Genomic DNA, 111,394 nt, shown 5'->3' with positions numbered 1-111,394 from the left:
CTGGCCCCAGCCCCTGGCACTCACCTGCACATCTTTATAAACACTAACCAGGTCACCCCTTAGTCTCCTCCTCTGCAAGCTCCCAGCCCCAGCTTCCTCAGGCTCTCCTCAGAAGGAAAATGTGCAACTTCCTTCATCATCTTTGTGGCTCTGTGCTGGACTCTCTCAAGCAGCTCCTGTCCTTCTTGAGCTGGGGGGCCCAGAAATGGACACAGGCCAGGCTGCTTGGGGCTCTGAGCAAGCTGCTCTAGCTGCAAATGCCCCTGCTGGCTGCAGGGGGGTTGGACTAAATGACCTTTAAAGCTCCTTCCCAGCCCAAACCAGTCTGGGATTCCATGATTCTATGGGGAAAAAAAAACCTCTCAGCTTATTCTATTCCTGAATATCAGGAGGAGCCCCAGCAGCCAGGAAGCAGCCCTTGAACACTTAATTAGCTGTGCTAAGCAAATCACAAAGGCTTTGCTGCCCTGCCACACAGCACATCTACTAAGTGTTTACACATCCCTAAAGCTGAATTACCAGAGCAGGGGATAACTGGGGAAAGACAGAGATCATTACAGTCTCCTCCTTTACTCTTCTCTCGCCATGTGGATGCCATGAGGCTGGCCTATGAGAGGGGATGTAAGTGAAATCATTCCCTTGAACATACATTGATTTTTGTCACATGTGTGTGATGTGTGGAATAAACTCTCAGATACAGAGTGAAATTAGAAGGGGGAAAAAAGAGAGAGAGAGGAAAACTATCCCCCAAAAAAAAAAAAAGCTAATGGAGGGAATGAAGAGAGCAGGAAAGTGGATTTACAAGTAGGAAAATGTCAAGAACAGAGATTTGAGAAAAGGGGGGAAAAAAGCCCTGATTAAAGCCTAACCACAAACCAGTTAATAGAAACACAGAGGATGAAGCCAAGGCTTAGCTCGAGGCCTAAGTAGGCACAAGTTCCAAAATGTGACAGATAACAAGAGAAAGGAAAAGGGAGAAAAAGAGAAAACCCAAAGGAAATTGAAAACAGAGATATGGTGAGCAGCTAAATGAAAAGTTTCCATATGTGTGCCTCAGCTAATAGCCAGCATCTGACGTTGGTATCAATGGAAAGGATTAGCAGGAGGAGTTGTAAAGTCTGAGGGAATCTTCTGCCTTGGTTGATGCTCTAATAATGGAGGGCAGATACTTAAGGTGATTATGGCCCTAATTAAATGGGATTATTCCCAAGTCAAACTTCAGTTTCTCTTGGTTGGGCCTGTGATACTCTCTGGGCTTCATTCTGGGTGGAATGGCTCACCCAGCACCAAGCTGTGCTGCCAGCCAGCAGGACCTGCACAGCCTGGAGTGCTAAGCACCTCCTGAGGTTCTGCAAGGGCAGGGGAATGGCTCACCCAGCACCAAGCTGTGCTGCCAGCCAGCAGGACCTGCACAGCCTGGAGTGTTGGACACCTCCTGAGGTTCTCCAAGAGCAAGGGTAGGGTCCTGCAGCTGGGAAGGAGTAGCCCCAGGACTGGCAAGGGGACACTGCAGAAAGGGACCTGGGAGTGCTGGTGGACAAGTTCAGCATGAGCCAGGGGTCAGTGGGATCCTGAGGTGTATTAGAAGCGTGTGGCCAGCAGGTTGCGGGAGGATCTTCTCTCCCTCTACTCTGCCCTGGTGGTACCAGGGTAGTGTGGTACCTGGTGGTACATTTGGTAGTGTGTCCACGTTGAGCTCCCCAGCTCAAGAGAAACAGGAAACTACGGGACAGAGTCCAGCAGAGGCTATGAAGGTATTGAGGGGGTCTGGAGCATCTCTGAGGAGCGAAGGCTGAGAGCCCTGGGGCTGAGAGCCTGCAGAAGAGCAGCCCCAGAGGGGAGCTGAGCAATGCTAAGCACAAGGTAAAGAGTGGGGGGCAAGAAGATGGGGCCAGACTTTTTTCAGTGGTGCCCAGTGACAGGCTAAGGGGCAGTGGGCACAATCTGAAACTCAAGAGGTTCCATCTGAACCAGAGGAGAAACTTGTTTGGTGTGAGGGTGCTGGAGCCCTGGAGCAGGCTGCTTGTCAGAGCCCAGAAGTGAATTCTCTGACCAGAGAGCAGGGCACCCCTCTCCTCCAGACACTCCCCACGGGTGCCCAGCCTGGCTGCCAAGAGCCATCTCACCTGCTCACACCAGCTGATCGCCCCCAATTCCTCCTGCTTTGCCGCCCCCTCCCTCCGACAGCCGCAGCGGCGCTCGCAGCTGGCGAGCATCCCTGCTTGCCCTTCCCCGTGGCCGCCTGGCCACAGCGCAGCAGGCACTGGGAGGCCTTTTTAATCTGCTCCCCATAATTAAATGAGAAGCCAATTTGAAAGGGAGCCGCCGTGAAGCCTCTTCTCCCCAAATTAAATACATACAAAGAGTTGCTTCTGCGAAGCTCTGGCAAGCGGTTAGCAGGAGAGGAGGCTGCTTTCGGCGAGGACTTCAAACCGAAGTGCCCTCATCCAGTGATGCTGATGCTGCTGGGGGGGGGGGGGGGGGGGGGGGGAGGAGGAGGAGGAGGAGATCCCCTTCTGCCTGCTGACGCTGGGCTGTGTCTTTCAGGCCCCGTTTTTCATACCTGCAAACCAGTTTGTGACACTCTTTGAGCAGAGGGGTAGGGGGAGGAGGCTTGTTAGGTCTGCATTAGCTCACTAAAAACTCCCCCCCCCCACCTTCCCCAGCTCTGTTTTACATAATTTAACATGGCAAACTGCTGGGGGGGGGGGGGGGGGGGGGAAACACCAAAGGTGAAAAACGGCAACCCTTGGGCACGCGTTTAAAACAGCCTCATTTAGATGCTAATTTTGATTCCTGATGTATGGCTGCTTAAAAAAAAAATAATCCAAAACACACAAAAAAAAAAAAAAAAAAACAAAAAAGGGGGAAAAAAGGGCAAAAAAAGGCCATTAGCAAAGGGGCAGATTAGTTAAAAGGCATCATTAGGCAAATATCTCTGAGGTTTCTGATACCAAGTGGCCTTTAGGTGACTGAATACAGCTGCTAAGCAGAGTTTGTTTTAAAGGGAGAGAGAAAAAACCTAAACGCAGCAAGGCACTGAACTGGGGGGGGGAAACATCAACAACTCATTACATGGAAACAAACAACGAAAGAAAGCACAACCCAAGTGATTATATGGAGCGTAAATCACACAGGGATTAAATATATATATATATACTTTAAAAGGCAAGTCATGCTTGGAACTCTTTAGAGGGGGCTGTGGCTCTGGGGGTGGTGTGTGAGAGCAGTGGAATGCGAGGAGGTGCCCACCCAGCTTCTGTGGTAGGGAAACGAATGCTCAGATGTTGCTATTTGGCTCGAATCTTAGCTCCTGTTTGGTGTGTTTAGGAAAAGAGCTGTGGCAGGGGAAACAGTAAAATAAAAAGGTTAAATAAAATAAAATAAAGAAAATAAAATAAATAAAATTTAAAAAATACATAAAATTTAAAAAATACATAAAATTTAAAAAATAAATAAAATTTAAAAATAAAATAAATAAAATAAAATAAATAAAATAAAAAATAAAATAAAAAAAATAATAAAAAAAATAAATAAAATAAAATAAAAATAAAAATAAAAATAAAATAAAAATAAAAATAAAATAAAGAAAATAAAAATAAAAATAAAAATAAAATAAAGAAAATAAAAAAAATAAATAAAAATAAACAAAATAAAATAAAAATAAATAAATAAATAAATAAATAAAATAAAATAAATGAAATAAAATAAATAAAATAAAATAAATAAAATAAATAAAATAAATAAATAAAATAAATACAAATTTTAACAGCATAAAATAAAATAAACTAAATAACATTAAAAAATTAAATAAAGAAAATAAAAGCGAAATAATATAAAAGAGCATAAAATAAAAAATAACGTAAAAAATAAAGTAAAAAAGTGAAAATAAAAACCATAAAGTAAAATAAAAATAAAATATTGAAAAATAGCATAACATAAAAATAAAATAACATCAAAATAAAATAAAATGACATTGAAAAAGTAATAAGCGAAATAACGCAAAATTAAATAAAAAATAACGTGAAAATTTAAAATTACATAAAAAAACCCATAAAATTAAATAAAAGTAAAACAAAATGACATAAAATGATATAAAATAAAAAAACAAAGCCCCTTGAAAGTAAAATAAAATTTTAAAAATAAATAAACAATAAAATAAAACTCCATAAAAATATTTTTTAAACAAATAAACTAAATAATAAAATAAAAGAACGTAAAAATAAAATTTAAAAATCAAATTAAATAATAAAATAATTTACAAAAATAAAATAAAATAAATTAAAAGTAAAAGAACATAAAAGTAATTTTTAAAAAAGCAAATTAAAGAATGAAATAATTTAAAGAAATTAAAATAAAATAAATTAAAAATAAAATAAAAGAACATAAAAATAAAATATAAAAAATTAAAAATAACATAAAATTAAATAATAATAAAATAGATTTTAAAAAATAAAATAAAGGAATATAAAAATAAAATAAAATTTTTAAATAAAAAAAACTAAATAAACTTAAAATTTACATCAAATTAAATAATAAATTTTAAAATTGAATTTTTTTCAAAATGAAAGAACGTAATAAAATTTACAAAATAAACATAAAATATAACCAAATTAAATAATAATAAAACACATTTTAAAAAATAAAATAAAGGAATATAAAAATAAAATAAAATTAAGTAAAAAAATAACAAAATAAACTTAACATTTACATCAAATTAAATAATTTCAAATTTGAAATATTTTTTTTCAAAATAAAAGAACATAATAAAATTTACAAAATAAACATAAAAATAACATCAAATGAAATTATAATAAAACACATTTTAAAAAATAAAATAAAGGAATATAAATATGAAATAAAATTGTTAAGTAAAAAAAAATCAAATTTACATCAAATTAAATAATTTTAAAATGGAAATATTTTTTTTTCAAAATAAAAGAACGTAAAAATAAAATAAACATTTAAAAATAAAAATAAAGGTAACATAAATTTTAAAAAAATCAAATAAAGTAATAAAAATTAAAGTAAAATGAATAAAATAAACAAAAATTAAAATCCATAAAAATAAAATCTAAAAAATCCAAATAAAAAATAGCATACAATAAAATAAAATAAAATAAAACAGCAAATTAAATAATGTTTAAAAATAAAATAAATGAAATTTTACGAATAAAAACCATAAAAATAAAATAAACTTTATGAATAAAATAACATAAAAAAAACCCCCAAAACTCCAAGCAGAATAAGGGGAAATAGCAAAGAGCCAGAGAGGCAAAGAGCTTTCTCTGCAGCTGAGCCTCAGCTCATCCCGGGTAGAAGTGAGGTGATAACGATGCTAGAGCGAGAGGTGCGCAGGCAGCGGAGCTGGGAGCTGAGTGTGTTGTGCTGTGCGAGTGCAGTGAGGGGCAGAGGATGGGCAGATGGCTGCTTAACGGCGTCACAGGGCAGGAGCAGACCCATGCAGGTCTTCACCCAGAGCTCTCTCTGAACCTGAACTAAATATTCCTCGACAGGGGGAGGGCTGAGGGAATTTCTCGCCCTGAGAAGAAGGGAATGTGGAAAGTGGAGCTGATTCTGGCAGGGCGTTTGGATGAGGTTTGTGCTCTCTGTGAAGCAGGCAGTGAAGAAGGAGGTGCCTCGCCCAGGAGCAGCTGTGGCTGCATCGTCGCAGCAGCCACAGGAACGACATTTCTGCTCTGCACCCTCCCTGGTCTCCTTCACTTGCTAACCGTGGGGCAGTCTGAGTTGGTTACAGTGGACACGTTTAGGCTACACAATGCAACAGATGTTAGAAACGAGAGCAGCTCTGTCCCTCCCTCTCCCAGATGTTAGCAATGAGAGCAGCTCTGTCCCTCCCTCTCCCAGATGTTAGCAATGAGAGCAGCTCTGTCCCTCCCTCTCCCAGATGTTAGCAATGAGAGCAGCTCTGTCCCTCCCTCTCCCAGATGTTAGAAACGAGAGCAGCTCTGTCCCTCCCTCTCCCAGATGCTAGAAACGAGAGCAGCTCTGTCCCTCCCTCTCCCAGATGTTAGAAACGAGAGCAGCTCTGTCCCTCCCTCTCCCAGATGTTAGAAACGAGAGCAGCTCTGTCCCTCCCTCTCCCAGATGTTAGAAACGAGAGCAGCTCTGTCCCTCCCTCTCCCAGGTGTTAGCAATGAGAGCAGCTCTGTTCCTCCCTCTCCCAGATGTTAGCAATGAGAGCAGCTCTGTCCCTCCCTCTCCCAGATGTTAGAAACGAGAGCAGCTCTGTCCCTCCCTCTCCCAGATGTTAGCAATGAGAGCAGCTCTGTCCCTCCCTCTCCCAGATGTTAGCAATGAGAGCAGCTCTGTCCCTCCCTCTCCCAGATGTTAGAAACGAGAGCAGCTCTGTCCCTCCCTCTCCCAGATGTTAGCAATGAGAGCAGCTCTGTCCCTCCCTCTCCCAGATGTTAGCAATGAGAGCAGCTCTGTCCCTCCCTCTCCCAGATGTTAGCAATGAGAGCAGCTCTGTCCCTCCCTCTCCCAGATGTTAGCAATGAGAGCAGCTCTGTCCCTCTCTCTCCCAGATGTTAGAAACGAGAGCAGCTCTGTCCCTCCCTCTCCCAGATGTTAGCAATGAGAGCAGCTCTGTCCCTCTCTCTCCCAGATGTTAGAAACGAGAGCAGCTCTGTCTCTCCCTCTCCCAGATGTTAGAAACGAGAGCAGCTCTGTCCCTCCCTCTCCCAGGTGTTAGCAATGAGAGCAGCTCTGTCCCTCTCTCTCCCAGATGTTAGCAATGAGAGCAGCTCTGTCCCTCTCTCTCCCAGGTGTTAGCAATGAGAGCAGCTCTGTCCCTCTCTCTCCCAGATGTTAGCAATGAGAGCAGCTCTGTCCCTCTCTCTCCCAGATGTTAGCAATGAGAGCAGCTCTGTCCCTCCCTCTCCCAGATGTTAGCAATGAGAGCAGCTCTGTCCCTCTCTCTCCCAGATGTTAGCAATGAGAGCAGCTCTGTCCCTCCCTCTCCCGGATCCCCAGATCTGACTGTTCAGATCAGCCACGGAAAAGACAGAACCGCAGAGTGAACCGGTGAGGGTGCCACAGCCCTGGAGCAGGCTGCCCAGAGAGGTTGTGCAGTCTCCTCCTCTGGAGACTTTCAAAACCTGCCTGGATGCATTCCTGTACCAACCACCCTCGGGGGTCCTGCCTGGGCAGGGAGGTTGAGATTGATCATCTCTGCAGGTCCCTTCCAACCTCTGAAGTTCTGTGTGACCTCTGGGATCACTGAGCCCAACCTATCAGCTAACCCTTCCAATGCCAATCACTCCTTCTGCCAAGAACTTCTTCCTAACATCCAGCCTGAACCTGCCCTGGCACAGCTTGAGCCATTGGAATGGGCTGCCCGGGGGGGTGCTGGAGTCCCCATCCCTGGAGGTGTTTAAAGGGAGGCTGGGTGAGGCACTTAGTGCCATGGCTTAGTTAATTGGAAGGGTTAGCTGATAGGTTGGACTCAATCATCTCAGAGGTCTTTTCCAACCCGGTGAATTCTGTGGTTCTTGGAGTGGGGGGCCCAAAATTGAGCCCAGGATTTGAGAGGTGGCCTCAGCAGTGCCCCGTGCAGGGGGATAACCTCTGCCCTAGCCCTGCTGCTTGCACCATTGCTGATCCAGGCCAGGATGCTGGTGGCCTTCCTGGCCACCTGAGCACAGTGCTGGCTCCTGTGGAGGCAACTGTCAGCCAGCACCTCCAGGCCTTTGCTGGGCACTTTCCAGCCACTCTGCCTCAAGCCTGGGATGTCCATGGGGGTGCTGTGATCAGAGTGCAGCAGCAGTGAAAGGTTGGCATAATCCCACGATGCTGAATGCTGGCATGAGGTGGGTTGGGGTGCAGGTGGAAGAGCTGAAGCTGCTGCTTTTAGTGGAGGGGGGCAGCAGATTCCTGCTGCGAGTCAGTTAACTGCCAGGTAGCTCGTTGCATGTAAAGGTTATTGTGGCTATATTGTAAGTGACTGTGATTTATTCCTGGAGAAGTTTATAGGAGAAATGTCTATTGTGACTCTCAGGTGTGCTAATTATTTCAAGCTAATCAATTAGAGTGCAGAGGAATCCTTAATGAAACAGGGGATACTCTGCTTCAGGTATTTATTAAACCTGAGAGAGCTATTTGAAGTGCTCTGCTGTGGAAAGACTGTGTTTGGCTGTCAGAGTAGTGGAGGGGTAGTCTGTGTACACCTCTCCTGGACAGATGAGGGTTGGGAGACTGGGAAAGTGAAAGGTGGTAAATGAGAGTAACCTGTGGAACTTAGAATAGCAGAGAAAGACACACTTTAAAGAAGAAGAACCAGTGGAAGGGATCTAGAACACAAGGCTGGTGAGGAGCAGCTGAGGGAACTGGGGTTGTGCAGCCTGGAGAAAAGGAGGCTGAGGGGAGAGACCCCCTGGCTCTCTGCATCTCCCTGAGAGAAGGCTGGAGCCAGTGAGGGTCAGCCTCCTCTGCCATCATTTTGGTTACAATGGCAGTGTCCTCTAGCTTGAGCTGTTTTGGTGTTTCTGTTTTACAGATTCAGGTACTCAGGACAATGCAATAGGTCAGGAATGATCACTGAAACACAGAAAGTCAGGGGCTGGAAGGCACCTCCAAAGCTCAGCCAGTCCAAGCCCCCTGCCAGAGCAGGATCTCCTATGCCAGATCCCACAGGAACACATCTGGGTGGGGTTTGGAATATCTCCAGAGAGGGAGACTCCACAGCCCCCCTGGGCAGCCTGTGCCAGGGCTCTGTCACCCTCACAGGGAAAAAAATTCCTCCTCAAGCTTCCATGCAACTTCCTCTGCCTCAGCTTCCACCATTGCCCCTTATGCTGACACTGGCATCACCCAGCAGAGCCTGGCCCCAGCCTCTGGCACTCACCTGCACACATTGATAACCACTGCTGAGGTCACCTCTCAGCTCCTCCTTTCCCAGCAGCACAGCCCCAGCTCCCTCAGGCTCTCCTCCTAACAGAGCTGTTCCATTCCCTTCAGCATCTTTGTGGCTCTGTGCTGGACTCTCTCCAGAAGTTCTATGTCCCTCTTGGACTGGGGGGCCCAGAACTGGACACAGTACTCCAGATGTGGCCTCACCAGGGCAGAACAGAGGGGCAGGAGAACCTCTCTCAACCTGCTAACCACAGCCCTTCTAACCCACCCCAGAAAGGCATTGCTGGCTCCAAGTGCACATTGCTGCCTCGTGGTCAAAGAACAAGCCAAGAGCCAGGCTGCTTTTTCTGTAGGTCCTTCTCTAGCAAACAGATTTGATGTGGTGGTTGTGATTGTGTTGCCTGTGGCTGAGGAGGTGAAATTGGTGCTTGGTGGGGGTTGTTCTTTTGTCAGGTTTCATTTGCATTGGAGTTTTTTGGTTTAGACTGCTCTTGAGATAGATATTGTTCAGCTAAGGTCTCTTATTTGCTGGTTGATGTGACATTGTCATAAAACAACCCAACCCCCAAACCCAGTCCTCTAGAGCATAGGCAAAAAAAAGTATTTGCTGTGCTTGAGCTGTGAGTGATGAGGGGAAAAGAAGCAACAGCTTGGCTGAGACAGTACCAAAGGAGGAAGGGAAAAGAAGAATTGGAGAAGAGGAGTGAAAAGTGACTTCTATCAGAGCTGCCATTGCTGGCAAGGGTTTACTGCCCCAATTTATGATGAAATATTTAATAATTCTGCCTCCTTTCAGCCTGCAGTTTTTATTTCACCTCTCAAATAAGGGGAAAATCCTGGACAGGAGGTCATTAATTTTCCCCTTCAGTCACCACCTCCTTAGAGCCACTGGAGTTAATAGGGCTGCATATTAACCAGGGCCTTGAGTCCTCTTTGTGAGAGGCAGGCAGGAGAGAGGGGGGGCTGGGGGTGTCTCTGTATTTGTGCCATTAACTTTAGGTGACAAATAAAGGCTGTTCTTCCTGCTGGGCTGTTGCTTAGGAGGCTTGGCTACAGCTGCACAGCTGAGAGGTTGTGTTGTTTCATGTGGTGGTGAAGATGAAGAAAGGTTAAGGCAGGAGGCACTGCACACAGTGCAGGGATGAGCACAAGGAATATGTTCTTCCTCACCTGGAACCAGGCTGAAAAGGTCCTTTGGCCACGTTGTGTCCTCACTCAGGTAGCTCAGAAGCATAACCAGAAGCACCTCTGTGAGTGAAACAAAAGACAGTTCTCAAGTGTGCAACATTTAGGCTTCCAAAGCCCTGTGGTGGCCACAGAGGTTCACTTGCTGGCCTCCCAAGGTCAAAGCACCCTTTAAACCTAAACTGTGCAACAAAGGGTTGGGATGGGACTGAAGCTGTCCTTGGAGAAGTAGCTGAGAGGCTTCTGTCGTTGCTTCCCCTGCCATGATCACACAATCATTGAAAGGTTTGGGTTGGAAGGGACCTTTGAAGGTCCTCAAGTCTGAGCCTCCTGCAGTCAGCAAGGACAGCTGCAACTGGAGCAGGCTGCTCAGAGCCCCTTCATCAGGACACAGAACTGTTAGAGTAAGTCAAGAGGAGGGCCACTCCAAGGTCTCCTCCAAGCCTTCTCTTCTCCAGCCTGCACAGCCCCAACTCTCTCAGCCTGTGCTCAGAGCAGAGCTGCTGCAGCCCTCTCAGCATCTTGGTGGCCTCCTCTGCACTGGCTCCAACACTTCCATGTGCTGCTTGTGCTGGGGGCTGCAGAACTACCCCCAGGAGTGCAGGTGGGGTGTGAGGAGAGCAGAGCCAAGGGGCAGAATCCCCTCCCTTGCCCTGTGCCCACACTGCTCTTGCTGCAGCCCAGCACAGGGTTGCTCTCTAAGGTCCCTTCCAACCCGAGCCATCCTGGGAACTGGGGCTGCTCTTACAGGAGATATGAACCCTTAATTAGAGAGCAAAATTCCCAGTGTCCTCACTTCTGTGCCTGACAAACCCTTTCACACTGCTCATTTGTTTACATGCCATTATTTTCCTCCCCCGTTGCCTGGAGGGGAAGGCAGAGTCCTCTCCCTTGGCAAACGGCAAGCCCCCTTGCTAACACGTTAACAAACTCACCATTAGCATCACTCCTGCTAGCAACAGCAGAGCCAGGAAGGCTCTTTCCCTGATTTCTCTTTTCCACTGCATTCCCAGGAATTTCTGAGGTTCCCATTTTCTGGTGGAGATCCCCATCTTCCAACCAGGGCTTGCTGCAGAGTTAGGTGCCTTAGCTTTGGGGGAGTGGGGGTGTTTCTTAGGCAGAGTTAGATAGCTCTGTTTTCTCTCTGCCCTCCCTGAAGTGGAAGAGAGAGCAACGGCAGCTTTCAGAGCTGGAATGGGATGAAAGGAGCTGATCTTCATCTGCTTTAATAGCTTTTCAGGCCTGGCTGGCATGTTTTGACTGAACTGGAATGTGGCAACTTTTCTTTGTGCTGGGAAATCTCATTCAGAAGGCTTCACTCTGACTGGTAGAGAGCAGAACTCTTTATTGTCCTAATGATTTATTTTCCTGGGATGCATTTCATGTCAGGAAAGGGAGAGAGAAAGAAAGAGAATATTTCATATCAACACAGGTTGTATGGCTGGAAAAATCCTGCATTGTTCCTGCATCCTCCTGAGGGTTCCATTTCCATCCCCAAGCGTTTGCTCTCCTCTGGTGTAAGTAGGTGAGCTCAGAGCTCTGAACCATTGGTGCTTCCTAAATCCAGGCTCCCTCAGGTGGCTTGAAATCCAGTTGACTTCAAGGATGAAGCAGAAGTTATTTATTTAGGTCCAGTGAAAGTGCTTCCATGTGTGTGTTAGTTTGCACTTTGTCCTAGGGGCTGTTTAAAATGCATTTCGTGGGAGAGTTCTCCCAGTGAAGTCCACACTGGAGCTAATGCAGCACTCAACCTTTTATTCCACCAATGAAAGTTGCTTCCCCATTTGTTTTCCTCTGTGCCTTTAATTTCTTCCATGGGAATTTTCAACCAAACCCAAAGTGGAAGTTCCTGCACCTGGGTGGGTGCAATCCCAAGCACAACTCCAGACTGGGTGGGGAATGGCTGAGAGTAGCCCTGAGGAACAGGACCTGGGGGTCCAGGCCCCTCCCCAGCCTTGCTGCCCTGCTCCCAACACCTTCCAGCACCTCAACATCTCTCTGCAGTGGAGGAGCCCAGAACTGGACACAGCACTCCAGGGGTGTCCTGAGCAGTGCTGAGCACAGGGGCAGAAGAACCTCCCTTGTCCTGCTGCCCACACTGCTCCTGAGCCAGCCCAGGATGCCATTGGCTCTGCTGCCCACCTGGGCACTGCTGCCTCATCTTCAGCTCCTCTCTGCCAGCACCCCCAGCTCCCTCTCTGCCTGCCTGCTCTCAGCCACTCTGGCCCCAGCTTTCAGGTTTCTTTTGGTTCTAATTTCCTGTCTCTTTTTTTGGGGGGGGAAGCAGAAAGTCAGTACTTTGAGCTGCTGGAGAGTGCTTAACCAACAGCGTGGTTTGAACTGCTGCAGATGGGTTCAGCAATGATTTCAGAGCTTGAAAGGCTGAATGTCAGCAAAAAATTCTTCTCCAAAAAGGATGCCAAGCCCTGGCCCAGGCTGCCCAAGACAGTGATGGAGTCTTCATCCCTGGAGGGGTTTCAAAGCTGTGGAGATGTGGTGCTGGGGGCCATGGTGCAGTGTTAACCTGGCAGTGCTGGGTGAAGGGTTGGACCTGGTGATCTGAAAGGTCTCTTCCAACCAAAACAATTCTATTAGAGGCAAGATCTGAGGAGCAGCCTTTCAGCTCTGGCTGCATTGGTGTCTGAAAACTCCATTTATTGATCCAGATCCACAGAATCTGTAGATCCTGATCCAACCAAACACTTGCCCATATGTTTAGCACTAATGACAGAAGCATTCCCAGCTGCTGTGACTAATGATAGCCTAAGTGTCTGAATCCCTCCCAAATGTGGAATATGGTTTGGGGGTTGTCAGTAATATTCATGTGGGAAATGTATCAAATCTTTACAATATTCAACTTCTATTTTTGGGGGGTTTGGGGGGGATTTGAAAATATATTTTATAGATTCATAGAATAGTTTAGGTTGGAAGGGACCTTAAAGCTCAGCCAGTTCCAACCCCTTGCCATAGGCAGGGACAGCTCCCACTAGAACAGGACCTGGGGGTCTGGGGTGAGGAAAAGCTCAAGAGGAGCCTGCAGTGTGAGTGCAGCCCAGACACAACCCTGTGCTGGGCTGCAGCAAGAGCAGTGTGGGCACAGGGCAAGGGAGGGGATTCTGCCCCTTGGCTCTGCTCTCCTCACACCCCACCTGCAGTCCTGGGGGCAGCTCTGCAGCCCCCAGCACAAGCAGCACATGGAAGTGTTGGAGCCAGTGCAGAGGAGGCCACCAAGATGCTGAGAGGGCTGCAGCAGCTCTGCTGTGAGCACAGGCTGAGAGAGTTGGAGCTGTGCAGGCTGGAGAAGAGAAGGCTTGGAGTGGCCTTGCAGGACCTGAAGGAGGCTCCAGGGAGGCTGGGGAGGGACTATTGAGAAGGTCTGGGAATGGCAGGAGGAGGAGGAATGGGTCTGAAGTGGCAGAGGGGAGATTGAACGTGGATGTTAGGAAGAAGTTGTTTGCAGTGAGGGTGGTGAGACACTGGCACAGGTTGCCCAGGGAGGGTGTGGAGCACAGAAGGTGATCTTTGATCACATTGGGTGCTTCTGTGCTCCACAACCTCCTTGAAGATGTTCAAGGCCAGGTTGGACGAGGCCTTAAGTGACCTGTTCTAGTGGGAGGTGATCCTTGTGGTCCCTTCCAACCCTGACTGATTCTCTAACACTATGAACAATGTATTCAGCAGTTTTCCTGCTCCTTTCCCCCCCCTCCTCCTGTTTTCTGCTCCTTGCTCAATTCTCTCTCCTCCTTTTCTCACCCAGTTTATCCTCTGGCAGTTTGGGGATGCTGCTGTAGATCCATAAAACTTTCAACTCCAGAATCCTTTCCTGGGAAGATGTTTGAAGAGAAATAGTTTCAAGTTCCTGTGCTAGTGTTGCAAGGACACAACCCTGGGTCAGCCATGGGCTGCAGAGCATTAGCGATTTGGAGTCAGGACAGCTGAGCTGAGTTGAGCTGGCTGCAGGTGAATCCCATCCCATAATCATCACCCTCAGCATAAAGGTGGGAGTCTGGTGAGGGTGTGGTTTCTCCAGCTGGGTTTTCTGCTCTTGCTTGGAGTTTTCTGAGCTTGCTCCTGTAGCTTCTCCTGCTCCTGTGGGCTGCTGTCCTGTTCTGGGTGAGTTCAACTTTATCTGCTTTACACTTGAATTAGTTTGGTTGTTTCATCCAATCCATTTTGTTCCAAGCTGTGCTGGTTTGAGGCTAGCTGGGATATTTGAGTGAGAGGAATGAGATGAGAGGCTGTGAAAAGGAATCAGTGGTGATGTCTGATGCACTCATAGTCTTGCTGAGATGCATAAAAGCATGAGCACAAACACAGACCACACAGTGCAGTGGCTCACTGTTGCAGCTGCTGCCTGCACTTTACTCCCTAACCTGCTGTGTAACTGATCCCTCTGCTTCTAACCCCCCTGGCTGATCCTCTAAACTCACCTTGCACATAAGGCAGACTCTGAGATAAGGTAGAGGGCTGGAAAGAAGGTGGAAGGGTGGTTGGGAGCCCCTGCTGGGGACTCTGGTTTCTGGGAGGGCTGCTGTGTGTCTGTGTTACCTTTACCTTGTTTATTCCTGCCTGTGGCTGTAGCTATTGTGACTCTCTGCCTGTGTGTTGTGCTAAGCTGTGAATATGAAGCTTCATTCCTTAATTTCCAGCTGGCTGAGTCTAGTCTGGGTGATTTCATAGGAGCAGGGGGGCAAGTAATGCCCAAACCATCACACAGCCTGTGGATGTCTCCTTCCCTTGCTCCCTTCCTCTGCTGGGGAGGGGTCATGGGTTCATAGAGCCAGTCAGGGTTGGGAGGCAGCACAGGGGTCATTTAGTTCCAACTCCCCTGCCGTGGTAAGGTTATCCCAGCCTACATTAAACCCTTCATAGACCTGAAGTTGTTTGTGCTGAGCTGTGGGATGGTGCAGCTCCTGGGCTGCCCCTGTTTGAAGGAAGGCTGTCCCATGTTCAACTGTGAGTGTTCAAATCTCCTTACAGGTTTGGCTGGGACTGAGCAGCCCCAGGCAGAGATGGATGAGTGGGCAGAGGGAAGGAGAGGTGTGATTGATGTGGGCACGTTAGCAGGTGTGTGCTAAGCACCATTTATCACATGGCTATCACCAGCACACCCCTGCTGTAGCATTTAACATCACATAACAGCAGCAGGTTTGCTCCCAAATGGTAGGGTGAGGGTGATTGAGGGGTTAGAGTGAGGAGTGATGCATCCATTGATAAGAGTGCAGGGGATTATAATTGTGAAGGGGCTCCTGGCTGGGGCGCAGTAATCAAATATTGCTTCTTGCATTAAGGTGATTTATTGCTCTTTGCTGGAATTAAAGCTGCTCAAAGGCACTTTCTGCTGAGGAACCAATTTTTTGGAAAGGCTTTGATCCAGTTTTAAGGAGGGAAGAACATGCAGGGATGAATAACCCTACTCTGCATAATTGCTCACGCTCCTGTTCCTGCCCCACAGCTCCACGTGGGGAAGGAATGAAGTCACAGCAGAACTTTGTTAGGGTGCCTGAGCCTTTGCTGAAGGAGTCAGACACAGGGACGTGGGTTTGTGGCATGTTAGGGAACACAAGCTGTACCTTTCAAGCATCAACAGGAGTACACTGCAGGGTGGGATGTGTCTTGGAAGTAAAGACCTTTAAGGAGCTACAGATTCTGCAGCTGGGTCGAGGCAATCCCAGGCACCAACCCAGGCTGGGCTTGGAGAGCAGCCCTGAGGAGAGGGACTTGGGGGTGCTGGTGGAGGAGAAGCTCAATCTGAGCTGTCAGTGTGCTCTGGCAGCAGAGAGCAACCAGAGCCTGGGCTGCAGCAGGGTGAGGGAAGTGATCCTGCCCTCTGCTCTGCACTGCTGAGACCCCACCTGGAGTACTGCATCCAGTGCTGGAGCCCCTGGGACAAGAGGGCTGTGGAGGTGCTGGAAGGGGTCCAGAGGAGGGCCACGAGGATGATGAGAGGGCTGGAGCTGCTCTGCTGTGAGAAGAGACAGAGGCAGTTGGGGCTGTGCAGGCTGGAGAGAAGAAGGCTCCCAGGTGACCTTGTTGTGGCCTTTCAGGATCAGAAGGGGACTACAAGAAAGCTGGGGAGGGACTTTTGAGGCTGTCAGGTAGGAATAGGACTGGGAGGGATGGAACAAAGCTGGAAATGGGGAAAGTCAGCCTGGATGTTAGGGAGAAGTTGTTGAGCATGAGGGTGGTGAGAGCCTGGAAGGGGTTGCCCAGGGAGGTAGTAGAAGCCTCATCCCTGGAGGTGTTTGAGGCCAGGCTGGCTGAGGCTGTGGGCAGCCTGCTCTAGTGTGAGGTGTCCCTGCCCGTGGCAGAGGGTTGGACCTGGCTGCTCCTTGTGGTCCCTCCCAACCCTGACTGATTCTATGATTCCACTCTGCAGTTTTTCATAGTGTTCTCCCCTCTGCTTGTTAGTGCTGCTTGGGGTTGTCATGGCCAAAGTCTCAGTTTGTCCTTTTACCCAGCAAGAAATAGACTTAACAAACAAAATATCTGCCTTTATTTGGACCAAACAGGAGACAACAGAATTTGGAAAGCTTGGGAATGAAATTAAAACAAATCATTTAAATAGCTTAATTGCCTGGAAGTGTGAAGAACAGATTGTCAGTGTTTTCCTAGCTTCTGCAGAGGCACCAGAAGAGGGATTTGGTGGTTGGGGGTGGAGGGAGGGCTCCAAAACCTCCCAGAATTTGATATTTTCATTCCTGATCCTTCAAAAATCAAGAAGATGAGTAGAGGGCTGTACAGTTTGTGCTGTGTTCTCGTGTCTTTGGAGGACACAATGTGTGTCTGGTTGTGTTTTCCTGGGATGGAGCCTTGGAAGGTCTGTCTGCTTGCCCAAGTGTGCTGTGCCTGCAGCTGTCACCATCCACACGTCAGACACAGCCAGCACCAAACTCTGCTCCTATGCCTTTGGCCAGAGACTCTCAGGTTTGACTTGTGGATGCCATGAGCGTGGCCAGCAGGTGAAGGAAGGGTTTCCTCCCCATCTGCTCTGCTGCAGAGAGGAATACTGGGGTCCAGTTCTGGGCTCCTCAGTTGTAGACAGACAGGGAAATACTGGAGAGAGTCCAACAGAGGCTGCAGAGATGCTGAGGGGCCTGGAGCAGCTCTGTGAGGAACAAAGATTGAGAGCCCTGGAGAAGAGTAGCCCCAGAGGGGATCTGAGCAATGCTTAGCAATAGCTAAAGGGTAGGGGGCAAGGGGATGGGGCCTGACCCTGCTCAGTGGTGCCCAGAGGCAGGCCAAGGGGCAATGGGCATGAACTGAAGCCCAGGAGGTTCCACCTGAAGAGGAGAAACTTTAGTATGAGGGTGCAGGAGCCCTGGAGAAGGCTTCCCAGAGAGGTTGTGGAGTCTCCTATTCTGCAGAGCTTCCACCCCACCCTGGCCTTGATGCTCCTGGGCAAGCTGCTGTGGGTGCCCTGCTTCAGCAGGGGGTTAGAACTGCATTGTCTCATTGCTGGCTACAGCTACCTGCAGGGAGGCTGTAGCCAGGTGGGGTTGGGCTCTGCTGCCAGGCACCCAGCACCAGAAGAAGGGGACACAGCCTGAAGCTGTGCCAGGGCAGGTCTAGGCTGGATGTTGTTAGGAAGTTGTTGTCAGAGAGAGTGATTGGCATTGGAATGGGCTGCCCAGGGAGGTGGTGGAGTCTTTGTGGCAGGAGGTGTTGAAGCCAAGCCTGGCTGGGGCACTTAGTGCCATGGTCTGGTTGGTTGGGCAGGGCTGGGTGCTAGGCTGGGCTGGGGGAGCTTGGAGCTCTCTTCCAGCCTGGCTGATTCTGTGATTCTATCATCTCCAGAGCTCCCTTCCAAGCTCTAGCAGTCTGTGATTCAGGGGGTGGGATGTGGCCCTGGGTCAGTGCTGGTGTGGCAATAACTCACAGAACTCCTTTTTCCTTCTGTGGGAGGCAGGGCCAAGCACTACACCGTTCACCCCTGGCTGCTGGCTGTGAAGTCATGCATAATGCCACCAGAGACCTCAGCTCAGGCTCAGAGGTTAAATGGGAGGTCTGTCCTTGCTTAAACCACAAGAGAGAGTTGTTGGCCCTTGCTGAGCACTCCAGGAAGAATGTCTTGTCAGAAACACTCAGGTCTCTCTAGCCACAGAATTCCTCAGCCTGCTGTGAAAGTGGTGATGCAAGGATGGAGTGGTGACAAGTGGTCAACAAAGCAACCACTTCTGCAGTGCTTTGTCCTGGTTGCCACCGGCTGCAGGAGTCTGAGTCACTTAAATATCTTCTGAAACTCCTCAAACTCTTTCTTCAAGCTGGAGTTTTCCTGGCAGCTTCCTAACTGCACTGCAGGCTATAAACTGCAACCTGAGCCATTTTGTGGCTCTCTGATATGTAGCTGTGTGGAAGGTCTCTCAGAACCAGGCTTTCAGCAAGTTTGGATTTGGATCACCCCATCAGTTTCTTCCCTGGCCTGAGAGAGGAGGCAGTCTAGGTCAGAAGCCTTTCCCCCTCTGTTTCTGGGTCCTCAGCTCAGGAGGAAGCAGGAGCTCAGGAGTTCACAGGTCACTGAGGTTCGGCTCTTTGTCTTGCTCGGTTCCTACCTCCTGGCTGGGAATTTGATTTAAAAGGCAATCCCCTCAGAACTAAAAGCAATAATAGAATAATAAGTGGCTGCTTGTTTATGGGCAGCCATGCTCAGTGGAATACAGAAGGAGGAGAGGAGCCAGGAGGAAGCCTTCCCATGCTTAAGTGATTCCATATTCCTGATATATTGTGTACGATGCAGGTGGGAGAGGAGGAATGGACCTCCAGGGATTTATTTATCCTGCAGTTCCCTTTAGCATCAGTGGAGCCTGTCGTAGCAGAGGGAAGAGTTGACTTGAGCTGTAATTAAAAGGTCTGGTTTATTGCTGGAATAGAAAGGTGGACTGGAGAACAACAAATGCCACCCAGTTTAAAGAGGGGTAGGTCTGGATGAGTGCTAAGCAGTGTTGGAAGGCTCCTGTGTGTGTGAACAGGGAACAGTCTTCTGAGTAGCAGCTGAGGGAGCTGGGGTGGGGAGGGGTTAGTCTGGAGAAAAGGAGGCTGAGGGCAGATTTTCTCTCTACAGCTCCCTGAAAGGAGGCTGGAGCCAGGTGGAAGTGTATTTTCCCAAGAAGCACGTGCTAGGCTGAGAGCAAACTGCCTCAGATTGTGCCAGGAGAGGTTCAGGTTGGATATTAGGAAAAAATCCTTTATGGGGAAGGTTGTTCAGGTGTTGGAATAGGCTGCCCAGGGAGGTGGTGGAGGCAGCAGCCCTGGAGGTGTTTGGAGAGCTTGCAGACATGGTGCTCTGGACCATGGGTTAATGGCTGTGGTGGTGTTGGGTTGTCAGCTGGACAGGTCTGAGATGATTTTATGGTGATTTTGCAGATCAAAATAAGCCCAAAGCACCCTGCCAGGGCCCTGTTGTACCAGCAGGGGGATGTTTCCATCATATACCCATTCGTTCTCTTCACCCATTCACTTGTTCTACTCAACCTCTCTTTCTGGTGCTTGCTTGGCTGATGTTGGACTTGCAGGCAGGCAGAGCTCTGGGATGATGTTCTCTTAGCCTTTTAGAATCATAGAATCAAGCAGGTTGGAAGAGAGCTCCAAGCTCATCCAGCCCAACCTAGCACCCAGCCCTGCCCAACCAACCAGACCATGGCACTAAGTGCCCCAGCCAGGCTTGGCTTCAACACCTCCTGCCATGGCCACTCCACCACCTCCCTGGGCAGCCCATTCCAGTGCCAATCACTCTCTCTGACAACAACTTCCTACTAACATCCAGCCTAGACCTGCCCTGGCACAGCTTCAGGCTGTGTCCTCTTGTTCTGTTGCTGGCTGCCTGGCAGCAGAGCCCAACCCCACCTGGCTACAGCCTCCCTGCAGGGAGCTGCAGGCAGCAACGAGGTCACCCTGCAGTCACTGAGGTAGACAACTGACAGCACAGAATCACTTCCTAGGAGCTGATTTATTTCCCCCCTCACTCCCCAGCCTTTTTCCTCCTTCCCTGTAGCCAGTGCTGCATGTGTGAGCTGCAGCCCTGCTAGCTGAGGAGCAGCTATTGTGCGAGGGAAGTGTATTTGCAAGTCTGAAGTGGTGCTTGACACCGCCGTAAGAACAGTTTATCTTTGACTTCTGCTACGAGAAATGGTCCTTGTTAGGTGAGTGACTCTGCAAACAGCCGAGCAGGCTTTTGCCAAGGTGTTTTGCTCTGCTCTTCCCCCTCCCCTTTCCTGGACTGCTTTTCCAATGATCCATTTAACTGTGGGCAGCAAACCTTGGCAGAGCCTTTCAGCCTTCGCAGCTGCCTGCAGGCTAAATGAAGTGGCTGTGTCCCTCCCCACAGGGAGCCCAGCCCGACCAAACCGCAGCCCCTGGGCTGTGGGAGAGCAGGGTTTAGGAGCTTTCAGCAGTGAAACGCCTTTGGGCAGCGGGGAAGGGGCTTGAGCAGAGGCAGTGCTTTGAGCTGGTTGCTCTCACTGGTGGATGGTTCCTCTCGAAAAGACAGCGCTGAAGTGGCCAACATTGGAGGCAGGAAAGGGAGGGAAAAAAAGCCAAGAGAAGCAGCCAGACACAACCTTCCCTCCCCTTCTGAAGGATTATCTGCCCAGGTCAAAGCAGAAACAATGCAGGAGTGTGAGGGCTTTGTTATGCAGGAGGCCTCTTGGCCATTGCAGCCCAGTGCCCTGTGCCACCCAGGCCAGCCGATGGCAGATGGTGAGACTGCCCTTGGGAGTTCTTCACCCCAGCGTGACAGGCTCTATGGAAATGTCCCCTGGGGACTCTCCAAATGTCCCTTGGTAATCAGCAGTGAACGGGAATCACTTTTAATTTGGAGCCTGGAGCACTTTTGACCTGATGGAGAAAGTCTTCCACCCATGTGCAGGGCTTCTTTGTGTGTCCTGATGGATGAAGTCTTCCCACTATATTTTTTCCTCCTGATGTATGAAGTTTTCCTACTCATTCGTTTTTGTTCTGATGTGTGAAAGTCTTCCTACTACATTCTGTCCTGATGTCTGAAGTCTCTCTGCTCTTCTGCACCACGTACAAAGAGCAGATGAAGGCAATGGGTTGCACCTCCAATAATTAACTCCTAGTTGTGGAGTGAAGAAAGGCAGTTGATGAGAATTCCATAGTGGAAGTGAAAACTTCAAACCTCAAGGAAAACAGCAATTAATCACCAAAAAAAAACCCCAAAACCAACCTGGTAGGCTTTAATTTCCAGGCAGCCTCTGGGAGCCATCCTGGGCTCCTTTGGCACCTCAGTAAGCTCTGATCAAGCATTTTGTGGTCTGTTAGTTGCATTCAAGAGGAGGAATGCTGTGATTTTTCATGTACTTGTCCTATCTCAGAAAGAAAGCCTCTGTGAATCCAGGCCCAAACCATGTTCTGCTAGAGGTGATCTGCTCTAGGTGATCCTGCTCTGGCAGGGGGCTGGACCAGATGATCTTTCAATGTCCCTTCCAGCCCCTGATCTTCTGTGGTTCTCTGAACAGCTGGAGTGCAATATTTGGTCCTTGCACAGATCTTGCTGCTGCTCAGGGCTGAAGCCACCACAGGTCAGAGAATGAGGCAGCTGAGGCTCTACTGTAGAATAGCATCATAGAATCAAGCAGGCTGGCAGAGAGCTCCAAGCTCAGCCCCAGCCTAGCACCCAGCCCTGCCCAACCAACCAGACTATGGCACTAAGTGCCCCAGTCAGGCTTGGCTGCAACACCTCCTGCCACAGTGACTCCACCACCTCCCTGGGCAGCCCATTCCAGTGCCAATCACTCTCTCTGACAACAACTTCCTAACAACATCCAGCCTAGACCTGCCCTGGCACAGCTTCAGGCTGTGTCCCCTTCTTCTACTGCTGGCTGCCTGGCAGCAGAGCCCAACCCCACCTGGCTACAGCCTCCCTGCAGGCAGCTGCAGGCAGCAATGAGCTCTGCCCTGAGCCTCCTCTGCTGCAGGCTGCACCCCCCCAGCTCCCTCAGCCTCTCCTCACAGGGCTCTGCTCCAGGCCCCTCCCCAGCCTTGCTGCCCTGCTCTCAACACCTTCCAGCACCTCAACATCTCTCTGCAATGGAGGAGCCCAGAACTGGACACAGCACTCCAGAGGTGGCCTGAGCAGTGCTGAGCACAGGGGCAGAAGAACCTCCCTTGCCCTGCTGCCCACACTGCTCCTGAGCCAGCCCAGGATGCCATTGGCTCTGCTGCCCACCTGGCACTCTGCTGCCTCCTCTTCATCTCCTCTCTCCCAGTACCCCCAGGGCCCTCTCTACCTGCTCTGGATGATCCCTAGAAATCCCCTCCAACCTCCACCACTCTGACTCACATCCCTCCTTTCTGTGGCAACTATTCACTTGGTTTTCTGCATCATACACCTCCTGAAAAAGAAGAATCTGGAGGAGGAGGAAGATAATTCAAGGCCAACTCTTGTGCAATGCAAGTTGCAGCAAGTGAATTCAAGGGGGTTCCACTTGCAGCACCATGTGTTGGAACTGGCAGGCCACTGACTGCAGCTGGGTGTTAGTACCTACACTGCTGTGCTGTTGGCACTCCAGAGAGGTGTCACAGAACCCTCTCAGGAGCTAACATCATCATCACAGGGGGAATGAGCAAAGCTGGAGGTGGGGAGAGTCAGATTGGACATGAGGAGGAAGTTGTTGAGCAGGAGAGTGGTGAGAGGCTGGAATGGGTTGCCCAGGGAGGTGCTTGAGGCTCCATGGCTGGAGGTGTTTCAGGCCAGGCTGGATGAGGCTGTGTGCAGCCTGCTCTAGGGTAGGGTGTCCCTGGGCATGGCAGGGGGTTGGAACTGGCTGCTCCTTGTGGTCCCTTCCAACCCTGACTGATTCTATGATCATCATTCATTCAGACAACCAATGCAGGCTTCTGCCCCTGTGCTTTGTACTGGGAAGGAAAACCCCTGCCTGAAAATTCTTTTTCACACAGAGCTCACAACAAAGTGCAACTGAAGCAGCTTAAGTGACACTTTAATTGATTGGTCCAAGTATTGTTTTAATTTGCAAATCATCTCCTAAATGTCAGGCAGCCTCAAAAATCAACCTGCAAAAACTATCCTCAGCCCAAAAATAATGAGCTATTGATTCTGCTGTTATGAAACCACTCTCTAGGTTGGAAAGATACCTTTGGGCCACAATGTATTACATGAGCCAATTACAGTACCTGATGCTGACAATAAAGAAGTGACAGCAAACTTTTCCTCATTAAAATGGAGACTGGGAACAAAAATAATCAAGACTAATTTCCCACATCTCTTCCCCCCCCCCCAGATGACCAGAAACATAGAATTGGAGGTTGGAACTAGAGGAGCTTTAAGGTCCCTTCCAACTCAAAGCATGGAATTGAAGGTTGGAAGTAGAAGCACTTTAAGGTCCTGTGTTGGTTTGAAGCTGGAATGTTTCAGTGAGAGAAATTAGATCACTGCCTGTGAAAAGAAAATCATGGAATCAGTCAGGGTTGGAAGGCTCAGGAGCAGTGTGCCCAGGGGGCGTTAGAAGCTCCCCAGAGGAGACTCCACAACCTCTCTGGACAGCCTGCTCCAGGGCTCCAGCACCCTCACACCTAAGAACTTTCTCCTTCTGCTCAGACAGAACCTCCTGGGTTCCAGATCGTGCTCATTGGCCCTTTGCCTTTTCCTGCTGCTCTTGCTGAGCATCAGTCAGACCCCCTCTGGGGCTGCTCTTCTCCAGGCTCAGCAGCCCCAGAGCTCTCTCTTTCCTCCTTAAAGTGGTGCTCCAGACCCCTCAGCATCTCTGTAACCTCCACCAGACTCTCCAGGAGCCTCTCCTGTCTAACCAGGGTGTCCCCATTGTAAGCAGAGCCCTCCACGCTGCAGCTTGCTCAGGCAGCATTTCCAGCAGCAGGAGTGTTTGCTTTCTGCACTAAGTATTCTCTGCAAGAGAGAAACTTCACTTACTGGCTCTGGGTTTGCTCTCCGTGGAAATTCAGGCCAATGAAGCTCGTGGTGATGGATGTTTAGAACAAGAGGGAAGTCTGAGCTACTGCAGTCCTCCCAGCCCTTGTTCTGTGGTGGATTTCCCCAGCTGTTGCCCGAAGCTGCTGCAATAACAAATATGAGCAAGTGCAGCTGCCTGTGTTCCCTGGTTTGTGTGTCACCACACACATCTGCTGACTGATAAACCAAGTCACCTCATCAGGAGAAAAACAAACCTCCCTGCTGCCTCCTGTGCGAGGGAAGAAGGATGCAGGCAGGAGCTGTGCTGCCAGGAGGGCATGGGAATGTCCCTGGGCATCACACAGGGCAGCTACAGCTACTCTCTGCTGGAGAAAGGACTAAGGATGATGTGAAGGGAAACATCCCCATCAGCAACCTGGAGAGATTCCAAACCAGCCTGGCCACTGTGATCCTGGGCAAGCTGCTGTGAGTGACCCTGCTTAAGCCAGGGGGGGTTGGACTGGATGGTGCCCAGAGGTCCCTTCCAACCCCTCTGTGCTGGCAGCTAAGCAGCATCACCTGACTGGCTACAGAAGGCTTTTAGGCTGTAGAGGATTGATCCATTGAGTGCTAAATAATGGCCTGAGAGTGTCAAAGAGCCATGACAAGGAACAAAGACAGCAGCAAACATCTCAATCACGCAGGGACTCTCGGAACAGAATGAAGCTACCTTTGCTTTGTCTTTGCTAGACTCTCTTGCCTTGGTTTCCTGTGCTTGGCCTTTTATTGTGTCTGAGAATCAGAGACTGTTTTGGGTTGGAAAGGACCTTTTAAAGGTCATAAAGTTCCAATCCCATTGCAGTCAGCAGGTACAGTTGCAGCTTGATCAGTTTTACTAGAAGCTACCGGGGCCAAAATCATGTCCACGTAGATATCCAGGGCAAAACATCAACTTCAGCAGAGTGCCCAGGTGGGCAGCAGAGCCAATGGCATCCTGGGCTGGCTCAGGAGCAGTGTGGGCAGCAGGACAAGGGAGCTGCTTCTGCCCCTGTGCTCAGCACTGCTCAGGACACCCCTGGAGTGCTGTGTCCAGTTCTGGGCTCCTCAATCCAAGAGAGATGTTGAGGTGCTGGAAGGTGTTGAGAGCAGGGCAGCAAGGCTGGGGAGGGGCCTGGAGGAGAGGCTGAGGGAGCTGGGGGGGTGCAGCCTGCAGCAGAGGAGGCTCAGGGCAGAGCTCATTGCTGCCTGCAGCTGCCTGCAGGGAGGCTGTAGCCAGGTGGGGTTGGGCTCTGCTGCCAGGCACCCAGCACCAGAAGAAGGGGACACAGCCTGAAGCTGTGCCAGGGCAGGTCTAGGCTGGATGTTGTTAGGAAGTTGTTGTCAGAGAGAGTGATTGGCATTGGAATGGGCTGCCCAGGGAGGTGGTGGAGTCTCTGTGGCAGGAGGTGTTGAAGCCAAGGCTGGCTGGGGCACTTAGTGCCATGGTCTGGTTGGTTGGGCAGGGCTGGGTGCTAGGTTGGGCTGGCTGAGCTTGGAGCTCTCTTCCAGCCTGCTTGATGCTATGATTCTAAAGATTTCATCTTTCTTGACCAATGTGCTTGGCTCCATCCCTGAGGTTCCCCTGCAGGTCAGCTGTGAACCTGCTTTAGTCTTTTCTCTCGGGATGGTGAAGCTGATTCCCTTCAAGCACTGCAACTGCTCAGGCTGTGCTGCTGTGTCCCAGATAACTTCTGACCACCTGCGTTAGAAATGCAAATCAGCTGCACTTCAGAGGGCTGCTCAGGCCCACCAAGCACTCTGAAGAGAGGCTTCTCCCTCTTGGTACTGCCCTGCCTCAAGTAACCATGACATGCAGTAGCAGAAGGAAGACTTCCAGGACAAAAGCTGACATTTCTGTCCTCCAAAGTCTGAGTGACTTGAAACGATGTCCTTGTGCTGCTCTTTGAGGCAGGGTGCTGGGGTCTGTGTTTATCCCACTGAACTCCCACTATTTAAATCTGTCACATCCTCCTCAGAAGAGGTTTCCTTTGTTTTTTTTTTTCCTATCTGACATAATTTCTAAGGTTTTCAGAGCTGAAAGCCTCTCTAGATGGGGCTGTGGTAAGCCCAGGAGGGAATGCAAGCAGGAGATCTGCTGCTGAGGTAATTTAGCGTCTGTGGTGTGGCAGTGGCAGTGATTGACTCCTGCTGGGAGCTGATATAAACACAGGCATGAAGCATCCCAAAGCACCTCCAGCTCCCTCCTGTTCCTCCCCGAGATGACTTGGTGAGGTGACAGTTAGCAATGAGTAGAATCAATATTCACAATGTTGCTTTTCCTAACCTGCAGCCTCTCTGGAGATAGGAAATAGCTTCAGTTTCTCTCTTTTAGCTATGAATATGCTCATTTTTAAGGGGGAGGCTCTTAAAATTAGATGTTTAAAGCATGAAACTTGACTGCTCAGGCAGGACTAATCCTCTCTGCTCTCCTGTGCTTGTCACCTCCTGAAATCCAACAAAGACAAGTGTGGGGTCCTGCATCTGTGTCCAGTTCTGGGCATCTCACTTCAAGAGAGATGTTGAGGTGCTGGAAGGTGTTGGGAGCAGGGCAGCAAGGCTGGGGAGGGGCCTGGAGCACAGCCCTGTGAGGAGAGGCTGAGGGAGCTGGGGGTGTGCAGCCTGCAGCAGAGGAGGCTCAGGGCAGAGCTCATTGCTGCCTGCAGCTGCCTGCAGGGAGGCTGTAGCCAGGTGGGGTTGGGCTCTGCTGCCAGGTAAGCAGCACCAGAAGAAGGGGACACAACCTGAAGCTGTGCCAGGGCAGGTCTAGGCTGGATGTTAGGAGGAAGTTCCTGGCAGAGAGAGTGATTGGCATTGGAATGGGCTGCTCAGGGAGGTGGTGGAGTCTGTGTGGCAGGAGGTGTTGCAGCCAAGCCTGGCTGGGGCACTTAGTGCCATGGTCTGGTTGGTTGGGCAGGGCTGGGTGCTAGGCTGGGCTGGGGGAGCTTGGAGCTCTCTGCCAGCCTGGTTGACTCTGTTTCCATGTTCTGGGAAAGAACAACTCCACAGACCAGGATAGTTTGGGACTGACCTGTTAGAGAGCAGCTCTGGGGGAAAGGACCTGGGACTGCTGGTGGACAAGAAGATGCTCACAAGCCAGCAATGAGCCCTTGTGGTCAGGAGTAGCTCCAGAGAGGTTGTTCTGCCCCTCTACTCTGCCCTGATGAGGCCACATCTGGAATAGTGTGTCCAGTTCTGCAGCCCTCAGTTGAAGAACCTGAGGGAACTGCTTGAGAGAGCCCAGCCCAGAGGCACAAAGCTGCTGGAGGCAGTGGAGCATCTCTTGTGAGGCCAGGCTGAGGAAGCTGGCAGCAGAGCAGCCTGAGGCTGCCCTCAGTGCTGTGATAGAGATGTGCAGGGCAGTGTCAGGAGGATGCAGCCAGGCTCTGCTCAAGGATATCCCATGACAGGCCAAGGGGCACTGGGGGCAAACTGGAGCAGAGGAGGTGCCACAGGAACCCCAGGGGAAACTTTTTTCCCTGTGAGGGTGGCAGAGCTCTGGAGCAGGCTGCACAGAGAGGTTGTGGAGACTCCTTCTCTGGAGCCATTCCAAACTGTGCTCCTGTGTGACCTGCCCTGGGTCACCCTGCTCTGGTAGGGTCTGGATGATCTTCTGAGGTCCCTTCCAAGCCCTAACATTCTGTGATTGTTGTGCTCTGTTGGATTCTGCTTTTCCAAGCTGGTGGAGAGTGCAGAGTTACTCATCTAGAGCTCCAGGTCCTAAACTGGAGGCAATTTTGCAGACCTCACCATGAGGGCTGAAGGAGTTCACTGAGCCCATTCTGTGGCTCTGTCTGCCCAGGGTAGGGGGGTGACTGCCAGCCCCCAGGGGTGTCCTTTGTGTTGGGCTACCAGCACTTGTTCTTGGCACAACTCAGGCTCATACCAACGAGGGTTTTCTGAGACACAAAACCTTGGCAGGTTTTGGAGAGCAGCACAAGCCAGGGGCTGCTGTCACCAGGCAGGTTGGGTTGGACCACATTGTTCTGGGGAGAAGAGTTCAGCCAGGTGGCCATGAGCCTTTCTTCTGACATCTGCCTTTAGGGTTCCCCAGCCTCTTTACTGCAGCAGGGTAGGCATCACCTGGAACATCTCAGGTGTTGGTAGCAGTGGGGTGCCTGGCAGGAATTGAGACCAAAATATCTTGGTTCCTTTGAAGCTTGGAGATGCATTGACCCAAATCAGGCTTCATTTTGGTAAGGACTTTGTTTTTTAAAGAAGCAAAAAAAACAACCCAAAGCCAACCCTATGAATTAAACCAATTTGCTATCTCATCTCTCAAGTGCTCAGCTCATGGTCTGTCAGCTAATCCTGGTGGCTCTCTTTCCCAGGGCACCTTGGAAACACACAGGAGCTTGCTTCAGGCTAAATTAATTATTCTAGTGACAGTGGCAGCTGCATGATTCCAGCTGCCTTCTCTTCTGGCCACATGATAGCAGCAGGGCTCCAGGCAAATGGGCCACAGGCTCCACGCAGCCATCTCAGAGTGGAGACCCACTCCTGAGTGCACTTGTGCTGAGTCAGCAGCTGAACCTAGCAGAGTGCATGGCAGGTCCATGAATGAGTTCCAGAGAGCACTGAGACTGTTGCATCTGAATTAGGTCTTACCTAGACTGTACAAGAGGAGGCTTAGGGATGTTGTTAGGAAGTTGTTGTCAGAGAGAGTGATTGGCATTGGAATGGGCTGCCCAGGGAGGTGGTGGAGTCTTTGTGGCAGGAGGTGTTGAAGCCAAGCCTGGCTGGGGCACTTAGTGCCATGGTCTGGTTGGTGGGGCAGGGCTGGGTGCTAGGTTGGGCACCACCTCCTCACTGGGCAGCCCATTCCAATGCCAATCACTCTCTCTGACAACAACTTCCTCCTAAAATCCAGCCCAGACCTGCCCTGGCACAGCTTGAGGCTGTGTCCCCTCCTCCTGTTGCTGGCTGCCTGGCAGCAGAGCCCAGCCCCACCTGGCTGCAGCCTCCCTTCAGGTAGTTGTAGACTGCACAGGTCTGTAGAGAGCAGGGAGGGTGCACTCAGAGTAGGGTGAATCAGCTGTTGTTGGTTAGCCAAGACACTATTGCAGCTTCCTTCAGCTCCAGAGGGGTGAATTTGGGCTGGAGAGACCCCTGCCTTTGGGAGGGAATGATGCTTGCAGTGCTGAGGTAGCACAGTGAGGGCATTCTGTAGAGCCTAAGACAGTTCTGTGCCTTGGTGTTGTCATAGCCTCCAGGAAAGGTCTTCAGCCCCAGCTGCAAAGCTGGGCTGACAGTGGTGCTTTTGGATGATTGCTCCTATTCATCAGGCTTCCAGTCCTCAGTGAAATCAGGATGAAGAGGGTTGCATTGTTGGGTTTTTTTTTTAATTCTCTCTAGTGGAGGCTTAGAGGGGAAGAAAAGAAAAGTTGTCCTATTCATTTATTATCAAATCTGCTCTGAAAAGCTAAGAGTTACCCCAGCTGAACTCTCCTTTTTGGGCAGCAGCTCACCATGGGACTCTCAAAATCCATGCAGGGAGTGAGAGACAGGAGGGAAGATGTGCCTGAATCCATGAATTGAGTCTTCATCAAACCATTCTGCTCAGAAAAAAGACTCAGGGTTCTGAGAAATTGGACTTCCCCCACTCCTGTTCTCCCAAGACCCACTTAGAAACCCAGGAGTCAGGAAGTTTTGCCTTGTCAGAAGCTGTAAGTTGTGGTGGCACAGCAATATATTTTTACTGTCCAGATAAAAAAGGAAATTACAGAGTCCATCCTTGCCTGCTGATGCAGTTAGCTGCCTGAGGTCTTGGTGGTTTCACTTCATTTAACATGAGGAAATATAAAGCTGACATCTAAAAATTCCCTCCAGCCATCCTTCATAATTGTAAAAGAGAAAGGAAGGAGAAAAGCCAAACAAAACAAACCCAAACCCAAACCCCAAACAAAAGGATGCCCTCCAAAAAGCCCAAACCAACCAACCAAAACTGAACAGAAACCAACCAAGAATCCTTCCCCCCCTCCCCTGACAAAAAAACCCCAAACCAAAAGCACCAACCAACAAAATCCAAGGGCAAAAGGCAAATGCAAACAAAAATCCACCATAAAAAATCTACCCTCCAAAAAACATTGGGAGCACTGCAAAACAAACACAGGAACAAAAGCTGCCCCAAGCCCCCCCAAAACCCAGTGATCCCCCCAAAAGCAACAGAAAGGACCCCACACAATAACCCCAGGCCAAGGGGGAATGGTTTGAAGCTGAGGCAGAGCAGGCTCAGGCTGGAGCTGAGGAAGAAGTTGTTCAGTAGGAGCATGGCAGGACTCTGGCACAGGCTGCCCAAGGAGGCTGTGGCTGCCTCCTGTCTGGGGGTGGTCAGTGCCAGGCTGGCTGAGACTTTGGGTGGTTGAGTCCAGCTGAGAGGTGTCCCTGCCCATGGTGGGGAGGTTGGAGATGATCTGTGAGGTCCTGTGAGACTTTGGGTGGTTGAGTCCAGCTGAGAGGTGTCCCTGCCCGTGGTGGGGAGGTTGGAGATGATCTGTGAGGTCCTGTGAGACTTTGGGTGGTTGAGTCCAGCTGAGAGGTGTCCCTGCCCGTGGTGGGGAGGTTGGAGGTGATCTGTGAGGTCCTTCTCAACCTGAGCTATTCTGTGATCCACAACCTCCCTTGGCAACCTGCTCCAGTGTCTCACCACCTCACTCTAAGGAATTTCATGGGATCACAGAATTAACCAGGTTGGAAAAGACCTCTGAGATTGAGTCCAACTCAACACTTTCTAATTAACTAACCCATGGCACTAAGTGCCTCATGCAGCCTCCTCTTTATCACCTCCAGGGATGGGGCCTCTCTGGGCAGCCCATTCCAATGCCAATCACTCTCTCTGCCAACAACTTCCTCCTAACATTCAGCCTGAACCTGCCCTGGCACAGCTTGAGGCTGTGTCCTCTTGTTCTGCCCCCAGGTACCAGGCAGGAGAGCCCAACCCCACCTGGCTACAGGCTACAACCTCCCTTCAGGTAGTTGCAGAGAGAAACATCCTAACACCCAGGCTAGACCCTGCCCTCTTCCACCTTAAAGCCATTCCTTGTCCTACCACTGGGTGAGGTTTGGTGTTCAAATGAGGAAGCTGTAAATAAAAGCAACTCCTCACCAGAGCTCCCATGGAAAACCCCCAAGCACCTGGGAATGATGGCTGAGATGTTTGTAATGAGGGATTGAATTAGAGTGACCAATTAATAATGTTCTCAGAGATGCTGTGAGTGCTCTTTTAGTGTGTGCTCATGCAGGGAGGTGAAATCATCACAATCTCAGCTTTTAAGTCTGGGGCAGGGGGAGGTGAAATTAAACTCACTCCCTTCATGGCTCTACAGATAAAGCTGGAAAATGGGATCCCAGAAGGCTTAAGGTAGAAAAGTTGAGTCATGAGACAGAGAAAATAGAAGTTAAAAACACAGTTCTATTGATTTTTCATAGCAACCTCTCAGCTCTTTGATGTCTGCCTGAAGGAAATCTCATGAATGGCTGTGACAGAGAGCCCTTGCTGGTGGCATCCAGTGCCCCTGAGCTCCTGAATCTGGCAGGAGCAGCCTCTGAATTCAGTGGTGTGACAGCAGCTCAGCCCACCCCTTTCTCTGCAGCTCCCATAGAGGAAAGGTTCATCTGTACAGGAGCTCTGTGCTTGTGTCACTGTTACTGTTCAGGATGTGACAGGCTGGAAGGCTTTTGGTCAATTGATGTTGGTGTGAGACAGGAACCTGCCCTATGAGGAGAGGCTGAGGGAGCTGGGGGGGTGCAGCCTGCAGCAGAGGAGGCTCAGGGCAGAGCTCATTGCTGCCTGCAGCTGCCTGCAGGGAGGCTGTAGCCAGGTGGGGTTGGGCTCTGCTGCCAGGCAGCCAGCACCAGAAGAAGGGGACCCAGCCTCAAGCTGTGCCAGGGCAGGTCTAGGCTGGATGTTGTTAGGAAGTTGTTGTCAGAGAGAGTGATTGGCATTGGAATGGGCTGCCCAGGGAGGTGGTGGAGTTGCCGTGGCAGGAGGTGTTGAAGCCAAGCCTGGCTGGGGCACTTAGTGCCATGGTCTGGTTGGTTGGGCAGGGCTGGGTGCTAGGTTGTGCTGGCTGAGCTTGGAGCTCTCTGCCAACCTGCTGGATTCTATGAACACTTGAGACAATGTCCCTCCAAACTTCTTCCATGCACCTCTGCTCTTTCCCCATGGTAAAGTCTAAGATTTAGCTCCTGCTGTGTGGAATGAGAAAGCTTTTATTAAGTAAACATTATCTCTAAAACCGAATTAAAGATAAAATGAGCAGTGGCAGAACATATCTGCCAGGTTCTTCCTGTCAGCTGCAGATTGTGGCATAGCCTGGTGGGCACAGGGCCCCGGGAGCCTGGGTCCTGCCTGGTTCATTAAGCAGTGGGAAGCTATCTCTCAGCTATTAGCATGTGAAATAGAAGCAGCCCCATACCTGTCAAAGAGGAAAGAAAAGACCTTCACACAGCTCCATCTCTGTAATCCAGTCATCAGTTTACTGAGCTGAGGCTTGCTGGGGGGTTCCTCAAACGCCTGTGATGCCTCCTGCTGCTCAGAGCTCTGTGTTTTGATCTCAGATTATGTAGAAAGATTTGTGCCAGCTCCGTTTGGGGTTTGTGTCTGCAGCTGTTCCAAGGCAAAAGTTCCTCCCAGGGCTGAGCATAGTTTGTGCTCCCTGTCTTGCCCCAGAGGCACCTCTGGTGTGGGTCTGGGGTGTTGGAGGTGAGGAGAAATGCATCCCTCTGCTTTGCTGTGCATGCCCCCAGGGGCATCCCCTGCCCTCCTGTGGAGGTGCTGTTGGCTTCCAAACTGAACCTTGGATGCTTTGTGTCTGACCCCAGTGAAACCTGCCCACGGCCAGGTTGGAGAATGAGGGTGAGATGTGATGGTTTGGGTGTTCCCTGCCCCCCCCCACTTTAGAAATCACCCAGGCTAGACTCAGCCAGCTCTGGAACTATGAATGAAGCTTATATTTACAGCTGGCACAATAGACAAGCAGATAGTTACAGTGCATACAGTTATAGACAGAAGTAGACAAGGGAAAAGGGAATACAGAAGCACAACTCCCAGAAACCTGAGTTCCCAGGAGAGGCTCTCAACCACCCCTCACCTTCCCCCTGCCCCTCTCAACCTTACCCCAGTCCCAGGGAAGAATGGAGGTTCAGCCAGGGGGTTAGGAAGCAAAGTGGGTTAAGGCAAATGGAGGGTGAGGTTAGGGAGGTGCAGCCCCAGCAGGAGCGGTGCCGAGTGGGTAGCTCAGGCTGCTCTTCCTTGCTCCTGTGAGCACAGCAGACATCACCTCTGTTTTCCTGGCACAGCCTGTAACCTAGTTCTTCTCACCAAAACACTCTAGCCTGCTTCAAACTAGCACAGATGTGGATTAGGAAGGTTCTACCTGGTGCCAGGCTGCTGTAGGTGCTTTAGGGAGGTGAAATGGGTTTGTGAGAAGGGAAGTTTGCACTCGAGAGGTCACTGAAATGTGCAAGAGCAAAGACACTGAGCTCTAGGTGAGGGGCTGGGGTGGCTGATGTGAGTGCCTACACTTCTGTTCCACAGCACAGAAACAAAGTTCTATCTAAGGAAGAAGGCAGTGGGGTTAAGATAGAGTCTGGAGAGACCAGAGCTGTCCCACGAAACCAGCAAACCCTTGTGTTTAAAAACTGATCCTCTCACCTTTGAAAGCTACATCTCGAGCTGCTTGGAGGAGCAGTTCTTGTCTCACTCGTACTTGGGTGTCCACCTGTGCTGGCTTGAGGCTAATTGGGATATCTTAATGAGAGAAGTTAGACTATTGGCTGTGAAAGGAGAAGAATGGTGGTGTCTGTCACCCACTTGTTCTGCTGGGGCATAGGATAACAGCTTTGCACTCTCTTGTGTGCAGCAGCAGCACAGGTACCTGCAGGTAACTCCCTGTAGCCATCCACTGCCAGTCCCACAGGGCCATACCTTTGTCTTTTGCTGCTGCCACCAGAATCAATACCTGGAGAGAGGAACTTTAAGTAGTCACCAGCTGCCTTGGGTTTACAAGTTCACAGCATCCTAACACTAGGCTGTTTCCAGCATAAACTGGCTTGACAATGCAGCTTCATTCCTCAACTTCCAGCCAGCTTAGCCTGGGTGAATTCCTGACTGGGGTGGTGGGGCACAGGTAACACCCAAACCACTACAGTGACCATGAAGACAAAGCTGGAACTCAGTAAGCTCCAGCTCAGCATGAGGAGAAACGTCCCTGGTGTGAGGGTGCTGGAGCAGGCTGCCCAGAGAGGTTGTGGAGTCTCCTCCTCTGGAGGGTTTCCAAACCACATCAGTCTCCCCTGCTCTGGTTTCAAACCACTGTCTCTCATCTCCAGGCAAGCAGCAACAGAAGGGGACACAGCCTGAAGCTGTGCCAGGGCAGGTCTAGGCTGGATGTTAGGAGGAAGTTCCTGGCAGAGAGAGTGATTGGCATTGGAATGGGCTGCCCAGGGAGGTGGTGGAGTCTGTGTGGCAGGAGGTGTTGCAGCCAAGCCTGGCTGGGGCACTTAGTGCCATGGTCTGGTTGGTTGGGCAGGGCTGGGTGCTAGGTTGGGCTGGCTGAGCTTGGAGGTCTCTTCCAACCTGCTTGCTGCTATGAGTCCATTGTGGTGAGGACCCCAGAGCTGGACACAGCACTCCAGATGCAGTCTCACCAGAGCAGAGTGGCAGAAGCACCTCTCTGGCTCTACTGGGCACCACAGAGGGCATCCTTGTGACTACTGCAGCCAAAGTGCACAGACAAAAAACCTCTCTGGGAAGAGGATCAACCCGAGGGTGAGTTTGTGTGCAGCAGGGTTTTATTTCTGACTCTGGCTGGCCAGGGGCAGGAGCTCACATCATGAACTAATGGCCTGAGAAATGTCATTTAAAAATAAAAGATATGTTGGAGGCAGAGCAGCAACAACCTCTTGGCCTGTCCTGGGGTCTAGCTGTTGCTCCTCCTTTCCCCTTCAGTGTTTTAAAAGTGATTTCTTTTTATTATTATTATTTTTTCTTTAAAAAGCTGTTTGATCTAAAGCAAAAAGAAACCACCCAAAAAAGGACTTAATTACAGAGCAAAGCTTCTTTCTTTTTCTTCCCCCCCCCCTTCTCTTTTTGTCTCAATTTGCACCATTTTGACAACAACCCTTTAAATGCAGGGACCCTGGCACAGCTTAATTGAGATTCTGGTGCTGTGTTTTTGCACTAATTGATACCCGTGTTGGCAGACCGAGCTCAGCGACCCAGCAATGAATGGACAGGAAGAATGAGGCTATCAGCTTAGCCTCGCAGGTGGTCCTTTCCTGATCAAGATTAAAGAACATTGGCAGGGCACTGCAGGAGAGGCAGTGCTGCTGATAGCCTCTGCTGGTCTCATTTCGTGGTTAAGCACAGGATTTCAGTGCTTAGGCTGAGACTTTTTTTTTTCAGTCTGGCTCCATTTGCAGTCTGTAATAATAATAATCATACCTAAAAGGGGCTGAGAAATGACTTGATTACACTGTGGAAAGAGGTGGGCAAGGAGAAAATGCCAGCTACCAAAGAGAGACTTTTAATCTGGCAGGGGGAAAGGGGGAAATAAAAAGGGTAGGTGAGAGCTAAGATTTTTGGCTTGGGTTTGGAATCACAGAATCAGTCAGAGTTGGAAGGGGCCACAAGGAGCAGACAGTTCCAGCCCCCCTGACGTGGGCAGGGACACCCTACTCTAGAGCAGGCTGCACACAGCCTCAGCCAGCCTGGCCTGAAACACTTCCAGGGATGGGATCATTGAAAAAGAACCCCCCCAAACCCAACAACAGTAACCTCAGGCCAAGGGGGAATGGTTTGAAGCTGAGGCAGAGCAGGCTCAGGCTGGAGCTGAGGAAGAAGTTGTTCAGTAGAAGTCTGGCACAGGCTGTCCAGGGAGGCTGTGGCTGCCTCCTGCCTGGGAGTGTTCAGTGCCAGGCTGGATGAGACCTTGAGCAGATGAGTCCAGCTTAGACGTGTCCCTGCCCGTGGTGGGGAGGTTGGAGGTGATGATCTGTGAGGTCCTTTCCAACCTGAGCTATTCTGTAATCCACAACCTTCCTGGGCAACCTGTTCCAGCATCTCACCACCCTCACTCTAAGGCATTTCTTCCTAATACCCAGTCTAAATCTGCTCTCTTCCATCTTAAATCCATCCCTTGCCTCCAGCAGCAGTTTTCTGTGATGGGAAGAGGCTTTGCTGCAACTCTTGGGCTGGAAAAGCTGATGGGACACTTTGGCTTTGTGATCGGTGAAAATGAGGTGGCCTGGGGTGTGCTGGTGGCTTTTATGGAGCTGCACCAAAGCAGATCTTAACGTGGAAGCTGCAAGTGGCTGTTGTGCAGCTGGGACAAGCTACTTTTGGCTGCTTTTCATTCCATAAGGCAGGGCAAGTGTCAGTACAAAACCTGTGAGGAAGCTGGCAAGAGCAGACTCTGTGCCAGAGCAGGCAGGAGGAGCTGGGCGCAAGAAGAGCATGGTGCAGGGAGACCTGGATGCAAGAACTGCACAGAGGCAGTGAAACACTTTAGCCCCTGAAACATTGCACTGTTGTTGTTTATACGAGCTCAATATGCCTCTTGCACAGCTCAGCCAAGGGGCAAGGTTTTGTCACAGCAGGCTGTGCCAAAGTTTGAATCCAAGATCCTGGCAGGAGAAGGAAAGAAGAAGACCTTTGGAATGACTCAGTAGTGCAGCTCGTCCTCCAGGAGGCAGGGAAATGTGCTCTGGCAGCTGAGTGTGGCCAGCTGGCCGTTCTCAGGGCACTGGCACATCCATCACTGATGGTTATTAAGATATTTCCAGGGCAATAAATCCAGGCTGTTGCTCAGATGATGAACTCCACTTCATTGAGCTAGAATTAGGTCGAAGAGGAAGCTCTTTGGCTCAGGCTGGGTTTTGCCTGCGTGCAGGCTGATCTACACTTCCACAGAGGTGTGTTGGTCTAACTTGTGTGTGAATCTCTCTCCTGCTGCACCTACTGGGCTCTTTTAAAGCACCATTAAATTCCATCATTGTCAACTGCCTGTAGCTTGAGATGCTCCCACTAAGGCCCAGGACTTTCAGAGCTGAGCAGGTCCTACTTAAGCTTGGTTTGTTTGTTCTGGTAGGCTGGGAATGGTTGCAGTGCAGGTTAGGTTTGCTCAGGGGCTGCAGGTGTCAGCAGCACAGTGAGTTTGTGGCACCATTAGTGTGTGGATTAAGAAATCATTTCAGTTGGAAAAGACCTTTAAGATGATTGAGTCCAACCAGCAGCCCAACATCTCTGTGCCCACTAAATCATGTCCCAGAGTGCCACATCTACATGATTTTGTGATCAACTTGGAGGAGAGCAGCCTGGTGAGGGATCTCCTCAATGCTCAGCAAGAGCTAAAGGGTGGGGGGCAAGAGGGTGAGGCCAGACTCTTATCACTGTCTTCTGCTTAATCTAGTATGACTACAATGAAGCTACAAATGCTATTACTCAGAGCAGGCTCTTCTCAGTGGAGCCAAGGGGCAGGACAAGGGGTAGATGGCACAATCTGGAACCCAGCAGGTTCCATCTGAGCAGGAGGAGGAACTTGTTTGGTGTGAGGATGCTGGAGGCCTGCAGCAGGCTGCCCAGAGAGGTTGTGGAACCTCCTCCTCTGCAGACCTTCCAATCCCACCTACTGTTAATGCATCATCTTAAATACCAGCACATACTGTGTCTGTCTATGTATAAAAGCACTTTTTGCTAAAGCAGGGACATATTGTTTGCTAACTGAGACTGAGCCCAAAGCAAGGGCAACAAAGCTAGGGAGGGGCCTGGAGCACAGCCCTATGGGGAGAGGCTGAGGGAGCTGGGGGGGTGCAGCCTGCAGCAGAGGAGGCTCAGGGCAGAGCTCATTGCTGTCTGCAGCTGCCTGCAGGGAGGCTGTAGCCAGGTGGGGTTGGGCTCTGCTGCCAGGCAGCCAGCAGCAGAAGAAGGGGACACAGCCTGAAGCTGTGCCAGGGCAGGTCTAGGCTGGATGTTGTTAGGAAGTTGTTGTCAGAGAGAGTGATTGGCATTGGAATGGGCTGCCCAGGGAGGTGGTGGAGTGGCTGTGCCTGGAGGTGTTGAAGCCAAGGCTGGCTGGGGCACTGAGTGCCATGGTCTGGTTGGTTGGGCAGGGCTGGGTGCTAGGTTGTGCTGGCTGAGCTTGGAGCTCTCTTCCAACCTGCTTGGTTCTATGATTGTTATCTTTGGTACATTTTTTCCCCCATTTTGCTGTTCAGCAGCTGACTTTTACATATTTCCAATGGAGCTATTTAGTGTAGCCCATTAGAATTTCCCAACCTCATCACAATCTATTTTTCTAACAGGGTCACCTTTAACACAGGAGGAGATGAATGCATTTTATTAACACCCATTGGTTTCTGAGGGGTGTCTGAAAGCTGACATTTGTTATTTTATTATTATTATTGCTTTTAAAACTGCTATTATTAATCCAGGAGGACTGGGTGGGGGGGGGAAGGAAAGATCTAAAGTGTGGTATACAACTTGGGAAAATTCACATAGCATCATAGAATCAACCAGGTTGGAAGTGACCTCCAAGATGATCCAGTCCCAATTAAAGGGAAGGTCTCTTCCTGCTGGGGAAAGAAAAAGAAAGAAAGAAAAAGCTTTGAAGCTTTTTTTGGGTGTGTTTTGTAGTTAGCTGAATCTGTCACTTCTTTTTGAAGTGAGTTCAGATGATGAAGGCTGTGAGTGGCCACAACGTATCAAGGGCAACAGCTGATTCTGCTGTGCTTTAGAGAAGAGGGTAAATGTCTCTGATTTATCAATATCACAGAAGCCAGCAGGCTGGAAGAGAGCTCCAAGCTCAGCCAGCCCAACCTAGCACCCAGCCCTGCCCAACCAACCAGACCATGGCACTAAGTGCCCCAGCCAGGCTTGGCTTCAACACCTCCTGCCACAAAGACTCCACCACCTCCCTGGGCAGCCCATTCCAATGCCAATCACTCTCTCTGACAACAACTTCCTAACAACAGCCAGCCTAGACCTGCCCTGGCACAGCTTGAGGCTGTGTCCCCTTCTTCTGTTGCTGGCTGCCTGGGAGCAGAGCCCAACCCCAGCTGGCTACAGCCTCCCTGCAGGCAGCTGCAGGCAGCAATGAGCTCTGCCCTGAGCCTCCTCTGCTGCAGGCTGCACCCCCCCAGCTCCCTCAGCCTCTCCTCACAGGGCTGTGTTCAGAGGGGTTCTCCTTGGCTAAAACGTCCTCACTCCTGCCAGTTGTCTTCTGTCGTGAGCAATATTTGCTAATCCTCTGCTGACAAGTGACTCCAGGAGATGTCTAAACTGCCCTGAGCCAGGGCACGTCGCAGCACTCTGCTTTAGTATCTCTCTCTCTGCCTCCAAAGGCGCTGAGCAGCCTTTAGCCATCACTTCGATGCTCTGCATTCTTGCTGCCTTTTAGAGAGTTTAAAAAAAGAAGGCGGTTGGGGAGGGGGAGAAAAAAAGCAAACAAACCCCAGACAATTCCGAGTTCCACTGCTGGGGGCTGCCTGTTAATCTCCTCCCATTGTCCTCTTTCGGTGGCTTTCTGCGGTCCCGCGGCAGTGAGGTCTGTCTGCGGCGCTGCGGCTGTGACCCGAGCAGGCAGCAGCAGAGCGGCGGCAGCGCTGCCCCTCGCACAGGAACCCCGCAAGATGCTGATCCCCTTCGGGGCTCCTTTGGTTCATCTTTTAGGCAGCAACAAAACTGATCAACAGGGCTCTTGTTTGGTCTAAACTGTGGTGGGAAGGGGGAAAAAAGAACCCGAAACCTCGGTTTATTTTCCTTTTTATCTGCAAGTAGGTTTCTTTCTGCTGGGCTCTGACAGAAGGGTGAGAGGTTTCCATCTCTTAGTCTAATTAATACCTTTAATCTTTTTTAATGGTTAAACAGCCTCCCTTTGGTTGCAAGGCAGCGAGGAGATAAAGGCACATAAGGCTGGAGGTTAATCCCTGCATTTTAGCTCTTCATTTCTGCTAGAGGGATTCCCTTTCCCTCGCCTCTGTTTACTTCTAAGCGCTCTTCAGACGCAGGGAACAAGAGACAACAAGCACCAAAAACAAGGAAAAAGAAGGGAAGAAAAGTTTGATCAGGGCTATCAGTCAAGATTAGGCAGCCATTAAACTTTTTGGAGTGTAACAAGCAATAATTGGAGGCTGAACAAATGAGCTAATCCTGTCCTGTGTCTTGATTCTTTTTATTACAATGGCTGAGAAGCAAACAGAAATGAACACTTTTATGTGGAGGGTTTTGCTCTGTAAGGTCCTCTCTGCCTTGTGTTATTCCAGAGCAGATTGTGTGTGAAACTCAGCAACACAAAGAGGAAAGGGGAGGGAAAAAATAGGAGGTGGCTGGATTAGGAAAATGCTGTCTGCAGTTCTGGTGAGCTCTGCCAGCCTTGGGCCACTGCTGCCTGCCTGCAAGCTGATGAAAGCTGGGTCAGCTTGAGTATGGAACTGCAAAGGCTGAGAACACCAATGGCAGTTCTTTTAATGTCTTCTCACCTTAGAGATGAGGCAAGATAGTGAGGTGGGGTAGATCATAGAATCAGTCAGGGTTGGAAGGGACCACAAGGAGCAGCCAGTTCCAACCCCCGTGCCATGCCCAGGGACATCCTACCCTAGAGCAGGCTGCACACAGCCTCAGCCAGCCTGGCCTCAAACACCTCCAGGGATGGGGCCTCATCCTTCCAGGGATGGGGCCTCATCCTTCCAGGGATGGGGCCTCATCCTTCCAGGGATGGGGCCTCATCCTTCCAGGGATGGGGCCTCATCCTTCCAGGGATGGGGCCTCATCCTTCCAGGGATGGGGCCTCATCCTTCCAGGGATGGGGCAACCTATTCCAGGCTCTCACCACTCTCATGCTCAACAGCTTCCTCCTTATGTCCAGGCTGAACCTCCCCACCTCCAGCTTTGCTCCATTCCCCCTGGTCCTGTCACTCCCTGACAGCCTAAAAAGTCCCTCCTCAGCTTTTTTGTAGGTCCCCTGTGGGTGGTGAGGTGGGGTAGGTGGAGAGGTGATTTAAAGGATACTCTGAGGAGAAAAAAGCCTCCCTCCTGTAGGTAGACTCGCAGGAGTATTTAGTGCTGCTTCAGGTGGTGTTGGTCCTTGCCTCTGCTGCCAGCCAAGTTATTTTTTTGCCTGAATAGCCTACAGAAGGATGCTGGAGATGGAGACATTGGCATGTAGAGTTTGTAAGGGAATTCTGTGATAAAAATCACCTTTTGCTTGACTCTTCCATTTGGGATTTTAATGTCTTTAAGTGAAGTGTAGATGTGGGAGCATTCTGCAAATGAGATTAGGAGCTCTGATGTAACCCTCCCAAAGAGATTATGTGCTTTAGGATTTGGGCTCAGACATGGATGTGCCCTCAAAAAAGACTTTAAAAAATAAATGAAATTGGATTGGTTGGGTGGGGTTTATTATTATTATTATTATTATTATTATTATTATTATTATTATTATTATTATTATCAGTTTTCCTTTGTATACCAAGAAATAGTTTTACCTTCGTTGAGTGGTGCTTGCTGCTTGGGTAAATGCTTCTCCTGTTTCCACTGACCTGAGATGTCCTGAATGGGAATCCTTTAAGTAAAAACACCAACCCCAGCTCCACCACCTTTGAGAGGTAAAAGTCAGACAAGAGCAGCTGGTACCTGTGTGAGGCTTCTCTTTGCTTTGGGAAGTCACAGCAGGTTTAGGAGGAGCTGTGCTTCATTTTGTGCAACACTCCTGTTCAGTGGCAGCTTACAAGAGCAGCAGTGAGTGCCAATATTGCCACTCTCACTGCAATATTAGTTCTCTGTACTACAAGGTGCAGCTTAGCTCAGCCACGGGGCCTGTGTGCTCCTCCTGCCCCCAGCAGCCATGCACACAGAGTCCTCTTCTCCTAGGAAAGTTCTTCTAGTGCTGCAATGATTTCTGCTGGTGGTGCTTTAAAAGGCTGTTTCTGCCCAAGGTCAGAGAATTGTAGAATCATTTTGGCTGAAAGAGACCTTTCAGATGAAGTCTGAAGCACTGCCTGAGGCATCACAAAACCATGCCCTTCAATGCCACATCTCCACGGCTTTTAAATACCTCCAGAGATGAGGACTCCACCACTGCCCTGGGAAGCCTGCTCCAGCCTTTGGCAACTCTTTTGAGGAAGAAATTGTTCTTAGTATCCAGCTCAAACCTCCCCTAGTGCGAGTTGACATTTCCTCTTGTCCTATCTCTTGTTCCTTGGAGAAGAGGCTGATGTCTGCCTCCAACCTCTTTGCAGGGAGCTGCAGAGAGCGAGAAGATTTCCCCTAAACCTCCTTTTCTCCAGGCTGCACGACCCCAGTGCCCTCAGCTGTTGTGCTCTAGGTGCCTCACCTCTGGGCAGCATCCCTGCAGAGCAGTTGGCAGACTCCCCTCAGCAGTGCAGCCTCTGGAGCAAAGGCTGCTGGAGCGAGGCACCCACTCCGAGAAACACCTCGTTCTCTGTGGGGGCAGCTAGGAACTCTGCTAATACAAATAATTAGCATTAAGTGGCCTTTAATGAGGGACTGAAGAGAAGAGTGTATTGCCTTTATAGATGAGTTCATTAGACACCAATGTATGTTAAAAAGTCCATTTTAATTTAGTGCTTCATAAGCACGAGTGTCTTGTCAGAGAGGAGAGAGGCAATGAGTCTTCCCTCACTCTGCCTTCACCTCATTATCAAGAAGATATTGGCAAATACAGAGAGCAGAAGAAGAGTCAAATGATGATTTCTAACCCAACCATGTCCTCAAATTGTCTTCCTTCCCATTATTTTGAGACTGGTTTGCTGATATTTCAACGACCTCCCTGGTCCCCAGGCAGAGCCCTGCCTGGGAGCTCTCACTGACTCCTGCAGGCCACCCTTTGAAGGAAGCAGTTCTCATTCTTTACCTCTGCAATCTTAATAGAAAGAAATTAAGATTCTACAAATTTAAGATTCTGTTACAAAGTTAAGATTCTACAACTAAATGAACATTCTATTTCAGGCACCAGCCCTGGAGGTCTTCAAGAAGAGAGTGTATGAGGCACTCAGTGCCATGGTCTAGTTGACTGGATGGAGCAGGGGGATAGGTTGGACTGGATGATCTTGGAGGTCTCTTCCAGCCTGGTTGATTCTGTGATTCAGCTTCAGCTTATTTCATTACACTTATTTTCTCTGTAAATCAGATATATTCTACGTCTTCTAACTCAGGTGAATTTATTAAACCCCTCTGGTTCTGTGCTAGTTTAAGGCTGACTGGAATATTGTAAGAAGAGAAATTAGATCATTGGTTGTAAAAAGAAAATGATGGAGTTTATATCATCCATTGGTTTGCTAAAAGGGATAAAAAGCCAAAGTACAAACAGTTCTTCCCTCTTTGCTTCTGAGTGCTGGATCTCTTCACTTCTCTCTATAGATAGGGCTGGGTGATAGCTTGGACTGGATGATCTTGGAGGTCTCTTCCAACCTGGTTGATTCTATTCTAAGAATTGAAATGGGGACTGGAGGGATGGGCTCACTTATGGTGAGAGGCTGGGAGACCTAAAAACGCATGGTTCAGCTGCCTGGTGATGCTGGTCTGCAAGAGTCAGAGGGTCAGCCCTTCAGAAGAAATGTAGTGCACTGGAATTAGCTGTGGTGGCCTGAAGGAGAGCCTGGAGAGAGGGAAAACCTCCTGGCTGCTGAGTCTATTGGGCTTTGGAATCGTAGAATGGTTTAGGTTGGAAGGGACCTCAAAGCTCAGCCAGTTCCAACCCCCTGACATAGGCAGGGACAGCTCCCACCAGCCCAGGTTGTTCAGGGTCTCATCCAACCTGGCCTTGAACAGCTCCAGGGAGGTTGTGGAGCACAGAATCACCCAATGTGATGATCTGCAGAGCTCCCTTCCAGAATTTAGCAGACTGTAAGTAGTCAGTTGTCCAGAACTCCCTTAGAAATAGGACTCCCTATCACTTTATTGAGGGTTGAGTTCACAGCCACTGCTGATCTGGATTTGTAAGCTGAAAGTCATCCGTGTTCATTAGGTAGGAAAAGAGAAGGAAGGACCACTGCAGAGTTATTGTTTTGGTGGTGTTGGTGGAAGCACAGACAAGGAGCATCTGGCTGGAAGGAAGGCAGAGTGCCATTCCCATTCACTAACAGGCTTCCACTCTTTTGCTATCTTCTTTATCTACAGGGTCTTTTAAAAATGAATTAGACAGCAAAGCAATTAAGCCATAACACAGCCTTTGCTGAGCTACTCATCGACTGATCCCAGCCTTTAAACAGCTAATTGTCAATAATAACACAATCAACATTTACAGCCTGCCTGTGCCCCTTCTCAGAAGTGCTTTCCTGTTGCTGTGGTGGCTTTCTAGGGAAAGGCTGCTTCAGCCCAAATCCTGTTGTCTGGAATTGTCCTTTGCCACAGATGCCTGGTGCATAAAAATGCAGACATGGATTTTCTCCAGAAAGGCTCTTTTGGAGTTCTGGGGAAACATAATCTTTATCTTCTGCTCCTCCAAAGGAATTTCTGTGAGTCCCCTTAGCTGGAAGCAGTGGGAGCCTGCTTCGTTATTCCTTTGGGGGAGGGGATGTTCTGGAACACAACATCCCTGAGTGACATTGGGGTGTGGTACCCTTGGGTCAGATTCTCCCAGATAAATCTGGGTGTCAGGCTTGCTGTGAGGGGAGGCTCAAGTTTTTGACTGCATTTACTTGTTTGTTGCAGGAAGTGAGCGACACTGCACGGGGATGGAGTTGTGTGAAAGGAGGGATTTAAAGCAGAGGTGGCTTGGTAAATGGGGGAAGAGGTAGGTGGTGCTCTAAGCCTCTGACCTCAGGGGGTTTGGGCTGCTCTTTCAGCTGATGGCACCAATAAGGTTTTAGAGAAGAAAGGCTTTTTCTTAGCATCAGTCAGGGTTGGAAGGGACCACAAGGAGCAGCCATTTCCAACCCCTCTGCCATGGGCAGGTGCACCTCACACTAGAGCAGGCTGCCCACAGCCTCATCCAGCCTGCTCATCTTTAAAGACCTCCAGGGATGAGGCTTCCACCACCTCCCTGGGCAACCCCTTCCAGGCTCTCACCACCCTTATGCTGAACAACTTCTGCTTAACATCCAGTCTGAATCTCCCCATTTCCAGCTTTGTTCCATCCCCCCCCCAAGTCCTATCACCACCTGACAGCCTCAAAAGTCCCTCCCCAGCTTTCTTGTAGCCCCCTTCAGATACTGCAAGGCCACAGTAAGGTCCCCTGGGAGCTTTCTCCTCTCCAGACCGCACAGCCCCAACTGCCTCAGTCTCTGCCCATGTGTGAGGAGTTAAAACACAGCCATGTGGAGTAATGTCCACATTGAAAGGAAAGAAAATAAAAACCCACAAAAAAAGAGACCATTTTAATTGTCTGGTTCCAAGAGAGAGGCTTAGCAGAAGGCATTTGTGTGCCAGTGATGAGATTCCCTTTGCACAACGTAGATATTTGCTCTGTAAATTAACCAGAGGATGTGTAATTTGTTTCCTTTTTGCTACTTCTTCATTAAGCCCTGGTGCTGAGCTGAATTATATTTGCCATAAAGCTCGTTCAGTAATTCATTTCCAAATGCAAGGAATGCAGCTCTGTTTCATACTTTAAGTGGATTAGGGCTGTTACTACAACTCCAGTTGATTAGGGATGCTGTTGGGAAGTCCTAATTTAAAAAGTCCTAAATTAAAACGGAACTAAATGTGCTGTAACTTTAGAAGATTTGCTGCCATTAAGAAGAAGAAAAAAGGCACAAAATCAAACATTTCTCAGCCTTGAAAAGCTGCTTTAGCCAGAGCTTTTGTCAGCAGCCCAAAGTGCAGGGAGATGAAGGATGTGGCTTTATTTGGGGTGGCAGCAGAGCAGAAAGGCAAAGTCCAGCCGCAAAGGGCTCTCGTTAGGGTTAGCAGGGAGCCAGACCTCTTCTCGTGGTGGAGAGAAACCACATCAGAAGGGACCAGTGTCCCCCCTCCCTGTGCTGAAGAGGATGAGAGGAGCAGGTTTTGCAGACAGCTGACAGCTCTGCAGCTGTGACTCTACCTGTCACACACCTGTCTGGGACAGCCTCTCATGGCTGGGTGAACGTGTCACTTGGTAAGGTGATGGACCTCCCCAGGCACCCCGGAACAACAGGAGGCACTGCTGTGTTCTCTGCATGAGCACATGTGCTGTCCCTGGAGGGACACAGCAGCTGCTCTGCAGAAGCTCATCCTTGTGCAAACAGGCATGGCTTGGGCTGGAAGGGACCGAGCGGGCTGCAGCACCAGTGCCTTGCGCTGGAACCAGCCACGGGAGCTGGTGGCAGCTCATATGCACATCAAGCAGCAAGTGCTAAGTGGGACAGGCCCACAGTGAGCACCAGTGGCTCACAAGGAGGGCTGGGGAGGCTGAGAGGAAGAGCTCAGGGGTGATTTCTGACAGGAGAGAAGGTGCAGCCCGAGCTCATCCTTTATTGCAGAACTCCAATTTGCCATGAAGGCTCAGCAGCATCTGCTGCTCTGCCTCCTCCTCCGTGCTGAGCTGCCTTTGATGAGAGCAGCAGCCTCTCTTTGTCGAGACCAGGAACAAAAACACACCCCACCTGATGACTTGTTTCAGACAGGACTGCTCCCCTGATTGTGAATTAATTAGAGAAGTTGTTTGTGTTCTGCTGCACCCTGGGAAAACGAATCCTGTTCGTGGCCCCAGAATAGCTTCTCTGGTTGGAATAAATTAGGTTTGTGTTTGTAGTGCAGCTTTAAAGTCTTGGGTTGCATTTAAAGGAGCACAGCACTCTGAGGCTGAAAAGAAAGAGGACAAGAAAGGGTGGGGAGAGGCTGAAGGAGGTTGTTCAGGGAGGATGCTGAAGCAGGTTGTTCAGGGAGGATGCTGAAGCAGGTTGTTCAGGGAGGATGCTGAAGCAGGTTGTTCAGGGAGGATGCTGAAGCAGGTTGTTCAGGGAGGATGCTGAAGCAGGTTGTTCAGGGAGGAAGCTGAAGGAGGTTGTTCAGGGAGGAAGCTGAAGGAGGTTGTTCAGGGAGGAAGCTGAAGCAGGTTGTTCAGGGAGGATGCTGAAGCAGGTTGTTCAGGGAGGATGCTGAAGCAGGTTGTTCAGGGAGGATGCTGAAGCAGGTTGTTCAGGGAGGATGCTGAGCAGGTTGTTTCAGGGAGGATGCTGAGCAGGTTGTTCAGGGAGGATGCTGAAGCAGGTTGTTCAGGGAGGATGCTGAAGCAGGTTGTTCAGGGAGGATGCTGAAGCAGGTTGTTCAGGGAGGATGCTGAAGCAGGTTGTTCAGGGAGGATGCTGAAGCAGGTTGTTCAGGGAGGATGCTGAAGCAGGTTGTTCAGGGAGGATGCTGAAGCAGGTTGTTCAGGGAGGATGCTGAAGCAGGTTGTTCAGGGAGGATGCTGAAGCAGGTTGTTCAGGGAGGATGCTGAAGCAGGTTGCTCACAGGAGGCACTGAAGCAGGTTGTCCACAGAGGATGAGGATGCTCTCTCCATGAAGGTATCAAGGCCAGGCTAGTTGAGGGCTTGAGCAATATTGGCTAGTGGGAGGTGTCCCTGCAGGGGATTGGAACTGGATGATCTTCAAGGTCACTTCCAACTCAAACCATTCTATCAGTCTAGAAAAATGCTTCCTTCAATTTCTTATCATCTGGGGGGACTGAATGTTTGAAACCTCCAGTCCACTCTGAGGTAAGGATGCAGGTGTGCATGAGGCCTCTGGAGAGTTGTCATGGACTTCTACCTCCTCCTCCTCAGCAGCCTGAGGACTCTCTGCTTCTGCAGCTCCCTGAGAGAAGGGTAGAGTGAGGTGGAGCTGGCCTCTTCTCACTAGTTTCAGGTGATAGAAGGAGTATAAATGGCCTGAAATCGTGCCAGGGAAGGTTTAGGTTGGAGATGAGGAACAATTTCTTTGCTGCAAAAATGCCCAGGACCTGGAGCAGGCTGCTGAGGGAGGTGGTGGAGTGTATAAGAAATGGTGGTGGAGGTGTATAAGAAATGTGTGGACATGGCACTTCAGAGCATGGTTGGATGGGCCTGGTGGTGTTGGGTTGATGGTTGGATCTGATGAGCTTGGAGGGCTTTTTCCAGCCAAGCTGCCAGCTCAGTGCTTTTCAACCCAAGGGAGAAAATGCCTTTTGCACTACTTCTTCCACCCAGACTCCCATCCTAACATGAGTGATGTAGCCATGCTCGTGTTTGATGCACAGCTCACCACCTGAGTGCTTCCTCTGACCCAGCGATGTGCTGAAAGGTCCAGCTCCAGCAGCTCCCTTTAGCAGCTCTGTTAACAGAGTTAAAACATCAGGAATAAAAATAGAAACCCATTCTTGTTTTTTTTAATGAGAGGGAAGGTGGCAAAGGTGAGTGTCACACAGCATGGCTGCAAGACTGGGCTCAGGGTTGGGTTATTTTGTTCATTTCCCATTCATCTCATGCAGAAGGTGCTTAAATAGGACACAGCACAGGGTAAGGCATGGGTTGGGTTTTTTTCTCCCTCCCTGAAGTCAAAGACAAAAACAGAGCAAAAGAAACCCAGATTCTTCTTTCTGAGCTTAGCACAAGGGATTTAGTCCTCCTCTCCAAAAGGGCATTTGGTCAGGTGCCCCAGCCCCTCATTTAGTGCACATCCTCAGAACTGTAGCTCAGAATCCACTTTTCTGCCAATGACCTGTGCCAAGCAGCCTCCACCTTGCCATAGGATGAAGGCTGAGAGGGGATTTGATAGATGTTTCTGTTTGAGAGCTGGGGGTCAGGAAGGAGGGGACAGGGACAGGCTCTGCTCACTGCTCCCTGACATAGGACAAGGGACAAGCAGCAATGGATGGAAGCTGCAGCACAGGAGGTTCCAGCTCAACACAAGGAGCAACTTCTTGCCTGTCAGGGTCACAGAGTACTGGCACAGGCTGCCCAGAGAGGCTGTGGGGTCTTCTTCTCTGGAGCCTTTCAAGGCCTGTCTGGATGTGCTCCTGTGTGCCCTGAGCTAGACTGTGTGGTCCTGCTCTGGCAGGGGGGTTGATCTTGAGGATCTCTTTGGGTCCCTTCCAACCCCTGACATCCTCGGATCCTGTGATGCTCAGGAGTTTTTGGCTCTAAGGTCTGAGTCAGAGTTCTTCTCACTGCACTGGAGTGGTTGAGATGTGTGAAGGTCAAACAGGGTCTGTGTCAAAGCTGCAGAAAGCTGTGTTCACATTCCTCACCCCACAAGATCATCACTGGGGAAGAAGCTCTTCACCCTGAGGGTGGTGAGAGCCTGGGAGGGGTTGCCCAGGGAGGTGGTGGAAGCCTCATCCCTGGAGGTGTTTAAGGCCAGGCTGGATGAGGCTGTGTGCAGCCTGCTCTAGTGTAAGGGCATGGCAGGGGGTTGGAAGTGGCTGCTCCTTGTGGTCCCTTCCAGCCCTGACTGATTCTGTGATTCTTTGATTCTATGATTCTAAGTTCTTGGGTACCAGAGCCATGTTCAAACCTTACTGCTAAAGAACTAGAAGAGGGATCCCAAGCCCACATTTCCTTCTGTTGAGATTTGCTCTAACCTATTTGGCCTTGAGATTTCACTCTGAGCCTTTTTCCCTTTAGGTTTTTGGCAGTGGGAAAACTGGAATGAAATACCTACCTCCAGAAGAGCAAGCAGAGCTACAGGCAGTCTGCAGAGGAGTCACCCCTCTGAGCAGAGGTAGGTGCCCAATATTTCCTCTCTAGGATGTCTCCTGGTTCAAGTGAGTTCTCACTCTGCCCATGTGTTCAACCTTCCCTCTGCTTTAAACAGGAGTAGAAACTCCTCCTTTGGGGCTGGAGGCTTCAGAGGATCACTGAATGCTTTGAGAACCTGAGGGGCTTTTTGGTTGCTGAGGATTTTGATGTCTCAGGGCTGTGAGGCTCTAAATCACCCAGGCAGTTTGAAGGATGCCACCTGAAACAGCTTCAGTTGGCAAACACGTGGGAGGTAAGGGTCTGGCCCCGCTGGAATAGTCCTACTCTGTCCAATTCTGGGCTCCTCCATTGCAGAGAGATGCTGAGGTGCTGGAAGGTGTTGGGAGCAGGGCAGCAAGGCTGGGGAGGGGCCTGGAGCAGAGCCCTGTGAGGAGAGGCTGAGGGAGCTGGGGGGGTGCAGCCTGCAGCAGAGGAGGCTCAGGGCAGAGCTCATTGCTGCCTGCAGCTGCCTGCAGGGAGGCTGTAGCCAGGTGGGGTTGGGCTCTGCTGCCAGACAGCCAGCAGCAGAAGAAGGGGACACAGCCTGAAGCTGTGCCAGGGCAGGTCTAGGCTGGATGTTGTTAGGAAGTTGTTGTCAGAGAGAGTGATTGGCATTGGAATGGGCTGCCCAGGGAGGTGCTGGAGTCTGTGTGGCAGGAGGTGTTGAAGCCAAGCCTGGCTGGGGCACTTAGTGCCATGGTGTGGTTGGTTGGGCAGGGCTGGGTGCTAGGCTGGGGATGAGCTTGGAGCTCTCTGCCAACCTGCTTGACTCTATGTTTCTGTGAAGAGGACTCTTCACAGGAGAGTTGGAGAGGTTTGGTGGAATTGATTTCTCAGCCTGTCTGTGCAATCTCAGGATGTTTGGTTCTGTTGCAAATCAGGTTTGGTTTAATTTAATGATCTTCACATTCTGCACCTTCTGCTGCCTCCCTCAGCTGTGCAGTGTTCATTAAAAAGAAGAGATACAAATGCTAGCAACAGAAACAGAATTTGAAGCAAGGCTAACATAGCAAGCACTCAAGAACTCTTCCTGGGCTTCCTTTAGGGTGAATTGTCTGTTTGCTGCACAGAACCACAGAGAGCTTTAAGTTGCAAGGGACCTTTGAAGGTCATCTAGTCCTGCAGTCAACAGGGACATCTTCAACTAGAGCAGGTTGCTCAGAGCTCCAAACAAGCTGACCTGGAATGGTTCCAGGGATGGAGAACCTCCTACATCTCTGGCTCAGGTTTCCCAGAGTCTCACCACCCCCAGTGTAAAAAATGTCTTCTTTCTCCACTCCAAATCTCCCTCTTTTAGCTTCAAACCATCACCTCTTGTCCTGTCACAACAGGTCCTGCTATAATACCTGTCCTCATCTTCTTACAGGCCTGCTTTAAGTACTGACAGGCCACCAGTAGGTCTCCCTGGAGCCTTACCTTCTTCAGCCTGAACCATCCCAAATCTCAGCAAAGGTGATCCTTTTCTCTAGCTTGCCCTTCAAACTGCTGCCACTGCAGCCACCAACCAGGACACAGCTTCCCCACTCCTCAAAGGGCACAGGAAGGCATTTCCCAGTGATATCCCATAAGCCAGACCTGGGCTGGTGGATCAAATCCCACCTCCCCTGGGGTCAGGAGCAGTTTTGCCTGCAGAGTGAGGCTGCTCTGTCTGGCCAAAGCCAAATCTCTGCTCTCCCACGAGGAGGAATCGTGGTGCAATAGGAGAGCAGATGCCATCCCCTCTCTCTGCTCCTCCAAGCAGGCTGCAAACCTCACTACACTCAGTAGTAAATTCCTTTAAACATCTCCATGAGCTGAAATTGCTTCATCCATTGCCCTCTGCTCAAAGTGCAGCACTTCACCCACCCCCAGCTGCCCACACCTGATGGGCAGGGCAGGTTTAGTGCCTCTGGTGATGCTCTTCTTCCTCTTGCTTCCCTTGTCCCCTGCTCAGCTGAGTCATCCCTTGTCTCTTCCGTGGCCTCCAAGAGCTGCTGTGGTGATGGATGCCCTTTCTGGTGAGGGAATGGTATCTCCAGTGCATTTCCCCTCTTTTTGGATGAGTTTATGATTTAAGGCTTTAAGTACCAGTGCCCACAGCAGGTAGTTATCCACCCTAGTCACAGGCTCGCTGCCTTTGAGTAGTGCTAACAGCAGCTCTGGGACAAACACCTTTTGCATTCCAAGTCATACAGAAACAAGATTTGTGGGGGGATTTAGCAGCAAAAGAGTAAGTGCTTAGGGAAGATGCAGAAGGTCCTCTGATGAGATGGCAGGAAACCAGGGCAGACAACCTCAGAGCACAATTGCTCTCTTGGAGAGCTGCCATGAGCGAACTTGCAGATATGACCTTGAAGACTAAAGGGTCTGCAGTCCCCTGTGGTTTAGGCCCTAGTCCAAATGAGCTCTGACCTCTTATTTGAGGCACCAGTATTTTACTGAGACCAAAACCAGACGTTTTGAAGAGCAAAATGAGATTTAACTTACTCATTGGAGGCAGGAGAGGCTGGGGATGGGAGAAAGAGCTTACACAACCCAGGTGATGCACTGGCCTTGATTTCTCTCAATTAGAAGTATTGGCTGCCTTAAAGCTTTTAATCTGTGGTTTGTTCAGGGGGGGAAAACAACAAAATCAAACAATCCCTGTGAGGAGAGGCTGAGGGAGCTGGGGGTGTGCAGCCTGCAGCAGAGGAGGCTCAGGGCAGAGCTCATTGCTGCTGAGCTTGGAGCTCTCTTCCAACCTGCTTGATTCTATGAATCCAACACTACATTGCCAATTGCATCTCATTAAGTGGTAGACTGTACAGTGTTTAGCTTTCCCAAATGAGAATTGGAGCCAAGCAGTCATTTCAGCTCAAAGCCCACTCCTGTTGTTTAGGTGTATTAATTCTTTCTCCTGCTCTGCCTGCCTGGAACTGATGTGGCATTAAGTATGTTCTAATTTGAAAGAATTGAATACATGCATAATCTGCTTTGCAAGCAGAGATTAGATTTCCCCCCTTTTTTTTCATATTAAAACAAATTGGGACAAGAGAGGAGCAGAACTTAGGGCAAATTCATTTGAACACAGTGGGCAAAACCTTTCCTTTGGTTTGGTTTTTGGTTGGGTTTGTTTTTTATTTAAGATGCTTTTGAAAGCATTCCTGTTCCATGCCCTGGGCAGGGACACCTCCTGCTAGCTCAGGTTTCTCAAGACCTGACCCAACCTGGCCTTGAACATCTCCAGGGTGAGGACATTCACAGTCTTCCTCTCTAGTGGTGGGAAATGGCTCTGGTAAAGAGTTTTCTGGGTAAACCAGGTGAGAAAGGCAGGAGAATCACAGAATTAACCAGCTTGGAAGAGACCTCTAGGATCATCCAGCCCAACCCTTCTAATTCACTAACCCATGGCACTAAGTGCCTCATGCAGCCTCCTCTTAAACATCTCTAGAGATGGGGACTCCACCACCTCCCTGGGCAGCCCATTCCAGTGCAAATCACTCTCTCTGCCAACAATTTCCTCCTCACATCCAACCTGGACCTGCCCTGGCACACCTTGAGGCTGTGTCCCCTTCTTCTGATGCTGGCTGCCTGGCAGCAGAGCCCAACCCCACCTGGCTACAGCCTCCCTGCAGGCAGCTGCAGACAGCAATGAGCTCTGCCCTGAGCCTCCTCTGCTGCAGGCTGCACCCCCCCAGCTCCCTCAGCCTCTCCTCACAGGGCTGTGCTCCAGGCCTCTCACCAGCTTTGTCACCCTAATAACTTGAGAAAGGGACATTTCATCATTAAAGGGTGTGTGTAGGGGATAAAATTCCTGGAGTTTGGATCTGTAGAGTGACTTTTGAAGGCAGCTTTCAGTCACTGCAGCTCTCCAGAAGCTCTCACGCAGATGATTTTGCAGTGATAATTTCCCCTTTAAATATTGAAGTTATTATCCCATACATAAAATTACTTCAAACTTCACTTTTAAATTAAAGGAAGGAAAAAAAACCCAAACCACTCCTAGGAGCAAACCTCCTGTCTGCACTTGGCAAAGATAAGTTGCTTTCCAGAACGAGCCCCTTAAACAATCTATTTCAGTGCTGTGGATACAGCAGCAAGCTGTGCAAATACCTGTGTAATAAAAACCAGGCACCTAACGAATGCTGCCTGCAAAGTATGGGTTTGATATGCTTTGGGCATAGGAGGGGATTGAATATAGGACATCACAAGGGCTGAGAAGTGTAGGAGTAGTGATTGGCATTGGAATGGGCTGCCCAGGGAGGTGGTGGAGTCACTGTGGCTGGAGGTGTTGAAGCCAAGGCTGGCTGGGGCACTTAGTGCCATGGTCTGGTTGGTTGGGCAGGGCTGGGTGCTAGGTTGGGCTGGCTGAGCTTGGAGCTCTCTTCCAACCTGCTTGATTCTATGGCCTGGTTGATTGGACAGGGCTGGGTGCTAGGTTGGGCTGGCTGAGCTTGGAGCTCTCTTCCAAGCTGCTTGATTCTATGACTCCAAGGAGTAGGTTGGGTTTGGGTTGGGTGTTCTGTGTGTGTGTAGCTCCCCATGGTTTGATATTTAAATCTGAGATTCTTTAACCTCTGCAGCGAATTGTGCTGAAAATAAACCCACACAAAAGCTGTTATCAACAAAAGTGCTTTCACTGGAAAAAAACCCCTAAAGAAACCCAAACAAACCACCCAAAATCCCCCAAATCTTTTCATTCTCTAATCATTGTTTTACATCCCTCTTAGTGAGAGATTTCACTACAACAACAACAACCACAAAATTACTCTTTGGGACCGAGAGAAACCTCATTCTGTAATTAAAGGGGGGTGGGGTGGGTGATTTCCTGCCTGCTATTTTAGCTCCTCACTGAAAGGGGGGAGGGAAAGAAGATATTTATGAATCATCACTGGGGATAAAATGTTTCATTTGGTATATACCATGACCTGCTTGGAATCCCTGAGACCTGTTTAGTTCCAAACTCGCCACACAATGGCTGCTTCATGGTCACATCCTGGTCACTGCTAAGCTAAGGGTTTGCTGCAGGCTTGCTTTATGGTGTAGAATCATAGAATCAGTCAGGGTTGGAAGGCATCACAAGGATCATCTAGTTCCAACCCCCCCTACCCTGGGCAGGGACACCCTACCCTAGATCAAGCTGGCCAGAGCCTCATCCAGCCTTCTGCTGGTGCCTGTGGAAGGTTTCTGCCTGCTGCTGTGGATGCATCTTGATAGCAAAGGGTCAGAGCTGGTGGGTGAGAGCCAAGAGACATTCATCTAATGGCACCAGTGCAAAGGCCCCTGGAGAGGTGCTGGTGGAGAAGCAGCATTCCCTCGGGATGTCTCTGTGGTTTTGCCTTTCCCAGGATGGGGAGCTCCAGGCAGGGGCCAGGTGAGCAATGGTTGTGGCTTGTTGCTAGAGGAGTCGCAGCCTTCCCTTTGGAAAGCTGAATGGAGGTGGTCAGATGTGGCTCATCCAGCCTGGCCTTAAACACCTCCAGCCATGGGGCCTCAACCACCTCCCTGGGCAACCCATTCCAGCCTCTCCCACTCTCATGCTCACCAACTTCCTCCTCACGTCCAGGCTGAACCTCCCCACCTCCAGCTTTGCTCCATTGCCCCTAGTCCTGTCACTCCTGAGTAGTTTCCGTTCGCACTCTTGAGGAGAAAGCAGCATTCTGGATATTGGGCAAGACTCGGGGAGGGGGTGGGGGGAAGATGTTGAATCCTGCCTTGGCTGTAATTTCTGAAGCTGTGGATGACTATTCCCAAGCAGTGACTGATGAGTGCTCACTGCCACGCAATAGATGCGACCGGACCGTTTAACGCAAGCGCATCCTAGTGCCAAAAGGAGCCTGTCATTCTTATCTCCAGTGGTGAATGATTTCCCCCTCTCTCCTCCAAGACACTTTGCACCCAACATCCTCCCATTCCCTCCTGCCACAGGCTGGCAAACAAGCCGAGGACCCTTCAGGAAGCAGGTTGCACTGGCGTGGAGGTGGATGTTCTCCAGAAGATAGGCAGGGGGGAACTGGGGACTTATTTTCTTTGTTTGCTTGGGTTGGTTGGGTTTTTTTGCTTGTAAATCGACCCAAACCCCACCTGTGAAGGATCCTGCTTCTAGCAACAGACACAGAAATGCTAATTCCATTTCTTTTGTAACGTGTCAGTAAAATATGCTCTGAGGGCTGAACACTGGGAAGGAACAGTGGCGTTGTCGGGGGGGGGGAAGGAAATTGAAGCATTGTTTTGCTCCTGCTGGAATTCTTCAGCCTGCCAAAGCAGAAAAGGCTCTGCCATGGCAGGCAGTGCTGCAATGAATACCTGTTAGCTTCTGCTTGCTGCACGTATCTGCGCTTGCTCTCTTTAATTGCATTCCCAAGCAGCCTGCGCCGCATGCAACAGACCCCAGTTTGCCCTGATTCATGGGTTAGGAGGAGCAGCTGATTAATCCCATGTCAACAGCCTTAACCCTGGGCAGAGAATAGAATCCTAGGAAGCCTCCTTCACAATGTATCGAGGATGCAGTTGTTTATTTCCTCTGCTGTGTAAAAACCTCTCCATCACCCACCAATGCAGAGTGAGTTGGGTCTGGGAAGTTCACTCATTTACTCCTCCTTATCTTCTGGTGCAGGAAAAGTGGATTAGGTTTTGGTTCTTTTAAATATTTTGATGGAAATTGCCCAGCATCTTTCCAGCAGAGTTTGGTTTTTCCACCTGCTATCAACATCTGAAAAGAGCCACAGGGATGTGTGCCTTGGTTGAGGTTCATCTCTCCACCAGCAGTGAGACCTGTGCCACACAGCAGCTCCAGCAAGGAAAAATCCCTCAATTCATTCCATAAAGTGCTTCAACAGCACAGCTCAGTCCTGCAAGTCAGGGGAGTCAGTTCCTCCTGCAAGTGAGGGGGGTCAGTTCTTCCAGAAAGACCTCTTAGCTCCATCCCAGACATTTATTCTAGCAAGACCTTGCAGATTTGAGTCCTTTAACTTCAGTCCAGCCATTTATTCCAGCAAGAAGCTGCAGATTTGGGTCCTCTTCAGCTTCATCCCAGGCATTTATTCCAGTAAGAACTTGCAGATTTGGATCCTACTTCAGCTTCATCCCAGACATTTATTCTAGCAGGAACTTGCAGAATTTAGCCCTTCTTAGCTTCAACCCAGCTATTTATTCCAGCAAGAACCTGCAGATTTGGGTCCTCCTTTAACTTCAGCCCAGCTAGCTGTTCTAACAAGAAGCTTCAAAGTTGGGTCCTTCCATTTCTTCAGCCCAGCTATTTATTCTAAGAAGAAGCTGCAGATTTAGGTCCTCTGTAGCTTCATGCCAGGCATCAATTCCAGCAGGAACTTGCAGATTTGGATCCTCTTTAGTTTCATCCCAGACATTTATTCTAGCAGAGACTGGCACAATTGGATCCTTGCTTAGCTTCAGCCCAGCCATTTATTCCAGCAAGAACCTGCAGATTTAGGTCCTTCTTTAGCTTCAGCCCAGCTATTTATTGCAACAAGAAGCCACAAATTTGGGTCCTTCCATCTCTTCAGCCCAGCTATTTGTTCTAACAAGAAGCTGCAGATTTGGCTCTCTTTAGCTCCATCCCAGGCATTTATTCTAGCAGGAACTTGCAGAATTGGGTCCTTGCTTAGCTTCAGTCCAACCATTTATTCCAGCAAGAACCTGCAGATCTGAGTCCTCCTTTAACTTCACCCCAGCCATTTATTCCAACAAGAACCTGCAGATCTGAGTCCTCCTTTAACTTCACCCCAACCACTTTTTCCAGCAAGAACCTGCAGGTCTGAATCCTTCTTTAACTTCACCCCAGCCATTTATTCCAGCAAGAACCTGTAGATTTGAGTCCTTGCAGCATGATAGTCAAAGATTTTGTTTGCCTGTTAGGTTTTTAGGTTGGTTTTGGTGGTTTGTTTGGGTTGGTTTGGTTTGGGTTTTTATTTTGTCTATTTGTTTGCTTTAGAGTTGAAGGCTCAGTGGAAAAAAAGGTTTTAGTTATTTAACATGGTAAAAAAAGAATAACTCCAATTCTGCCACAGATGTGTGGGGGGGGAAAAATGTACATCCACTGAAGCTTTAATTGTTCTTTCTCTGAAGCTTTTGCTTATGGCTGGACATAGAGAATCTGGACTTGCTGGGTGAGCTGGATGGAATGAAAACAGCTCCTTACAAGCAAAAAGGTTCCAATTCTGCCACAAATGGGTGTCAACAAGAAAATTGTTCTTCCACCAAAGCTTTTGGAACTAAAACAGTCTTTTCAACTGTTGTTCTGAGCAAGAGAGAGAGAATTTCTGTGTTTTCAGTAGTGAAGTGGCAGCATCCTGCTCAGGACAGCTTGGAAAAAGCCATGCAGTGTTCCATTTTTAAGCTGCTCATCTTCCATAGGGCAGCTCCAGGATCTGCCTTTTGTTATTGTCATGTCTACATCGCTGAGGGGAGAGGGGGGGAGAAATAAACACAACAACAAAGCCAACCAAAAACAGAGAGAGAAAGGAAAAAAAATCATCAAACAAGCAAAAAAAACCCCAACAAACCCATAAAAAATAAAGCCAAAACCTGTGGAAATCTTCTCCTGTGAACTGCATAACAGCAATTCAAATGGCCCCTTTCTGTCACCCACTGTAAGCATCACATCCCCACTGCTGCTGCAGTCAGGTGAAGTGTCGCTGAGCTCTTCCGCTTGGCTGCATGGAACTCGCAGGAAAGACAAACCCCTGCAATGTTCTCCTTGGACAAGAAATGCTTCTTTGGGGGCAGCCTTTAGGTTTCTGATAAAGAAAAAAAAAATGGGGGGGGGGGGGGGTGGAATTTTAATTCTCTTCCCGCCTTGATTTATGTGGTTGGGGTTTTATTTCCATGTGCAAGCAGCTTTTATTTGGGCTGAAACCTTTGCTCCGAGTGCGTTGGATGCGCGTTAGCATTCCAGTGTGTGGGTAAGAGATACATATATCTATTTATTCCCATTCTTAATGCATAATGTAGCTTTATATAGAGATATAGATTTATTCCTCACACACACCCCCCCCCCCCCCCCATACACCCCTTTTCTGCTGCCTAATGAAGCTCCCATTCCATATTTAAGGCGGTCTGACAGCTTGTGAAATCCTTAATGCCTGCGTGTGAGGTTTATTTCCAGGGTTAAAAGAAAAAGGAGGGGGGGGAAGAAGAACTATATATATATATATATATGCACAAGGAGGAAAAAAATCCAAGCAAAACAAAAATAGAATTAAATTGATGATGGAAAGCCAATAATGACCCCCCCAAAAAAAAGAACTATTGAATGCGTTTAGGCTGCTGAAAGCCGTGCGTGGCTGCGCGGTGCCGCACGGTCCTGATAAGCCCTTATCTCATCAAGAAATAAAGAAGGGCTGGGGGATGACGTGCTCCTGAAAGAGCTTTGGTTGGGATTTGTTGGGGTTTTGGTTGGTTGGTGGTTTCTTTTATTTTTTTCTCCTTTGGAGGGAAGGGTTTTGTCCATCCTGGTGAGCTTCTGGCACGTAAGCAGAACGTGAGTTTGATTGCGCCTTTTGCCCGCTTACTAAACAGGCACTGGCAGGAGCCTCAAGGAGGCTTCTTGCTGCTTGTGAGGGTTTTTTTTTTGCCCCCCTCCCCCCTATAAAAAATTAAAGGTGCTTCAGGAGTGACCTTTGCTCTGTTGAGTCATCTCCCTTCCTTCCCTGCAATTTGCCTTGCTGATCAGGAGCACAGAGCTGGAATTTTGATGGCCGTAGGAAGAGGGCAAAATGATGAACTCGTTCCTTGCAGATGCACTTGGATATGTTCTGGTTTATAGCTCCTTAAAAATCAACCTGAGTTCCTTCAAGTTCCCTCAAATTTAGCTGGGAGTTTTAATGTTCCTTAATTTTTAAGCTGCCTTTTGTTTGTATTTTTCCAAGCTCCTTAAAAATCAACCTGAATTCCTTCAAGTTCCTTCAAATTTGATTCAGAGTTTTAAAGTTCCTTGATTTTAAGCTGCCTCTTGTTTGTATTTTTCCAAGCTCCTTAAAAATCAGCCTGAATTCCTTCAAGTCCCTTCAAATGAAGTTGGATTTTTTTCCCCCCTCCCTAAGTTCCTTAAAAATGAAGTTGAATTTTTTCAAGTTCCTTAAAAATTAAGTTGGGAATTTTAAAGTTCCTTAAATTCGAGCTGGATTTTTTTTTCTTCTTCTTCAAGCTCCTTAAAATTAATTTGGGATTTTAAAAGCTCCTTAATTTTAAGATGCTTTTCCCCCCAAAAGTTCCTTAAAACTGAAGATGGATTTCTTCAAGTTCCTTAAAAATTAAGTTGGGATTTTTCAAGTTCCTTAAAATTAAGTTAGGAACTTTTAAATTTCCTTAAAATGAAGTTGAGAATTTTAAGGTTGCTTAAAATTGGGGAATTTTGAAGTTCCTTAAAATTGAGGTGGATTATTTTTGTCAAGTTCCTTAAACATTAAGCTGAGATTTTAAAAGTTCTTTATGATTAGGTTGGGAAATTTTAAAGCTCCTTAAAATGAAGTTGGATTTTTCAAGCTCCTTAAAATTAAGTTAGGAACTTTTAAATTTCCTTAAAATGAAGTTGGGAATTTTAAGGTTAAAATGAAGTTGGGAATTTTAAGGTTAAAATGAAGTTGGGAATTTTAAGGCTACTTAAAATGAAGTTGAGAATTTTAAGGTTAAAATGAAGTTGAGAATTTTAAGGTTAAAATGAAGTTGGGAATTTTAAGGCAGGTTAAAATGAAGTTGGGAATTTTAAGGCAGGTTAAAATGAAGTTGGGAATTTTAAGGTTAAAATGAAGTTGGGAATTTTAAGTCTGCTTAAAATGAAGTTGAGAATTTTAAGGCTGCTTAAAATTGAGGTGGATTTTTTTTCTAGTTCCTTAAAGATTAAGTTGAGATTTTCAGAAGTTCTTTATCATTAGGTTGGGAAGTTTTTTAAGTTCCTCAAAATGAAGTCAGGAGTTTTAAAGCTCCTTAATTTTAAGATGCTCTTTTTCCCCTCCCAAGCTCCTTAAAAATCAAACTGAATTCCTTCAAGTTCCTTAATATGAAGTTGGATTTTTTCCCCCAACTTCTTAAAAATGAAGCTGAATTTCTTCAAGTTCCTTAAAAATTAAACTGGGATTTTCCAAGTTCCTTAAAATTGGCATTCTTAAAGTTCTTTAGAATTAGGGTGGATTTTTTTTCCTTAAAATTGACTTGGGATTCTTAGGGTTCTTTAAAATTAGAGTGGATTTTTTTTTTTCAAGTTCCTTAAAATTAAGTTGGGATTTTTCAAAGTTCCTTAATTTTAGGATGTATTTTTCCCCCAAGCTCCTTAAAAATAAAGCTGAATATCTTCAAGTTCCTTAAAAAATCAGTTGGGAACCTTTTAATTTCCTTAAAATTTCAGTTGGAAAGCTTTTAATTTCCTTAAAATGAAGTTGGAAATTTTTAAGTTCTTTAAAATTGAGGTGGATTTTTTCTTCAAGATCCTTGAAATGAAATTGGAAAGTTTTAAAGTTTCTTAAATTTGAGGTGGATTTTTTTCCAAGTTCCTTAAAATGAAGTTGGAAATTTTTCAAGTTCCTTAAAATTGAGGTGGAATTTTTTCAAGCACCTTAAAATTGAGGTAGAATTTTTCCAAGTTCCTCAAAATGAAATTGGAATTTTTTCAAGTTCCTTAAAATTGAGGTGGAATTTTTTTCAAGTACCCTAAAATTGAGGTGGAAATGTTTTAAATTCCTTAAAATTGAGGTGGAATTTTTCAATTTCCTTAAAATTGAGGTGGATTTTTTTTTCCCAAGATCCTTAAAATGAAGTTGGAAAATTTTCAAGTTCCTTAACATGAAGGTAGACTTTTTTTTTTAATAGCTCCTTAAAAATAGAGCTGAATTTCTTCAAGATCCTTAAAATTCAGCTGGGAGATTTTAAAATCCTTAAAATTATGTTGGGATTTTTAAAAGTTCCTTTAAAATAATTTGGGAATTTTTAAAAGTTCCTTAAAATTAAGTTGGATCCCCCCCCCCCCGCCCAATTTCCTAGGAAATAGAATTGAATTCCTTCAGGTTCCTTTAAAATTAAGATGTTTCCCCCCCCAAGTTCCTAGGAAATAGAACTGAATTCCTTCAGGTTCCTTTAAAATTAAGGTGTTTCCCCCCCCAAGTTCCTAGGAAATAGAACTGAATTCCTTCAAGTTCCTTTAAAATTAAGTTGGATTTCTTTTTTTTAAGGTTGGTTAATTTTAAGTTGAATCTTTTTGAAGTTGTTCAATAGAAATAATAGAATAGGTTAGGTTGGAAGGGACCTTAGAGGTCATCTACTCCCAAATCCATGCCATAGGAAGGATGCCATAGGAAGGATGGCAGATCTCTGGGCATGCTGGATGCCTTCCTTCACTGCATTCAGTTGCCCTTCCTGCTTCAGATGGGCTTGCTCATAGAATCAAGCAGGTTGGAAGAGACCTCCAAGCTCATCTGGTCCAACCTAGCACCCAGCCCTGTTCAGCCATCGCAGGTCTCCATTCTTGCTTTTATTGTTCCAACGACTGCTGAAGCTCTAGAGCTGAAAAGCCAGCAGATGTTTGTGTTTTTACTAACACAGCAAACCCCTCAGAACTCTGTTGGCAGTGCAGTTCCCTCACCTAAGACCTTGCTTCATAACCACCACTTAGAGCCTCTTGTGCAAGCATCGCTTGCCTTCCATCAAGGCAGCAGCTGAGACGCTTTGTATCCCTCGTGCACAAACACAACCAGGGCATTTTGCTGCATTTCACATTTCCAGTTAGAGCAAAATGAGCAATCAGTGCATGGGATGAGTACCAGATGCTTACAGGTACAGAGGGCAAGTTGGTCACACAGATCTCTACGGAACAGAATACAGACAAAACTAGCAGCAGCTCTGCTGTCATTCCACAGTGCTCTCCTGGAACACGGCTGGACATGGAACTGGACTGGCTGGGAATTAAGATGGATTCCTTTTTTTAGTTCCTCAAAACCAAGTTGGGGGATTTAAAAGTTCCTCAAAACCAAGTTGGGGTTTTGGAAGTTCCTCAAAACCAAGTTGGGGTTTCAAAAGTTCCTTAAAATCGAATTGGGGGTTTAAAAGTTCCTTAAAACCAAGTTGGGGATTTAAAAGTTCCTCAAAACCAAGTTGGGGATTTAAAAGTTCCTCAAAACCAAGTTGGGGATATAAAAGTTCCTCAAAACCAAGTTGGGGATTTTAAATTCCTCAAAACCAAGTTGAGGTTTTAAAAGTTCCTCAAAACCAAGTTGGGGTTTTTAAGTTTCCTTAAAATTAAGTTACTGGGTTTGGGCTTTTTTTTTTGGTTGTTGTTTGGTTGTTTTTGTTTTGTTTTGTTTTAAGTTCCTTAAAAGTAGATTGGAACTTGGTTGGTTGGTTTGGCCATGACTGTGCTAAAATTCAAGGCTTTCCAAATGAAAACAAGAAGCAATCCTGCCTACGGCAGGGGGTTGGAACTAGATAAACTTTGAGGTCCCTAAACCATCCTGTGGTTCTCTTTGTAACTCTGTTGCTTTGCCACTCAATTTCCTCCTAGCAGTTGCCTAAGTAGTAAACGCTGAACAAAACACTCTTCATCTTTAATCCAGAGCTGTATTGGAGCAGAAACTGAGCTGAATTCTCTGGTTTTATTCTTTTAACAAGTAAGATTTTCATCTACTGCCTCTTTCTGGCAGAGTTTTCTTTGCTTTATTCCTTTCCTAGGCAGTGGTCAGGGTGCAGCCCCACAAACAAGTGCGGCAGACCTGGGGAACTGTCCCTGCCCCAGAGCGCTGACATCTGTGAGTGAAAATCCCATTTCGAAGCATTCCTGGGGTGTGGGGGAGGGAAAGAAGGATAGGATGCAGCGTAACCAGAGGGAACCCAGCCCTGAGTCACAGAGTTTGCTCTTTTCAATAGGTGGTGTTGCTGGGGAGGAGTTTTTCTCTCTGTGTTAAATTCTGGACTTTAGTTTCCCCTCATGGGAAAAAAAAAAGACAAAGGTACTGGAATATTCTCTCCCTGTCTCTCTATCTCTCCATCTCTGTCTCTACCTCTCTCTCCTCTCACCTCTCTGTCTCTCTGCCTACATCTATTTATTTCTTTGTCTCTTCCCCCCTCTATCTCTCTGTATATTTCTCTCTCTATCTCTCCCCCTCTACCTATCTATCTCTATCTATATCATTCTCTTTCTTCCCCTCTCTCTATATATATATTTCTCTCTCTCTCTCTCTCCCTACCTCTTTAGTTATTTACTCATTTAGACAGCCCAGCCTGGAAGTGACTCTCTTACAAGCTGATTTGCTTCTGCATTTGGTTGACACTAAAGCAGAATGCGCCTCCTTTTCTCTTGCCGAGCTGCTAGGCTGGGTAAGCGAAGGTGAGAATGCACGGTTAGCTCTCCAGGCCCTTTGTCCTGCTGCTGCTGTGGCCGGCAATCCAATGGGAACAGAGCGGAGTATGCAAGCATCCAGCTGCCGCCTTGTGCCGGCTCAGCGCCCCTGCTCCAGCCCCTGTTTGCCTACCCATGGCCGAGCCGGCGAGGTGACGGCGCAAACCGTGGCAGAGAGCTTCCCTGCCGGACGAAAGGAAAGGGAGGGGGTGGGGATAGCATGCTCAAAGGCAGCCCTCGGGCTGGCCTTGGAAAACAGAAAGCCAGCAGAAGCTCTGGGTTTGGTCCAGCGGCTGCTTGGAGCTGTAGGTGCTGCGTTTTTAACCTTCGGCGTGCTGCAGGTAGGCTCCGCGCCTGCGAGCGCATCCCACGGCGCCGCTGGCAGGGCTCTGCCTGGCTGCCGCTGTTAAGGCGGTTTGTATTTCATTTAAGCACACAATTAATCACCTTCGCAGGGCTGCTGTGTCTGGCAGCAGCGGCGTTATTTAATTAAAGTGGAAATTATTGTACAGTAAATAGGAGGCTCCCAACTAGCCAGGCCAAATTAAACGCTGAGGTCTATTTCTTACCCGGGGTGTTTCCAATTTACATGTTCATCCGAAAGGTTACACTTCACGGGCTGGAGTCATTTGGATGTTGGAACTGGTGCTAAACCCAGAGATCAACTGTACGTGAGCCTCTTGCATCTTCCGAGCTGGGGGACCTGCCCGCCTTAGCTGCCTGTCTGCTATTGCATCGCCCAGCAGCGGTTTGCATGGCTGGTGCTGCCCCGGCACCGGGTACCTCCTGCTACTTTGTTTCTTCTGTTAGCTCAGAGATGCTTTGGGGGGAAAAAAAAGAAAAGAAAAAAAAGGGGGAAAAAGGAAAAAACGAAAATAAAAAGGGAAAAGGCAGAAAAAAAGTAGGAAAACAAGGAAAAAGGAGGAAAAAAAGGAAAAAATGAGAAAAAAAAAGGGGGGGGGGGGAAAGGAAAAATGAGAAAAAAGGAGGGAAAAAAGGGAAAATGTGGAAAAAAGGAGAAAATGAAAAAAGTAAAAATGAGGAAAAAAGGAGAAAAAAAAGGGAAAGGGAGAATAAAGGAAAAAAAGGGCAGGGGAAAAAGGAGGGGAAAAAAGAGGGGGAAAGGGTGAAAAAGGAAAAAAGGGAAAGGAAAAAAAAAAGGAAAAGGGGGAAAATGAGACAGAGGAAAACATGAAAAGAAGGGAGAAAAAGAAAAAAGAGGGGGAAGGGGGGAAAAAGGAAGAGGGGGGAAAGGGAAAAGGGCGGGGAAGAAAGAAAAGGGAGAGAAAAAGGAAAAAAGAAAAGGTAAGAAGAAGTAAACCCAAGAAAACTAAGGAGAGAAAAGAGTGACAGGAAGAAAAAGAGGAAAAAACAGAAGAAAAAGAAAAAGGAAAAAAAAAGGGGGGGGGGGGAAAGGGAAAATAAAAATAATGATAAGGAGGAAAAAGAAAAAAGCAAAAGGAAGAAAAAATAAAGAAAAAAAGAAGAAAATGGCAAAAGGAGGAGAAAAAGGTGAAAGAAAAAGAAGAATAAAAAACATGGAAAAAGGAGAAAAAAGAATAAAAAGGAAGAAGAAAAACAGAAGGGGAAAAGGAAGAAAAGTACAGAACAAAAAGAAGAGGAAAAAATAAAAGAAAAAGAAAGGAAATGAAACAAAGAAAAGGAAGGGGAAAAGGAAGAAAAAGAAGGAAAAGAGGAAAAAAAGGGAAACATGAAGAGAAGAAAAAGAAGAAAGAAAAGGAGAAAATAAAAGGCCACAGAAGAAGAAAGAAAAGGAAGAAAAAGAGAGGAATAAAATCTAAAAACAGAGAAGAAGGAGGGGAAAAAAGGAATTAAGAGCCCAGGGTACAGGATCCTTCCTCCATTTTGTTCCAGCCTGGTAATGAAGCAATTAGCTCACAAAATGGAGGTGCTGCGCTTCGCTTCTCCTCCTGCGTCCTACGTTGGGTGGCATTTACCTGCCTGCCGGCAGCAGGCTCAGCCCTGCTGAAACTGGCCCCCGAAGAGCCACCCTGTGATGGCCTCTCAGTGGCCACCACTTAGGGGAGCCCTGGGAGGGGAGAAGCCTTCCCGCTGGGAGAGCCCCACCTGCGCCAGCCGCCAGCGCTGGGGCTGAGCTCCTTCTCCCGCTTTGCTCCCCCCTGGGCTCCCCAGCGCCCTGGCAAGGTGTGCCTGGGCTGCACCTGCCAGGCCTGGAAGCATCTTTGCTGGTTTTCCTCCTCCTCCTCTATTCCCCTTTCAGACAGCAAAGCAGAAGCCAACCCAAGGCCAAGCCAAGCAGCCATTTTCTGTCCCTGTCCGCCTGCTGCAGCCCACTCGCAGCGGTGCCTAGCAAGGGTCGGGCCAGAAGCAGTCTCACTCCTCTCTAGCTCTGACACAGCTTCCTGGATGCTGGAAAACGCAGCTCCTGGCTGCTGGAAATCCTGTCAGCCACTGAGAGCAGCTCAGGGCCTCTCTGGGAAAAGCACAAGGCTTCATTTTTTGATCATTCTGGGAGGCGTTGTCTTCTTTCCCCCTTCCTTTTTTCCTTTCTCCCCTCCCTTTCTCCTTTTTATTTCCCTCTTTTGCCTTTTTGTTTCCTCCTTCTCCTTTTTAGTCCCCATTTCTTCCTTTTTATTTCCTCTTTCCCCCTTTTTTTTCATTTTCCATTTAATTTCCTCCTGATTCCTTTTACTTCCCCCTTTCCCTTTTTATTTCCCCCTTTTTCCCTTTTTATTTCCCCCTTTTTCCCTTTTTATTTCCCCCTTTTCCCCTTTTTATTTCCCCCTTTTTCCCTTTTTATTTCCCCCTTTTTCCCTTTTTATTTCCCCCTTTTCCCCTTTTTATTTCCCCCTTTTTCCCTTTTTATTTCCCCCTTTTTTCCTTTTTATTTCCCCCTTTTTTCCTTTTTATTTCCCCCTTTTTTCCTTTTTATTTCCCCCTTTTTTCCTTTTTATTTCCCCCTTTTTTCCTTTTTATTTCCCCCTTTTTTCCTTTTTATTTCCCCCTTTTTTCCTTTTTATTTCCCCCTTTTTCCTTTTTATTTCCCCCTTTTTTCCTTTTTATTTCCCCCTTTTTTCCTTTTTATTTCCCCCTTTTTTCCTTTTTATTTCCCCCTTTTTTCCTTTTTATTTCCCCCTTTTTTCCTTTTTATTTCCCCCTTTTTTCCTTTTTATTTCCCCCTTTTTTCCTTTTTATTTCCCCCTTTTTTCCTTTTTATTTCCCCCTTTTTTCCTTTTTATTTCCCCCTTTTTTCCTTTTTATTTCCCCCTTTTTTCCTTTTTATTTCCCCCTTTTTTCCTTTTTATCTCCCCCTTTTTTCCTTTTTATTTCCCCCTTTTTTCCTTTTTATTTCCCCCTTTTTTCCTTTTTATTTCCCCCTTTTTTCCTTTTTATTTCCCCCTTTTTTCCTTTTTATTTCCCCCTTTTTCCTTTTTATTTCCCCCTTTTTTCCTTTTATTTTCCTGTTTTTCCTTGTTATTCCTCCTTTTCCATTTTATTCCTCTCTTTTCCTTCCCATTTTCCCTTTATGCCCCCTTTCCCTTTTCCTTTTTCCCCTTTCCCTTTTCCTTTTTCCCCTTTCCCTTTTCCTTTTTCCCCTTTCCCTTTTCCTTTTTCCCCTTTCCCTTTTCCTTTTTCCCCTTTCCCTTTTCCTTTTTCCCCTTTTCCTTTTTCCCCTTTTCCTTTTTCCCCTTTTCCTTTTTCCCCTTTTCCTTTTTCCCCTTTCCCTTTTTCCCCTTTCCCTTTTTCCCCTTTCCCTTTTTCCCCTTTCCCTTTTTCCCCTTTCCCTTTTTCCCCTTTCCCTTTTTCCCCTTTCCCTTTTTCCCCTTTCCCTTTTTCCCCTTTCCCTTTTTCCCCTTTTCCTTTTTCCCCTTTTCCTTTTTCCCCTTTTCCTTTTTCCCCTTTTCCTTTTTCCCCCTTTTCCATTTTTATTTCCTTTTCCCCCTTTTCTTTCTATTTCACTCTTTCCCCCTTTTATTTAATTTTTCCTCTTTTTCCTCTCATTTTTCTCTTCTTTTATTTTCTTTTTCTTTTCTTTTCTCTCTTCTCTCTTCCTTTTCCCTTTTTCTCCTTTTTTCCCCCCCCTTTTTACCCTTTTAATCCTTTTTTCTTCTTTTCCCTCTTTCCCCCTTTTTTAGACCACCTTAATCCTTTTTTCTTCTCTTTAACCCTTTTAAAATCCCTTTTTGCCCCTTTTTTCCCTCTTTCCCCCCTTTATTTTCTTTAGTGCAGTGCTGCCATGTCTGCATTTTTTTGACCCTGCATATTTATCAGGCTATGAATTATTTATGAGCTGAGAAGGGGAGGGAGGGATGGGGAGAGACTGGAAGGGGCAGGAGGAGTGAGCAAACCTATGCCTGGGCAGAGGAGTACCTTAAGCGCATCCACTGACCAAGCCTTCGGAAGGGTTACCTGTCCTCAATCCTCTTTCTCCTCCTTCCCCGTTCTGCTGTGGTCCTTTTGCATCTCTCTTTTTGGGCCATTTGCCCTTCCCTTTCTGTGGCCACTTGGCTTGGTTTGGCTTTTTAAAGGAGCACGAAGGGGCTCTGAGGAGGGGGAAGAGCTTTTGGGTGATGGGAAGGAATGGACTTTCTTCGACTTCTAAAGTACAGGGTGTTTAATAAATATTAATCCCTCAACTGTCAGCCTGAATTATTGTCAGAGGAAAAGCAGGGGGGAAAGCAGAAGAGCTGACAGATTGGGGATTAATGACATGTTTCATACATTAGAGATGAGCTATCAGCAGAACGGCCAAAGGAGGGGATGCAGAGCAGACCTTTAGACCGCTCCAACGTCCCAGCCATGCCAGACCTGAGCTCAGGCTCAAGGAGAAAGCACAAACGAGCCTCCTGCAAACGCACCTCCTGCTGCTCCAGCACCAGGACCTGACACCCAGAGCCTGGCTTCTTTAGGCTCTGCCTGCACTGAGGTAGCAAGGATGGCTCAGACACCAGATAATTTGATTACAGAGAGGCAGAGCTGTATTCTCTCTTTTCCCCTTTTCCTTTCTTCCTTTTTCCCTTTCCTTTTTCCCCTTTTTTCCTTTCTCCTCTTTCCTTTTTCCCTTTTCCCCTTTTTTCTCTTTCCTTTTCCCTTTTTTCTCTTTCCTTTTCCCTTTTTTCTCTTTCCTTTTCCCTTTTTTCTCTTTCCTTTTCCCTTTTTTCTCTTTCCTTTTCCCTTTTTTCTCTTTCCTTTTCCCTTTTTTCTCTTTCCTTTTCCCTTTTTTCTCTTTCCTTTTCCCTTTTTTATTTTTCCTTTTCCCTTTTTTCTTTCTTTTTTCCATTTTTCCTTTTCCCCCTTTTTCTTTTTCCTTTCCCCCTTTTTTCTTTTTCCTTTCCCCCTTTTTTCTTTTTCCTTTCCCCCTTTTTTCTTTTTCCTTTCCCCCTTTTTTCTTTTTCCTTTCCCCCTTTTTTCTTTTTCCTTTCCCCCTTTTTTCTTTTTCCTTTCCCCCTTTTTTCTTTTTCCTTTCCCCCTTTTTTCTTTTTCCTTTTCCCCTTTTTTCTTTTTCCTTTTCCCCTTTTTTCTTTTTCCTTTTCCCCTTTTTTCTTTTTCCTTTTCCCCTTTTTTCTTTTTCCTTTTCCCCTTTTTTCTTTTTCCTTTTCCCCTTTTTTCTTTTTCCTTTTCCCCTTTTTTCTTTTTCCTTTTCCCCTTTTTTCTTTTTCCTTTTCCCCTTTTTTCTTTTTCTTTTTTCTCCCCCCCCCTCCTCCCTTCTCCCCGCCCCTTTTTTTTTGTTAGTTTGTTTTTATGTTTGTTTGTTTTTAACTGGGAGGAAACCTGGGCCAGGTGAAGCAGTTTCTGCTCCAGCCCCTCCACGTTGTACCTTCCCTCTCTGCAAAAGGCAAGGGCCAGCCAAAGAGGCAGAGAAGCGGTTCTGAACGGGAGCTGCCGCCTCCAAACACACCCCCCTGTACTCCCCCACCTCGGACTTTGCAGCATCAATTATGTATTAAGGGAAAGATGTTTGTGTAAAACAAGAAGCAGGGATGTAATCCGAGGTGACAGCGTTTTTAGGGGAGGCTAATGTGTGTCAGAAAATATCGTGTACAGTCTTTAATCAAACTCATGATCCCCAGCCGAATGATTGCTCCAAAAGCTGATTTTACTCCAGTTTCTAATTCATTAGAAGCAAATCTCTCTCTCTCTCTGCTTCCCTCTCTTGGTTTTTTTCTTTCTTCCTCTCCCCCCTTTTTTACTCTTCCCCCTCCCCCCCCCCCCCCCCTTTTTTTTTTTTTTTGCACTGTATTAGGAAGTTTAAAAACCCAAACATTAAGCTCAGCTCTTTATTTTTTGGGGTGGCCAAATCGCAGGCAGCAGTCATTTGGGTGGGGGAGGGGGATGGTGTGGTATGCGCTACCCTTGCTGTGGTCACAGAGGTACCCACCCCTGAAACTGGGCTAGCAGAGTGTATGAAAATGTTTAGCTTAATCACTCCCTAATGACAGCGACTTAGGTCCTTAGTGCAGTCGATTTGTTTCCCGGGTTTTAAAAGTAGATTATTTCCATGGTGCAGGCTTAGCGTAAGCTGTTGAGAAACCACAAGCACTGCACTTCAGCCTGAGTTTGGGACGTTGGCCAAAGGCTAATCTGATTAAAAGGCCATTTATTTATTTATTTGTCTCTCTTATTTCTTTCTATTCTCAACAACAACAATGTTGTGGTGCTCTGAATGTTCTGTGTAGCCAGAGAGGGGAAGACCAAAACAAATATATAGAGAGATATATTTTTCTAAGCTAACATTTTGGGGGTTTGGTTTTTGTTTGGGGTTTGTTGTTTTGGTTTTGGGGTGGTGGTTGTGTTTTCCCCTTCCTCTTCTCTTTGCCTGAGCAGAATTAAAAGCGTGATAAGCAGCACCACTGGAATGGTTCTCATCCACAGTCCTGCAACTGGCTAAACAAAGCGCCCTTGGAGGCACATCTGTTACAGAGCCACGGGCAAATTCATCATCTCTTTAAGGCAAGGTTCCGTTGGGCTGCTTGGGTTGTTTTTCTTTTGCCTTCCCCCTTGTTTGTTCTGTCTCTAGGTGCGAGGTTCTGAGGCCTGGCTTTAGCTAGAGGAGGGAAAATGCTTCCCCTTCTTTTTTTTCCTCTCCCCCCTCCCTCCAGCAGCTTTTCTCTTCCCCTGACGTGACATTTCCAAGCGCTCCGCGCGGCGAGAGCGGTTATTTGTGATGTGCTCCAAGAACCAGTGTTGGGGACCATGTTCCTGAGAAGTTTAGCAGCTGGATGCTGTTAGAAGATAATTATCCTATCTCGAATCTGGGATTTCTTATCAGAGCTGGAATGTAATACTAATTAAATATGTCATGTTTGCACACATCAGAACACGCTCAAAAGATCTGCTCTTGGATCGTTCGCCTTATTGAACTACTTCCACATCCTTCTGCAGCACCTCTGAAAGCAGGGAGGGAAAAGAAAAGGCAACAGATTTCCTTTCTCTGCATTTCCTTTCTCTGCCCTTCTCCACAGCCCTGTCCTGCTCTTGAATGGCAAGTTCAGGCTGGTCTCCACTGAGGCTGGTAGTACAGGACTGCTTACAGCAAGACATTTGTACGCACAACGCACTTCAAAGTCACCAGCCCCGGCCAGACAATGCAACGCAGCAGCCTGGCACCAGCTTCTGCTAGGACAGCAGAATGAAATTCAGAGGTGGTTTTTCTTTGGTGGTGTGTTTGGGGTTGGTTTGGTTCTTGTTGGTTTTCTTTCCTCTCTTCCCCCCCCCCTCCAAACCAGACTATTTTAGTGGGCTAATAAATATTGAATGACAAGCCATGGGTTCTTCCCTTCACCTCCATCACGTGGCCCTCTGCAACGGGGCTGGGGGAGGGTGGTGGTGGTGGTGGAAAATGTATAATGAATTAAGCTGAATTAAATCTCCCAACTCTCTTGTCTTAATTGCAGCTGCTGACTTGTAAGCAAAGCAAGAGCAGGATGCATCATAAACCTAGGTTGGTTTCTTTTCTTCCCTCCTTCCCTTCCCCCCCAGAGGCCTTGGTGATAAAATTCCAATTCTATTTCCTTCCACATGGAGATTTATATGTTGTTTATCTTTTCCCACCTAGGTCACAGCATCTGTACCTCGCTGGGTGCATGTGGCAGAGCATGCTTTCCCTGCCTCCAGGAGCACCTTGCTGGGTTTTTTTTCCTCCCTATCCTGCCTGTCAGCACTTTCAAACTGACAACCCTGTGACTAAAGCAGCCTTTTAGCTACATCACTCACTGCTGGAAGGGGAGGCAGAGCCAGCCCTGCGTTTACTCTTTGTTTTACCTATGGATATGTACATCCCACACCCACTCAGCCATGTATGAGCACAGGTAATTACACCAAACCCCCATCACTTTCAGAGGTGGTTTCCGTGGTTCTGGCTGCTGCTTCTTGCTGTCTCCCTCTCAAACGCATAGGCGTGAGATAAAACCGCAGGTACACTGGGTTTAAATCTGCTGGATGTGAAGCCGTGCAGCAATTCAGCAGCAGCTTTTCCAGCGTGAGGCTGCGTGTCCCAGAGCCCTGATGGCTTGAGAAAAGCTTTCCCAGGGCAGCTCAGCTCGGGAGCCTTTGATGCAGTGCTGAGGTTTGGGTTTATTTACTGAGAGGCGTCCTCGGTAGCTGTCAAAACCGCTTGGAGCAGGGAGAGTCAGGCTTGGGCAGCCCCGGTGACCAGACAGCCTCCCCAGGCATGAAAAACTGCTTCAGAGGAGCTCTAGCTCACAAATTCACTTTGTGTGACCACGAAAAGGGGCAGGAAGGGGAGGAGAGGAGCAGGGTGAGGTGGGGGGAGGGAGCAAAAAGGCAATTTTACGTGGAGAAAGGCTGAATGAAGGTGTCTTTGTGCCACACTTTATTTGCCCTGTTGTTACCACCCTTCCTCAGCTATGGAAGCAGAATGGATTGAGAAACATCTGTTTGCTCTCCCTGTTTACTCTGGAAGGGTCACCACAGCCCAGCTCATGCCATACCCAGCATCGCCAAGGGTTTGGGTTTTAATCTTCACATTCAGCCTGTACCTTTGGTCCAGAGTTTCCTTTTGAGGCTGGATTTTCTGCCTCTTAAAACGAGATATTCAAGCCCCCAGAGCTGACCTGCTGTCCTAGGGAAACCATTAGAAAAGAAGATTTCTTGCTAGCCAAGGACACCTGTGATTCCGTCTTGCTTTTGAGAGCACAAAGCCCTACAGATCTGCTCTTTCTTCCAGCCTAAAACGCCTCTGATCCATAAGAAGCTCCAATCCTTCCTTTTTCCTCACCCCCAAAAGAGAAAAAGGGGCAGGAAAGAAAGAAAATGATGTGCCATCAACTCAGCTGCTCCCTGCTTCTTCTTTAAAAGGCTGAGGATGCTGCTGTTTAACATAAAACCCTGTGACCTTAGCGCGGCGGCTGCTTTGAAACACCAAGCTATTTAATGATGCAAATTGCAAACAGAGGGAAAACATCAGAAGGACCTGTCTGGAAATTAGTGTGTTTGACTGAAAATTAGCAAGCTTAATCGAACCTGCAGGAAGTGGCTCTCCCCTCCCCCCTCCCCCATTCAGAGCTTTTGTCCACCGGGGGCTGTTCTCCAAGTTTATGGAACCTTCAAAGGTGCAGGCGTTAAGGCTGCGTGCGACACCCGCGTTGGAGTGCTGGTGGCTGATCTGGCTGGGTTGCACCCTTAAAAGCCTTTGTGTGTGAGGCAGTAATAAGCTTTAGATCAGGCAGACACAGGGTTGAGGGCCTCACTGCCTTGGACCAAAACAACGATGTTCAGTTGGTGCAACCCAGGGCAGGATGCATGCAGGGATGGTGCTTATCCATTCATCCAAGCATGGAGGGGGACCCTCCACTGATGCTCAGTTGGTGCAACCCAGGGCAGGATGCATGCAGGGATGGTGCTTATCCAAGCATGGAGGGGGACCCTCCACTGATGCTCAGTTGGTGTAACCTAGGGCAGGATGCATGCAGGGATGGTGCTTATCCAACCATGGAGGGGGACCCTCCACTGATGCTCAGTTGGTGTAACCCAGGGCAGGATGCATGCAGGGATGGTGCTTATCCATTCATCCAAGCATGGAGGGGGACCCTCCACAAAGAGGCTGCTTTCTTTTGGGTGAGGAAGAAAGACCTCAGCTGCCCATGTCACCCTGCTCTATAGCCACGGGATTTGCATTGAGAGGAGCTCTTTGGGTGATTAAGATGAAAGAGTGGGAAGGCCAAGCAGCTGCTGGTGGAAGCAAAGTGCCTCCCTCAGCATGTGCCCATCCTCATCACTCTGCAAAAGCATCTTGGCCAGAGCAAATCTTGCTCTGTTTACTACCTCTGAGGTCTCACTGTCAGGGCTTTCCAGGGACAAAGTGGGGGTAGTCAATTGGGTTTTGTGAGGATGGGGAAACTGAAGCCTCTGCTCCAGGTCTTGCTGGCTAAGGTGTATTTATCTGAACGTGTACACAGCTCTCCTGGCTCAAGAAAGCACAAATTACCACCAGTATGAATTTAAGAATTCAAAGGCAGAATAAAGTGGCTAAGTCCTGAGATTGGTTTAGTTGAAAAGGTCCAAATGTGCCAAAAGAAGAGACTGTTTAAAAGGTGCCTATCAGCCACTCTGTCTCCCACACCTCCACCAGCTGTGAATGGTTATTTGGCTGAATTTGCCTGGCATTAAGGATGGGACACCTCACTGGGAACATAATTTGCCTAAGTAAAAGGTGTGCTTTGAGACTGCAAAGCTCAAGGACCCAACCAAAACCATTCACTAATAAAAAGACAGAAGAAGAGATCCACGCAGCAATGGTTCAAAACATTTAATGGGAGGGCTTGAAATTAGGAGTGGAAATCATCTTTGTGCACACACATCTGAAGGGTCTGACTTTTGCTTTCCCTCCTGCCAGTGGAATTTCAGTCAGAGGCTGAGAACCAACTTGGTTTTCTAGGGACCTGTGTTTGGATTGAGCGGTCTGGAGTTCAGCACCTTGCTTTAGATGTTTGTTTTGATGGCAGCTTCTCCACGAAGAGAGGGAGAGAGCTTTGTCTGAGGCAGGGTAGATGATAATCAGCCTGCTGCTGGTATTTTCCAGTTTTGAAAAGAGGTAGTTTCAGAAGTGGAAAGAGATTTTTTTTTCCCCCCTAAGCCTTGTAGGAAACTGCTACAAAAGAAAAGCCTAAACTGCGTTTGTTGGGGCTGATGAAGCAGGATAATGTTTTCCAGAGGAAGTATTTCCATGAATATCTCCACCTTGCCAGGCCCAGACATTTCCTTGTGCTGTGCCATTGATTTTCAGGTGATATTTCAGGCATCATTTATTTCTTGTCCTGACTTTGCTTTGATTCAGGCACTTGGTTACCGGCTGTGACCGCCACCGAACATCCCCACAGAGGTGTTCCTGTTTCCAGGAATGGCTCGAGCCCTGTCGCAGGAGGTTTGCTCTGAGGAGATGTAACTAACTTCACCTGCTCTTTCTGCAGGGAGACGTTTGGAACAAAGGAAAAGCTAAGGAAGGAGGTGCATTGTTGTCCTTCCACTGCCACACCGAACCCCTTGGCGGACAGAGCGCAGCTAAAACCCGTATCGTTCGCCTTCGCTTTCCCAGCGCTGAGATTCCTCTGCCTCTGTACTCCAGGAAGGCTTAAGGTAAAAACAACCATTCAAAAAAAAAAAACCCAAACCAACCCCAAAACGTTTCCTATTTGTCACAGTTCTGCTGGCAGGGCTGGAGGGTCACAGCCTTGCGAGGTATCTGACACAGTCTGGTAGGCTGATACCGCTCCCGCGCTCGCCTAAGTCCAGCACAGCATAGATGTAACTCCCAGGAAATAACTCAGGGTGCAGAGGGCTGCACTTAGCCAGAAGCTTTGCTTGGGTTCTGCTTTCCTCCTTCTTCAGGGGAAAGAAAAAGAAAAGAAAAGAGTTTTTCTTTCTTTTTACTTGCAAGGAATGCTTAGAGGTGCAGGTGCTGCGGGCAGTGCTTGTACTGAGTTTGACTTGTAGGAATGGGGCTCGAGGAATAGAGATGGGATAAAATTTGAATATATATAGAAGAAAATGAGTTTAAAATGTAAAAAAACCCCATAAAATCTTTAAAAACATAACACAAACTTTACAAAATAGCAAAATCTAAAAAAACCTAACAAAATGTAAAAAAAACCCTAATAAAATCTCAAAAACTCCATAATAAAATCTAAAAAAACCCTGATAAAAAAAAAAATCTAAAAAACATTTAATGAAATCTAAAAAAAAATCTAGTACAATTTAAAAAAATCTAATAAAATCTATTAAAAAAAATTAATACAATCTAAAAAACCCCAATAAAATCTAAAAAATACCTTAAGCAAATCTAAAAAACCCTAATAAAATATTTTTAAAAATTAAAAAACGAATACAATAAAAAAATTCATAAAATCTAAAATAGCCCAAATAAAAATCTTTAAAAAATTAATAAAATAAAAAGAACTAATAATTTAAAAAAAAAATCTAAAAAGCCCAATAAAATCATTAATAAATGTAATAAAATCTAAAACCCCCAAATAAAATCTAAAGAAGCCCAAATTAAAATCTGAAAAATAATAAAATAAAATTAAAAATAATGAATGCTGTTTTAAAAAAAATCTAAAAAACCCCAATAAAATCTAAGAAAAATTAATAAAATCTAAGAAACCCAAATAAAATCTGAAAAAAACCTAATATGATAAAAAAAAAATATTTAAAAAAATTAATAAAATCTAAAAAAAACCCAAATAAAAGCTTTTAAATATTAATAAAACTTAAAACAATTAAGATGTAATTCAAAAAATCTTTAAAAAATCCTAATAAAAATTTAAAAATAATAATAAAATTTAGAAAATCACTAATAAAATTTAAAGGAAAAACTATTAAATAAACACAACCTAAAAAAACTTTTAAAAAAAGGCAATCTAAAAATCCCTAATAAAATCTAAAAAAAACCAAATAAAATATTATAAAAATCAATAAATCTTAAAAAAAATATTTAAAAAATCTTTAAAAATACCCAATAACATATAAAGAAACAACAATAAAATCTAAAAAAACCCAATAAAATCTAAAAAAAACCCAACAAAATCTAAAATACCCCAATAAAAATCTAAAACCCCCCAAAAAATCTAAAAAACCCTCATAAAATAAAAAACATAATAACATCTAAAAAAAAGTAAGAAAATCTAAAAACCAAATAAATAACATCCAAAAAAATGAATACAATCTAAAAATTGTGAAAAAAAGTAAGAAAATCTAAAAACCAAATAAATAACAGCTAAAAAAATGAATACAATCTAAAAATCTGTGAAAAAAACTAAGAAAATCTAAAAATAAATTAATAACATCTTTAAAACCTTAATATTATCTAAAAGAAATTAAGAAAATCTAAAAACCTCGTAATAAAATCTAAAAAACCCTAATACTGTCTAAAAAAAACAAATCTTAAAAAGACTGATAAAATGTTAAAAAAAAAATCTAGAAAAGACTAATAAAGTCTTTAAAAAAGAATGAAATCTAAGGAAAACGAATACAATCTAAAAATGTATGTAATGAAATGTAACAACACATAAAATCTCTCTCTATATACATCAAATGTAAGTATATGCATAATTAAATGCAAAAAAAAGTAAAATATATGTAAAAAACCTTTTAAAATGATAATAAAATGTAGCAATATGTAAACTCTAAATATATATATATCAAAGTAAGTATATGTATGATAAAATGCACCAAAAATTGATAAAATGAATAATAGAATCTAAAAGATATATATAATAAAAGGTAACAGTACAGAAAATCTAAATAATTATGTAAAATGTAAATATGTCTATAATAAAATGTGGAAAAAATGATAATTAAAAAAATACATATAATAAAAGGTGTCAATATGTAAAATCTAAATATAGAAAATGTAATTATAAATATAAATATGTTACATAAAATGTAAACATAAATCTTAATATTTTATATAAAATGTAAATATAGGCACAATAAAATGTTAAAAAATGATAAAATCTAAAAAAATAGGTCATAAAAATAGGTCAAAAATAGGTCAAATAGGTAAAAAAAATATAAAATGCAAATATATATAATAAATATATAATATAATAAAGTCATATAATATAATAAAGTCAAATATTAAAAAAGTATAATAAAATGTGAAAAAATGATAAAATCTAAAAAAAGAGGTCATAAAAGACAACAATGTGTAAAAAAAAAAAGCAAATATATTTAATAAATATGTGTATAATAAAGTAAAATATTAAAAAAGTATAATAAAATGTTAAAAAATGATAAAATCTAAAAAAATAGGTCATGAAAGGTGACAATATGTTAAAAAAACATATAAATGCATATATATATAAAATAAATATATGTATAATAAAGTTAAATATTAAAAAAGTATAATAAAATGTTAAAAAATGATAGCATCTCCAAAAAAATGTGGTAAAAGGTAACAAAGTGTAAAATATGAATATATATATTTAAAAGGTGAATATATGTGCAATCAAATGTTTAAAAAGGATTTTTTAGAAAGAAATATACATAATAAAAGGTAAGAATGTGTAAAATTCATATATATATATAAAAAAGGGAAATAAATATACAATAAAATGCCCAAAAAGGATTTTTTAAAAACACCTATAATAAAAAGTAAGAATGTGTACTATCTGAATATATATATTAAAAAAGATAAATATATGTATAATAAAATGCTTTAAAAGGAATTTTTAAAATACATATAATAAAAGGTAACAATGTGCAAAATATATATATATATATATATATATAAAAAATTAAATATATGTATAATAAAATGTTAAAAAAGGATGAAATCTAAAAAAGGAGGTAATAAAAGGTAACAATACCTAAATTCTCTCTATAAAATGCAAATATTTGTGTTGTAAAATGTAAGAAAATATTAAATCTTAAAAAAAATGTAATAAAGGGTCACAATATTTAAACTTTAAATATATATACATAGGGAAAATGTCAATATATGTATAATAAAACGTAACAAATCCTGATAGCATCTAAAAAAATAGGGAATAAAAGGCAATAATACCTAAAATGTAAGCATATATAGTAAAATGTAAATAAAGTCAAATAAAACCTGCATCTTTATATAAAAGTCACAGTATAGACAATCTAAATATATTACATGTAAATTCATAAGGTGTAAAATAAAACCCCACAATAAAATCGACTCAAATATATAACAAAACCTAAAGCCATCTACAATAGGCTGGAGCAGTCTGTTGCCTCTCAATGCAGATCTGCCATGTACATGTGTGTGTCATACACTGTAACACAGTATAATGCAGTCCAAAAGGATGGCTAACAGAATGTAACAGCACAGAGCATCTGCAGGTGCTTATGAAATGGAAATATAAGCAAAGGTAAGCATGAAAAAGTCAAAATGCTGCTTAAAAAAAAAAGGGGGATGTAGATTAAAAGGAGGTAAAAATGTAGATAATAAAAAGGAAAAATGTAGGGGAAAAAAGGGTAAAAATATAGATAAAAAAAAGGTTAAAGTATAGATAATAAAAAGGAAAAATGTAGGAAAAAAGGGTAAAAAATATAGAATAAAAAAGGTAAAAATATAGATAATAAAAAAGGTAAAAATATAGATAATAAAAAGGAAAAATGTAGGAAAAAAGGTAAAAAATATAGATTATAAAAAGGTAAAAATATAGATAATAAAAAGGAAAAATGTAAGAAAAAAAGGTAAAAAATATAGATTATAAAAAGGTAAAAATATAGATAATAAAAAGGAAAAATGTAGGAAAAAAAGATAAAAAATATAGATTACAAAAAGGTAAAAATATAGATAATAAAAAGGGAAAATGTAGGAAAAAAGGTAAAAAATATAGATTTAAAAAGGTAAAAATATGGATAATAAAAAGGAAAAATGTAGGAAAAAAGGTAAAAAATATTATCTATATTTTTACCTTTTTATAATCTATAAAAAGGAAAAATGCAGGGAAAAAAGGATAAAAAATATAGATTAAAAAAAGGTTAAAGTATAGATAATAAAAAGGAAAAATGTACATTAAAAAAGGTTAAAATGTGGATAAAAAAGGAAAAATATGGATTGTAAAAGGGAAAATATGATAATAAAAAGTAAAAAGAGTAGCTTAGGAAAGGTAAAAATGTGGATAATAAGAGGTAAAAATGTGGATTAATAAAAGGCAAAAATGTGGATTAAAAATGTAAATATGTAGATATAAAAGGTAAAAATGTGGATTAATAAAAGGTAAAAATGTGAATTAATAAAAGGTAAAAATGTGGATAAAAAAGGGCAAAATGTGGATAAAAAAGGGCAAAATGTGGATAAAAAAGGGCAAAATGTGGATAATAAAAGGGCAAAATGTGGATTTAAAAAGGCAAAAATGTGGATTAAAAAAAGGCAAAATGTGGATTAAAAAAAGGGCAAAATGTGGATTAAAAAAGGCAAAAATGTAGATAAAAAAAGGCCAAATGTGGATTAAAAAAGGCCAAATTGTGGATTAAAAAAAAAGATAACAAATGTAGCTACTGCAATTTAAACGCAGCCCCAAAATTTCCCTCCCCCATAAAAAGGGGCCATGACCTAATGAACTTCGGCTGTCCCTGCTGAAAGGTGAGCGCGGCCCCAGAGCGCAGCGCAGAGCGCAGCGCAGAGCGCGGCAGTGTCAACGCCTGCTGCTGACACGCAGCTGGCCACAGGGCAGGGCGAGCGCAAGGCGACCTTCGCCTCCCTGCGTGCAGTCACTCCCCAGCCCGCCCCGGGCGCGCTGCTGCTGCGCGGGGCGCGCTGCGAAGTGCGCTTTCTGTCTCTGTGAACAATAGAGCTGTTTAAGCGCAGGGAAGCTCCGCATGCCTGCGCTCACGCCGCCTGAGCAGGCTGCGAACGCACCACTTGCGAAGGAGGGATTGAGCTTGCAGTGCGAAAAAACAGGACCCGCAGCACTGTCCCTGGAGGGGGGAGAAGGAAACGGAGGAGAGATAAGAACTCTTTTCCCGGCTAGCTAAAGCTGAGGTCAGAGCATTTCTTCTCTCCCCTCTTTTGTGGCTGCTCTCTCAGCGCAGCCTCTACATGCACGGCTTCGTCCTGGCTGCTCCTGCTGGAACGAAGCAATCACTGGAAGAGCAGAGCGGGGGTGGTTGCAGAGACCTTTCAGATCCCCCAGCCCAACCATCACACCCAGGTCGCAGCTCGCCGCTAATCGATCCGGAATTTCCTCCTCGGGAAATCAGCGGGTCCTGGCTGCCTCCAGGAAGCTCTGCGAAACCAGGAGCCAAAGGAAAGGCTTCCGCAGCACCCACTTACCAAAACGCCCTGGCAGCGCCTTTAACATCACCTAACGCACAGGAATAGAGGGGTGAAAAAAAGAAACGGCAGAGATTCCATCCGAATCTGGGGGAGATGGTGACAATTTCTTGCTGCTGTTTTATCTGCTGGGTGCCTTATTTATGTTTGAACATCTAACTCGCCCCAGGACAATGCAGGAGTTAATCCCTAAGCCAACGGGGGAGCAGGGGAAAAAAAACCCCAACCAACCAGACAAACAATAAAAACAGCCCTGTGAAAGAGCTGAAAAGAAAACGTTGGAATTAAGGGAGAGAAATGGCAAATTTTGAGGGGAGGAAAGAAAAAGAACCCCCCCAGAATAGAGGAACTGCTTCTCTCTCTCAGGTGAACTTAACTATTGACAGGTCTGCATTAATCAAGCCTGTTTTCCAGGGGCTTCAGTGGCAGCTCTATATTGCATTTCCTCTGCTCTTCAGGGGACTGCCTCATTCCTGACGCTGTGACAGAGAGAAACTTTGCCGTGGAACAGGGCAATAATGACTATTTTTGTTCACCAAAACACTCAAAGACCAAAGTTCTGTTGCTTGAAGGTTTATACACACAGGGCCCCACTGGACTTAGTCCTCCAGAACATAAAACCATTCTGGAGTTCTTTATTTGCACCTTCCCTGGGTAGATTCCAGTTGCAGTTCTTTATTTGCACCTTAACTGGGTGGATTCCATTGCAATTCTTTATATCTATCTTCCCTTGGTGGATTCCAGTTGCTCTTCTTTATTTGCACCTTCCCTGGGTGGATTCCAGTTGCTGTTCTTTATTTCCATCCTCCCTGGGTGGATTCCAGTTGCAGCTCTTTATTTGCACCTTAACTGGGTGGATTCCAGTTGCAGTTCTTTATTTCCATCCTCCCTGGGTGGATTCCAGTTGCAGTTCTTTATTTCCATCCTCCCCGAGTGGATTCCAGTTGCTGTTCTTTATTTCCATCCTCCCTGGGTGGATTCCAGTTGCTGTTCTTTATTTCCATCTTCACTTGGTGGATTCTATTTGCTGCTCTTTATTTGCACCTTCACTGGGTGGATTCCAGTGGCAGTTCTTTATTCCCATCTTCCCTGGGTGGATTCTAGTTGCTGCTGGAGCTGGTTTTTAACCTGCATCCTAAATATTCAACAAAAGAAGAGGTCCAAAAGTGCAACTGAGCCCTCAGTGCGAGTTAACCTCTCGTGGTTGCATGCTGGAGGAGCCTAAAGACTTCAGTAAGAACATTTTGGAGTCACAGCAGCACATCCTTTGCAGTGCCCTGACATAATTCCACAAGGTATCCTCCTGAGGCAGAGTTTAGTCTCTAGACAGATAAGAAGCAGCTGCCAAGACCTAGCTGAGTGCAGAACTGCTTTGTTGTGCCCAGCCCAGTGGGGGGTTATCGGCTGAGCAAGGCGGTGGTGTGTGCCACATAGAGCCTGCTGCAGTGGGATGGTCTGCTGGAGCTGGAGGTGGCTTAGCAGCAGACTTGGCAGAGTTAGAGAGTGGTTTGGCTTGGTGACCTTAAAGGGCTTTTCCAACTGAAACCTTTCCATGGTTTTGCAATTCCATGATTCTATGACTTTATGATTTTGCAGTTCCACGACTCTATGACTCCATGATAGTCTGATTTTAGGACTCCATGATTTTATGGTTCCTCCATTGTCTGACTTTATGGCTCCATGACTTGAGGACTTAATGATTCCATGATTCCACACTGTTATGACCCCAGCATTCTCTGACATTTGTTATCTAAACCACAGCCCAAAAACTCTGCCCAGCTTTCCACACGGAAAATCAGCAATTTTGACTCTGACCCCCTCACGACTTTGGGAAATGCTTTAGGGTAGAGCTACAAACCCTTCTTAAGCCTTCTGCAGGGTGAGCTCATTGCTGTCTGCAGCTCCCTGAAGGGAGGCTGTAGCCAGGTGGGGATTGGTCTTTTCTGCCAGGCAACCAGCAACAGAAGAAGGAGACACAGCCTGAAGCTGTGCCAGGGCAGGTCTAGGCTGGATGTTGTTAGGAAGTTGTTTTCAGAGAGAGTGATTGGCATTGGAATGGGCTGCCCAGGGAGATGGTGGAGTCTGTGTGGCAGGAGGTGTGGAAGCAAAGCCTGTCTGGGGCACTTAGTGCCATGGTCTGGTTGGTTGGGCAGGGCTGGGTGCTAGGTTGGGCTGGCTGAGCTTGGAGCTCTCTTCCCACCTGCTGGATTCTGTGATTCTATGACTCTCTACCACAGCTGCATTAGAAGTGGATGATGTGGTCAAATGAGTGAAGTTAAATGGAGCTGGAATGGGGAACTTAGTAGGAAAAGTTGTGTGCATTCTGTACATCCTGCGTAGGAGACTCTAAGTGACAGGAGGAGATGGTTCCAACAGAATAGCCCAAGATAAAGGATCTTCAATTTAGTCATTATTTTTCCTTTTTACATCCCTCTGGCCTTTTTTTTTTTTTTACCCACCCCCCCACCTCCAGACTGCTGAAGGTTCCTACTTGCAGACATCATCAGTGGAACAGTTAATTTGTGCAATTATCTCTTGCAGTCAGTGGGACTGGTGCCGTGAGTCAGAGTTTGCAAGTTTGTTCTCCACGTCTTTCTGGCAGGGAGCACCAACAGCCTCACTACAAAGTCCAATTCCCCACATCACGAATCTCAGCCCTGTTTTGCTGAGGAGTTTGTGCTTTTTAAAGCACCCCAAAGTTGAAGGTTTGAGTTTCATCACATAAAGGGATGAGTTTTATCAGGCAAAGGATTTTAACTCTCCAGGGCTTGTCTCTTACCTGGCTCAAGTAGATGAAAGTGACTCTTGGATTCTTTAGACTTTGCAACTCCTTCCTGAGCCTATATCAGGCCATTAAAAATCTGCTCTCTGCTCTCCCACCCACGAGCAACAAGAATTTTAGCCTTGCTGATGAGCTGCCCCCAGACATGCAGTGGATGCAGTTGGCTCTGAGCATCTCATCTCCTAGAATCACAGAATGGTTTAGGTTGGAAGGGACCTCAAAGCTCAGCCGGTTCCAACACCCCTGCCATGGGCAGGGACACCTCTCACTGGAACAGGTTGCTCAAGGTCTCATCCAACCTGGCCTTGAACACCTCCAGGGAGGTCGTGGAACACAGAAGCACCCAATGTGGGTCGTGGAGCACCCACATTGGGTGCTTCTGTGCTCCACAACCTCCCTGGGCAACCTGTGCCAGCATCTCACCACCTTCCCTGCCAAGAACTTCTCCCAACAGCCAAGTTTTGCTGTTTCTCTCACTGACGTTTCAGGACACACAAGTCCCTGCCCTCAGTTGCTGTTGCCTCATTTTTCCTTACAAAAGAAAAGCTGTTGTCAACTTTTTTCCTTCCCCCCCCACCCCCTCCTTCTCTGCTCTCTTGGTTGTGTTTGTCGGGCAAAGATCATCATGCTCTGATTTAGTGTTTTCAAACAAGTGTGCCCTCCAGTGCAGGGCTTCTATTGAGAGACAACACAGCCCAGGCAGGAGAGTTCAGCATGGCCACTAATAAAACACAAGTGCTGCTTTGTCAGGCCACGAGTGATTACTTGAACAAGTGCCAACCAAGAAACCAAACATGAGAGCTCAGCTCTTCAGCCCCTCAAGACAAAAGGCCAATTGACTTTCCTCATTAGTTTTTGTGCCAGACATGCAAACGCTGTTTCCTCTCTCTCTCTCTCTCTCTGTGATGCTCAGAACACGCCAGCTTGTTAACATCTTGGGTGGGATGGTGGTTTATGAGCCTCTAAGGACTATTATGTAGGGGTGGGTTTTGTCCTGACTGAAAGGATTGGCTGAGGACTCCTGAAACTGGCATCTTTTGGACGAGTCAGAGGCTCTAACAGACTGATGGAGCTGCCTGAAAGAAGCTTTGCGTGCGTGGGACCTTCCACATGCACACTTTAAAGCTTGGTTAGGGGTAGGATCTGAGTCTCCAGCTCATTGGAAAACAAAGAAACCCAAAGCAACTGCTATGAGCTGCTCTGGCTGCAAAAATTGCCTGAGGAAAGGCTTTTTAAAGCTGCTGTGCAGGAAGCTGAGTGAGAGTTTATTTCTTGCTTGATGCTCTTTGGTTTAGGCAGCTTTTATTTTGGGGACCTCTGACATTTTGACTTCTTTTGCCTTTTACTCCAACCCTCCTGGTGCTTAACTGCTGTATCTGTAGAGGATAATGGAATGATTTCCAACCTCCTGAAATGTTTGTGAGAGGTGGGGGATTTTCCTCTGCGTGCAGGAAATGTTCTCTCTCTCCTAAATCTCCATCCCTCGTGGCGTGGCTGACGTGGAATGGTGTCTTAGAGGGGTCACTGGATGCCTGACTGTGGGGAGCCCTAGGAACTGGCTTCTCTTTTCAGTTTGGTTAATGATATCCATCATTAGGACCTGGAGCACTGTGTCCAGCTCTGCTGCCCCCAGCACAAAGACACCAGACTGTTGAAGTGGGTCCAGAGGAGACCATGAAGAGGATCAGAGGGCTGGAGAAGCTCCCCTATGGGGATAGGCTGGGAGAGTTGGGGCTGTTCAGTCTGGAGAAGAGAAGGCCACAGGGAGACCTTAGAGCAGCCTTCCAGTACCTGAAGGGGCTGCAGGAGAGCTGGGGAGGGACTTTTCACAAGGGCTTGGAATGAGAAGGAACAGACTGAAGCTTGAAAAGGGCAGATTTAAACTGGAGATTAGGAAGAAATTCTTTATGGTGAGTGGGGAGACAGTGGCACAGGCTGCCCAGGGAGGCTGTGGATGTCCCCTCCCTGGAGGTGTTCAAGGTCAGGCTGGGTGAGACCTTGAGCGACCTGGGCTGGTGGGAGGTGTCCCTGCCCATGGCATGGGGGCTGGAAATAGATGACCTTTAAGGTCCCTCTCAACTCAAACCATTCTGGCATTCTAGAACCAGACCATTTTGCAGATGAGCTGAGTTTACTTTTTGGGTCTTTTTTTCCCTCCTGCACAAAAATATGAGGAGGCTTTAAAGAAAAGAGGCTGATCATTAGGAAAAAATTCCTCCCTGTTTAGCTCACATTTCCAGCATGAAAGAGGTTGATTTGCCAGCCTGTGCCTCTCAGAAACTATAACCAACATAACCTCTTGTTCATGGGGCTAACAAGAGCTTCATTATTGTCAGTGGAGAACCTGGAAGAAATAAGGACAAGTAAATTATTTTGGATTTCCTTTCAAAGCAGGAGAAGATAAGGAAAGAAAAGAAGAAAAATGGCATTCTGGTATTTTCTTTCAGTGCCTCTCTCACACAGAGAAATAAATCCTCCTTTTAGAAGGAAGGATGGAGCATGTGTGGAGTTATCTGCAGGCAGAGCAGTGAGCACATTGCGCGTCGTGGGAGCTCAGCTGCTGCTGGGCTGGATGATGCTGGAGGAAAGGAAGGGAATGGATTCCTGGGGAGTGTTGGCAGGCAGTGCAGGCACAGGTGTTGCTGATCTTCTCCTTTGCATCGAGATGAGCCAGGGTGTGCTCAGGTGCCTGGGAAGCCAGCAGCATCCAATAGCGTGGCCAGCAGGAGCAAGGCAGTGATCGCTCTCCTCTGCTGGGAACTGGTGAGTTTGAGGAAGTCAAATGCTAGGTTGTGCCTGGGACCCCTCACTCTGAGAAGAACATTGAGGTGCTGGAGAGTGTCCAGAGAAGGGCAACAAAGCTGGGGAGGGACTGGAGAACAGGGCTGGGGAGGAGCAGCTGTGGATGTTCAGCCTTGTGAAAAAGGAGGCTGGGGGGAGACCTCATTGCTCTCTGTAGCTTCTTGAAAGCAGACTGGAGCGAGGTGAATGTTTGTCTCTCCTACGTTGTGTCAGGTGATGAAATGAGAGGAAATAGCCTCGACTTGTGCCAGGGGAGGTGCAGGTTGGAGCTTAGGATTTGCTGCAAGTGTGGTCAGAGATTGGAAGAGGCTGCCCAAGGAGGTGGTAGAGTCCCCATCCCTGGAGCTGCTCGAGAATGTGTGGGCATGGCGCCTGGGGACAGGGTTTAATGGCCATGGTGGTGTTGAGTCAATAGCTGGACTTGATCTTAGAGGCATTTTCAACCTTAGTGATTCTCTGCTTATGTAATTCTGTGGTTCTGGGTGACCCTAAGGAGAGTGAATGTTTGCTGAGCAGGAAAACAGATGCATGGAATCTAATGGCACCTAATAGGACATCTAACAGCAAAGCTATGCACTGGTGAGGCTGCACTTTCGATCCAGTTCAGTTTTGGGCCACTGATGACAAAAAGGACCTTGAGGTAGGCAGGACAGCTGGGTCTGGAAGACAAGGGTTATGAGGAGCAGCTGTGACTCCTCAGAGAGGAGAACTCTGTTGCCAATGCTGCATTTGAGGTTTGTTTCAAAACTCCTCTGTGCTACACTTCCCTTGAAGCAAGAGCCATTTCTCCAACAGCCACACGCTTTTGATTGCCCAGTGTTCAGGGTGAGTACTTTAATAACGTTTCAAAATGTGTCCCACAGTCTTTCTGACATCTCAACACTCTGGAATTTCAGCAATTGAGGTTGACCTCCTGCACCCTGGCTCACAAATCCCTGGAATCGATGGCGCTGCACAAAGCAAAAGCTGCTGCAGCGCTGCTGCCGAAGGGAAGATTGGTGAGCAGGGCACCAGAGCTCTTCTGCTACCAAGTTCATCAAGGCAAAACCATGAGCTCATGACAGACCACATCAGTATAATGACACTTGATGGTAGCATTTATCTTAGAGGGCTTCTCCAACCTTAATGACTGTGTGATTCTATGAAACTCTTAGCACTTTGATGTCTTAAGCCAAGACCAAAGCTTTGGCCTTTCAGGGCCAGCAAAATGGGCACAGAAATTGTGGAAGAGATGTCACTTCTCCTCCTGAGGCAGTAAATACAGACAGGGTCATTGTGTGCCAGAAACAGCAGCCCAGATGTGTTAAGAAGTTTAGCATTGTACCAAACTGGGAAACTTAGGGCAGAAGCTGATTTCAGACATGAGCAGTGCATGGAGTCTGCTGAGAATTCACTTTGGTTGTTACCATCCCTGCAGGTGCTCAAGAAAGGTGTGGACTTGGCACTTTGGGGCATGATTTCACCAATCATAGAATGTCAGGGGCTGGAAGGGACCACAAAAGCTCATCCAGTCCAACCCCCACTGCTGGAGCAGGATCTCCTATACCAGATCACCCAGGAATGTGTCCAGGTGGGTTTGGGATATCTCCAGAGAGGGAGACTCCACAGCCCCCCTGGGCAGCCTGTTCCAGTGTCCTGCTCCAGTGTTCTGCCATTCTCACAGGGAAAAAACTCCTTCTTGTGTGCACGTGGAACTTCCTCTGCCTCAGCTTCCACCATTGCCCCTTGTGCTGGCACTGGGCACCACCCAGCAGAGCCTGGCTCCAGCCTCCTGGCACTCACCTGCACACATTGATAACCACTGCTGAGGTAATGGCCACGGTGGCCCTAGGTTGATGGTTGGATTCGATGATCTTGAGGTTCTATCCAGCTGAAACAATTCTTGATGCTCTGATTGTATGAATGACAGGATGGAAGGAGTTGGAAGTGCCCTCTGAAGGTCACATAGTCCAGCAGCCCTGCTGCAGCAGGCTGCCCTGGAGCTACACCATGGCTACACCATCTGCTCTGAGCGAACCTCCCTTCTGAACGGCCTCGGCATGCCACTTGTGTTCTGTCCAGAGCAAAGGGAGGTATGGGCTGATCTCTTTGTCCATGCAATTGCTCTTGATCCCATCTCTCCATGCTCCCTTCTTGTGCATCACCTGGCAACATGAGATCCCAGTCTGCTTTCATGCTGGACGATGACTCACTGCGACGCAGTTTAGTTTCTAAGAGCCTTAGCAGCCACATAAAGGACTTTGGTGGGATTCAGAGTAGTATCTTCTAGAATGATTTTTTCTTCCTTTAAAGCCAAGCATTTTAGGGAGTTAAAAATGCTCTCTTTGTTCTCTGTAATGCACAATTTTAGGCTGTTTATGGAAAATGGTCTTTTTGCTTTATTAAACCCACGAAAACTTGGGAGTTACAGAACCTCCTGGAGAAGTTTGCACTTAACAAAGCCTTTTCCTAAGCAGCAATGAATCATAGAATCAAGCAGGGTGGAAGAAAGCTCCAAGCTCATCCAGTCCAACCTAGCACCCAGCCCTGCCCAACCAATCAGAACATGGCACTGAGTGCCCCAGCCAGGCTTGGCTGCAACACCTCCTGCCACAGAGACTCCACCAGCTCCCTGGGCAGCCCATTCCAATGCCAATCACTCTCTCTGCCAACAACTTCCTAACAACATCCAGCCTAGACCTGCCCTGGTCCCCTGGTTGAGGCTGTGTCCCCTTGTTCTGGTGCTGGCTGCCTGGCAGCAGAGCCCAACCCCACCTGGCTGCAGACTCCCTTCAGGTAGCTGCAGACAGCAATGAGCTCTGCCCTGAGCCTCCTCTGCTGCAGGCTGCACACCCCCAGCTCCCTCATCCTGTCAGCTTTATAGAGTTCTGATCTGATCATTTGTCTTGGCTATTAAATGATTGCATTCAGCTCTGGTTTGCATTCAGGCAGTCCCTCCAAATATGTTTGGAGACATCAGGCATTGAAATTCCAAACTGGGCGCAGGGCTCCCTACTTTTGTGCTTCTGCACTGATAGTTTTTAAAATGAAAGCTTTAATCTGTATTATATAGGATCATTAATTTCTGCATTTTACACTTGAGCAGCAGCATTCTGATTATCTGCAGCAATGAAAAATAAGCAGCCCTGCTCCTGCAGACTTAATTACTTACTGCAGGGCCCTTCCCTTCCTAGTTATGGCACACAATCTGCAAATGGGGTCAAAAACATTATTAAAAACCAAATTACCCACTGGATGGAGAAAACAAACATGCAACTGTGACCTCCAGGACCTCATCAACACAGGAGGCAAGCCTAGCTGCACACATCACATGGCTCTGCAGAATCTGCTGAGGAGCTCTGGGCTCAGGCAGCCAGCAAAACCAGAGGCCAAACGAGCTCCTCGCACAGGACGGCAGCGGCGTGAGGAGGACTCCGGCTCAGTGCTTTGTTAATGGGGGGGGGAAGTCGGTGTAGAAAGCCAGCAGTGTGCTTTGGACAGTGGCCCCCCGATGGGATGTCTGCACACAGGCTGGGAGGTTCTAGAAAATCTGGCTTTAGCAGCTTCTCCTCCTGGCAGAGGGCTCTAGGCCCTTCAGCATCCTCACAGCTTCCAGCGGGCATCACAGTATCATCAGGGTTGGAAGAGACCTCACAGATCATCAAGTCCAACCCTTTAGCACAGAGCTCAAGGCCAGACCATGGCACCAAGTGCCACGTCCAGTCCTGCCTTGAACAGCTCCAGGGACGGCGACTCCACCACCTCCCCGGGCAGCCCATTCCAGTGTCCAATGACTCTCTCAGGGAAGAACTTTCTCCTCACCTCCAGCCTAAATCTCCCCTGGTGCAGCCTGAGGCTGTGTCCTCTCGTTCTGGTGCTGGCCACCTGAGAGAAGAGAGCAACCTCCTCCTGGCCACAACCTCCCCTCAGGTAGTTGTAGACAGCAATAAGGTCACCCCTGAGCCTCCTCTTCTCCAGGCTAACCAATCCCAGCTCCCTCAGCCTCTCCTCGTAGGGCTGTGCTCAAGGCCTCTCCCCAGCCTCATCGCCCTTCTCTGGACACGCTCAAGCATCTCAATGTCCCTCCTAAACAGGATGGAGGTCAGCTCCATCCTGTGCTGGTGCAGAGGGTTCTTTCTCCCCAGCTGCAGGACCCCACACCTGCCCTTGTTGAGCTCCATGAGGTTGCTCTCCATCCAGCTCTCCAGCCTTTTTTTACTGGTGAGGGTGACAGAGCCCTGGAGCAGGCTGCCCAGAGAGGTGGTGAAGTCTCCTTCTATAGAGATCTTCAAAACCCACGGGGATGTGTTCCTGGGTGACCTGCCCTAAGTGGTTCTGCTTTGCAGGGGACTTGGGTTCCACGATTCCATGGAAGGCAGCAAAGGGGAAAAGCATTTGGGGGTCCTTGTTGATGGGAGGTTGACCACGAGCCAGCAATGTGCTCTGGTGGCCAGGAGGGGCAATGCCATTCTGGGGTGGATTAGGAGGACTGTGGTGAGTAGGTTGAGAGAGGTTCTCCTGCTCCTCTGCTCTGCCCTGCTGAGGCCACATCTGGAGTACTGTGTCCAGTTCTGGGCCACCCCAGTTCAAGAAGGACATAGAACTGCTGGAGAGAGGCCAGCACAGAGCCACAAAGGTGCTGAAGGGAATGGAACAGCTCTGTTAGGAGGAGAGCCTGAGGGAGCTGGGGCTGTGCTGCTGGGAGAGGAGGAGCTGAGAGGTGACCTCAGCAGTGGTTATCAATGTGTGCAGGTGAGTGCCAGGAGGCTGGGCCAGGCTCTGCTGGGTGATGCCCAGTGCCAGCACAAGGGGCAGTGGTGGCAGCTGAGGCATATTTAAACTATAAGAACCACAATTTCATTTTTCCCTGACTTCCCCCCAAAGAAACCAAATCCATGTTGTAGTGAGGGATCCACCCTAACCCTGGCCAGAGCTTTAAAAGTGAATAAAACACATCAGTGCCTACAAAGAGAGATGGAAATGGAACAGCAAAAGAGGGCAGGGAATGAACCCTGTGGAATAAAAACCCAAGCAGCCCAACTACCACCTATTTGTTTAAGCACGGCGTAGAGGCAGGCAGCAGAATATTTATACCATTTCCTCCCTTGGCTGGATGAAAAAGAATAATAAAAGCCAAAAGGGGCTGAGATAAAAGTTTTCCTTGTCCAAGAGCCTAATGGATGGTAATAGAATTGTAAAGTCCAAATGAAATGCTGATCTGTTTGTGCTAAGAGAGATAGGAGCCTTTGCCTGCAATATTTATCGCGGCGCTTTGCCCAGCTAATTTATAAGACAATGGGGCCAAGGAATCTATGGCTTGGAAATTGCATAAAAGCAATAATAAAAGAAAACAATAAAATATTTAAAGTGCAGAGAAGGAAACTGAGTCCATAAAGCACACACTTAACATTAAAAGATCATTCGGTGCCATTCGGAATCCGTCTCTCGGAGTGCGCTGGGTTTAATTAATTGGAAGGGTCTGGAAATTGCTGGAGCTTAACACATACAAATCAGTCCAGTGCTTAATAGGAGGGTATTAATTATGTTTTTCTTTGTTTCTCCTATGAAATAAAAACATTTTAAGTGATAAATAACAAAACCCTCTAGGAAAATGATCAGGTTGCAACCAAGGAGAGCAGTAAGTTATCGACACGTGGAGATGGGGGAGCTGCAGAAGGTACCTCATTATCTGAGTATCCAGAGCAATCCTGCAGGCAAGTTTGGGCTGTAGTTTGAACTTTGAACAGTACTAAACTAACTTCAAAACTTTGTTTGCTCAATTCCATCTGCAAGTCCAGCAGGATGAATCTGCGTAGAACTCTCCGCACTGCTGAGACCCCACCTGGAGTGATGCATCCAGTTCTGGAGCCCCCGGGACTAGAGGGATGTGGATGTGCTGGAAGGGGCCCAGAGAAGGGCCACGAGGATGAGCAGAGGGCTGGAGTTCCCAGGTGACCTTATTGTGGACTTTCAGTATCTTAAGGGGGCTATAAGAAAGCTGGAGAGGAGCTTTTGAGGCGGTCAGGATAGGGGGGGATGGAACAAAGCTGGGAATGGGGAGAGTCAGCCTGGATGTTAGGAAGAAGTTTTCAGCATGAGGGTGGTGAGAGCCTGGCAGGGATTGCCCAGGGAGGTGGTGGAAGCCTCATCCCTGGAGGTGTTTAAGGCCAGGCTGGATGAGGCTGTGGGCAGCCTGATCCAGTGTGAGGTGTCCCTGCCCATGGCAGGGAGGTTGGAACTGGCTGCTCCTTGTGGTCCCTTCCAACCCTGACTGATTCTGTGATTCTAATTGCAGGGCTTGGAAGTGATCTCTGGGGATCACCCAGTCTAACCCCCTGCTAAAGCAGAGCACACACAGCAGCTTGCCCAGCATCACAAAGGCATGGGGGGATTGGAAACAATGCAGAGAAGGAGGCTTCACGAGTAACATGAAGCTGACTTCAGAGATATTTTATATATATATGTTTTTGGCAGGGGCAGCAGTCTGAAACTAGAGCAGTGTAGATGTAGATTGGACATTAGGAAGAAGTTCTTTGAGGTTGGTGAGGCACTGGAACAGGTTGTCCAGAGGAACTGTGAATTCCTCATCCTTGGAAGTGCTTATGACCAGGTTGGATGAGACATTGAGCAACCTGGTCTAGTGCAAGGTGTCCCTGCCTGTGGCAGTGGGGTCAGAGCTGGATGATCTGGTCTCTTCTCACAGTGATAGAGCAAGAAGGAATGGCCTCAAGCTGCAACTGGGCAGGTTTAGATTGGACATGAGGAAACATTTTTTTCCCAGCAAGAGTGGTCAGGCACTGGAATGAGCTGCCCAGGGAGGTGGTGGAGACACCCACCCTGGATGTGTTTAAGGGTCGCTTGGATGTGGTGCTTGGGGATATGGTTTAGGGTCTATCTTGCAGGGTAGGGATAGGGATTAGACTTAGTGATCCTGAAGAGCTTTCCCAACTGGAATGTTTCTGTGATTCTGTGATCTCTAAGAACCCTTCCATCTCAATCTGTGAATCTTTAAGGCCCCTTCCAACCCATCCCAATCTGTGCATCTTTAAGGTCCCTTCCAACCCATCCCAATCTGTGCATCCTTAAGGTCCCTTCCAACCCATCCCAATCTGTGCATCTTTAAGGTCCCTTCCAACCCATCCCAATCTGTGCATCTTTAAGGTCCCTTCCAACCCATCCCAATCTGTGCATCTTTAAGGTCCCTTCCAACCCATCCCAATCTGTGCATCTTTAAGATCCCTTCCAACCCATCCCAATCTGTGCATATTTAAGGTCCCTTCCAACCCATCCCAATCTCTGATTTGCATTCCTGTCTTCTAACACTGCAGGTTTTATTCCTCCTCCTCCTCCTTTTTTTTCTGGAGCTGTAAAGCAGAGCCAAGTCAAATGAACTTCTAGAGTCTCTCTGTGAAGTTTCCTGGTAGACTCCAGATTAAAAAGTAATGTGCCCAACTTGCATAAAAGATAAATTAGCCCCATCCTAGCAAGGGAGAGAGAATTTCTGAGTCAAAACCAAAGGCACTGCTGAAAGGAAGGTATATTTTAAGCTAATATTTTCAGAGTATTTCCAATGTTTTCAGGCCATTAGATAAATATAATGAGTGAAATGAGATGATGCCTATCTCTGTGCTCCCACAGAATGGACCTAAATAAACCCTCAGCAGATCCAGAATGCAAATGGGAGCACGCCCCTGATAAAGACAGAACCTTGCATGTCAACAAGGCTGCTAAAAGCAGTCTGCTTAATTAAAGAAGTGAAGTCAATTAAAATCAAAACAACAGTGCAGGCTCTACAAATGCTGGAATAATCATTAGGGCCTTGCTGAATAATGGAGGAGCATGGAATTCTATTTGAAAGTGGAGCAGCAGGGGTGATGCATTCCACAAAGCAACAATCCACAGCAATATGACAATTGAATTACTTCAGCCCCATTAGGCAGGTGCAGAAGAATAATTAACATGAATTTCTTCAATGGGAAAGGGAAGGGGGGGAAAAAAACAAAGGCAAACTTTTGTCTAGCACAAACTGCTATTTCCTCCTACCTCCCCCTCTGAAATGATGAGGAAAATATGACAACAGCAGCTGGGTTCACATGAAACCTTTGTGTTCATCACCTTTGTGCTCGTCCTCTTTGTGAGACTCTTAATCAGGAGATAAAATATGGACACTGAGTTTTCACAGGGTGGCTCAGGATGGAAGGGACCTGAGAGATCATCTGCTCCAACCTCCCTGACATGGGCAGGAACAGGCTCCCCAGGGAGGTCATGGAGTCTCCTTCTCTGGAGACTTTCAAGGCCTGTCTGGTTGTGTTCCTCTGTGATCTGTGTTAGTATTGTCCTGCTCTGGCAGCGGGGTTGGACTCGATGATCTCTTTGGGTCCCTTCCAACCCCTAACATCCTCTGATCCTATGACTTGGCTGCTCAAGGTCTCCTCTAACCCTGCCTTGAACACCCCCAGGCAGGAGGCAGCCACAGCTCTTTAGCAGGACTTTTGCAACAGGACAAGCTGTGCTGCTTTAAACTAAACCCTGTGCTCAGCACTGCTCAGGACACCCCTGGAGTGCTGTGTCCAGTTCTGGGCCCCTCAATTCAAGAGAGATGTTAGAGGTGCTGGAAGGTGTTGAGAGCAGGGCAGCAAGGCTGGGGAGGGGCCTGGAGCACAGCCCTGTGAGGAGAGGCTGAGGGAGCTGGGGGGGTGCAGCCTGCAGCAGAGGAGGCTCAGGGCAGAGCTCATTGCTGTCTGCAGCTCCCTGCAGGGAGGCTGTAGCTAGCTGGGGTTGGGCTCTGCTGCCAGGCAAGCAGCACACAAGAAGGGGACACATTGTCAAGTTGTGCCAGGGCAGGTCTAGGCTGGATGTTGTTAGGAAGTTGTTGTCAGAGTGATTGGCACTGGAATGGGCTGCCCAGGGAGGTGCTGGAGTCGCTGTGGCAGGAGGCTGCATGAGGCACTCAGTACCATGGGTTGGTTGATTAGAAGGGTTAGGTGACAGGCTGGGCTGGATGATCCTAGAGGTCTCTTCCAGCCTGGTTGATTCTGTGGTTCTGTTAAAACAGGGAGATGTAGGCTACATCTAAGGAGGAACATTCATGTGATGAAGGTGGTGAGACACTGGCCCAGGTGCTTCAGCCACAGCTCTCTCAGCCTGTCCCCACAGGGGAGCTTCTGCAGCTCTCTAAGCATCTTTGTGGCCTCCTCTGGACCCTCTCCAGCAGCTCCATGTCCTTCTTGTGCTGAGGGGCAGCAGAATTGGATGCAGTGCTCCAGATAGGTTCTGGGCAGAGTGGGAGCCTCACCTCCCTCACCCTGCTGGCCACAGCCCTCCAGAAAACACAGCTGCTATCCAAAATGTTCTTCTCTTCCACCCGAGTGGATTCCACTCACAGTAAACTGGCTGCAAATTCCCTGCCCTCTGCTTTCCGTCAGGGGAGAGGAGGCAGAGCTGTGGGTTAGAGTTCGTTAATGAAGCAGGACAAGCGCTGAGGAGATGCTGAGTGTGCAGCTGGGGAAGTGCTGCTCCATGACCACCAGATCTAATTATGTCAATGCAAATATTTTTGCAGCAAGCAACAAAGAGAGCTTTAACAAACCTGCAGCAGCTCAGTGAAAAGAAAGTGAGGTTGGAGCTAAGGGGCAGGGAAGCTGACAGGAGCAAGTGGAACGAACGAAACAAGCACCCCAAACCACCTCTCTATTTCCAGGTAATTTGGGTGTTGCTTTGCAAGTAGCTGCTCTTATGTGCAAGATCAGAGCCATTTCAGGCAGGAAAACAGAGAGCTGCCTTTCTTGGAGTGCCAAGCACAGCCTACAACAGCACTGCCCAGGGAGTTAGTGAAAGCTGTCACTTGTTCAGTGTTTCTTCCCCTTTCTAAATGCCCTGCTGGGAGTGTGGTGCTTTGGGTGTTACCCAGCCCCAGTCCTGCTCACTGCTGGCCCTCCCCAGCTCAGCCTCTGCTCCCTGAGGCACTCTCTCCAGCTCAGGGCAGCTTTGCTCAGCCAGGGGCTGCTGCTAGCAGGGAGCAGCTGATGGGGACAGTTCCTGCCAAGGGCTGTGCTGCACAAAGCCTCTGCCTCAGACTTGCTCCTGGGCGCACCAAGGGCACTGCCACAGCTTGTGCCCCACCAGGCTAGGGGCAGCAAGGCAGAGGTGGCAGCTGTGGGGAGGAGAGGACAGGACAGGTGACCCTGACCTGCCCAACAAAGGCTTGCAGCCCACAGAAGGCATTCTCAAGATCAAGCTTTAGGGATCCTCAGGTTCAAGCCTCTTCTTCCCTGGCTGCTGTCCCAGGAGGACTCTGTCCCTTCTGCCTTCCATCCCAATCACTGTCTTCCTGAATCCAGTTCCAGAAGGCAGCTCTCAAATTCAGTCACGAAGTCCAGTCAGGGACTTGCTTGGTGCCTGTGACCAGCAGCAGTGGTGCCAATGGTGCCCTCCTTGCCATCAGGGACTGGGTTCCACATTGGGTTGTGTCTCTATTCCACAGCATTGTTCTTTCCATCCCAGCTGGGTCAATTTCTTTCCCTCCCCATCAGCCTCTCTCCCTTCCCTTTGGGAAGCAGAAGAGCTCCTGGAGAGCCTCTGGCACCCCTCTGGTTGCCAGCCCAGCCCTGCCCTTAGGCATTCAACAATTCATGGAGTGTGGGCAGTTTCTGGCAGCACGAAGAACTCTGCCTCCACTAAGTCCAAGCACAATTCTGTCGCAGACCCCAAGGCTTCAAAACCTTACTTGGCTTCTGGCAAGCTTGCCCATGGTACCAAGATGATTTTATCCCAGCTCCATTAACATTCCCAGCTTATTAAACTTCCTTGAGCTTAGCTTAATTTTCTTAATAGCAGAAAAAGAAAAGGGGGGTGGGGGTGGGAATTGTGACCTGAGTTTCTCTACAGCCACAAACCTTTCCAGTCTGCAAGTGTTAGCCCTGGGAGGAGGCTCTGATCAGGCTCCTGGTTTACATCCAGTCATTAGCTTGAGGCTGAAGCCCTGAGTGCTGGCAGGAGGTGGCTGAGCAACGATTGACAGGGAAGGACTGGGAGCAGGGAGGTTTTCTTCAGCAAGCTTCCAAACCCAGGTGAAGAGTGAGGAAACCATGCTCCATTTGAGGAGCCACAGTGGGCAGAGGCTTATTTTATCAAATGAGGGTGGGGTTTCTTTCCTGTTTTATTAGCTCCAGGCCTGAACAGCACCAACCTGAGCCTGCAAAGCAGGTGTTGTGCTTGGCAATAAGTTTTCAGAGGGTGAGGAAGGGAGGAGGTGATGTTGCCCATACCAATAGAGATGTTAAAGTGGTTTAAGGCATTACTGGATGATAAAAACATAACCAGCAAGCAGCTCTTCAGAATTTGTCTTGACAATGAAAAGGGAGGTAGAAAAAGCAGGATTGTGAGAATCTTCCTGTGAGTTTCCCACAGGAATACAACAACATTAGTTACAGAAGAGCCTCTTTCCACTACTGCCCTGCAGCCCACTTAAATTGCTCTCACAGGGGCTGGGAGAGGTTCTGCACAGGCTTCTCTCTGAAAAATCCTCCTCCTGCTGCATCCACACTGCAACCCAGAGGCTGCATTTGCACTTGAATCCTCAGCAGAAGTATTTCCCTTTCCTAATCCCAGGCTTGTACCCCAAGTTACCTGAAAAAAACCCCTCCAGCCTACTAAGAGATTCAATTTCCACACTGCAGTGGAAGTGCAGCCGTTTGTGTCGCTGGGAGCAGCCCACGAGGAGAACAGCCCAGGAAATGGCAAAGCTTCAAAGTGCATCAGCACACTGCTCTCTGATTAAGGTATTCACTTAGGTATTCAGCAGCAACATATTTTGCTGGTGGTTGGGTCTCCAGGACTGACAAAGAGCTGCTCCTCCCTCCTGCCAGCTTGGGAGGGCCTGGCCTCTCTGGTCAGTGGTGCCTAGGGACAGGGCAAGGGGCAATGGGCACAAAGTGGAACCCAGGAGGTTCCATCTGAGCAGGAGGAGAAACTTGTTTGGTGTGAGGGTGCTGGAGCACTGGAGCAGGCTGCCCAGAGAGGTTGTGGAGTCTCCTTCTCTGCAGAGTTTCCAACCCCCCCTGGCCATTGTGCTCCTGGGCAAGCTGCTGTGGGTGCCCTGATTGGCACAGGGGTTGGGCTGGGTGATTGTACTGTGTCCAGTTCTGAGCTCCTCAATTCAAGAGAGATGTTGAGGTGCTGGAAGGTGTCCAGAGAAAGGCAGCAAGGCTGGGGAGGGGCCTGGAGCACAGCCCTGTGAGGAGAGGCTGAGGGAGCTGGGGGGGTGCAGCCTGCAGCAGAGGAGGCTCAGGGCAGAGCTCATTGCTGCCTGCAGCTGCCTGCAGGGAGGCTGTAGCCAGGTGGGGTTGGGCTCTGCTGCTAGGTAAGCAGCAACAGAAGAAGGGGACACGGCCTCAAGCTGTGCCAGGACAGGTCTAGGCTGGATGTTAGGAAGAAGTTGTTGTCAGAGAGAGTGATTGGCATTGGAATGGGCTGCCCAGGCAGCAGAGTCTCTGTAGCAGGAGGTGTTGAAGCCAAGCCTGGCTGGGGCACTTAGTGCCATGGTCTGGTTGGTTGGGCAGGGCTGGGTGCTAGGTTGGGCTGGCTGAGCTTGGAGCTCTCTTCCAACCTGCTTGATTCTATGAGTCTATCTCCAGGGGTCCCTTCCAGCCCCCACTGTTCTGTGCTTCCGTGGGTGTCCCTGCAGTCTCTCCCCAGAGCAGCTGTCCAGGTGGCTGCCAGCTCTGTCACCGCTCTTCCCTTCGCTGCCTGCTGCCTGTGCTGCTGAGCAGTTCAGCAGCTGCCCTTGGGTGCAGGCTGGTTTCCAGGTTTGATAAGCTCAGCAGGATCAGGTGCAGGGCTCCAGTGAGCTGAAATTCCTGTCTGACTCAGCACATGGAAATCCCCCCTGAGCTCCGGGATTCCTGCCAGCACTTCACTATTGCTTAGCAGCTCTCACCGAGCCACTTCCAACACAAACATCAGCCTCGACAGGCTCTACCCCTTCCAGTTGTTCTGTGCAGAGCAGCAGCCCAGGAGCTGTAAGAGCTGACGAAACAGAGCTCTGGAGCAGACACAAGGTCTGTGCTCCTCACAATGTGAGATTTGCATCCCTGTTTCCCTCTAAGGCTTCTGCTCGGGGTGGAGCAGCGGCTGTGCTTTCTGCCTTGCCCGTTAGTTACACTGCCTTGGCGTTTCTAACAAGCTCCTGTAGGGACAGGCACTCCTGCCTCCTTCGGGGCTCATCCAGCCTCTTTATATGCAGTGATAACTGCTGGGGGTAAGCAGGAAAGAGGATTCACCAAACACTTCCCTTCCAGAGAAAACTCTGCTGTGAAGCAAAGCTGCCAATGCCTGCCCTGAGCTCTGCAGCCTTTGCTTAGCTGAAAGCTTTGTTACTGCGAGGAGGAAGCAGCTGCTTGAAACGGGAACAAAGGCTCAGGAGATCCTTCTCTCGGGGCCACTTCTGAAGGTCTCTTCTCTCTTTAATGAGTCTCCGAAGAAAGTGGAGGAGGGAAGGGAGGGAGGGAAGAAGGAGGGAGGGAAGGAAAGAGGGAAGAAGGGAAGAAAGGGAGGAAGGGAAGAAGGAATGAGGGAAGAAAGGGAGGAAGGGAAGAAGGAAGCAGGGAAGGAAGGAGAGAGGTGAGAAGGGAGGGAAGGAAGGAGAGAGGTGAGGAGGGAGGGAAGGAAGGAGAGAAAGGATGAAGGAAGGAAGAAAGGGAATAAGGAAGGGGAGGGAAGAAAGGGAAGAAGGAAGGAGGGAAGGAAGGAGAGAGGTGAGGAGGGAGGGAAGGAAGGAGGTGAGGAGGAAGTTGTTAAGCAGGAGAGTGGTGAGAGCCTGGAATGGGTTGCCCAGGGAGGTGGTTGAGGCCCCATGGCTGGAGGTGTTTAAGGTCAGGCTGGATGAGGCTGTGTGCAGCCTGCTCTAGGGTAGGGTGTCCCTGCCCATGGCAGGGGATTGGAACTGGCTGCTCCTTGTGCTCCCTTCCAACCCTGACTGATTCTATGATTCACCTCCTTAGGCTACTACATTGTGGGCTTCTTGCTCTGCTCTTAGAAGTTGTCAGTGACTGTATGGCCATGGCAAAGAGAGAGGGCTGGAAGGAAAGAGGAGCCCTGCTTGAGTCTTCTTTTTATTGCCAAGGATTATGTTCCAGATGTGGGAAGGAAGGAGGGAGCCCCCAAGCACCACTTCTGCTTTCAGAAGTGGCTTTAAATCAAAGTGCTCTTGGGAAAGGGAGATGCTCTCAGAGCCCTGCAAGTGAGTGCAGCTCCAGATGTGAGTCTGTCATAAGATGATCAGGGATAGAACAGAGGTCTACCAACATGGATATTTAGGGAAAGAGTGTGGGTGCAGGACACTTCCCAGATTAGCATTCTCAGCTCCAGAAGTGAGTGGTGTAAAGACCTTCTGATTCAAATACCAACAGCAGAACAGCACAAACAAGGGGGAGAAAAGAACCAAATGTCTGCTTGGCTGTTGGGAACCACAGGAGGAGAGGCTGAGGGAGCTGGGGGTGTGCAGCCTGCAGAAGAGGAGGCTCAGGGCAGAGCTCATTGCTGTCTGCAGCACCCTGAAGGGAGGCTGTAGCCAGCAAATCAACCAGACCATGGCACTAAGTGCCCCAGCCAGGCTTGGCTTCAACACCTCTTGCCACAAAGACTCCAGCACCTCCCTGGGCAGCCCATTCCAATGCCAATCACTCTCTGCCAACAACTTCCTCCTAATAGCCAGCCTAGACCTGCCCTGGCACAGCTTGAGGCTGTGTCCCCTCATTCTGTTGCTGGCTGCCTGGCAGCAGAGCCCAACCCCACCTGGAAGAGTTGGAAGAGGCTTTTAAGATCACCAAGCCCAACCCTTAACCCAGCACTGCCAGCTCACCCCTAACCCATGTCCTCAGCACCAGTACACAGCAATGAAACCTCTCCAGGGACAGGCCCTAACCCTCCCCCTTCTTCATGTCCCTCTCCTTTCTCATGTCCCCCTCCCTCTCCCTTCCTCACATCCCCCTCCCCTCCAGCTGCTGATGTGACTGGAGCTGGTTTGCTTTCCAGGTGCAGGCTCCTGCCTGAGCCCATGGCAGCTGCTGCTCCAGCTCTGTGTGGGGAAGGAGGAGATGTGACCTGACACTTGTAGCTGCAGAGCTCACCTTAGGATCACAGATCAGAGAACTGAAGAACCCTTCTGGTTTCAGATCAGCTCCAACCCTTAACCCAGCACTGCCAGCTCACCCCTAACCCCTCAGCACCACACCTACACAGCAGTGAAACCTCTCCAGGGACAGGCATTCAACCACCTCCCCCCGGGGCCTGTTCTAATCTGAGAACCTTTCAGTGCAGACATTTTTTCTGATGCCCAACCCCTGCTGCAACCTGAGGTTGTTTCCTCTCATCCTATCACTTGTTTCTAGGGAGAAGAGATCAATCTGCACCTCACTCCAGCCTCCTTTTAGGGAGCTGTAGAGAGTGAGAAGGTCTCCTCTCAGCCTTCTTTTCTCCAGATTGAACACTCCCAGCAGCTCCCTTCAGCTGCTCCTCACCAGACCTCTCCAGCAATGGGGACTCTACCACTGCCATCTTCCAGGCCTGACAACCCTTCTGGGGGACAAATTGTTCCTCATGTCCAACCTAAACCTCCCTTAGTACAACTTGAGGCTGTTTCCTCCCATCCCATTGCTTGTTCCTTGGGAGAAGCCCAAGCTCCACCTGGCTTGTTCTCCAGACAAGGCTTTGGTGCCTTTCTCTGAACCCACTCCAGCTCCTCAATCTACTTCTCAGAGTGAGGGGCCCAAAACTGAGCCCATCCCAGGGGGATGCTCCCTGCTCTACTGAATGCCAGAAAACACACTCCCCAAAGCTCCTCGGAGCTATTCCTGTTTGAAGCAGCTACTTACTCATGAGTCACCTCCTCATGTGGTGTAGGCGACCTACTCTAAGAAGCTAACTTGTACCCAGGCCCTTTTTTAGTTCTCTCACCTCCTTGCAATCTGCCTGACAGTTTCCAAGAGCCAGGCATGTCCCTGTGCATGTGAGGAGGAGAAAGCTGCAGTTCCTATCAGCTTGGGGAGGGTTATTTGTGGATCTGGGAAGATGGAGACCCTACCTGCATGGATGTGAGCTCAGGAAGAGTTCAGCCTTCAGCAGGTGACTTGTTGAAGCTGTGATGTAGCTTAGTTCAGCTTAGCAGAGGTTTGGTGGGCTTTGGCTCAAGGAGTCATCTCCTGAAAGGTCTGTGAAAGGCAGGAAGAGGAAATATGATATAGCAAAAGCTTCCTTTTTGAAGGAAAGTGGTCAAGAAAAGCCTGGCTGGGGCACTTAGTGCCATGCTCTGGTTGATTGGATAGGGCTGGGTGCTAGGTTGGACTGGATGAGCTTGGAGGTCTCTTCCAACCTGCTTGGTTCTATGATTCTAAGGAGTGCAGCTCCCAGTGTGAAAACTCAGTTTGTTCCTCTGAGAGAAGAAGAAAAGCTGCAGTTACTTGGGAAGAAAACAGTCCAGGCAGCAGAGCCTGCCCCAGCTGTGGGTTTGAGGTGGAGTGCACCTACAGAAGGACTATTTGCTCTCCAGGCAGATCCCATCTTGCCCTGCTGGATCCCTGAGCCAGCTGCAGGACCCAAATCTCTGCCCTGGCAGCCATGGAGCTGTAGTCCTTACAACACTCCTCCTAACCTCATCAGCCTGGCAGAGGCAGAGAGTGCATTAGCTCACTCTTAGTTCCAGCAGCTCCCCAGAAGGCATTTACAACACACTCCAGATCTCGCTCAGGCAAGCTCCTGATACAGCCACACTGCCCAGAAGTGGCTGCAGGGACAGCTCCAAGCCAGGAATTAGACCTACACCTTACAGCCCAGGCAGGCTGGAACTGACTGAAAGCTGGCTTTGCTGGGGATGAATGCATGAAGAGAGCCCAAAACAAAATTCATTTTAGAACTCCTACGGACAAACCCATCAAAGGAGTCCAAAAAAGCCCCAGACTGGGACTCCTGTGGTCAATCCATGAAAAGAGTCAGAAGAACAATCTAATCTCAGGCTGCCATCTGTGTTTCCTACCCCCGAGCTCCACAAGCTCTCATTTTAGCCCCAGGTTCCTCTCAGTTTTCCCTGGGCATGGAGTTAATGTGATCTAACATCCAGAAAGTGCCTTGCTTACAACTATAGAATCCAGCAGGTTGGGAGAGAGCTCCAAGCTCTGCCAGCCCAACCTAGCACCCAGCCCTGCCCAACCAACCAGACCATGGCACTAAGTGCCCCAGCCAGGCTTGGCTGCAACACCTCCTGCCACAGAGACTCCACCACCTCCCTGGGCAGCCCATTCCAATGCCAATCACTCTCTCTGACAACAACTTCCTAACAACATCCAGCCTAGACCTGCCCTGGCACAACTTGAGGCTGTGTCCCCTTCTTCTGGTGCTGGCTGCCTGGCAGCAGAGCCCAACCCCACCTGGCTACAGCCTCCCTGCAGGCAGCTGCAGACAGCAATGAGCTCTGCCCTGAGCCTCCTCTGCTGCAGGCTGCACCCCCCCAGCTCCCTCAGCCTCTCCTCACAGGGCTGTGCTCCAGGCCCCTCCCCAGCCTTGCTGCCCTGCTCTCAACACCTTCCAGCACCTCAGCATCTCTCTGCAATGGAGGAGCCCAGAACTGGACACAGCACTGCAGGGGTGTCCTGAGCAGTGCTGAGCACAGGGGCACAAGAACCTCCCTTGTCCTGCTGCCCACACTGCTCCTGAGCCAGCCCAGGATGCCATTGGCTCTGCTGCCCACCTGGGCACTGCTGCCTCCTCTGCAGCTCCTCTCTGCCAGCACCCCCAGCTCCCTCTCTGCCTGGCTGCTCTCAGCCACTCTGGCCCCAGCCTGTAGTGCTACTTGGGGTTGTTGTGGCCAAAGTGTAGAACCCTGCACTTGGCCTTGTTCAGTCTCATCCCCTTGGCCTCTGCCCACCCATCCAGCCTGGCCAGGTCCCTCTGCAGGGCTCTCCTACCCTCCAACAGCTCTACAGCTGCTCCTAGCCTGCAAACTTACTGATGCTGGACTCAATCCCCTGGTCCAGACCATCAGTAAATATACTGAACACGACTGTGCCCAGCACTGATCCCTGGGGCACAGCTGCCAGTTGGATATGAACTGGATATCAAGTCCAACCCCTGGCTCACAATCCCACCAGTGCAGTTTCTCTCACTTTGAATACTCTTAATCAAGAAGTTTTAGTCTGCTGACTGGAAGGACTCTCAAAGATGCCCAAATCCTTTAGGTTCTTTGGAAATGCCCATGTCAAGCTCTAGAGACAAAGCCTGAGAAAAAGAACATCTGCAATGAAAGGGAGGATGAAACTCAGGCAAAGCTTTAGTCTTACCTCACAGCAAACCCTGAACTAAACAGAATTTTTTTGGCTAAGTGCTGGGATTAAAATATCTGCTTCCACTTGCTGCCTTTGGGACAGCCTTTAGGAGCAGCCTGAGCTGTGGAAGTGCTTTGATGGAGCTGCCTCTAACCTCCCTGGGAAGAAAAGCAGTGAAGAAAGAGGATCACAGAGTCACTCAGATTGGAGAGCATCTCTGGAGGTCTTTACTCCAATCTCTTGCTCAGAGCAAGCTCAGCTATGAGATTAGACCACATGGCTCAGGACTGGAGCCAGTTGGCTCTCACCTCCAAGCTTAGGGGGTTGCATGAGCCCCTAGACTGCTTCTTCTACTGCTAGGCTGTCCTCAGGGTGAAGAAGCTTTTCCTTGTAGCTAGTCTAACCCCTCTTATTTAAATGTGTGCTCACTGCCACTTCTGCTCCTGCCACACACTGCTGGGAGCAGCCTGGGTCTGTTCTCCTGGTGACCTCCTTGTGGGGACTGGAAGGTTCTGCTTTGGTCTTTCTTTTCTGAAGGGGGCTACAGGAGGGCTGGGGAGGGACTATTGAGAAGGTCTTGGCATGACAGGATGAGGAGGAATGGGTTTGAACTGTCAGAGGGGAGATCGAAAGGGGATGTTAGGAGGAAGTTCTTTGGAGTGAGGGTGGTGAGACAGTGGCACAGGTTGCCCAGGGAGGTTGTTCCATCCAGGCTGGATGAAGCCTTGAGCCACCTGGGCTGGTGGGAGGTGTCCCTACTTGTTTGAACTGGATGAGCTTTAATTTCTCTTCCAACCCAACCCATTCTATGAGTCTACATCTCTGTGGCTGCTTTGGCTATCATCAATCACTCCAATTTCTACCCCACGTGGGCTACCTGCTTAGGCCATGTGAGTCAGCTTGGATTATTTCCTCTCCTCCTCAGACAGCAACTGCAGTTGCTGAGCAGTAACATCAACCATAAAACTAACTCCTCCAAAACCTAATCTTGAGCTGCAAGCTAGCAGAGGAGAAAGGAGTTTGCCAGGCAGGCAAAACCCAACCCTCTGTTTTCCACCATGCTTTGTTGGCTTTGTTGCTTCGTAGTGGTGCTGTTGTTGTTGCTGTTTTTTCTGGAGCATGTTTTTGATCTCCAAGTTCCTTTCAGTTCTGTTGAGTTACTCAGGCTAAGTAGGCTGCTGCAGCAACTTCTGCATGCTAATGTGTCAGCTACTGATGCTATTTACACGGGAGCTCATTTAAGAGCTTAAGCACACATCTCCTAATGTTGCAGCACTTCCAGACTCAGAGCTGGCAGGGAGACTGGCATTGTGTCACTGAGCAGCACTCCTCCTCTGGCTGTGTGGCAGCACAGAGTGGCAGCTCCACGCTCGCTTTCTACTCTGTCGTTTGTAACAGAACACACCAGCTTTAGGGGTTTTGTTTGTTTGTTTGTTGTCTTCCTCTTCTTCCTTTTCCTCCTCCTCTTTTTCTCTTCTTCTTTCTTCTTTCTTCTTTCTTCTTTCTTCTTTCTTCTTCCTTCTTTCTTCTTCCTTCTTCTTCTTCTTCTTCTTCTTCTTCTTCTTCTTCTTCTTCTTCTTCTTCTTCTTCTTCTTCTTCTTCTTCTTCTTCTTCTTCTTCTTCTTCTTCTCCTTCTCCTTCTCCTTCTCCTCCTTCTCCTCCTCCTCCTCCTCCTCCTCCTCCTCCTCCTCCTCCTCCTCCTCCTCCTCCTCCTCCTCCTCCTCCTCCTCCTCCTCCTCCTCCTCCTCTTCTTCTCCTCTTCTCTTCCACCTCCTCCTCCTCTTCTTCTTCTCCTTCCGTCTCCTTCTCTTTGTCTTCTCCTCTTTCTTTGTCTTCTTCATCTCCTTTTCATCTTCTCCTCCTTCTCCTTCTCTTTCTTCATCTTCTTTTCATTGTCCTCTTCTCCCTCTTCTTTTTCTTTTCTTTTCTTCTTTCTTCTTCACTTGATCATAGAACTGGAAGTATTTCCCCTTCAATCCTTTCACTCTCCTGTCTCACAGCCAACAGTGTGCTTAAAATCATCCCAGAATGAGATTTGCTCTTTAGCAGCAGCAGCCTCACACTCATCTGTGGCATGTCAGAAGCTTCACGCTCTCTTTCTGCCCAGTTGCTACCTGGCCCATTTGAAACCCCCATTCCCAAGCTCCCAGGCTCCATTTACCCTTGCCAGGTTAGGTTTGCTGCTTTCAAGCTGAAGATGCTCAGCTGGGTCTGAAGTCTTCTCTAGTCTTGAGTGCTGGGCTCAGCTTTGGGTTCAGTTTTGGGACCCTCACTCCAAGAAAGACACTGAGGGGCTGGAGCAGGTCCAGGGAAGGGCACCAAAGGTGGGGAAGGGTCTGGAGAACAGGGCTGGGGAGGAGCAGCTGAGCGAGCTGGGGGAGTTTAGCCTGGAGAAGAGGAGGCTGAGGAGAGACCTCACTGTTCTCTGGCCTGAAAGGAGGTTGGAATGAGATGGAGGTTGGTCTCTTCTCTCTAGGATCAGGTGACAGAACAAGAGGAAATGCCCTGAAATCGTGCCAGGGGAGGCTTAGGTTGGAGATTAAGAATTTTTTTCCCTACAAGCAATTGGCAGAGGCTGCCCAAGGAGATGGTGGAGTCCCCATCCCTGGAGGTGTTCCAGAAACCTCTGGCCATGGTTTGCTGGCCATGGTGGGGTTGGGTTGCCGGTTGGATTCCATGGTGTGGAGTCCCTTGAACACATCACCCTGGATGTGTTTAAGGGTGGCTTGGATGTGGTGCTTGGGGGTATGGTTTGAGATGAATCCTGTTGAGTAGGATTATAGATTGGACTTGGTGCTCCTGAGGGGCTTTGCCAACCTGCATGTTTCAGTGACTCTGTGATCTTAGAGAGCTTTCCCAATCCAAACAGTTCACTGATTCCATGACTCCAAAAAGGACCCAACCTGGCTGCCCATTCACCTTTCAGCCTAAGCCTTTGGCCATTAATCAAAGCAATAGCAGTGACCCCTTCCACACTTCAAAGATTACTGCACAAAGCAACACTGGAGAAAAACAAACCCCAAAGCCTCCATTCCTTCAGCATCACTCAGGCACTTCTCCAGTTGTGAGAGATTTAAAGTGAAATTTAAAACCCCCAAACCCCAAGCAGCAGATTGCCTCAAACAAAGGAGGGAAGGGAATTCTACCTGGAGATACACCCACTGAGGAACTGAATCACAGACCCAGGTTAATGCTTCTCTCAGGCAGCAGATTGCCTGTTGAGTAGGAGCAGATTTTGTTTGCTGGTGTGATCAGTGGAAATCACACGTAGGTAATTTCCAGCTGCCTACCTGTCTGTAAAGTGCCTGTCTCTGCACAATTCCAGAAGTTTGGACTTCTTCAGAAGCATAATAGATGAGAAGTGCTTGAGGCATTGATGGAGATTTCTCTCTGCTCAGCTGAGGGAGTGAGTCCTGTGTCAGGAGGTCTGAGCACGCAGCTGTGATGGGTTTGGTGCCCTCTTGCTATAGGAGAAGCATTTGGGGGTTGGTCTAAGATGACCTCTGAACTTAGATTCATAGAATCAAGCAGGGTGGAAGAGAGCTCCAAGCTCAGCCAGCCCAACCTAGCACCCAGCCCTATCCAGTCAACCAGACCATGGCACTAAGTGCCCCTGCCAGGCTTGGCTTCAACACCTCCAGGACTCCAGCACCTCCCTGGGCAGCCCATTCCAATGCAAATCACTCTGCCAACAACTTCCTTCTAATAGCCAGCCTAGACCTGCCCTGGCACAGCTTGAGGCTGTGTCCCCTCGTTCTGTTGCTGCTTGCCTGGGAGAAAATCCCAATCCCACCTGCCTACAGCTTCCCTGCAGGGAGTTGTAGACTTTTCCAATCCAAACCCTTCTATGATACTGAGCCTCCTACTATGTGGCATTCTGGGACATGGTTTAATGGCCACAATGGTCACATTTTAAAAGAGCCCCTCAAACACCACCTGATTTGTGATTTTAAAGCTGCAAACCACCAGAACCCACCCAGGGGTCCTTTTTAGTTCTGCCTTGCAGCTTCTGCAGCAGCACAGAGCTGCTCCACGGAGTGGAACTTGACAACAGCAGGTACTTTTAAAGAGAAGTCACTTCATTGGCTTCCATTTCTCCTGCTGAATGAACACACCAAACTGTGGAGGCTCAGGAGCCTCCACGAGCCTTTGATGGGCATTAGAATAATCTAACCATTAACCTCAGGATTCAGCAGCAGGATGCGTTGAGGCGAAGTGAAGGAGTGCTTGTGACCAAGGGAAGTCCAGATCTGCCAGCCCCAAGGTCCCAGGTTGGCTTCCTTCTGCTTTGCTTTGCCTTGCCATGGAGAGCTCTGCAGTTTCCCCTCCATATACACCTTGATGCATTTTATTCTTGGTGAGAGGTTTGGTTTGGGTTTTGTTTCCTTGTTTTTTTTTCCCCACCAGCTGTTTCCATCGTGTTTAAAACACTGAGAGATGCTCTTTGGCTTATCTGACCCGTGTGGGGAAAGGAGGGCTGCTTCCCCTCTGCACTGTTGGTGTTTGGTTGTTGGTACCTGGCATCTGAGAGCATTACTCAACTCAGAGCAGCTGACAGCTCCTAGTCACTCTGCCTTGGTGTGGTTACCTCATCTGAGCCTGAGCCCTCTCTACAGCAGCTTGTGCTCTCCACTTACCCTGACTTTTTGGCTGAGGTGGAGGTGGGCAGGAGTCCTCCCTTTGTTCTGGAGAAGAACAGCTCTTCAGCTCCTACAAGGGCCGTTGAAGAGGTGCCTGGTTTGTGTTAAATTGCTCCTCTTGCCTTTAACTGCAGGCACAATGGTTCATGATACAACTCTGTGTTGGTGGCAGGGCCAGAAGTGGTCACTGATTTGATGAGCTAAGTGCTTTCATCCTGGCTTTGTAAGGTACTGGAAAGCTTCCATGCCAGTTGGACTGAATGGTAATGGAGGGCACCAGCAGCTCCCTGGAAATGAGCACTTCAAACCTGGAACTGATTGAGGAGTGGATGCTTAAAAACCTGGGCAGCACTTGCTGTTGTCTGTGACTCTCTGAGTGCCTGCAGAACGTGCTGTGGGAGCCAAGGTAGTCTTGGAGTCACTGAAGAGGACCACAGCAACTGATCAGTCAGTGACTGTGGGAGGGGGTGACAGAAACAGCTACAGGCTGGTGCAGCAGCAATCTCAGGAACAAAATGACACAGGGGGATGCTGGGCAGCCTTCTCCTGGGCTTGACAACCCTTTCAGAGAAGAAGGTGTCCTGCCCAACCTAAACCTTCCCTGGTGCAACATGAGGCAGTTTCCTCTTGTCCTATCACCTGTTCCTTGCGAGAAGAAATCAGCACCCACGCGGCTCCAGCCTGCTCTCAGGCAGCTTTAGAGAGCAATGAGCTCTCCCCTCAGCCTCCTCTTCTCCAGGCTTAACTCCCCCAGCTCGCTCAGCTGCTCCTCCTCAGCCCTGTTCTCCAGACCCTTCCCCACCTTTGGTGCCCTTCTCTGGACCTGCTCCAGCTCCTCAACGTCCTTGTAGCGAGGAGCCCAAAGCTGAGCCCAGCACTCAAGACTAGAGAAGATTTCAGACCCAGGTGAGCATCTTCAGCTTGAAAGCAGCAAACCTAACTTGGCAAGGGTAAATGGAGCCTGGGAGCTTGGGAATGGGGGTTTCAAATGGGCCAGGTAGCAACTGGGCAGAAAGAGAGTGTGAAGCTTCTGACGTGCCACAGATGAGTGTGAGGCTGCTGCTGCGAAAGAGCAGATCTCATTCTGGGCTGTTTTTAAGAGCACTGTTGGCTGTGAGACAGGGGAATGAAATCATTCTGCTCTACTTGTTACTGGAGAAGCCTGGAACACAACAGGTCCTGTCTGAGCATGAGGAGAAACTGCTTTGGTGTGAGGGTGCTGGAGGCCTGGAGCAGGCTGCCCAGAGAGGTTGTGGAGTCTCCTTCTTTGCAGAGCTTCCAACTCCCCCCTGACCATTGTGATCCTGGGCAAGCTGCTGTGGGTGCTCTGCCTCAATAGAGGGCTTGGACTGGATGATCTCCAAAGGTCACTTCCAACCCCTACAACTCTATGATAAGAAATTTGGGGGCAGGATAGCAAATGCTGCAAGTTCAGGCCCTGGAAGAGGTTTATAATTCATGTGCCTAGACTTTGAGAGTCTGAATTCCCCTTGGTTGGTCCCTGTCCATCAGAAACACTGCTAAGAAACATCTCCTGATGCTATGATGCTAAACATCTCCTGATACTATGATGCTAAACATCTCCTGATGCTATGATACTCCTCTTACAGTGTCAGTTGCCCGTGGCAGGCTCAGGGCAGACCTGCTGCACAAACTGCTCTGATTTCGAGACTGTGAGCTGTTTCTTTTTCTTTCCTCTTTCAAAACGTCCTAAT

The 111,394-nt window shown here is 47.9% G+C and overlaps 2 long non-coding RNA genes across 4 annotated transcripts; both read left to right on the top strand.

Annotated features, from left to right (window-relative positions):
• The first annotated feature begins 14,091 nt into the window (after window positions 1-14,091).
• Window positions 14,092-57,854, top strand: LOC135189799 (uncharacterized). 2 transcript variants are annotated; one of them, XR_010308317.1, is made up of 4 exons: window positions 14,092-14,172; window positions 44,649-44,730; window positions 49,499-49,595; window positions 57,656-57,854. It is a non-coding gene; the product is annotated as an uncharacterized LOC135189799 (long non-coding RNA). The 2 variants fall into 2 exon arrangements; XR_010308318.1 differs by lacking the exon at window positions 57,656-57,854 and adding an exon at window positions 49,689-49,859.
• Window positions 57,855-70,680: 12,826 nt separating this feature from the next.
• LOC135189798 (uncharacterized) lies at window positions 70,681-75,686 on the top strand. Of its 2 annotated transcripts, XR_010308316.1 has the most exons (5): window positions 70,681-70,844; window positions 71,357-71,536; window positions 71,789-71,835; window positions 71,950-72,202; window positions 75,323-75,686. It is a non-coding gene; the product is annotated as an uncharacterized LOC135189798 (long non-coding RNA). The 2 variants fall into 2 exon arrangements; XR_010308315.1 differs by lacking the exon at window positions 75,323-75,686 and having other exon boundaries at window positions 71,950-72,231.
• Window positions 75,687-111,394: the final 35,708 nt, after the last annotated feature.

This window comes from Pogoniulus pusillus, chromosome 34 (genome assembly GCF_015220805.1).
Source record: "Pogoniulus pusillus isolate bPogPus1 chromosome 34, bPogPus1.pri, whole genome shotgun sequence".
NCBI lineage: Eukaryota > Metazoa > Chordata > Aves > Piciformes > Lybiidae > Pogoniulus > Pogoniulus pusillus.
The sequence above is the reverse complement of the archived record's forward strand: the minus strand, read 5'-3'. Positions and strand labels throughout refer to the sequence as shown.